This window comes from Salvia hispanica, chromosome 5, assembly GCF_023119035.1.
Source record: "Salvia hispanica cultivar TCC Black 2014 chromosome 5, UniMelb_Shisp_WGS_1.0, whole genome shotgun sequence".
Taxonomy (NCBI): Eukaryota; Viridiplantae; Streptophyta; class Magnoliopsida; order Lamiales; family Lamiaceae; genus Salvia; species Salvia hispanica.
This window is the reverse complement of record NC_062969.1, coordinates 37,318,855-37,442,398: the sequence shown is the minus strand read 5'-3', so window position 1 is coordinate 37,442,398 and position 123,544 is coordinate 37,318,855. Positions and strand designations below refer to the sequence as shown.

At 35.2% G+C, this 123,544-nt stretch overlaps 15 protein-coding genes, 1 long non-coding RNA gene, 1 other non-coding gene and 1 pseudogene across 23 annotated transcripts in view; 10 read left to right on the top strand and 8 right to left on the bottom strand.

Moving 5' to 3' along the window:
• Positions 1-7,353: 7,353 nt before the first annotated feature.
• Positions 7,354-12,513, top strand: LOC125186186 (ras-related protein RABA5a-like). Its single transcript, XM_048082533.1, has 4 exons — positions 7,354-7,613; positions 8,922-9,610; positions 9,899-10,222; positions 12,216-12,513. Exons 2-4 carry the CDS (start codon positions 9,256-9,258, stop codon positions 12,446-12,448), a joined length of 912 nt encoding a protein of 303 aa, XP_047938490.1. The 5' UTR covers positions 7,354-7,613; positions 8,922-9,255; the 3' UTR covers positions 12,449-12,513.
• A 1,754-nt stretch (positions 12,514-14,267) lies between these two features.
• Positions 14,268-17,631, bottom strand: LOC125186107 (heterogeneous nuclear ribonucleoprotein 1-like). Of its 2 annotated transcripts, none has more exons than XM_048082423.1 (5): positions 17,458-17,631; positions 17,280-17,372; positions 16,773-17,006; positions 14,737-15,952; positions 14,268-14,645 (listed from the first exon to the last, which is right to left on the bottom strand). In XM_048082423.1, exons 3-5 carry the CDS (start codon positions 16,992-16,994, stop codon positions 14,632-14,634), a joined length of 1,452 nt encoding a protein of 483 aa, XP_047938380.1. In that variant the 5' UTR covers positions 16,995-17,006; positions 17,280-17,372; positions 17,458-17,631; the 3' UTR covers positions 14,268-14,631. The 2 variants fall into 2 exon arrangements, with proteins under 2 accessions (XP_047938380.1, XP_047938379.1); XM_048082422.1 differs by having other exon boundaries at positions 17,249-17,372; positions 17,458-17,629.
• An 804-nt stretch (positions 17,632-18,435) lies between these two features.
• On the bottom strand, positions 18,436-18,509 carry TRNAT-AGU. The gene has a single exon. It is a non-coding gene; the product is annotated as a tRNA-Thr (tRNA).
• A 586-nt stretch (positions 18,510-19,095) lies between these two features.
• LOC125188713 (scarecrow-like protein 13) lies at positions 19,096-22,182 on the bottom strand. The gene is made up of 2 exons (XM_048085722.1): positions 22,092-22,182; positions 19,096-21,084 (listed from the first exon to the last, which is right to left on the bottom strand). Exon 2 carries the CDS (start codon positions 20,931-20,933, stop codon positions 19,281-19,283), a length of 1,653 nt encoding a protein of 550 aa, XP_047941679.1. The 5' UTR covers positions 20,934-21,084; positions 22,092-22,182; the 3' UTR covers positions 19,096-19,280.
• A 7,948-nt stretch (positions 22,183-30,130) lies between these two features.
• Positions 30,131-30,862, bottom strand: LOC125189970 (putative B3 domain-containing protein At3g49610). The gene has a single exon (XM_048087179.1). The coding sequence runs from the start codon at positions 30,860-30,862 to the stop codon at positions 30,131-30,133; it is 732 nt and encodes a 243-aa protein (XP_047943136.1).
• Positions 30,863-32,521: 1,659 nt separating this feature from the next.
• LOC125189968 lies at positions 32,522-33,660 on the top strand (annotated as a pseudogene).
• Positions 33,661-34,163: 503 nt separating this feature from the next.
• LOC125191408 (PLASMODESMATA CALLOSE-BINDING PROTEIN 3-like) lies at positions 34,164-37,277 on the top strand. The gene is made up of 3 exons (XM_048088960.1): positions 34,164-34,288; positions 34,393-34,641; positions 37,120-37,277. Exons 1-3 carry the CDS (start codon positions 34,225-34,227, stop codon positions 37,152-37,154), a joined length of 348 nt encoding a protein of 115 aa, XP_047944917.1. The 5' UTR covers positions 34,164-34,224; the 3' UTR covers positions 37,155-37,277.
• A 1,450-nt stretch (positions 37,278-38,727) lies between these two features.
• On the top strand, positions 38,728-42,975 carry LOC125186135 (protein NAR1). Its single transcript, XM_048082468.1, has 12 exons — positions 38,728-38,932; positions 39,173-39,270; positions 39,587-39,669; positions 39,854-40,007; positions 40,128-40,314; positions 40,554-40,680; positions 41,012-41,168; positions 41,260-41,309; positions 41,388-41,559; positions 41,839-41,965; positions 42,066-42,157; positions 42,444-42,975. The coding sequence occupies exons 2-12, from the start codon at positions 39,184-39,186 to the stop codon at positions 42,594-42,596; spliced, it is 1,389 nt and encodes a 462-aa protein (XP_047938425.1). The 5' UTR covers positions 38,728-38,932; positions 39,173-39,183; the 3' UTR covers positions 42,597-42,975.
• Positions 42,976-46,203: 3,228 nt separating this feature from the next.
• On the top strand, positions 46,204-47,066 carry LOC125187675. Its single transcript, XR_007170651.1, has 3 exons — positions 46,204-46,327; positions 46,685-46,835; positions 46,927-47,066. It is a non-coding gene; the product is annotated as an uncharacterized LOC125187675 (long non-coding RNA).
• Positions 47,067-47,922: 856 nt separating this feature from the next.
• On the bottom strand, positions 47,923-49,973 carry LOC125189967. The gene is made up of 4 exons (XM_048087178.1): positions 49,372-49,973; positions 48,577-48,795; positions 48,253-48,354; positions 47,923-47,937 (listed from the first exon to the last, which is right to left on the bottom strand). The coding sequence occupies exons 1-4, from the start codon at positions 49,855-49,857 to the stop codon at positions 47,923-47,925; spliced, it is 822 nt and encodes a 273-aa protein (XP_047943135.1). The 5' UTR covers positions 49,858-49,973.
• A 6,379-nt stretch (positions 49,974-56,352) lies between these two features.
• LOC125187528 lies at positions 56,353-57,085 on the top strand. The gene has a single exon (XM_048084133.1). It carries the CDS (start codon positions 56,444-56,446, stop codon positions 56,987-56,989), a length of 546 nt encoding a protein of 181 aa, XP_047940090.1. The 5' UTR covers positions 56,353-56,443; the 3' UTR covers positions 56,990-57,085.
• Positions 57,086-57,680: 595 nt separating this feature from the next.
• On the bottom strand, positions 57,681-58,476 carry LOC125186208 (TPD1 protein homolog 1-like). The gene is made up of 2 exons (XM_048082556.1): positions 58,391-58,476; positions 57,681-58,280 (listed from the first exon to the last, which is right to left on the bottom strand). Exons 1-2 carry the CDS (start codon positions 58,461-58,463, stop codon positions 57,817-57,819), a joined length of 537 nt encoding a protein of 178 aa, XP_047938513.1. The 5' UTR covers positions 58,464-58,476; the 3' UTR covers positions 57,681-57,816.
• Positions 58,477-60,657: 2,181 nt separating this feature from the next.
• LOC125191148 (putative protein FAR1-RELATED SEQUENCE 10) lies at positions 60,658-64,396 on the bottom strand. Of its 3 annotated transcripts, XM_048088633.1 has the most exons (5): positions 64,270-64,396; positions 64,018-64,187; positions 63,744-63,834; positions 62,746-63,626; positions 60,658-60,970 (listed from the first exon to the last, which is right to left on the bottom strand). In XM_048088633.1, exons 1-4 carry the CDS (start codon positions 64,387-64,389, stop codon positions 63,006-63,008), a joined length of 1,002 nt encoding a protein of 333 aa, XP_047944590.1. In that variant the 5' UTR covers positions 64,390-64,396; the 3' UTR covers positions 60,658-60,970; positions 62,746-63,005. The 3 variants fall into 3 exon arrangements, with proteins under 3 accessions (XP_047944590.1, XP_047944588.1, XP_047944589.1); XM_048088631.1 differs by having other exon boundaries at positions 63,744-64,187; XM_048088632.1 differs by having other exon boundaries at positions 62,751-63,626; positions 63,744-64,187.
• Positions 64,397-65,427: 1,031 nt separating this feature from the next.
• LOC125190778 (two-pore potassium channel 1-like) lies at positions 65,428-67,506 on the top strand. Of its 4 annotated transcripts, XM_048088177.1 has the most exons (4): positions 65,428-65,614; positions 65,978-66,155; positions 66,227-67,088; positions 67,176-67,506. In XM_048088177.1, the coding sequence occupies exons 3-4, from the start codon at positions 66,274-66,276 to the stop codon at positions 67,330-67,332; spliced, it is 972 nt and encodes a 323-aa protein (XP_047944134.1). In that variant the 5' UTR covers positions 65,428-65,614; positions 65,978-66,155; positions 66,227-66,273; the 3' UTR covers positions 67,333-67,506. The 4 variants fall into 4 exon arrangements, with proteins under 4 accessions (XP_047944134.1, XP_047944135.1, XP_047944133.1 ...); XM_048088178.1 differs by lacking the exon at positions 65,978-66,155; XM_048088176.1 differs by lacking the exon at positions 65,978-66,155 and having other exon boundaries at positions 66,172-67,088.
• A 3,867-nt stretch (positions 67,507-71,373) lies between these two features.
• LOC125187185 (microtubule-associated protein 70-5-like) lies at positions 71,374-76,075 on the top strand. Its single transcript, XM_048083721.1, has 11 exons — positions 71,374-71,942; positions 73,107-73,192; positions 73,438-73,503; positions 73,640-73,810; positions 73,939-74,109; positions 74,185-74,340; positions 74,420-74,566; positions 74,687-74,758; positions 74,838-75,428; positions 75,540-75,682; positions 75,796-76,075. Exons 1-11 carry the CDS (start codon positions 71,843-71,845, stop codon positions 75,812-75,814), a joined length of 1,722 nt encoding a protein of 573 aa, XP_047939678.1. The 5' UTR covers positions 71,374-71,842; the 3' UTR covers positions 75,815-76,075.
• Positions 76,076-87,160: 11,085 nt separating this feature from the next.
• LOC125187749 (heavy metal-associated isoprenylated plant protein 7-like) lies at positions 87,161-90,433 on the top strand. Its single transcript, XM_048084382.1, has 5 exons — positions 87,161-87,292; positions 87,481-87,655; positions 88,193-88,413; positions 89,070-89,160; positions 89,879-90,433. The coding sequence occupies exons 1-5, from the start codon at positions 87,284-87,286 to the stop codon at positions 90,202-90,204; spliced, it is 822 nt and encodes a 273-aa protein (XP_047940339.1). The 5' UTR covers positions 87,161-87,283; the 3' UTR covers positions 90,205-90,433.
• Positions 90,434-118,505: 28,072 nt separating this feature from the next.
• Positions 118,506-121,323, top strand: LOC125189966 (oligopeptide transporter 3-like). The gene is made up of 5 exons (XM_048087177.1): positions 118,506-118,988; positions 119,021-119,118; positions 119,328-119,897; positions 119,980-120,235; positions 120,310-121,323. Exons 1-5 carry the CDS (start codon positions 118,506-118,508, stop codon positions 121,108-121,110), a joined length of 2,208 nt encoding a protein of 735 aa, XP_047943134.1. The 3' UTR covers positions 121,111-121,323.
• A 217-nt stretch (positions 121,324-121,540) lies between these two features.
• The window catches only part of LOC125190579 (SNF1-related protein kinase regulatory subunit beta-2-like), a 2,682-nt gene continuing 678 nt past the window's right edge, over positions 121,541-123,544 (bottom strand). Inside the window, exons 2-4 of the mRNA XM_048087909.1 lie at positions 123,238-123,416; positions 122,991-123,153; positions 121,541-122,025 (exon numbers count right to left, since the gene is read on the bottom strand). Of these exons, the coding sequence (XP_047943866.1) occupies positions 121,699-122,025; positions 122,991-123,153; positions 123,238-123,416 (669 nt within the window). The 3' untranslated portion in view covers positions 121,541-121,698. The remainder of the gene's footprint in view (positions 122,026-122,990; positions 123,154-123,237; positions 123,417-123,544) is intronic.

The following is a 123,544-nucleotide window of genomic DNA, read 5'->3' as shown; positions in this document are numbered from 1 at the left end:
ATTGTAAAATTTTGTAGTATTGGCTAATTTCGTGAAAGTTATTGAAACTGAAAAAGATTGTGTCAGTTAATAAAAAGATATAACATAAATTATACCTCAAGTTAAAAGGACAAATGCAATTTCATTTGTAGTATTTGAAAATGATAAAAACATAAATATGCTATATATTGCGAACGAAAGTTCATTCAGAAATCAATATAAGTAGCAGGCTATTAGCGGATGTTGTTACAATTTTGGAGGGACGTGTAATCAACCGATGTAAATGATGTTTTTTTATACTTCAGTGAGACATAAAATTATAATTTAGTGTAAAATCAAAGTAAGAAAAATCTCTACATGAGTTCATTTGACATTTTATTCTTCAGCCAAAGTAGATAAAGTATTTTAAATATTCATTTTAAAATAAGTAAAATATAGTATAAAACATATTATAAAGTTTTAAAAGTTCATTTTGGTACGCTTAAGATAAGATGCAATATTATTCACCAAAATTATGTATTTTAAGATAAATAAGCATTTAAAAAATACTTTAACTAAAATGTATGATTAGAAACAGAAATTTTTTTTTAGTAAGGCATACTAGAATGTATGATTAGAAACAGAAAAAAAAAATTTATCCAATTAGGAGTTTAAACAAAGACCTTTGTTTTGTTAGTTAATTACAAAAATGATCCATGTATTTTTCCATTTGCGCGTACGGCAGTCTCTAGATTTTAGAAATATTATTTGCGATCTCTAACTTTAATGTTTGCATGTTATTGCACTTTTTTCATTTTTTTATTGAAATGCCCCTGTTGCCACAAAACATTTTCATACTCTTGTTATTTATATCAACTCAATAATATTGACGCAGTTTATAATTTCTCTTTCCCTCTCTCTTTCTTTTGCATTTAAATAGTTTTATAGAAAAACACTTTTCTTTATTAACTCCTTAATGTTGGCATACTCATAATTTTCAATCCATCTGCTAATTTATCTCACCAAGATTCAAGAATGAGTCTTAATCAATTTTGTTTCCTTCCACATTTTAGTAAATAAAAGTGATATATACATATGCATAATAGTGGAGTACTAGTATTAGTTACTCCCTCCATCTGCAAATAGGAGTCTCGTTTTTTCATTTTAGTTCGTCCACGAATAGGAGTCCCGATTCATAATTACTATTAATGATAAATGGACCTCATATTCCACTAACTCATTCCACTCACATATCATTTAAAACTAACTCCTATTCCACTCACTTTTCTAAACATTTTTTAAAATTCATGCCGAAATAAAATGTGACTCCTATTTGTGGACGGAAGGAGTATTGGAGTAGTACAATTTTCCTCTAGTTACAATTTCCACATTTTGAAGCAAGTTTTACAAATCGATATTTTCATAAATAAATAATTGTTCCCTACGGTAACCAAATTTGACTGAGCACATTTTAACATATTTAACACTATTACACATAAATGATTAATAAAGATGAAAATAAGAGATTAATACTAATGCAAAATAAAAATATTACTAAAATAGTAATACTACTATGAAAATTGAAAAGTGTAGAGAATAAACTATTTGAGTTTGAAAGAGAGAGTATCAATGAGTTGATTAAAAATGGATTAAAATCGTCTTTCATTGCTTGAAAGCATTTTAGTCTGAACAAAAGTGTAAAATTATAAAAAAACATGCAAACATCAAAGTCCAGAAACACCGCGTACATGCAAACGGCATAGTCCAGTGGCCATTTTTTAAGTTTCTTTTATTTCTTAAGTGGTGTAATAACTTTACCAAGTCATACATGTATTGACAAGAAATACTTATAGCATGTACTTGATTTTAATCTATCGACCATGGTATTTTCTAGCTCGATTTAAATGTACAAATGGGTTCTTTAGATGGTCCAAAATCTAAATGTTGGTCGCCCCCTCCTCCCCACCTAAATCTTCCACCGAATATAAGAAGACAAATTTGTCTACAAGTGATGCTATTTGGCTATAATGTGTTTTGCTACTGATACAATTTAAAATAAAAATTAATTTATTTTGTTGGTGGTTCAAAAGAATATCTAATTCACTTAACAACATAATTTCTTTATTTTTGGTATGTTTTTTCTATTTGAATCAAATCATAATTTCTCTAAAAGTTCAAATGGATGATAATATAAATAGATTTGCAGTTAAAAAATTACTAAAACGTGATCATTTTATTATTTAAAATTTAAAAAGTACAACCTTTTATGGATAAAGCTGCTTTTTCTAGATCTTATTGTCTGCATTTCATTAAGGAAATAAAATCGGTTTATGGAATTTCCGTTTTTTGATTCGCCTTCAACAGCATTGGCCGTTTTAAGAAAATTCTACTACTATTAATTCATTAAAAATTCGATACACATTAAATACGTCAGACACTTATGATTATTTTGGATTTTTGGGGATATTCGATTGCACTTTTTCGACTAAATATGAGCATTACTATTGTATCTCAAAACAATTTGCTCCTTTCATCCAAATCTCAACTTAGTTGATAACAAAACACAAAATTTTAAAAATTGAGAAAAAAAAAAAGGAGAGAGTAAAATTTAAGAAAATAATACTAACATTTTTTGATAAAAATGGAAATATCTAATTACTTTGAAATAATCCAAAAAAATGAGTACTATATACTACTACTATTATTCAATTGTATCTTATACTAACAAATACTACAAAAAGAGAGGAGATATTATGATATACTACTAAAAAGGACTCGAGGGATCAAGATTAGATCCGTTGATTATTGAGTGAAACCATTCAACTTTCTTTTATTGTCCAAATATTTAGTCGCGGTCATGATTAGCACGTGCCATTGAGAAATCAATTTAAGCTTTTTCATTTCGTTTTGCTAAAGCTCTTTAGGTCGTAGCCAATCATCGTTAAGTGATATCTTATCTTTATGATAAAGGAGAAAAATGTCTCCAAGATCCAATGGTACTAAATATTCAATTTTTTCAAATTTATTCTGGCTTTAGAAATAAAATTTTAAGATATGATCATAAATAAAACTGAGGAAAAGAAACTGAATTCAACTTCACATTTATACAAATAGTTAGGGATTCATAGTCAAACTAGATTTATAGTTTCAATTTCAGAATCGCAAGTCATAACTATCTTCATGTCTTTATGCTGACCGCAACCAACATATAACCGTTGATTTTAGGCTAAAATAGTAACCAAAAAATCATTGAAGATCAAACAGTTGGAAAAAGGCCAAAACAACTCCAAAAACATTGATTTTGGAGAAAAACTAGAGCCTTAACCATGATCACAAATTTACTTGATAAACAAACTATAATTCCGCTTCTCTTAGAACCATGACCATTGATTTGATAATTTATAAACAGGTGGCATGCCTATAAACGATAAGGGTAATTGTATTTTTTTTTTCAAAAGAAAAAAGAAAGGCGAATAAAATGTGTGTATATTAGAAATGGTAACTCACCCCTTAAAAAGCCTGATAAGGGGGAGAATTATCCATATTTTTATAGATGAGTTAGAATCATTACCAAGCCGATATGGGACAAGATATTAAGAATTTTAACATGGGGAAGATTATCCATACTTTTATAGGTGAGCTTGGTATGTGGGACAAGATATTAAGAATTTTAATAGGGGAATGTTTATCCATACTTTTATAGGTGAGCTAGGATCTTTACCGTCCATACTTTTATAGGTGACCTAGGATCTTTACTGTCCATACTTTTATAGGTGAGCTAGGATCGTTACCAAGCCGATGTGGGACAAAATATTAAGAATTTTAATTCGCTCCCACACGTGTGGGCCGGAATGACACATCGGACTTCCATCACGTGGGTAGGCAAGAGAAGAGATAAAGAGATAAATGCGTAAATCGAATGGTCGCTCTTGTTAAAAGACCTTATGAGGGGAGGGGGGGGTTATGTGTCTTTTATAGGTGAGAGTAGGATCATTACCAAGTAATGTGGGATAAGATATTAAGAATTTTAACAGTATAATTATAAAAAAAATTTAATAATTTATTGTAAATATTATTAACATTTATAAATTGAAAGGGTGCTTATTGAGAATTTTTGCTTTAAGGTCAAAGAGTGGACTTTGACTGCTAAACCATATGTAGAAAAGATGTTGTTTCCACTAGGAAAATTATGAATGTTCTCTGATGACCATATTATCTATGAGATATATCATGAAGCGTGCATAAATCTTTTTTAACTCTTATTATTGTTTTATGAATCATTCTTGTAACTGATACATGTTATATTTCTTTATAATTGCATTGATTTTTTTTTTCTCTTTAAACACACATCCATGCAAGACTTTTCTTTCTCTTACAATAATACATTTTTTTAAAATATGAATTAAATGTGTTTATATATGTAAATGTAATAGTATAATTGTTCTTTCAACATTCAAACGCTAAGATCCCAACTTGTTAAAAATGAGGTGATTTAATACATAACCATATTTCTTCATCCTACTCAAGATACACAACTACACAAGCATAATATATAAATCAAACTGTAGTCTTCAATTGAGTATACATGTTATTGTATTAAAACTATTTTTATAAGATAAAAAAATTATTATATGACTGATAATAGATATTATTAAAATCATTAATTTAGTAGTGAAACTAGAACGAGTGTGTATTTTAAGAGAAAAGAAATAAGAAAATCAATGCAATATTAAGGATTTGTAAATTTTTCATGGCATCAGAATTATTTTATATGTGATTTTTTCTTGTTCAGCTTTCTGAAACCTGAATATTTCTATTTGAAGAATCTAAAAAGATGTATTAAAGTTTCGCAATCTGAAAATGCTTTCCAGGTTCTCAATACTTGATAATAAAGTGCAACACCGCAACAAAGATAATGGTTATACATTAATAAACAAATAAACATGTAGTACTACTATATCATAAACGAAATTTTAAAATCAATAAACTCTCCATCTCTCTGTCTTGACTTGTCTATCTTTCTAAGATCTCAAAAAACACCCAGTTTTTCGATGAAGCAAAGATCTCACGCATGTTGGTTGAATCTCATACACTGCAGAGAAAACCATGGACATCTTTGAAGCCTGTATGAATATGAGTGAAGATCTAATCACTACCAACCAACAAAATTCATTAAGAGAAATAGTTGATAGAGGCACAGCACAAAAAGGTACGCCCTCAGGATGCCTCTACCTGAAGATCTTGTATGCATCGAGTGTTAAGAGTTCGTATATTGTAAAACCTAATTTTCAAGTCTGAATGGTTGCTTATATAAAACAAAGAGTAAAGGCCAAAATTGGTCCTAAACATATGGTCATTTTACCTTTTTGGTCATAAACTTTATCTTTTGGATTTTTTGGTCCTGTATATATGGAAATTTGATCATTTTGGTCCTCCCGTCAATAATTCTGTTAAAAACTAATGGTCAATGGATTTAATCCCGATTTTGACCAAATCAAACTCTTAATTTTGATTTTTAAGTCACTAATTAATCTCTTAATTATTTTAACAAATATCCATTTAAAATTAGAATTAAATCTTGGGTTTTTATTGTTGCTGGAGACGTTGTAGAGCTCCAGAGTCGATTGGTTCAGCGGAGGAATCTCGCGGGAGAATCGGTTGGAGTCGAGCGGTTGTGGTCGAGAAACAAGGTTTTGAGGTTTAGGAGGGAGTAGAAGTCGGGGATTGGGCCGGAGAGGGAGTTGTTTCGGAGGCTGAGGACGCGGAGCTGGTCGAGGCCGGCGGGGGAGGCGGCGGAGACGGTGCCGCGGAGGGCGAGGCTGTTGACGTCGTAGCGCACGATTCGGCCCTGGGCGCACTTGACGCCGCTCCAGTGGCAGCAGTCGAAGCGCTTGTTGGTGGTGTAGAGGAGCTTGCCGTCGAAGTCGGCATAGGACTTGAAGGCCAGCAGGGAGGCGGCGTCGGGAAGGAGGGTGCCGGCGGCGGCGGAGGTGAGGAAGAAGAAGAGTGTGAAAAGAAGCATTGTGTTTTGAATTTTAATTTTAAATGGATATTTGTTAAAATAATTAGAAGATTAATTAGTGACTAAAAAATTAGAATTAAGAGTTTAATTTGGTCAAAATTGGGATTAAATCCATTGACCGTTAGTTTTTAACGGAACTATTGGCGGAGGACCAAAATGATCAATTTTTCATATGTGCTGGACTAAAAAATCCAAAAGATAAAGTTTAGGACCAAAAAGGTAAAATGGCTATATGTTCAGGACCAATTTTGACCTTTACTCTAAAACAAATTCTATACTCACTTTTATGAAAAGAAGTAATTTTATTGTATTGTGTTTATCTAAAAACGAATAAATCTAAGTCTTTTTATATTGTAGACTTCACAAACATAACCCCCCCCCACCCCCTTCAGTATTAATACTCCTTCTCCTTCCGTCTCATATTACTCGCATTTTTCATTTTAGATCGTGAATTCGGATTACGTAAATAATATAATTAAATACTAATATTTTAATTTTTAGGTGTAATAAGAAAACACTTAATTAACTCTAATATCTTAATTAAATACACTAATTTTTACTTAAAATCGAAATAGTACAAATAGTTGGGACGAGCCGAACCAGAAAAGATGCTAATAGCATGCGGCAGATGTAGAATTATATACTACTCCACTCCATTCTATATGAAAAAATGTTTTATTTGTGGACAATAAATTTTAATATATAATTAGTAGAAAATAAATCGAAAAATTGAAGATAGAGTACGAAAGGGAAAGGGAAAATGTGGTGAAATAGTTTTTAAAAATAGAAATTAGATATCCATAGTATAATGAAAAATGTGATTATTTTTTTATTGACCGATAGAATATATTATTTGCATATATTGCATTTGTAATCAGAGAATCTACTTCTTTTGTCCACGATTAAAGTTACAATTTCATTCGATGAAAATTTTAAGAAAGGATTTAAGTTAAAGTCGGTGAAAAAGATTATGAAATACTTTATCCGCCCCATAGAAATAGGTCATATTTCATTTTTCGTTCGTTCCATACAAATAGTTCATATTTATTTATATCAACATTTTTCTCCTTTTATTTTACTTTGTTATTTTTGGATCCCACTGATCACTATATAATTTCAACTATTTTTTTTCTTTTATTTTACTTTACCAATTATGCATTAAAACTCATGTCAATATCAAATGATCTATTTTTATGGGACGGATGATTATATGAATGGTACATCTATACATTCAAAATAGAAAAAGTAAATAAAACTTTGAACGGTCAATGTTTTAAATGGTAAAATAAGATTATTTCGTGCATAGGGAAATATAATTGTTTCAATATCATTTAAAATTGTTTGGGATTGCTAATTTTGTAGTAGTAGTCAATCTCTCTAAGATCATCAAATTGCGGTAGCAATATGGTAACCCGGAACCATTTGTGCGTTCCATCAAAGCATTTTAATCTGTTTAGTTTTTGTCCCGACCCAAATCGTCAAACCTAACCCTACTCTTTTCTAAACCCAGAACAGAACCGTTACAATTGTTTGATCCTCTTCCTCTTCCCCCTCTAATATCTCTGCAATATATACATTTTATCTTCCTTCATCTGCATTTCGAAATTGCAGCATTGGTTGTTTGAAGAGCGGGGTATGTTTCAATCTTCAATTTTCAACACCATTCAATTTTCTCGTCATTTCAATCCATCTTTTTTTTGTTGTTTTTGATACGATGCCTTGAAATGTGGTGATGTTGATGTATATCATCTCTTCTCGGGGAAATTTTTTTGCTATATATTCCGATGCGAAAGCGCTGAAATGCGATAGGTCTATTTCAATTCTTTTCTCTCAATTTGAAAGTTCGTGATGATTGCCTTTATTTTATTTTTTTAGGGAATGGTTTGATAGGATTTTGTTGGCGCTTTTTATTGAATGGCTTGTTTTCGACATGCAATTTGCACTAATCCTCTCTTCAACTCAGCTATTACTTGTTTCATATATTTAGGATACAATTTGTAGCTTGAAACGTTCATTTCCAGCATGATATGGTTTCCTCCTTCACTTTGCTGGATTTTCTCTGCACATCTAGCTTTAAGATTTTTGGCAGTAAAGGTCTTTTACCCTTCTGTTTGTTGACTGTGCCTTTTCGATTCCTTTCCATTTGTTTTCCACCTTTTCACTGTGTGCTTCTGCTTCCATTGCACAGCACTGCATGTCATGTACTCATGTGCCAAAATTAAGCTTTTCACAAATTGGTAATATCTGTTCATATCAATTAAAAAAAACTACAAATTCATGCTACATGTAGTGTCATTTTATTTTTAATGCGTGTGTTGGTAACTCGTTTATTGAATTATAGCATACCTCAAACTATAACTATAACTAATTAGTTTGTCAATTAGGTGTATGTCTACCAGTGGAGTTTCATTAGAAAATGACTTGCGTCCATGGTTTTTGATACTTACTCGTTTCTTTCATGCGTCTTTTGTTTCTTATCAGCCAATAACTTGCACCATAGATTTTCTTGTCACTAGTGAATTACAATACTTTCCATGGGTTTGATTTCAAAGGAAGAGTGGGGATGCAGTAGGGCAAAATTAGCATGAAGGAGAGAGATATTTTGCATCTTTAAAGAAGCGCTTCGTGTGTTTAATCTACTAAGTAAATTTCAAATCCCACTTTTGGTAATACATCTCCAAGGATTAGAGAAACTTATTTTTCTAATTCTATACTACATTTTAACTGCTGGTTTGAGTTCAAGGAAGAGGAATCTATCATAAGAAATAGGCATTTCACATTTTTGAAGAAGCATATGAAACAGGAATCTGTCATAACAAAATAGCCATATTAACAATAACTAAATAAATAAAAAAGTGTTTGAAAGAATTTCAAGATCTTTTTTCAAGTAACTGTGTAAACTGTGGTATTTTAGGTTTCTAATGTTTGCTTCGTGATGCAGGTGCCTTAACATTCAGTTGTTCCTGAAAGATTAAACAGAGATATATGATTTTTCTGCAATAGTGGCTAGTGGTAAAGCTGCTATTGAAGGGTTGAGTAGCCGGTGATTTGTCTTCATCTTTCGTGTGCACGTATAAATTGCAGGCTCCTTCCTTCGGTGCTGGAGTGCTGCTTCATCATCATTATAACTGACCATTGTCACAGTATTCTCACCTGCCTAGTTTTAAGTTGTAGTTTGGCATTTCTCGAGCTGTGGCATTTATAAGGACCCTTATTTTGTTGATATATATGCAATAGCAAGATATGTTCTTTGGCTGTGAATAGACCGTGTAAAGATGGCGAATCCAGATGAGGAACAACCACAAACACAGCAGCAGACAGAGGATTACCTTTTCAAGATTGTTCTGATTGGTGATTCAGCGGTTGGTAAATCTAACTTGCTCGCAAGATTTGCTCGAGATGAGTTTCACGCTAATTCGAAGTCTACTATTGGGGTAGAATTTCAGACCCAAAAGATGGAAATTAATCATAAAGAAGTTAAGGCACAGATATGGGACACAGCTGGCCAGGAGCGGTTTAGGGCTGTGACATCTGCGTATTACAGAGGCGCAGTCGGAGCACTTCTGGTCTATGACATCAGCAGACGCCCCACATTTGATAGCGTTGGCAGGTGGCTTAACGAACTTCAAAGTAAGAAACTTGATGTTTTAATGCTGCATTTAAATTTGTTTATGGATTTGTCATTCCTCATACATGGATGTGTATCACTATTATTAGATGGGCAAAAACTTGTATACATTCTCAGTAGTTATGATTCATTCAACAATCCGCAGTTAGGGTTTATTAAACACAATTAGGATTTAGTTAGGGCGGATGCATGAAACTGTGCCTCGTTAGAATGATAAAGCTTTATCTTTTTTCCATAGTTGCTCGTCCCGCAACTTATACTTGCTTCTTACAATGCTTCATTTTAAACAGGTCACTCCGACATGAATGTGGTAACGATATTGGTGGGCAATAAGTCTGATCTAAAAGAGGCTCGGGAGGTGACAACCGCGGAGGGCAAAGCCCTGGCAGAAGCACAGGGACTGTTCTTCATGGAAACATCGGCTCTTGATTCATCCAATGTTAATGCTGCGTTCCAGAAGGTGGTGAAAGAGATCTACTATATTTTAAGTAGGAAAGTTATGCAATCTCAAGAACTCAAAGAGAAAGATCCGGATTGGATGGGAGATGGGAAAACAGTGGTTTTACAGGCTGAAGAAGAAAAGAAGCAGGAAACAGAAGCAAAAGCTAAAAAAGGTGTGTGCTGTTCATCATGATTTGGCACTCTCATTTTAGATATACTCCAATTTTCTTCAATACTCTTGAGGGAAAAAATCTATTTTTCTACCATAATCTGTAAATGGCTCAAAAGGTGTTAGAAAATTTTCTATCAAGCATTTACCTTATTGCTTTTCTACTCCTTCAAACTAAGTACTTATCTTTTGCATATCAGGTACTATAACTGATATAGATGTGCATACATACACGTCGATGACGTGCATGTTTTATTTAGTGGTTGTTTACTAGTATGAGATGATAAAGCATGATATATTAGACTTGATATTTTTCATAGTTTATCAATGTCAAGTTCGGTAGGAAGCATTAATTTTTTTTAAAATGCTACAATTACCTTATAACTATACTTAACTGATAATGTAGTGATGTATGCCAGTATGATTTATGTTCAATAGTACTGTATTAAGTATCCCACTTGAGATAGATCTACATCGGACATTTGTTTTGGAATAAAGGTTCTTGTTTATCAAAATCAAAGATACAAAATAATAAATATTTTAGTGAATAATATTTGTACAGTCACATTGACTGCACAATTATTTGCCTTGTTTCATTTTCAATATCAATTTCAGTGTATTTCTTTTTTGGGGGGTGTGAAAGGCGCACAGTGCAATAAATATAGTGGGGTTTTACCATTTCAGGCAAATTATTGTGAATTTGTGATCTATGAAAGGTTGCTTTTAGATTACAGTGGGATTTGGTTGTTTGAAGATGTAATAGTACTATATATAGTAGTTGAATTTTTCTGCTAGTCAAATTTTATGAAATAATAGCACAATTGACAAAAGGAACGAATCGTATACTTTTATCATACTAGTAATATGTTATAGGAAATGGAAAAACGGACTTTGTCATGCTAAATCGCCTTGTTCTGCTAATATCTTATCTAAAACAAAATTGTGCTGTCACAATTGATGAGTATAAATTACACCAAACTGTTTCAGCAGGAAAAATTTTGAACTATACATAATTAGAAAAGGGTATTGGCATGTAATATCACGAAACTTTCAAAAAGTTGGGTTTTTTCCCACGAACTTTAAATTTGGCAAATAATATCACGAACTTTGCTACTTGTATATTATTTCCCACCCGCTAGCTGAGCTGGCAAAATCAAGCATAAGTGGCTTGCCGGAGGTTATCGGAAAGTTGACGTGGCATTCGCCGGAATTTCCACAAAACGATGTCCTTTCACTTATGAAATTTTGCACTCTTTCTTATGTTCTTGAACGATTTTCAATTCTGTCAAAACGATTTTTGGTTCTTTCAATCTGAAAATCGATTCATCCTTCAATTTGCTCGCAGAATCTCAGAAACATTTCATCGTTCAATCTCAGAATCGATTCATCTTTCAATCTCAGAAACATTTCATCCTTCAATTTACAATTTAGGGTTCGCAATTTGGTTGGGGATTTGAAGCCCGACATCAGAGGAAGAATCTGCTCTCATCTCATTTGATTTTCCATCGACGACGTCGGAGGAAGAATTAATGAAAAACGATTCTTCTATTCCTATTGAAGCCCAATTGTGTCGCCTTTCTGTATTACGTAGGTAGCTCTCGTACTGAGAAGTGTCGTTCGATATCCTCACAATTGGATATCAGACAAGAGGGAGGAATCAACTCATCTGTCACCATTTCAATATCCTCACAATTGGATATCACACATCACCTATGTGAAGTAAGCTTGTTCTTCTGTTTCTCGTTTGCATTTCACAGCTTTTTAGTGTTGCTTTTGAGCTTGATATTTAGGATTGACAAGAATGTAGTGTAGTTTTAATGATTTGCATTGATTTGTGAATTGTATAACTGAGAGCATCATTTCATCTCAAAGATTGAAGGCTGTAATTGTAATGGATGAATGAAGGTTGTAATTGTGTTGAGTTTCTAATACATTGCTTTTATGAACTACTCTGTAGTAGCTGATTTATCTCAAAGTTGGTATTTTTTCTGTTGCAGATACATTCTCGGTGTTGCAAACGCGAGAGGGACCACTGCTTCTTCCACTCGCCAGGTTCTCGCCTTCAATGTCGGGGGACCGCTGCTTTCTCGCCTTCAGTGTTAGGGACCGCTGTCGGAAGAAGAAAGACGAGAAGAATGGGGATGGTTTTCGAAAAAAATGTCAAGCTGTTGGCTATTCATCGAGTAGTTTGCCAAATATGATGAATAAATTAAAAAAAATTGCCAAGTAGATTGACAAGTAGATTTAATTTGCCAACTCAACATACATGTCATTTTACTAATAGCCGGAAATTTAGCTGGTGGGAAATAATACACAGGTAGCAAAGTTCGTGATATTATTTGTCAAATTTAAAGTTTATGGGAAAAATCCAACATTTTAAAAGTTTCGTGATATTAGATGTCAATATCCCATTATAAAACTATTTTAGTGAACATTGAGCAAATTTTCTGCCTTCTGTTTTTGCGGGTGTTATAACTTTTTAAGTCCAAGATATGATAATAAAGTCCTTTGGAGTAATTATTTTCATAAATCCAAAAAATCGAAAATTCAAACCGTTAAATCAATTTCTGTCTTAAATTTAAATCATTTGTTGGTGGAAAATATGTAGTATATATACTATGCATTTGTTTAAGGATATTGCTTGATTAACCTGTGGCTTTTGTCAAATTTATAGCATACTTAACTTATTAATTATTAGGCCATTGGATATTAATTCACCACTCGTTAGTGAATTTCTACTTTTTTTATATTTAAAATAGTTACCTCTAAATACATCTATCCTGAAATTTCCCACAAATTCAAATTCCGATAAAATCGAAATGTACTGCGCACTGAAAATTGACAATGTTACGTCAAAATAGATGATATCGCGAGTCCAATAATAGAAACATAATAATTGGGCTATTTGAATTAATAATAAAAAATAAAATTCACCTAATAACTTGAATTTGTGAAAAGTTTCTAAATACTGTTGTTTTGACATTGATAGAAGATTATGGGAAAAATCAAGATTCGTTATTGGTGGATTTATAGTTATAGTCAATTAATTCTATTTTAGTGGTTAATTAATTCTATTTTAGTTAGTGGTTTTAGACTAAGTTGTGCTGGATCATATTGGTTAATCTTGATATAAACTTAAACTTACACATTCTGTAGATTCTATCAATTTATTTAATACTATATATATGTTCATTATTTCTATTAGAAGATTTCATATTTTATAACAGTTCCAATATTTCAAAAAGAATTGTTAATTGCATAAAATTAATTAATACTCGAATAGTTTGTGGATATGATTTGGTAGATAAAAAAAAACTACTAGTATTTATCTTAATTGTAATAAAGTAATAAAATAATATTCAAAATATTTTGGATACAAACTTCACCCCCATAAGTCCATAACACGGATAATTAGGGATCAAATATTGATAGCTCACTCTATATTTATTTTTTTTAAAAGCACACATACTAATATAAGTTATAACCAACAAAACATCCCTTGGTTGGATGACTTATTTTGTACAGTTCCACTCCTTGCACTAAATCTTTATGGGTAAAAGTTTGTGGAAACAGAGAATATTGGAAAGTAAAAAATTATCAGTTTGAAGAAGAAAACAAAAGAAATACTACTAATAAAGATGTGGAAAAGCATAGCAGGATAACAAAGGAGGACATGTCAGGACAAAACAAAGGATGTTCTGAAAATGATTCTTGTGTTAATTATTTGTGTGCTGACCTAAAACCTATATATAATAAACAGACTTGGTGTTTATTCCATATTTTATTTGGTTAGAATATGATTCTAATAAATATTGTATTCTTCATCAATTTCCACAGACCACGTCTCCCTGTATAGATAATAGATGCACTGGGTTTCTTTCTTTACCATAATTTTACCTCCTACCATAAGTTAATAAACTCTTTACCATAATCTCTGCATATACCTTAATATGCAATCAAACATAGTATATGCTTATCTCATATGAGAACAGGAAAACAAAGTACATAATACACAGCAGAATAAGGCAAGAACGAAAGAGGATGCGACGTGAGGGAAGAAGACGTTATATTAGTGAAGTGGGATGGCTTAGCCAAGCGAATCAAAGTGTTGTTTCCGAGGGGCTTACAGCACAAAAATGATAGAAAAAAAGTCTAGGCAAAAGATTGGAGGCTTCTCATCTCAATCATAATATACTTTCTCTTTCTTGAGTATATCCTGCAACTCCTTTGCGCATCTCAAACAAATTACCAAAAACAAAACACCCTATATTCAAAAACTCAAGTTCAAACCTTACATAAAATCTTCTTCTTGACTTGTCTAGAACAAGTATTTTCTCCATGTTCCTCTCTCCTTTTCTTCCACTTGTATTATATGGCCTCTACAATCTTTATGTATCCATACCGTAATATGTTCTAGGCTGCAATCCCTGCTTTAAACAAACACGTTATGTACGTACAAAGAAAACAAGAATATATAAGCAAATGAGAGTATAGAGATGATAAAGTCTGAATTGTTACCTCTATTAGACCTAGCATTAACGCTATAACCTCCAACGTAACCAACAGAATTGTTTGGTGCTGCATCTCCACTCCCACCAAGCTCATAGCCAAAAGGTACGGAACCATCATGCTGAGGAGAGGATGGTTGCCAAGCATGATCCCCATAAAAGGACTCTCTCTCGTACAAGTTTGCCAAACCCCCATCACGAATGTTATTTGGGGCAGAATATGAAGATGTTGTGCCAGCAATGCTACCATTGTTTCTGCCATAACCAGCTCTACCACCAAAGTTCATATCCCGGATGCCATAGCCAAAATTTTCGGAGTTAAAGGAAGCATTTCCTCCAGCTTGAGGTATATTAGGAGTGGCGCCCCAAATTTCCCCAATACTTCCAAGACCACCAACTAAACCAGCATTTCCAGTTCCCGAGCCAACAAATGAATTTGACATCATTGAGTTTGAACCATAGTTGGGATTCCCGATGCCCCATAAATTTCGACCATTGGTATTCAACATAGGCCCATTTCCAATAACACCCCCATCATAGCGAATGGGACTACCAAAACGATCTGTATTACCACTATAAAAAGAGTTCATCCCACGTCCATAGCCAAAGGCAGAATCAGCACTTGCCCCACTGTTTAAACTAAATCCAGTGTCTGAATTCAAACCCACATTGAAATTAGTCGTGTTGTAGGGAGAAGGATATCCACTCCGACCTACAGCAACAGGACTGAATCGACCTTCCATTCTCATCCCGTAACCACTTGGTGAGCTAACATTATGTCCTGGACTATAGGTATTAAGGAAACTGTTCACTCTGCTCAGCCCGTAGTTATAGCCACTGGACTGGCTTCGTGTAGGTCCAGGTGATAACTCCTTTGGAACAGCACGCTTAACCTCGACCATCTTTCCATTAAGTTCATGAAAAGTTTTGAAAAGGACTTTATCCACTGCTTCCTCCGAATCGTAAGTGATAAACCCAAAACCTCTAGGCCTCTGAGTATTGTGGTCATACATCACAACCACATCTGTTATTGTTCCAAATTGATCAAAGTACCTCTTGAAGTCACTTTCGGTGACTGAGGATGCTAATCCCCCCACAAAGATCTTTTTTGTACGAACAGGACCAGGGGATCCCTGGATGCTGCCCTGAATGCTGCCATGGATGCTGCCATTGTTTCTGTTGAAGTTTTGATGATCATCCCTAGGAACAGCCTTCTTTGCCTCCACCTGAGGAATGAACAATAACAAAAAAAATTATCTTCTGCCAAATTTGCATTCAACTCAAGGAAGATAATCCCTAATTCCTTTGAGAACAAAGCAATGATAGAAATAAAATGCATTTTCACCCATATAGATGAAAAGGTGGCACGGATTAATTCATGTTAAAGTAAACCTACTGACATAGGCTAGTTTTCTTATGTAAGCACTTCAAAGAACATGGTACCAGGACACTTTCCAATGTTAGTCCCTTTAAATATAAAAAGTTTCTCATAATTTAACTATTTTCTTCATGTTTTAGCAACAGTATGTTGATGTTCATACAAATAAAAACCTACTGGCACAGCCTAGTAGAGGGAAATGCATCCAAAATCTTGTTTCTTGATTCCTAGTCTTTAAACAGTCTAAATCATTTATTTTGAAAAATGGTCCATCTTTTCCAAAGGTGTTCTCACTATATACATACATCGTTCCATGCCATCACGACTACTAGAACATTAGAAACAGAAGATCGTTTAAGAATCTGCATTATCATGGAACATAAGCCAGCGTACAACAATTAAAATGCAATAATACATGTACATCCAAAGAAACACTAATCAAACACTGCACATCACACAAACAGGAAGACTTTTCCTCCTATCATCTTCACTTCTCTATTTGTTTTATCAAACTGAACGACATTGTGTATTGCCATTGGTACACACATGCCAAATTTATGACAAACAAAAAAACATCACCGACAAGTTGGCCATCTTATGCAACGGCATTGAATGGATTAAAAAAAACAGCAAAGCAATGCAGCGGTAAATGAGGATACACAACTTACAGTTCTTCCGTCTATGACATGCCTTTCCTTGACAACTTTCTCAGCGACAGAAGCATTAGCAAAAACAATGAAACCAAAACCACGGGCACGGCCAGTGGTGCGATCCTTCATGATCACAGCTTCGACCACTTCACCAAAAGTTTGAAAATACTCTTTCAAACGCTCCTCGCTCGTGTCCCACGAAATCCCACCGATGAACAACTTCCCAGGCTCCATTTCCATTATAGCAAACACCTGATTTCCAATCAAACAGTCAGCTAGTAGTAAGCAATTCAAATCATATCAACATTCATACACATATACATAATCAACAATGGAAAAGAATAACAAAAGAGAGATCCATCCACTAACAAGTGAATCTAGATCAGTAAACAGTTGATATAACAATCAAATTCGATATACGGAATCAGCCATTGCAGCAAAGAAATACAATCATTGCGAAACGCAGTAATGCGGATGAGTAGAGAAAAGACTACCTTAGAGCAACAAAATACACGAGAAACCTACTTAGATGAGAAAAGGGCAATCTGCTGTGTTCAACAGGAGTCCATCTGATCTTCAACAGATCGAAAATCAAGAGCAGCCGCAATCCAAAACCCCCTGCAAAAGAATAATAAAGAATCAAACTTTGACTTGGAATGAGCAGGAAAGATCGATAAGTTAGATGATATGGGCTTGTGTTTACCGAACAATCAGAGGCGGAGAAGGAAAACGGATTGAATTCAAGATCTGAGAGGAGGCATAGATAGGGAAGCAGAGGGCTGAAGGCCCTCTTCTTTTCTTGTGTTTTTCTTTTTCTTGTTTACCAAAATTCTCTACATGTTAGAATTGCAATATAATGAGAAATTACATACATATATGGAGTATTTATTTATATATATTTATTCTGTTATGTGATAGAGAGAGAAAACCAAGATAGTGTGGGCCGTAAAGATCGATTTTCACATCCAAAATGGGTAAATATTGGAGTCCATATATGGGTATGTTGAGTGCGAAATAGTAATAAAATAATGTATGTATTGGTGTATATTTATATGATACTAGTACTGCATATACATATATTGTGTGCGTGTGTATGCGTGTGAGAGAGTGCTATCATCTCTCGTGTAAAAGATTATAGGAGAGGAGAGGATGGATCGGTGACTAGGGTTATTTCTAGATTTTTAACAAAATTTCTAATGAATATTATGTTAATAGTATTAAATGGTATGTGACCAATCAATTTCTAATAATACCTATTTTCTTTTGTGCCTTGTTTATTTCAATATGGAGGTCACTCATTTTCGAGGTTGATTGATGCCAAGTCTAATGGGCAAGCTGCTTTCACTCACTCAAACATATATTTGAGTTAAATTACCGCATGCTTGAGACCAAGTATTCGAAATTAGATTCATTTGTGTACTCAATTTGATATGATAAAATCAGTTGTAAAGGAGATTATACCATGTAAATGTTGGTCGTGTGGTATTCAGCCTCTGCTTAATCTGTTGTTCATTCGCAATAAATATTGTAACGACGTGAAAATATGGAATAAGGGCCCAATTTTAAAATCCAATCCTTCATAATGTGGGCCTGACAACCAATAAGGGAAATCTCCAAATAAAATTATTAACAAAGCATGATCGATTCCCTTTTCCATTTATAGCATAAAAAACGTGAAAACTGCTTTCATTGAGAGTTGAACTCAAGACCTCCCGCTTACTAAACGGGTGCTCTAACCAACTGAGCTATGAAAGCTTTTCTTGTTGCTTCCGTATGCGGTTTCATTTGATATAGCCACATATATGCACACACCTTGATCATAATTTAGGATGACTATTGTCTTTTCAAATTATATAGAAGCCAGAAATATATGTAAAATCAGTTTTATTAAAATTATTTCTCAAATTAACTATCAAAGAGCATTCTTTTTGACAAAAAACAAGTTGGAAAGAAACAGGGCAAAATACATAAGCATAAGAAAAGGAAAAAGAAAGATGAGTAGATACGATGTGTAGAATTATACAAAAACCTAGGTAGATGGAGAATTCCATGACACCAAAATCTCTCCTGTTTTGTGAGCAAGCTGCAGAAATTGTTTCAATTTGCTTGACTTGCTCATAACTTTTGCGTTGGCTCCACTTCTTGATGAGTTTGCCAATTCAACTTGCTGTGTCAAAAAAAGTGAGCTATGACATTCCATTTGTGTTCATTCAGTTTTTATTTGAGTTCTCAGTTGGGAGTTCCAACCTTCCATTATTAGCAAATATCAAGAATGATTAAATTGCTCCTTTCCCTGATACTGTATACACATCCACATGGCCATAGAAAACTACAAACCAACTGAAAATAAAGTGGCAAAGAATGTCAAATTTTGGCCACTGATGCCCCATACTACAACGTGTTACATGTATGTCCATATGTTGGAAAAAAACAAACACAAACAGAAACACACTTGATTCCCTTTACATACAGAGTCAACTCTAATATAAACCTACAAGTATTATTCTCTTCACACAGGGACAATCATCACCTCCATGCCGAAGTTGTAGCTAAAGCTCTATTCTTCCATCCAAGATACAGAGCACCATCGCCGAGGTCCGCTATTCTGTAATTCGGGCTATACGCTTTCAACATGTCCCTCACCGAGTTACTAACCGCCGGGCTGAGTCTGAGTTGGGAGAATCCCGCCATTCCAAGTCTCATTCTCCACTTACCGAACAGCTCATGCCTTTCCACTCGCTCGATCCCCTCGCACGCTATTATGTTGACCACGTCCTTTGCCACACAGTGCTCCTCCGCACTCATCCGTTGTCTGTCCTCCCTTGGCCGCCCCGCGTCGATAGACTCAAACATTGCTGTATAGTAGTCTAGGGTTTCGCAGAATCGCTGCGCAAAAGTGGAGGTATTAGTGTTGGATTCCTGCTCAACAAGGGTCACGATCTTCGGTGACAAGCTTTTGACTAGTCTGAGGAGGCGGTCGCGATGATTTGCAGTGCTCACGCTCTCATCCGGCATGTGGTGCAGTATGTAGGGAAAATTCACAGCCAAGGCTTCCCCGTGACGAACTCGAAGATGCTCCAGTTGGACTTGGCAACCCGACATAGCCGCACCATTGAATTCAAATACAACCCCACATGACTCAGCCACTTTTGCTAGTTTCTGACCAACTAAATCAAGTCCTCCGCCTCGGGCATGAGTTGATTGTGAATCATCAACACCGGTGATGCGAATGTACGGTGGCCCACCAGGCCGACGAGAAAGAGCTTGAATCAAGGATATCCACTGACTACCTTGTGCAATCTGGAAATCAATTATGTGGATCCTGTTTTCATTCTCCATGGCTTCCCCAATGATAACATTTGATGACATGTAGGCGAACTTGTAGTACGGGCAGATTTGATAGAGGACGCCCATGTAAGACATCAATTCGGAACTCGTTGGCTCCTTGCACTTCAACTTTTTGTAAATTATGCTTCCCGACGATAACAGCCTTGCCCTGAGTCCTTCCAACATGTACGCGCCCAATCTTTGTGCAGGCTCACCAGACACGGAAACGTTCTTCTCCAATATTTCCATCAAAGCTTCTGCAGCGGATATCGCAACCTGCCTGTCTGACATAGATATGGTATCGGCTTCCGATACTATTTCAGCACAGGCAACAAGCAATTGTATCAGGTCCATGTGAGGGGCCATTTCCAAGATTTTGTTATATCTTGTGAAGGTAGAAGGTTGTGTAACTACACCATTAAAGGTTCCACTATCATCGGTGTCAGATTCAGGAACCGGAAGTTCGTTCCTCAATACCCACAGCGCATGCAGCAACTTGTTTTCATCATCAACCCCAGAAGCCCCACTCAGAGGTGAACCGTAAGTAACATCAGATGGCTGATAAAGATCGGATGCATACGATTGAGAACCCTGGGGAGAAAATGGACTTCTGCTTGAAGAGACACTTACAGCTGAAGGTGAACTGTATGTAGCATAATCAGTCGCAGGAGTTGATTCCAGAGTGAAGAACTGATCAGGGGAAGTTTGAAATGAAACTTCAGTTCCCTGGCTTCTGCTACCAGTTGAGTCATTGTTCAGAATTTGAAAGGTGGAACTGCTGTACGGGTCGATCTGCTGCATAGGCTGAATGTAAAAGCTTTGGAAAGAGTTGGATGTTCGGGATGTTTGCATCTGAAGAAAAACTGGAACTAACTTCACTTAAGCTCGGGCAATTGGGCACTTTCTGCGTGGTGCACTTGGACAGAGGATACAGCAATATGACTCACAAGCTACGTCATTCACATCTAATCGGCATCTGCACCTCAATTGATAGCAAGAGTTCCTGTGGAAACAAAAGGAAATAGTATTGTGTCTAAATAAGCTATAGTCACTCAAAAACTTGAGGCCTTGATGGAGAGAAATGAAAACCATAAATATTGCCAATATAACCATCAGCAGAAGTTCTTGATTCCACTTGGACAACAAATTTCTTAAGCCTTCCACTACCCTTAATCACACTCGTGACTCGCCTATTAGAATTTATTGTGTAGAGATAATCAAAGTAATTACCTTAGCTAACATTACTAGAGCCGATAAGGGAAAATGATTCTAATCAAAAGAATACATCATAGTCAGCTTGCCAGCAAAGGAAAATGAAATAAAACTGGATCTCCTTTAATAACTTGGTACTAGTGATCCTTTTCTTATTATGGGAGAAAAATATAGTAGTACTACCAACTACCAACATAGCTTTCAACTAAATACGATAAATGCAGATGCACAACTAGCAATCTAAAAAGCAAAACCTCAATAATTCCCGGAGTAATTATGAAATATATCAAATAGATAAACCAAGTTATCTGCACACTAAAATTCCCAAATAAAGAAATTTATAATGCATTCTAAAGCTCAAAGGTAAATCGTCCAACAAGAAAAATAAGAATACAACAGTATATTTCCAATTAGCCTTCAATTGTCAAATTCCAGAAATGAAAGTAAAATAAATTACTGCAAAACCAGAACATATTCCGAATTAGATAATATTTCCTGTTACGTATCTTCTAAGAACAATTTTAGTTGTTGTCTGGTTTACACTACTATTCTAACAAAAAAAATTAAAAGAACCAAAGAGTAGCAGCAATTCATGGTAACCTTACAAATAATTCCCAAAAAAAGCTAAAATTTTAAGATACAGAAAATCCCCATGCTATTCCTCAATCCTCATAAATTACATACTAAATCACAAATATAGAGTCCAAATCAGGTAAAAATTTACACGTAGATACAAAACCACAAAAAAGGATGAGCTCATCACAAAAAAAATAACAAAGTTGCATCGAAATAGCATACCTGAACAGTTGGTGGCCGTAGAAAATTTCAGCAGGAATGGTAGTTGATGAGAGAGGAAGTTCCTTTTCAGCTGAAACGCAGGATATATAGAAGATTAAAGTAAGATAAGTAATATAAATGGAAAGCAATTAAGATGCCCTTTACTCAAGTTATTACATAAATGCCACTAGCAGCGTGTAAGATAGGCCCCGCCGCCCTGATAGTTACCACACGTGGGGTACGGATCCTTAGCAACAACTCTTTTAAATTTTACCCTCTCCGTCCCACATTTGAAGTCACATTTAGTTATGATATACTCTCTCCATCCCGGAGTATTAGACTCACTTCTTTTGGGCACATGATTTAAGGAATTGATATTTAAATAGTTAAAGTTGAGAGAGTAAAGTATGAGAGGGGAAAAAGTAGGGGAGAGAAGAGAGAAAAAAGTAGGTGGAGAATAAAATAAGATAGATGCTTTTTGTTAAAAAAAGGAAATGAGTCTAATATGCTGAGACATCCCAAAAAGGAAAGTTGGTCTAATACCTTGGGACGGAGGGAGTAGAATTTAAGGAATTGGTGAAGTGTGTAATTAATGAAGTGAGATGATGGAGTATGTAATAAACGAAGTGAGTTGGTTGAAGGTGGATCCCTTTTTGACTTTATTTTTTATTTTTATTTTGGTTTATTTTAATGTATATAATGACATTTTGATGTAATTTTGATGAACAATGGAGTAAAATTGTACTCCCTCCGTCCCCGATTAAGAGTCACACTTTTCCATTTCGGTCCGTCCCCAATTAAGAGTCACACTTCATTTTTACCATAAATAGTAAGTAGGTCTCACATTCCACTAACTCAATTCACTCACATTTTATTATAAAACCAATATAAAAAAATGGGTCCCACATTCTACTAACTTTTTCAACTAACTTTTCTTTACATTTCTTAAAACCTGTGCCCGGTCAAAATGTGACTCCTAATGGGGGACGGAGGGTGTATGACCCAATATGAAAAATTGTAAATGTGACTCTAAAACTGGGACGGACTTTTAAGGCAAAATGTGACTCCAAAACTGGGACGGAGGGAGTAGTTTCTATATACTATGAAATTTCACATCTTTTAATTCTAAAGTCAACTACAAAAATAATGTTGGATAATAGAGTTTCATGTCTTCAATACAGATTCTTGATATAGGAGTAATTATATTTAAGATCCTTGATATTTTTGTTTTATCCCATGCAATAGGATTAGAATCCCATCATATCAATGTGTATGATAAAATATTTTCTCTTGAAATCATGTTTTTTTTTTGAAGAATTATTATGTTAAATTCTATAAATTATTTGATTATCTATAATCCGTCATTGTCATTATTAGCATCATGCATTCTTTATTCTTATTGTATCTTAAATACTCAATTTTGTGTATATTTAATTAAAACTTATAATTTTTGTACTATTCTAGGATAGCAAAATTTTCGTTAATTAAGGAATTCAAATTTTTTCTTTACTATTTATTCCTTCCAACCACAAATTGTGGGCCTGATGAATTATAACGAGGAGGCCACTGAAATCAATGGGCGGTCTAATCGTCAAATGGTATAACTGTAATAAGATTACAAAACTAAGGGTATTGATTTTAGCGCCGTATTTTATTCGAATTTTTAATCCAATGTCAGCCACTTTCGTAGAAGCAACATAAATTTCAGCATATGTTTGTTTTCTTCTGATAAACAAATGTAAGTAACAGAGTTGCTGCTCAGATACACTTCCTACTTATTTTATAGGATTAAATTAGTCCTTCAATTTTAAAAATGAAAAATATATTTTTCCTTCATTTTAGTTTTGTGTACTTTATGTAAATATTTCATACCAATATCTAATTCATATATAATTTCCATAAGTTGGATGTGATAAGGTCAAATTTATTTGTAGTGACAGAAACATCTAGAGTACATATGCGATGTGCTTTGAGGCGATATTTTATTTTCGATTATTAACTGATTTCATCATCTGGACTTGCTTGAAATGTGTTTAACCCACTGTCGATGTCTCACAATTCCACATTGAGAATATATTGCTTATTACAAATCTAATTTGGAGTGTATTTTTCTTAAATCATGCTAATATTATAACTATTTGATCTATTACTTATATATCACTCTATATACATAATCTCAAATTGTCCTTTTTACTCTGATTACCCTATAATTAATTAATAATCGAAATCAATTTATTTGTTAAGGCAAAGCTCGACGGTACTTGGACCACACTTTTGATGACAGTGTATGAATGATGATGCTACTAAAGCAAAGCAAAGTCGATTTTATTGGCTGCATGAAGAAATAATTGTAGTTTAAATGAGCGTTTTAGATGGTTGTTAAATACAATGATACATAAAGCAACTTATCAAAATATCAAAATAAGAAGAGAATCTTGATACATTTTTAACTCGTTTAAAGGGTATTGACCTTGGCCTACAATGCTTATCTATTCATCCTATATGCATAATTGTTTATGAATACCAAAAGTTTGAGGTTCATATAAAGAAATAATTATAGTTAGTGACACATTTATTGTCGTTAATGTATTGTGTATAGTCAATCATCAACTAAATTTCAATCACCATAGGCCTACGCTTATTAGGTAACCTAACATGTGTCAAATTGATTAAAACTATATCAAATGAAAAGAAAAAACATTTATTCGGCGTACCCGGTTAATAACTTTGATAAAATATTGAGTGAGATAGCGACAGATCATGAGTGTTGCGCATTGAGGTTAGATCTTACTACAATTAATTAACCAAGACATCTTAAGTTTGAAGTTCATTAATATAGACATATAGTCATATCAATCGGTCGTAACATTTTGAGGAACATAACTACATAAGTAATGTGTGTACTATTATTATATTCAAAACTTGTTAGCCCTTTTATAAAAATAAGGGACTATGTAAATCTTTCAGATTTTATATGGCCATATTGCATCACCAAAAAAAAATAAATTAAAAGTTCGATATGCCTCATATGGAATAATGAAATTAATATAAGCGGAAAAGGGCGTAATGTGGGAACCACATACTAGTATAGAATTGTAAAGGTCGATTCATTTCATTCCCACAGATTTTTTAGAATATAATGTTAATTCCACGCATACGAATTATATTCTTGCAAATCTCCAAAAAGAATAATTGTCGAGGGAATTTTAAGAAAATAAAATAAAATTGTAAAACAAATCATACTCCAAATGAATACTAGTGGTAACTTTAATTAAAGCAGAGGATAATCTTTCATGCGTCACTGTTAGTGACCAAATCAACATTTCTGACTAAACTTTAAAAAGTTAAAAAGGTTGAAATTGGAGGCTTTATATATTTATTTGCATATCACATTATCACATTCATCTCCATTCTCTTTCTTCTCTCTCATGCTTTGTGGATGAGTGATGACCATCCATGATCTATTTATGCTGACGTTGGAATGATGAGCTCAGTTGTGGGGTGGAGGAATCTTAATTATGTCGCCTCTGTTATAATTACTCCACATAAAATGCAATGCTAATTAAATTGATTATTTAATGGAAATATTTTGAAATTACAAAAATATCCAATCATGTGTTGATATATTACGTTCGCTTAGCAATTTTTGCCAAGTTGAGTTAAATTAATGTGGTCTAAAGAGATGCTGGCCACCTGGATATAAAATTAGAGGATTTTAAAAGAGTCATTAAGTTAAAGTTAACTATTCTGTTGCCGGGCCTTCAATTTAAATAATTTACTTATATGCAAATTTGCTTTGCTTTATTATGCAGCTTTTTCTAAATTAGTTGGTCGGTGACTTTATGATTAATCTACGATTTATCATTTAAATCGAGTAATAGAAAGAAAAGCGTCGCGTCTTCGAAAATTCTAGATTAGTAGACCAAAATCGAATCGCGTTTTCTATATGTGGGTTTAATTAATCTAAGAAATGCATTTGTGAGTTTCTTCAATAAATATCATCGCAAATTAGTTAAAGAAGTAAATTTAATCCGTAAAATAAATGTGTAGTTAAGAAATGAAATTAGCCCTATTTCGCACATACTACTTGGATAGTTGCAATATGGAAAAAACCCATCGAAGCCAACTTGGCCCAAAGGATAATTAGCACCAAATTAAAGGAATAATATTACATCGATCACTCCTCTCTATAAATGTTTCATAGTATTTTTTTTATTTGGATGGATTCTAATAAATATCTCAATTTATTTTTATTAATCTAATAAATTAAGTAACATATCACAACTCATTTTAGTCACAATTAATATAAACTACTACTAGTAGGAATTTATTTTTTACCAACTTTCTTTTACAAATTCAGACAGTTTCTTAAAATTTATATTAGCCAAATATGAGTTTGAGAACTGAAGAAATTTTTTAGTATTAAAAAGTTGATTTTTCTGTAAGTATAACTATTGGTAAGATGTTTTGTCTTTCGGTATTAAATTGAAAGGTGTCAAGTCACCGTATGTGAGTGTGATTGTGAATGTGTAGTTTTAATAACAACATAAATAGTAATTTCAAATTTGTTCCTTTAAACAGTTGAATTCATAGATTTATCCACATCCTTGAACATCCAGATAAAATATAATACTAAGAGATCTGATGAGTGTTCTGAGTTGATTTAACGGTAATGTTTAAAGTTAAACTGTTTATGTTCTAGTCTATTGTGATCAACTTTTAAATTTTTATTTATCTAGTATTAAAAAGGAGAAGAATGAATATAAAGTGTGATACGTTATTTCGCACCAAGATTTTCAAAATTAATCTTTATATTTTCTAAATTCGTCATAGTATTGCTTAATTATATTAGTAGGCCAGACTAATTATTAACGTCGACATTTTATACTCCATCCGTTCTCCATTAATTATCCATAGTTTGCTATTTTTGTCCGTCCACCATTAACTATCCACTTTCACTTTTTACAATAAATAGTAAGTAGGTGCCACATCGCACTAATTCATTCCACTCATATTGTATTATAAAAGTGAGACTTATACTCCACTAATTTTTTCAATCCATTTTCCTTTATAATTATTGGGGAATAGAGGGATTATTAATAGGCCATGACTAATTTTAGTAGAATTGTTTTTTTTTTTGTAACACTAGAGTCTACAAGATCATGAATATGGTTTTTATTTGGAAGGCGGCATGGCCCAATTTGTTGTATTATTGGGTTGGGCCGGCTGGGCTATGTAATCAGATTCACTATCATCATGGCGACATCGTAACGTTCATGGTCTGTACGTTTTAGCTTTCCTTATGTAAATACTGTACGTAGTAGTATGTAAATATGTTCCCAGTATCCTTTGAGATAAGATCAAATAAATTAATTAGATGAGTTGTACTAAAAATCTTGTCTTTAATAATAGTTTCCAAAAGGATGGATGTAATTATTGTACAAACTCTAAATATTGTATAAACTTCAAACTATAATTTGGTCTGTTAGAAAATGTTAATATATGCTAAAATAACATCAACAGAAAATTTCAGCACAGTGTGAACGGTTGACACTGTGTTCAATGTGTTGGCAATTTCTGTTGATGTTATTTTGTCATCTATTGATATGTTATAACGGTCTAGATCATAGTTTGGAGTTTGTACAATATTTAGAGTTTGCATTTTATCGTTACCCAGTGTCCAAATATGTTATACATATGTGGTGGTCACTTTTATCATGGTTAATTCCTACAATTTGGAAAATCTTTAAAAGGTTGCATGCAAGTGTAGATAGATTCTACTAATAGGAAGCTTACAAAAATAAATATAGTAAATATATAAACGTAGCACCTCGACATACAAAACCAAAATTCCAACAACAGCATGTATGAGTTGACCAAGTGATAGAGTATTTGACGTTAAATTTCTAGTCATTTACGTTAAAAAAATAAAATGAAAAATCTATAAGTACAAAAAAAAGATAGATACGCATAAATAATTACATACCACTTCAATATACAAAACCATAATTTCCTAACAAAAAAATAGATAAACAAACATAATCTTGATAGATTCTGAGATAATTAGTCTCATGTGTGTGTTTGTGTAATTGTGTATGGCGATGTATGCTCAGAGATATAAATACAGATAAATTTATTAAGTTAAACTTTATGACATGTTAAAACTTAAAAATTTTGAATTAAAACAGTACTCCTCTTTCTTTTGTGTCTTCCCTCCCTATTGTCGATTGTGGCATGATATTACCAAAAAAAAGTTGTAACATACTCGACAACCGTAGTATGGATATTCATGTAACATAAACAGAATTGTAATGACGCAGTAGTAGAGTGGTATAAACGCATTTTTCTTCCATATGTATTTTGAATCTTACCTACGTGAATGGATTAAATCATAAGTATATCGAAACAATGCCTAAAACAAACAAGCATTCACATATTCAAGACCATGAATTATTAGATATCCTAGTGGTATAAATAAACTAAACAAGAATAGGAATATGACTTACCAGTAAATTCCTAGAACAAACAACATACAAATTTTAAAAATGGATACTACAAGCTAGTAATTCAAGTCACAAATTTTGGTTAAATTCCGATAAATCCCATGTACAGACGTACTGAGAATATATAAAATCATAAAGTTTCAATTTTTCTTATACAAAGTAAATGTCTCAAACCGAATTAAAATTACTCTGATGGAGTCTTCCTCTAGCTCCACAATCTCATTTCACACGTAACTACTAATGGCGTCTTCCTCCTTTAATGTGAATCTTCTAGATTGAAGACTCATGAACATGCCCCGGACTTGTTCTTGTAAATAAACCCAGTAAATAAATAAGATAAACCAAGAAATGGAACAAGAAAAATGGATAAAAGGATAGATGATGGATTAGTGTTATGATTTAGGTGAAGAACAAGAAAGAAATCCCAAAGGCACTTTCACATACAAACACCTAATGGCTCCACAAACTAGCAACACAAGAACTAGCAAGCATACCTTTACAATCAACCTTAGCCCGGCAAAAGATCGAATGCAACCCGAAGGAATTTGATAAGTCTTCAAAAGATGAAGAAGGTGAGCTCTCAAATATGGAGAAATTGTCTCTTACAAATATTCAAAAGCTGAGAATGAAACCCTACAAAAGAGTATTTATACTAAAACCAAAGTAATAGGGAAAATAGTCTTTAAAAACTTAAAAAATGGCATTTTCGGGCAAAACGCCCGGCCCGGGCGTTTTGGGGCCTTGCCCGGGCGTTTTCTCTGTGGCCGGGCATTTTTGGCAGCTCTGCGCGACTTTCGTCAAACGGCCATAACTTCCTCATCCGAGCTCCGATTGAGGCGTGTAAGGTACTCACGCGAAGCTCTTTTGACGATGAAGATAATGGTGGTCTTAGAACAACATTTGGACATCATTTTGATAGGCAAATTCTGGTTTGAGTCAGACCTTCGAATCCGGCTTGGCTCCTTGCCATATCTCCACCTTCTTTTCGGACCCCAATCAACCCATGGCCCTCGATGTCGTTGCATCCTATGATTGTGAATACCCGGATTCACATCATCCTTCGACCCAAGGCAGCACCGCTGATCTGGCTCGTCGGGATCGAGAGACAGTTGTGCTTTTTGCTCACGTTGGTGCCGTACAGTTCCTTCTGAATCACCAGCTTGCTGCCGTAAGATCCTTCCCACGCGCCATCTCATGAATTCCTCCGGCAGTGGCGGAGGAGGATTAGGCGGCGCTGCTTTCTTGGATGCGCACTGCACAGTGGAGGTGAGGACGTCGAATTTGTCTTTCATTGTCAAATCCCTAAACCCCATGATTTAGGGTTTTTCGGAAGATTGATTTGATTTTTGTATTTAAAGAGACAAAATGATTATGAAGACGATAACGAAATACACCAGAATCCTCAATTAATTACAAAATCCTCATCAATTAACAACAAAATACTCACTTACACCGTAATACAACCCTAATTAAATTTGTTCCCCCAAATAAGAAGCAATTCTATTTGAAATCAAGGAATTAAACAACAGATATACATAAAAACCCTAAACCCAAAACTCAGGCGCCGAGCGAGCAATTCCCCGGCGGCAGGCGCACGAGGGCGAAGCACAACTCCCGATCAACTCGGAAACACCACAATTGCACCACCACGCCAATCCTCAACTTATTCTTAGCCACAATAGCATTCCACTTCCCATTGATAACGTAACTGGACGACGTCTTCCCGCCGTCCTTCTTCGCCATGTCCCACCGCGAGAACTTGACGGTCTCCGACGCCGACAGAGACGGCCCTACCACCTTCACATCCAAGTACTTCTTCTTCTTGCTCGTCGAGTCGTAGCCGCGGAGGTGCTCCTTCTCTCCCTCCGTCAAGAAATCGTCCGCGATCTGGTTCATCGGGATCGACAGCCGGTTGTGGCCGCTGCTCAGATCAGTGCCGTAGAGCTGCTTCTGGATCACCAATTTCGCCGGCGCGTCCGCCCCACGCGACATCTCTTCGATCGCAATTTTGAATTCCTCCGGCAGCGGGGGGCGTTCGTTGTTGTGGATGATCTTTCTTCGCTTTGCGTCGGAGAAGGAGGGTTTCTCTATTTTGAATTCCCCTGGCAGCGGGGGGCGTTCGTGGTGGCCGGTCTTTCTTCGCTTTGAGTCGGAGGAGGGTTTCTCGATTTTGCGCTTCGGGCGTGGGATTTGCTTTGATCTCTCGCTCTCGAGAATCTCCGCGGCTCGTTCCGTCGTGGCGAGGAGAACGTCGAAGAGGCTGCCTCTCATGTCGAGTTTGTGTTTCATGTCGTCGATTGTGATGTCTCGGATAAACATCTTGCTTGCTTTCGTAGGTGTGGAGAAATTGTGAAACGGTGAGGGAGATCGGAGATTGATGGGATTTTATAGATGTAATGAACTAAGGAGTACTATGTTTTTACCGTTGAGCGCATATGGAAAGAATTGGGAATATGGTAAGTTTTTTCCGTTGCATATGTAAACAATTTGTGATTATATGGTAATATTCCTAGCTAGTGGAGATGGGAGAAGAGTTTTTAATTTTAATTCAACTACGCTCTTTCCTTATATGTGTCATATTTTTGGTAATTAGGAGCATCAGAAGCGCGGGATCTACTTGGTGGGAATGAGGGCAATTGCCTATCTCAATATATTTCACTTGTACTATTTGTTAATTAATTTATAAAAAAATTTAATTTTTTTTATAACTGTCCTATTTCAAACTATTAAAAATTCTTAATTTATTTATTTTTGTCCTGCTGAATTGAATTCCTGGCTTTGTGTGAGGAGATAATTTGTGGTTATAGTATTATATATTTCAAATATAGTTTCCGTGTGAAAAATAGGGTTTAATTGGATTATATTGCAACATATGATTAATTATAAGGTAATCAGGAATATTAGTTAAAATGGCATCAAAATTATGAAATTAGTTAAATTTTTTTAATCAGATTATGTAGTAATTTTAAAAAATACTAAATAATTATTTAACTTTGACATTTTTCTTAATTGTCCAATTAATTTAGATTTGGGATAACTTATGTATGAAATGAAAGCCATAATATTTTAGTCTAACTTATAATCCCTGTGTCCAAACTGCTTAAGACATTTCTTTTGGACACTAAATTTGAGAAATGTATTTATATATTAAGTGGAGAGAGAATAAAGTATGAAAGAAAATAAATAAGAGAAAGTGAAACAGGACAAATAATGGAATTTGTGCCAAAAAAATAAAAAAATACAAGTATCTTTGGATGACCCGAAATCGAATTTGATGCAAGTAGTTTGAGTTTTCATGCTAAAATTAATGACTTTTGTGATTGATATACAAATTTTAAAAATATCATAGAATTGGACTTTTAATTTGAATCTTACACATTTCCTCCAAATATAAATTAATTGAACAATTGAGAAAACTGTCATAGTTGTGTTGTAGTTAGAATCATGGAGTATATAATTTCTGCCAAATCAGTATTTGCATGATTTAAATTAATGAACTCATAGTGATAATTTATTTATTTATTTTGGTGATATTCTCTGGAGATATGCTACATATTTATGTAATGATGAATGATGATGTTATAAGTATTCATGCTTTTGGATAAAATGTCTATGTTATTCATTGTTTAGGAATGGAGAAAATGTCTTTTGTTATGTATAGTATAGTTATAGTAGGAAAGAATGTCAAAATAAATGACACCTAAATAGATGAGTTTGACGAATCTGTTTTAAACTACACTAATTCGAATTGTGCGGTCAAACCTGTAATCCATATAAAGTGCAGAATAGTAAGATTGGAATCCCAAATCAGAAAAATCTACAAGACTGTAGTCTATAAAAGTTGACCATGTAATATAGGGGAACAAACATCTCATGCACTGAACATCTTTAGGAAACACAAAGTATTTCAAGTTTCACTTCGAAACATTAGCTACTGTTTTAAGAGGAATGTCTCTTTTTACTTTTGATTTTGAGGTTAACACATGCCGCTGGATTGGGTGTGATTCATGCTCTCACTGGACTCACACCGATTGTTCTATTTGAAATGGACAGATTGGCATTGGTCCTTCTGTTAAAATTGGGGAGAGCTCAGCGGAGATGCTCTTTAGGTGCCGAGCTTGCAGTCGGACATCTGAGTTATTTGGGTGGGTAAAAGATGTCTTTCAGCAATGTGCACCGAGCTGGGATAGGGACATGTTGATTAAAGAGCTCGACTATGTATGTAGAATTTTCCGTGGGAGTGAGGACCAAAGAAGCAGGACATTACTATGGAAATGTGAAGATATCATACAGAAATTGAAAATTAGGGCTGCTGAACCTATTCCTTATAAAGTAATCTTGATGTTCTTTCAAGGTAGAGCTTCACTTATTGCCTTATTACGTTTGTTCTAATTGAATACAATTTTCTGTTTATAGCTCCTTTTCTGCTCAAAGTGTTGTTACTCATTTCCATATTAAATCTTGATGTTCTTTCAAGGCAGGGCTTTACTCATTGACATTACTATGCATGCATCTCTAATTGAATTCAATTTTCTACTCAAAATGTTGTTTCTTCAACAGAGCTCGAAGATTCGTTTAAAAATCAAGTAAGTGAAGAGGTTGGCAGGATGCTGTCTCCACAGGAAGCATTCAATAGGATTGCGCAAGTAGTGCAAGAAGCTGTTAGAAAGATGGAAATGGTAGCCGAGGAGAAGATGCAGAAGGTCAAAAAGGCTCGATTTTCTTCGAGGCTTGTGATCAGGAGCTCAAAGATAAAGCGAGGGAAGTTTCTGAACCGAAGACAGAAAGGCAGAGAAAGAAGACACAGATCGATGAGCTCGAGAGCATTGTGAGACTCAAACAGGCCGAGGCTGATATCTTCGAGATGAAGGCCAATGAGGCCCGACGAGAAGCTGAGAGGCTGCGCAGAATTGCACTCGCCAAGACTGAAAAGTCTGAGGAGAATTATGCTAGTAGGTATCTGAAACAGAGACTGCATGAAAGCCGAGGCTGAGAAGCAGTATCTGTTCGAAAGGATCAAGATCCAAGAGAGTTCAAGAGCATCACAGAGCAGCACCGGTGCTAACGAGTCATCTTCATGCGTGTGAATAAAGGCAAGTTGATTGTTTGTTTGTTTAAGAATAGGAGAAAAGGGAAAGGATGGGTTGGAAGTTGGAACAGAATCTTTACTTTTACTACTTTTATTTATGTTTCCTTCGCAATTAAGGCGGTGTCGATGCTCTTAACAGCACGGTGTATTCTTTTCCATAATAAGCCGTCATGTGCAAATACACTATTGAAGATTCTATTCCCCTAAAAAAAAATACTACTCCACTAATATGTTGAAAACAATAATATTTGAACACCAAAATGTAATATGGATATAATTTTGTTTAGGAATTACTCTATGCGTATGACTAGTTCCAGTCAAACACAAAATCTATATAATGAAAGAAATGCAATCAGCATAATAAATGGCAACTGATTACAAACGTTGAAGAATGAGAATTGGAGTAATTACTAATTACCACATTCCATTTTTATCTTTTACGCTGATATGTGCAGAAAAAGCTAAATTTATTTAACCTCCACATCCATCTTTATATAAAGATAGGAGTTTTGCCTTTGAAGCCACCCCCCTATACATTTTTGTAAAACTGAAATCATTTGTGATGAAGATGTTGATCAAGGCTCTAATCGCTCTCTTCTTCCTGCTCTCGCTATTGCATAATTCTGGTAGCATTTTCTATATTTATGCCGATTTACACTGCTTAATTTCAAAATGAATGAGGTGGAGTAAGTATTAATTATTGGATTTATTTTGCGATGGTTTTAATTAGATGGACAGTTCCAAGACTATTGCATTGCGGACGAGCAAACACCCGAAGATGTGCTCGAGCAAGCCATGAAGTGGGCCTGCAGCAATGGGGCGGACTGCAGCGCCATCGGAGAGAATGGGCCGTGCTACCTTCCTAACACAGTCAAGGACCACTCCTCATATGCATTCAACAGCTACTATCAAAACATGAAGCACAAAGGAGGCAGTTGTTATTTCAATGCTGCTGCACTTATATCTGATCTCGATCCAAGTAAGATCAATATATTTTTATTATAATCTAGGTTTTATAATTTGCTTGCATTTTAAGATTATTCCATTTGCCTGTTTAGATCAGGGAATTCTTTATGTGGACATGACAGCTTTTTGATAATTAAATACTTTCATTTTGAATTTGAATAAATTAATTTCTTCATGAATTGACTGCAACCGGATTTTGAAATTGGAAGAAATTAATATGCATCACAAAATGTGGATTTTCACAGTAGTAGAAGCAACATACCATGTTATTTGCCTGTTGCGAGTTTCTTTCTCATTTAAAAGGAGAAAAAGGAGAAAGGGGAAATTAAAGGATGGAAAAAAATATTCTGCTCAATATATTTATCATTACTAATGATTTATAGTAACAAGATCTCTGTTTTTCTTTTTCTTTTTCTATGATTTATTGGTTTGTGTAATAATCTATCTATACATATATAAAAGGGTAGTTTTGAGGGTAATTTAGGTAACTGAGAGATGTTTTTGAAGGTAATTTAGGTAGCTGAGATATGTTAATGCCATTAATACACGACTCTATCAATATTGTAACAATAATGTTACAAAGACTAAACCTCAAATGACTCTCCACTAATACACGACTCCATCAATCATTTTAGAAATTAATATAGTAATAGTAACTATTAAAATTTAATTAGGATAATTAAATACTATTAATGCATTTAATACCCAGAATTTATTCAAAGTTTATTATGAGATGCGTGGGTTACTTGGAATACAATGTGCCACACTGGCTCATTAAAATTCACGAATGAGAAGAATGCTAAAAGTCATTTAAATTAAAAAAAATTAAAAAAAAATCAATAAAACCTAACAATATGGGTAGTGGTTGAACTTCTACACATTTTTGGTTCAGATTAAACAAAATCTTCCATCGAGAACGGTTAAACATTTCTATGCCATTTATTACTACTTCAATTTATAATAAATTATACTTGGATCCCTAAGAGTCAATAGAGAAGAATGTAAAAGGCATTATCGGATTAGAATGTCAAAAGCTACTAAATTTTCTATAAATATCAATTCTGTTAATTAAAATTGTCATGGACTCATGAGCGTGGTGGAAAAAAAAATGTCTAGCTTTGCATTTCATTTTTTTAGCTTACGTATATGTATTTCATTCCTTCTATTACATCCCCTAAACATTCCTTTAGTAGGATAACCCAAAAAGGAAAATGTTGCATTTCTAATGAGACAGAGGAAGTATATTTTAAAGTTAAGGGTTTAGGATTTAACTTCTAAGGTTTGGGTTTTTAGTGTATAAGATCACTATATTGCAATGAAATTCAGCTCGACTAGGAAGTTTCTCACCAATGGAATCTTAAATTATAGCTTTTGATAAACAATATCTTAAATCTCATTAGGAGAAATGGTAATTATACATTCTTTAGTGTATTTTTTTTTGTTTTGTGTGATGGAAATTTGCTTTATTTTTTGGTCTCACGGTCAGAGTCATTTTTCCATTTTACAAAAATAATAATGTACAATATGATTTTCCACGTATTTATAATTTTGCTGAATCTAACTTCATACGTTTGTTTTTACTAAGCGGGCATATTAAAACTTAAACTAAAAACAACCGTTTTTCTTAAAAAATGGAGTAATATATTTTAAATGCAAAACGATTAATTCATATTTACGATTAAAGATCAAATGTAAATTGTGGGATTAAGAGACCTCTAAAAATATGATTATATGTTAGAACGTATGATTAGTGGAACTCTAATAACTAATAACATATTTTCTTTAATAAATGGAAGACACTCACCATTGAAATCAAATTTAATTCAATTAAACTTAACAATATGAGTAGTGGTTGTAATTTTATTTGTTCGAATATTTAATGTTAAGAAATTACTTATAGGGGCATTGGGGTTTAGCCGTTTTATAATTTTGGATTTCTTTATCTAATTTGGCTCAATATTCAATTTTTTAATTTGGCAAAATTATTAATTTCTGTTTAAGTTTGGCACGATCTATCCCTATAGTTATGGATTGATTATATTAAATGTCTTGTGTTATATTTAATAGAGATAAATAAATTATTAATTTCTATTTATAATAAATTGGTATGGATTTATTATATTTAATAGAGATAAATCATTTGCTATCTATCCAACTATGGAATTCAAATATGTATTCTTTAAAATTTAATCGCAAATTATAAAATCGTATTCATAAATTCATTTAACAATTAGAAATATGTTGCTGAAATAGAGTAGATCTTAGCCACCCAAGCATTATTTGATTATATAGTTTTTATTGATATAATGAATTGTTATTGTATTTATTTTTGAGTTTAGAAATTGATGTAACGATTTTGTTTCTCATGTCTTAAATATGAATTCACAATTTTGAATAAGTTCATATAGAAAATTATTTCGGCCGTGATACTAGTTTATTGTTAAAACCTCTGTTCTGTGAAAGTTTATAATGCAAATGCTCTGAATGACAGGTCACAATTCATGCAAGTTCGAGTCTCTCCCTTGAGCCATGTTACAAGCTAAAAGTAGTGATCAAAGGCTTGTTTGGCATTCAGGATAGGATAATGTGTAGTGTTGGTATATTTGAATGATGTACTCTTTTGAAGTATTAATATTATGATTGATAATATTAAATGCGCAAAATTATCTTATATAAAAATTAATTCGTGGCAAGAGGATGATAAAATAAAGATAGTTTAATCTATTGATAAATTAATTAATGAGTACTATTAAATTTTTTAGGTGAGATCCATGGTAGGTCGTTGATTTATTGACAAATTAAGAAATGGCATAATTAAGATTTGTAGGTTAATATATAACCTCGACTGGAATAATATTATAGCAATACATGATTTAAAAAAAAATATTAATGTTTAGCAAAAGTGTTCAAGAGTCGAATGACGCCATGTATGAAGACATGATGCATCCAAACACTATTCTATCAAGACATTCACTATCTTTGCTCAACACCGCTCATTGTCATTATCGTTTAACCTTTAAAACATATGCAAGCATGGCAAAGAATTTGATATACTCAGTGAACACATGCCGAAATATAAATTTTCTTAAAAATATATGGAATGCTGCCATTGAGTGATCTCAGGATTTTAACTTTATATATGTCCGAGTCACCAAAATATTTCATCGTAAAACATGGATGCACATCCCATTACATCCATTATCATCCTTCCATATCTGAATATACATGACAAAGAACGTGGTCACTTTCCAAGTAACTAGACCGACCAACTTAAAAGATGACGCCCGATCTACTTGGTGTACACCATTCCGAGTAGGGTTTGCAGCCATACTAGGGCCCATATTCATTAAACATACTCCCTCCATTTCTCAATAGAAGTCTCATTTCACTTTTACTATTTTTGGCAAAAGGACCCACATTTTACTAACTCTCTCTCTCACACATTTTATTATAAAATTAATATTATATAAAAGTAGGTCTCACATTCCACTAACTTAATCTACCACTTTCGTTTACAAAAGTTAAACAATTTTTTAATACATGTCCAGTAAAAAATGTGACTTCTATTAGGGATCGGATGGAGTACATTGCAAAGCCACAGTTCAATCAAAACCAAAGTATGACATGACAAACATACCCCACATCACTTTTCATATGAAAACATAGTATTTGAAACATGGTCTCCTCAACTCAGATCTTTCGTTCCGCTCTCCAATAGCATACTTGAAAAACTCTTTATTAAAAAAAAAGATATACCATACTAATCAAACTTTAGGAAAAAATTAAACTTAAAAAATAATGCACGCATCCTACATTAGTGTTCGTTTTATTTTCTTGCTTATACTCAGGGAATTTCTGAAATTCTCGTATATTAATTAAATCATGAAATTGATATTGCCATCTCCAAGTCCAAATATGATCTAAAAATGATACTACTAATTCAAAACTTGAATATAATTTTGAGGCCTCAACTAAACCATACTCTTCTCATTAAAATAGCCGGCCCAAATCCTAATTTAAAAATAGATGGCCCAATCTCGTCAAAAATAAATGTGGGAATTGTTGGCTTATTATTATTTCACTTAATTGTATTTTGACATCACATTTGCGCATCTGTTTGTTACATTCTCCTTCAACGTGAACAACTTGCTCTTCGACTCTCCCGCGCCGTTCACGCCGGAGTTCTCCGACGCCAGCCGGCCACGCCTCTGTTTCTTCACCTATTCATCCCTCCTTCTCCATCATCCACGAAGAAGTATATAAAAGCTTGAAGCTTCACAGTCCACACCCATTGCGAATAATTGGTAAGAGTTTTTTTATGCATCTTATTCCTCTTGTATTCTAGTAATAGCAGCAATATTTGCCCAGTTTTTCCTTGTTGAGTTTTATCGAGTAGGCAAGTTAGTCAGACTAGGAAACCCATTGGAATACACACCGCCTTTCAATCCCCTTTTATAAATCTTCAAATCCCTAATTCCGCCGACTCTCCACCTTCAACTGGAACGCACGGCCGTCTCATTAATTATCAATCTTTCGTTTTTCAGGGACTGCGATAATGTCGGAGAGATTTTCTGCCACGCTCAGAATTGGCGACTTGAACGATTACATAGCTCCATCACAGGGCTGTGTCATTAACACTGAGGTAATTAATTGCTTCTTTTAATCAATAATCATCACCTAGGTTATTGACAACTGGTTTGGAATTTCACAAATTTTTGCTCCCTGTTTTTGTTGAAATTGTTCAACTGCAATCACTTCTGTTAGAGTTTATTAAATATTTCCAGATGGATTTTGCAATCAGTGAAGTTTAGTGCTTGGTTATGTTGCTCCCTTTTTCAAGTATAATATCAATTGGTGCATGATCCCCTGTGAAAGTGGCATTCTCGTTTAGTATGATCTTGTTTGTTGCCATTCTTTTCTTTGTTTGTCATCTTCGTCTAGTTTATGCTTGTTAACAGAATACTGGGAAATCAAGGATGGCTCCTAAAGCAGCTCAGACGGAGCCTGTGAAGATCTCGCTCAAGGACTGCTTAGCATGCAGGTAAATACAACTATAGTGCTAGTTTTCAGGATGGACGTGTTTGTTTTTTTATGACCACTGTTGCTAGATATAGTCACTTAGTCCTCCTCTGCACTTGCGTGTGTATCCGTGAGTAAGTGCAGGGGAAGAATGGAGGAAGGAGAGAAAATCAAAACTGGTGCACTAATGCATGATTTTCACGCAGTGGGTGTATAACTTCTGCAGAGACAGTTATGCTTGAGAAGCAGAGTTTAGATGAGTTTCTTTTGAACCTCAACAAAGGAAAAGCTGTAATTTTCTCCCTTTCTCCCCAGTCTAGGGCTTCTCTTGCTGTTCATTTTGGCCTATCTCCCCTTCAGGTAAGATTTTATATGTAGAAATCATTGTTGTACTTTATTTATTTTTGCTGGACAAATAGTTTTTGGATTGTCTATTTTGGGTACATGTTCCTGGCACTACCAGTTTTTTCATAATTTCAGGTATTTCAGAAACTTACAACATTGTTGAAGTCTTTGGGAGTGAAAGCCATTTTTGATACTAGCAGCAGTCGAGATTTAACACTTATTGAGTCTTGTAATGAATTCATAGCTCGGTATAGAGAAAAGAATTCAGCTAGTGAAGAGAAGTCAAAATCAGCCCTTCCTATGATTTCATCTGCATGTCCAGGTACTAAAATACAAAACACTCTTCCTGTGTGCTATAGCTGCAAATATTTGCTCTTTTTAACCTAATAAAAATAGGATGTCCAAAAGTAGTTATCTATGTGCGGTTATGTGTTGGAGAGAGGTAGGAACGTTTTGGGAGGTAGACTTTGTATATTGGGCGTCTAAAATTATTTCATAATAATTGAAATGTCTTCCTTGATTGTAATTTGTAACTAAATTTTTCTTGATATGCAATGGCAGGTTGGATATGTTATGCTGAAAAAACTCTTGGATCATATATTCTTCCACATATTTCTTCAGTGAAAAGTCCCCAGCAAACAATTGGTGCTGCCATTAAGAACCACATCTGCCAAGAATTATGTATCAGGTGATTAGCGATCTAAAAAATTGTAATGGACACTTTTGGTTCCAACTAATATAGTTGCTTTGTTATTGCTTGTGAATGGTTATGCATTTGTCCCAGTACCTTTGGAAATTGGAAGCACCAGTGCCGTGATGGGATCCATGAGTAGTTGCTTGATTGTCCTGTAGTTTTATGATATTTAGAAGTTGTTAGTCAGGCTTTTTGTTTAGAATTGATTTATCAAATCATAGTATGTGCCCATTAGAAACCACTTAAGAAGTTCTTATGCCTCCTAAATTTATGAACTTTAGAGAAATGGTTTTTGATATTGGGGATATACCGTATGTGCAAGCAGGCCAGAGGACATATATCACGTGACTGTGATGCCCTGCTATGACAAAAAGCTTGAGGCTGCTCGTGATGACTTTATGTTTCAGTCAGATTCAGATGCTGAAAGAATTACAGAGGTCGACTCAGTGTTGACAACTGGAGAGGTTTTAGATCTAATTAAGGTATATTTTCTGTGATAGCAGTCTGATCATCCAGTATTTATTGTTTAATATACTGTTTATCTAAAATGTAAATTACGTATCATTGTCGCAGATGAAATCAATTGATTTTACAACCTTGGAGGATTCTCCTCTGGATAAATTGTAAGGGTTTGTTGTTTATAGACTATCTGAAGCAGGTATGATGGCCTGGGACTGATCAAGTGATAATTTAATCCACAGATTGTCTAATATAGATGAAGAAGGCAATCTCTATGGTGTTCGTGGGAGCTCTGGAGGTTATGCTGACACACTTTTTCGTTATGCCTCAAAGATGCTTTTTGGGAAGGAAATTGATGGTCCTCTTGAGTACAAGACTGTAAGGAATGCGGATTTTCGTGAACTTACTTTGGAAGTAAGTTTTATATTCCTTCATTCAGCGGATTCTCCTAAAATTTTAAATCTTTATTTCCTCTCATACTTGGTTTACCTTGATACTTCTTATTCCTTGTTCAATGATGCTTCATACTTTCCCCTGGTCTCTGTTTTCATCATTTCACCCTCCTATGTAGCATAATGCAAGAATTCGTATATGTATCTTAGTTGCTCTTCACTATACACATACTTGATACTTCACTATTAAAATAAGGGTAACCTCGTGTTCTTTTCCTAAGAGAATCTCTTTCTAATGCAGGTAGAGGGTAAAATTGTGTTGAGATTTGCACTGTGTTATGGATTCAGGAACTTGCGTAACATTGTTACAAAAATCAAATCTGGAAAGTGTGAATATCATTTTCTAGAGATAATGGCTTGCCCTTCTGGTATTTTTCTTTCCCACCTTCTAATTTTAATTTAGGAGTGTAATTGATGTATATTCATCTGAAAGTAATTCTGTTTTCTTAATGTTTGCACCTATGACAGGATGCCTAAATGGTGGAGGCCAAATCAAACCCAATCCTGGTCAATCTGCAAAAGATTTGATTCAATTGTTAGAAGCAACATATTCTGAAAATGTAAGTCTGATTGTATGTTGGATTGTGGTTATATTCTGTCTGTTAGTTATATCGGGTGTCTGATAACCTTTTACTTCGTGGGAGAACAATGTCAAAAGATGGGGATAGAATTGGTGGGTTTGGACTTCCTGAATCCTGAACTTTCAGCTTCAGGAAAAGGAAGAAAATTTTCAGTGCCTTGACAACCTAACAATACATTGACACCCTTCTGTTGTTTGATGCCTCAGCTGCTGGGTAATTTATTTCGATGGATGCTAATTGTTTAAGCTTTTACACATCTTTTCAGGTATTGGTGGCCGATCCGTTTGAAAATCCTGGAATCAAAAGGCTATATAATGAGTGGCTTGGGCAACCTGGTTCAGAGAAGGCGAAGCGACATCTTCACACCGAATACCACCCCGTTGTGAAAAGCATCTCCTCTCAGTTGCAAAACTGGTAGAAACACTTATTTTGGCAAAGTAATTTCAATTAAGCATATGGTAATACGGTTCTCTACCCGCTCAAATCTTCTAGAAGCATTTATGTGCCTGATATTCTTTTCAACTTATTTTTTTTCTTTTCAACTTATTTTTTTTGGGTAGTCAGGCATATAAATATATGTGAAATGCGATCATGTTTTGCTATAGGTTGTTTTAGCATAGATAATTTGTTTAGATGTCGTAAATATGTTGTCTGTGTTGATGTAAAAACATCAAGCTTCAAATGCAAGTTCACCTTAGAAGTCTCATTTGATGTGTTTTGTGTTGTATATTAATGGGAAGATTGGATTTCTTTACACAGCCACAATATCTATTACTTTGGATACACCACATTTTAAATTGAGGTATGAATTCCTTTATGTAATGATTTGGTTATGCAAATCATCTATTGACCGTAACAATTTTATTTTGAAGTATGGCTATTGCTGTCGAATTTTCTTATTTTGATGAATATTATTATAAGCCTCGAGAGTTATGTTATACATTCTCGTGTAACACAGCCATATGTTGTCTAGTTTTAAAGTTTGGAGGTAAAATGATATTGTCTTTGTTGCCCATTCCTCTTCCAATTATCTCTCTCTACTCGTCTGTCTTACCTGTAAGCTATGAACCCGACTCTAAACCCCACCATCCCCGTCAATTGCACTTCGCCTTCACTGTTAACGAAACCAATTCTTCCGACCGCATGTTCCAGATCGAGATAGTAGACGCTGCACCTGAATGGGAATCTTCACGCCCTAGCTGATTGAGCAGCGCGGCTCCGCCTCTGAGATGTTGTGGAAAAGCATCCGGGCTAGCAAACTCATGGTTATAGATTCATGGTTTTGGTTGTAGTTCTTTTCTTTGTTTGTCTGGGTGTATTATTCATGCGTCATTTCAATTAGCTTTCTAGTTTGAAATTATGATACTCCCTCCATCCTCGATTAGGAGTTTGATCGAACACGAGTTTTAAGAAATGTAAAGAAAAGTTGGTTGAAAAAGTTAGTGGAATGTGAGACCCATTTTTTATATTGGTTTTATAATAAAATGTGAGTGAATTGAGTTAGTGGAATGTGGGACCTACTTACTATTTATGGTAAAAATGAAGTGTGACTCTTAATTGGGGACGGACCAAAATGGAAAAATATGACTCTTAATCGGGGACAGAAGGAGTAATTTGTATTGATATTTGTATGTTTCATCAATGGACAGCATGTCAGCATTTATAATGCTGGAAGAATAAAGAAACATGATTCCATCTCAATCTAATTGTTCCCTCACTTATTTTTTGTGATCCATTTTCTTGTTGGAATAAATAATTAAACTTGATTTTGTAGTAGAATTATTTAGATATTAGTAGGTATTAAAATATCTAGATATTTTAAGAGAATTCTCTAGATTATATATATTTTGTAGAATTCTCTAGAATTAGGATGTATTAAAATATTTGGATATTTCAGTAGAATTTCCTAGAATGTTAGGAAAATATCTAGATTTTTATGGAGAAAAAATCTAGATATAAAAATATTATAGAGAATTCTAGAATATGAAGTGAATCCCTATAAATAGGGAAAGTTATAATATTTTGTATAAGTTGAGAAGTTGAGTGAGTTGAGAAAGTTTGAAAATAAAGAGTTCTTAGTTTTCCCACGTCACCTCTCCTAAATTATTTCCTACATATTCCATCCATCCTCCTCTCAAATATTTTCTCCAAACTAAATTACTCCTCCGACATATATCTTATATATATTCCAACATTTCTCTTCCTCTATTTACTCTGGAGAAGCAACAAATGAAAATATTTGTAAAATAAATTGGTTTATGTCCGCATTGCCTGCTTGTGCGACATCCACAAAAAATCATGGATTATATTAAATATGTCATGTCAATTTAAATCATGGGGTATATAATTAAATTAGCAATTATGTACCTTTGATGATTTTTTTAAGTAGTTTTAAAGTGAAGAAAATGTTATATTTGACCTCAAGTTCATGATTTTTAAGATTTTTCTCACAAATGTAAAATATTCATACTGAAATGCAAATAGTAAGACTTTTGAAGAAAAGAAAATGTGATACTTGTTCATAAAAAATTAAAATTAAAGTAACTCATTTACTGTTATCTTATTCTCTTTTCTACTTTGATCTCCTTTTAATTATTTATTTTATTTTCTCTTCACTTAATACAATTTATTATCATTTTCTTAGATTATATACTAAAAAAGTTTACCACTTACTAATAACGATTGGAGTATAATATTGCATATTTATTTCAAAATTTTTGTGTACTTGCAATTCTCGCTCGAAAGGTTGGCAAAGAATTGACTCCCAACATTTTAAAAATAAGATTGTTGATATTGTTATGAGAACTTTGTAAAATTGAGGTTGTCAATAAATACTGTAAATGTGTATTTGTATTAATTTTAAAATATTTAAAAATTAATATTCTTTCTCTTTCTGTACCATAAAAATAAAGACTTTGGGATTACACAAGATTTGATGCAAAATCAGTAGAATATAAAGTAGGTGAAGTATTTTAGTGAATAATATAATCCATATTATTAATATTGTAATGTAATGAATTTGTTTCAAAAATAGAAATTGATTAATTTTATTGGACGGCCAAATAGCAAAAGTGACCTATATTTTTGGAACAAATGCGTTTAATGATTAAGAGCATCTCCAACCATTCCACTAAACTCTAACTCATTTTAGTGTAAATCTCACAATAAATATTGATTTTAGACCATCTCCAAGGGTACACTAAAACTTAAAATGGGATAGGTATTTAGCTCCAATAGTACTCAAAAACCAATCCTATTTTTGGTTTTTGAGAAAAAAATACCTATCTTTAGGTTTACACTAAACTCAAACCCAAAACTTTTTCAAATTTTGTGAGTAAAAAGAGCATACTAGAGAGAATATTCTTTTAAATTTGAGTTTAGTGTAAATGGTTGGAGTAAAATCATATTTGGTGTGACATTTACACTAAAATGAGTTTGGGTTTAGTGTAAATGGTTGGAGATGCTCTTACTCCAACCATTTACACTAAACTCAAACTTAAAAGAATATTCTCTATATTATGCCTTTTTTACTCACAAAATTTAAAAAAAATTTAGGTATTGGTTTAGTGTAAACCTAAAGATAGGTATTTTTTTTCTCAAAAACCAAAAGTAGGATTGATTTTTTAGTACTATTGGAGCTAAATACCTATTCTATTTTAGGTTTTAGTGTATCCTTGGAGATGGTGCAAGCCCAATGTATAATTATGAGATATATTATTGTATGCTAGTTTGGAAGTTGATTACATTTTCCATGCCTATTATAAAATGGTTAATTTAACAAAGCGATCCCTTTGATTGCCAAGAAAATCTTACCTTCTTTTCTATAATAAAATTACTACAACGAATCTTCGAAAATATGAAAACAATTGGGTAGCTAGTGGAGTATATGTCTGCTCAAAAATCATTTCACATTAAACAAGTATTTATTGAAAATTTAAAAGAAATTATTCTACATAAGTGAGTGGGGCCCAGCTTTAGGTAGCAATAAATATGAAATGTGGTGCTAGGTTTTATATGCCAGGACGGGACAGGAGAGTTAATTCTGAGACAAGGAAAACATTTGCTTCTCTCTATTCGAGAAGACCTTCTTATTATTCCGAGACAAGAAAAAACTCTGCTGCTGCTTCAGAAATCCAATTTTGCAACATGGTAAAATACTCAATCCCAATTCCATCTTTGAAATTTTTTTGATGCTGTTTTAAGTTGAAAAGATAGCTGTTCGCTGAGATTTTCTGCAAATCAAATACGGAAATGTGTTGGCTTTTGTTCTTCCGGAACCAACTGCGCTGCCCCTGCAGACATATTAGCTTTTGTTCTTGTTTTTAAGTTAAAACATATTAGTAGTGAAAATGAGTGATGAATTGGAAGCAAGGCAGGCAGGCAGGCATTAGTTATTTTTTGTTTTTTGTTTGTTAATTTGAACGTGTGAAACAACTGGTGCTGCGTTGGCGTATTTTGGAATGAAAATGAAACTAAGTAGGGTTTTCAAATTTTGAATGTGCGCAGACGGTATCGAAGCGTTTGGCGGAGAAGAAAGTGGCCAAGTTTGAGAAGAATATAAGTAGGAGAGGAGTGGGTCCCATCTCTTCCAACAAGACCACCTTGGAGCCTGCTCACGTTGTTCTTATTCTCTTCGCCGTCTTGGTCGTCGCCTCCTGTAATAACTACTAATAACCTTTCCTCTCTCTGTCTATATATATATATATACATTTTAATATATATATTGGTGGTGGGACTGGGATTTGCAGTTATCTTTCAGGTGGTGAGGATGGCCATCAATGGTGGAATTCCTGCAGAGCAAGATTCTTGAGGAATGGAAAACCCTCTTTTTCTCACTGACTTAATAATGTCACTGTCGCTTATTCAACTACAACTTTTTTGATATAAAATGGCCTTTAATTTTAACAAACCATTGATTTATCCTTGTTTATTGGAGTAGTAATAAGCATTTGTTACTACTACTTATTTTTTCATGGATTTGAAGTCTGATTTGTTTTGATTAACATCAAGCCATTCCATTGTAGTTAGAGAGTAATTCATTGTGTAGTCAGAAGCTCAATGTTTTGATCCTACTCTCATTTCATTGTGCATCAACTTTGCTCTCCAGTATTCGGTCACTGCAAAACTTGATTTCAACCAAATAAAGTACTCCCTACGTCCCTCTGTAGTAGAGGCGTTTCATTTTCATCACTCATTTTAGAAAAATGATAGTAATAATTAAAGTAGAGAGAAAGTAAAATATGAGAGAATAATATAGACAAGACCATAGTTTAAATTGAAGAAAACGTGCAACTTCAAAGATCCAAAATCGCATTTATATACTTTTTGTTTTTTTGGAAGTTGCTTACTTCACTTCATTCTTAAAGCGGGTTTTGATCCGCTAAAAAGCTCACTTTGAAGTAGCTGTTAAGTCCTTTCTTCTTTATAAAATTTTTGATGAGCTTATAAGAAGTGTTCATATATGGTTGCTTATTATAATGAAGGTGATTTTATTATTACAATGGCTAAAACCTGCAGCTTGTTTTTCCATCGTAAGATTTTGTTTTTGTAACAGAAAAAACTATGAACTCTTAATGAATAAAATTTTTTTATATCTCCATTTTAACTCAGCAAGACATCCGAGATTAGAAATCAATTTAGGATATGTAACCTACTAATTTGTTTTTCATCAAATATATATAATAGTCATGATATGAATTATATTCAGCAAACAAGCCAACATGTATTGCAAAACTTCAAAAAAGCTATTCTTGGTTGAACTATTCAAAACAGAAAACAAGGTAAGATAAAATTTTGATAGAGAACTAACTACTATATTGTTAAGTTGATTTGAACACAGCCATGGATGCTAGAGTTGAGAATTATCGATTGCAAGTCAAAAATAGGTTCACCAGGCTTAATTAGAATTGAAGAACCATCAAGAATTTCACATTATCTGAAATTGGAAGAAGAAAATTATGCATTGCTGAAATATTCAGTGTCAACAGCAACAGCCAAAAGGAGTGAAAACTTGATAGATGTGACATTGTTCTTACTTGAGAAAGTAGGAATAGATGATTGATTGTATTGTTTACCAGAAAATTTGATGCAGCATCTTCTTGATCATATGATGGAGTCCTTGGGGAGTTGAAAGGGCTATCATTGAATCCTCTTCCAGAATATTTGTCTGCCTTCACCTGTGACCAAAGAGAACACAACATTGTCCCACATTTGATCGTTAATGAATAACAATGATAGCATATACGAGCATTAATCCAAATGAACTTTGTTGGCAAGTTTTTGACAAGCCAAGATTCTGTGTTACTATATGGATCAACACACAAATATGTCAACATCAAGCATATTTTGCAGCTGATCCCATGTAGAAGAGAAAACAAAATGCTCGTATTTATTTTTACCTGTGCAAGATCTTCAGCAAGAGATTGCAGCTGTCCGGTAAGAGAAGTAACCTGTCTTTGAAGATTTGGTATGAGTTGCTTAGCCTGTTTCAGCTCTGATCCCTGCTTCTCCAAAATGTTCTGAACTTGCGAATTCATAACATCTGGGAAGAGAACAGCACTTTTAAGAGACTTTATCTCTTCCCTTTGCTTCAAGCACAAGTCTTTCAATTTTTCAACCTAAAAGTTGCATAATGATTAGTACTAACATTCAAGAATAGCCTCATCTTAGAGCATATACAGCATTGATTCATAAACACTACTCGAAAGATTAATACGTTTAAGTTGGGTGTGATGTGAAATATCTTGTACGACAAACTAAAAAGGACCGCAGAGAAACCTCATAAACACTTGATATTACAATGATGACATTATGTAAAACAAATGAAGACAAGTTCAAGTGGGATTAAAACAATGTTACCAAACCAGTTAAGCAGCAAAAGCTACTTCATAATTGGCAATAGAGAGCTATTAACGTTCTGAGCCTCCAATTAATCATCCTCACCAAAGTACTGATAAAAAATCTATTTTTTTCTTATTAAGAGAACAAGACATTGTTACATTGAACTCCTGCATTTCTCATATAACTTTGTCTTAACACATCCAACTTATAGTGTTCTTGTACTAGCACTAACACTTCAAAAACTCCAATTATGTGCTTGTCCAAAATATTAAGAAAATTAGAAATGTTTACTTGAATTGGTCCAAGCAACAACAGCTAAATAAGCAATAGCAATCAAGGAAGAAAGTAATTACCTCTCTGTTTTTGTCCTCAAGCAGAATCTTGAATTCAGCAATCTGCTCCTCCTGCTCCTTATTCAAACTCAAGAGCTCCCGCTCACTCCTCAACACCATCGCCAGGCTCCTCGTATTACTTTTAACCTCCGTGAGAGCCTTCTTCGAGCTCTCCTCTCCCTTCTTCGCCGACCCCTTAAACAGCTTCTTGTGAAGTCCACTCAATCCAGCGCTCTTCTTGCCTCCTTTCTTCAAATCCTCCGCCAAGAGATCAGAGGCAATCACAAATGCCGGATTTTTGACCTTCTTAGTCTCCACCAATTTCTTGACCATGGAGCTGAAATTGAGGTGGTTGGCATCGGATTTCTTGGCAACGAGGGCGCGTGAATTGGTGGTGCCACGCGAAGAGGAATTGGAATATTCGGCGGAGGAGGAGGGGTCGGATTTGGTGGAGCTGTTAAGGCTGTTGGACTTGTAGCGAGTTGCAGGCCTGATTGAAGAAGCCATTAATAAATCTTGAGAAATCTGAATTAATTTCGGGGTTTTTGGGACTTGGGATGTGGGAATGATTAAGATTTGAATTAAGGATTTGAGGAGTTGTCAATTGAAGAAAATCCGGTGGATTTTTGTCTGTCTGGTTTCAAATTTCGGCATGCCAGTGTGGGAAGACTAAAATGCCCTGAGTAACGGCGGGCTTTTCATTTTTCAAACTAATTTGTGTCTGAAAGAGGACAACTATTTAATCATTTAAATAATCATAAACGAATTTAATTAAATATCAAATTAGTACTTCAATTTTTAGCTCAATACAATAGTAGTCATTGGCTAATATTGGAGTAAGCATTCTCTTCGAAAACTTTTGTCTATGTAATTCAATGTGACTTTTGGAAAGAAAATGACGTGGTAAATAATTCCAAAACTCGTCTTGTCATCACCCACAATTGCCAACATATTTGTTAAATACATTTGTTAAGAGAGTCCACAGTAGTATAGAACAACCACACCACAGTCACAAAAATTTATACATAGAAAAAAAAAAAAAACTCTTCCGTAATGTCATCACAAAATAAATTAAGAAAAAAAAAATGGAAAAAGACTACCACAGTAAAGGTTCACAATAAATGATGTATCTTTTTAATGGACGGAACCGTTGAAGCCTCCACCCGCCTCCGCGGCGGGCCTATCGTGGACATTCTAGTAATACTAATATACTACTAATATAGAATGAAGATATATATTTTATATATATTTAAACTAACATTCCTCCTTTTACACCATACACGAGTATTATATTTTCAAATAGAATGAAGATATATTTATGTAAATTATTGCACATATCCCATAATTTTAAATACCAATTTTTATTTAAACGTGTTAGGTTATTAATTTTATCGTAATGATTAATCTGCCCTTAATGCTAGTACTTATTTTGGACAGAATCAAGATAACAATGATTTTTCTTTTTCCATCTATATGTTAGAAATTTGTTATCAGTAATTGAATATGTCAAGTCAATTTTGTCAATTATGATGATGAATTAAAATAATATTTAGAAAACTGCTGTAAATTTACTAATAGTAATTATAATAAGAAAAGAAGAAGATTAAAATAAAACACTAATAATGAAATTATTTATTTTAATTTATGAAAATAAATGGAGTATCTTTTTTTATCAAGGTAAGAAAGGATTTTCCCCTTTTATGGAATTGGATTGTGAATGTCCTTTTCCTTAATTACCGTAAATAGGGTAAATATGTAAAACGAAAATTCAATAGAAAATGTATTAATATCTGAACTCTCGAAAATTAATAGAAATGACAAAAGAAGCTCAACTTATACAATTGTGTTAATTATCACTTTTCTCTAAAATATTATAGTTAGGTAATTTAAACTTTCGAAAACTAATAAAAATGACAAAAGAAGCCCAACATAAATAATTAACCAAGCAAACTTCCGGCACTGGGAGATTCATTATAATCAATCAAGTAATTTCAATTCAATTCCTTCAATTCAAATTCTAAAATTTCAACTACAAATTTCGACAAAATACTATCAACAGACACTTAAGCTAGGGAGGAAATAGACAACATTTAAGTACAGTTTTGATTTTTGTTTTTTTTTTATTTATATTATACTCTCTATGTGATAATCTCTATGTGATAAAATGTAAACTTATAAATTGTACAAACTCCAAACTTCTCAACACAGCTTCAATACAATATCAACACAGTGCAAAATTTTAAGATTTTGATGTCAACACAATATCAACACAACATCAATCCTTGACTGCTGTTGAAATTCTGTTGACATTTTATTGTTAATTTTTTTTTTGATCTGTCATTTGACATTTTTTAGTGGTCCAAATCTTAGCTTGAAGTTTGTTCAATATTTAGAGTTTGCATTTGATCTCATTTCTATACTTCCATACTCTCTCTGTCCCAACTAAGTAGAATCGCATTCATTTTCGAAATGTCCAACAAAATTGAGTCTTTTTTTTTACAAAAATAAAACATCTAATTATTCTTTTTATTTTATTCCATCACCTATTTTACTCTATTTGACCTCTCTTATTTTTTTTCTCTCTCATATTCTATTTTATTTTTATTAATTCATTTAACATAATTTTTTAATTTTTTCGCCAAAAATTTTACTTAACTCAGTTGAGACAAAGATAGTGGGATACTTTTTTCGAAGAGTTATGATGCTTTGTGATGGCCCAAGTTAAAGGCCCATTTTCACGAAGGCTAGCACCCGCTGCCCTACCCTAACCCAGGTGCATGTTCCAGCTGTGATCCACGTCCTTTAGAGGCTAGAGCACCCATAAGGCCATAACCGTGGTCGCTGAGGAGAGTTGAACATTAATTATTCACTAGTATCTACCCCGTGCGATGCACGACACATTGTATTTCATTTTAAAAGTATATAATATCAAATTATTATGTATTAAAAATATAAATTTATAAACTCAATTACTTTCGAAGTATTTTAACAATTTTCAATAAAATGCAAAAATATTACACAAAAATTTTAGTAGATAAAATAGAATGAAATGATTGCAACATACATACTTTCTTTCATACATTCTTAGATGATTATCAAAATGTTAAATAGTAAATAATAATAATAATAATAATAATAATAATAAAAAAAAGCATATTAACAATGGTTTGTAATAAGAGTCTGGACTCTATTTCTTCTAAAAAAAAGCAAATAGAAACTATCGATCATTCCTAGTTTGATCACTAAACTTATTTTGTAAAATGCAGGAAACGTTCCGTGAATCCTATTGTCCTTCATGAAAAAAATATAATAATTAATAGTTTATATAAATAACTAAAAAATGTAATAAGATATGAAACAACACTAGTCACTTACACCGTACAGCCATGGAAAACACATTCCAAGGAACTTACATCATTTGCCTTTGCGTTTAGTCATTTCAAAAACATGCACATACCCGACTTTGATGGCTGGTGAAGTATTGCTAGGCTTTAGATTATTGAAGAATGTTAATTTCATTGTTTTAATTTTCTTCCTCTAGTAAGATCACAATATTAGGAACATATATAATCACACAAAAAGAGAGCTTAAAATAGATGACTATAAATATACTGAAAATAGTAAGAACCATACAAAAAATAAAGTCTTCTTTTATAGAAAATCCGTGATGCAGCGGAGGAGAGTCTTGTGGAAGTGAAATACTCCATAAGCTAGCAAATGGCATGTATTTATAGACAAAAAATATCAAGTCATTATTATATGGAGCAATTAATTTGACAATTTCAAAACATATATCGCACGACATGGACAACATATTCATATTCACTAAATTGTGAGTCTTAGAGAAATTAATAGTATAATCATATCATATTAATAAAAAACGCCACAACATGGAGTAATTTATTGTTTTAATTCTAAGGTAATATGGACTCTTATTTTTGTAACTGAAATAGTAAACGGACAACGGTTACATTCCATCTATTCCATTTTCTTCAATACATGGCCTAATTAGAATACATGACCTAATTATTAGTTGTAACAAAGAACAACGGTTACATTGGCACAGTCAATACAGTAGATTATGAAAGGACAATGGTTTTTTCAGTTATTGCATTAAAAGTTGACACACAAATTAAATAAATAGTTACATTCAAAATTTATAAATATTCAACATCTTGCTTAAAACTTATAAATATTGAAATCCATACCCAAAATTCATAAATATTCAAATTAAGGCCAAAACTCGCCTTTTATATATGTATAGATGTGTCTCATCCTACTTTTAACTATTTTTTATTCTAAACTAAGGGTGTGTTTGATAGCATAAGTTGGAAAATGCTAGAGAAGAAACTACATCAGAAAATAATCCAAATTATGTTGGCTTTTCTTTTTCTCGGTTATTGTTTGATACCTTTGGAAATACTATATGTTTCTTAAATAGCACTCAAGTTTGATACCCACATTAACAAATATATATATTGTGTAGACATTCTAGCCCTCAATATTTTCTATTTTTCTCCAATGTTTGTAATTCCACCAAATTGACAGTAATACAGTTCTTCAAAGATGGAGAAAAAGAGCCCTCTGTGTGAATAAATCTTCTAGAGTGGTGCTGCACAAAAACAGGCAGCCAATTTAGAGAGATAAATTCGTAGTAATTGAAATTGATGTCTTAAATTCGTGTGGTGTGGTGTGGTGCTGCGCCTCCATGACCGAAACACAAAGAGGAAAAGGGAAGAGATGGTGTTGTGATGCTACAATTCCGACGGGAAATCAAAGAGCAAAAGGGAAGTGGTGCTGCAAATCTAACCAATTATCAAAGAGAGAGAGGGAAGAGAAGTTTGTGAACTCTGCAGTTCTGAACGAAATGAAAGAGAAAAAGGGAAGAGAAAGATGGAAGAGAAGAGAGAATTGGGCATGAGAGGGATAATTTTGAAAGGCATTTATTTTCTTGACCCAAATTTGAAAGCTGGAAAACAAACCTTAGCTTCTTCACCGATAAGTTTCGTCCGAAATAGTGGTTTACATTCTTGGGCCATTGCGGGCCGGGTTATTTCGCGGGCTTCTGCTCCAAAATTGAAAATGTATCGAACATTAGAAAAGCCTAGGAAAAGGGTCTTTTCCTTGGTTTTCCTTGGCTATCAAACACACCCTAAGAGACAACATATACAACAATTCATATCATCCTTTAACTATTCACGAGTCTCACTATTTCGTATTCCCTCTGTCCCACTACAAGTGAGGCATTTTTTTGCCGTTGTTTTGCGAAGATGATAATAAAAGTTAAAGTGGAGAGAAAGTAAAGTAAGAGAGGGAATAAATATAGAAAAGAGCCGTATATACATTATTATCTTACTTACTTTACTTTATCTCTATTCTAACTATTTATTGGAGTACATCATTTTTGCAAAACAACGTCCGATTTGGAGTGCCTCACTTGTAGCGGGACAGAGGGAGTATCTTTTTATTTTATTTTTTCGAACCAATTTAATTTTTATTTAAACTTATAAAATGACATTTATTTTAAAATTAAAATTAAAATAACATAAATGAAGTGCTAAAATTACAATTTATTGAAAGTGAGAAATAACTTTTTTGATCTAAAAGAAATAGATGATAAATGAGATATTTATAGATGGTTTTATGCGATGAATTGGAAGATAAAAAAATAAAAATAAAAATTAGAAAAGTGGTAATATTTGGGAAAGTGAGATTTTTTTTAATTCGTCCATCTCTAAAACGTATGAACTCTTTCGTTTTTAGTCCGTCCCTGAAAAATACTATGAACTTTCTAATTTTGTAAACTTCTTTTTCTTTAATGAGGTGAGACTCATCCCACTAAAATTACTTTAAAAACTTTTTTTTATTTCTTTCATATTTTACCAATCATGCATTAAAATTTGTGTTGAACCAAATGTTTATATTTTTTAGGGAAAGAGAGAGTATATATATATATATTTTCTAAATTAAAAAAAAAAACAATTTTTTCCATTCTTTTTCTAAAAAAGTTTCCAACAGTAAAAACGATGTCCATTTGGGGAGAGGGGGGGCGAGTGGGCGTCATTGCCCTCTCCAAGCACGCCACATGTTCCAGGCGCATCGTATCCCCAGATAGAGCCGTGGTCTTCGCAGCGGGCGTCCCTAGCGGAGAATCGTCTGCAAACAGTGTCTCATTGTAGAGACCACGTTGCGAATGCTCTTATATCCTCAAGATAAGTTTAAGAGCTATTAATGAATTTTAATATTTATTGATCTGAAGCTTATTAATTAAAGTCATAGAATATTTAAAATAATCATGAATATTTATATTTTAAACGTAAAAGAGTAATTAAATTAAAAAGAAATCAGTAGTAGTAATTAAGGATTATATTTAAATTAGTTTTATAGTAATTATTATAGTTTTAATGATGTAATCATTCATGCAATAAATTTCATTTCTTTATAAAATAAATTTTACGGAGTATAATTAATATTCTATTCATTTTATAAAAATAATCTTCTTTTTCTATTTTTGGACGATCCGACAAAATTAATCTCCATTTTCCACTAATGTCTAATACTACTATAATTACTTTTTTTTAATAATTTTTATCGTGTAAGTAATAAAATATTTATTAAAAAGTTGATTTTTGTAAATTTATTCCCTACTTTCAAATTTATTAAGTATAATAATCAATTTTGTATCTCAATAACAATAACACTCACTTCGTTTCCTAAAAATAAATTTTTTCATGAATTTTAATATTATAAAATTAAAATTGATAAAGTAAGAGATATAAAAGAAAAAAGTGTGTTAGTTAAAAAGACACACCTCATAAATAAATTTTTTTTCCTAAAATATACTAATTAAAAGTTTCTATATTTGAAAAATGACAATAATGAAAAGAGTGAGAAAAATGGAAGATAATTATATTCACAAAATTAGCTTACTACTAAATCATTTGGAATAACGAAGCTGATATGTATGTCCACACAAAGAAATGAGAATAGATTTCATCCGCGCTATTTAGATTTAGATAAGGCAAGAAAAGAAAATCCAGCAACACCACCCATATAAATTACAATCACATCTCATCTAAAATATCCAGCAAAGATGAACACAATCAGAGTGGAGCTGCTTCACTTGAATCCCTTAAATTTGAGAAAGCAAGCTACAAATCCCCCAATTAAACCCAGACTCAATCTCACAATCCCCTCTTCAAATTATGCCAAACATTCAACAAGAAGGCGCGTCGACCTCATCGCAAAATTATCAGCATCTGACAAAGAGGAGACCGTTTCAATCGTGGGCGGCGTCGCTTTATCGGAAGAGAATTCGAGATTAATGGTGCTTGCCGCCTTATCTGTGGGAGTGGCTGTTTTTGTGATGGGATTTAGCGATGAGAGGGCGCTGGCGTTGGGGCCGGAGGGGCCGCTGATGGAGGATTTTTGGGACAACATGAGGAGATATGCACTCTACGCTTTGACGGTCAGCACCGGCGCTCTTTGGGTGCTTCTCGAGCCCATCGTTGAGTTGTTGAAGAACCCCATCTCTGCCCTTCTCCTTATCTTCATTTTTGGTGGTTCCTTTTTCATTCTCTCGCAGGTTGTTACTGCCATGATTGGCATGTCCGATTTTTCTTACGAATATAGCAACTAGATTCTTATGCAGATCTGTCTCAATATATATTACGTTACATTTTCATACTTATGTCTTGTGTTTTGCTTTTAATACTATCTCTGGAAATTTGTCACATATTTTTTTTTTCGTATGCCCTGCAATATTTGTCATATTTTACTTTTTATTACTATTTTGGTTGTAGACTGCACATGTCAATAACTTATATCTACTCACATTTTATTATAAAATTGAATAGAATACTATGTCCACGAATATGAGTTTCATTTCATTCAACACATGTTTTAAGAAATGTAAATAAAAATAGGTAGAAGAAAATTACTGGAATGTATGTCTGAATTGTATAATTAGTGTTAAATGATACGTGGTTGAAATGAGTTGGTGGAATGTATGATCTCTTTACCATTTATGGTAATTATGAACCGGGACTCCTAATCACGAACAGACCAAAATGGAAAAATGAAACTTCTATTCGCGGACAGAGGGAATATTCTATTAATTTTTTCAACTCATTTTTCATTACATTTCTTGCACAGTCTAATGGTGACAAAATTTTAAAGGACGGAGTGAGTTGTAAGATATTGTCCGTTTCCGGTCAAATCCCAACGGTTTTTCACACTTTCAAAAAATCATCATAGTAAATGTGGTTGAGATTATCCTTATATACTATTTGTAACTTTACATCCAACCGATTGAAATGATTGTGCAAGGATTCAAACAATGCACACCAGAAGTGCGATATTGTCTGTATTGATCTGATTAGCAGGCATGCAGCAACAGGAATTCACAGACTATGTTAATACTAGTAATGTTTTATTTAAAGTGGTAGTAGTAAATAAAAAAGATGATTAACAAGACACGGAGGAGACGGCAAGTGGATACTTATAGGTCTCGGCGTACTGAAAAGAAACGGTTTGGCCGGGGTAGAGAGGCTGGCCGTCGTTGACAAGGCAATCGTCATAGTTGAGGCGGCGGAAAACAGCCGGGTTGATGGTGCGGGCAGAGCTGAACCAGCCACAGCTGAGGTGGATGTCGGAAATGCTGCAGCTGTCGGAGATGCAGACGTTCTCGATGTCAACGGTGTAGGTGGGGATGCCGTTGGGGAGCGGAGTGGTTTGGCCCTGAAACACCAGTATGCTGTCCTTAGAACACTGCATCTCGCCGCCCATTCCGATGCGATCAGGCAAACCATAGTCTTGCGTGGTAATGTTGGGAGAGATGAGTAACCTTCTAGGCATGGCAGCATTACTTTCCTTGGGAAACACTATTTCATTACTGCTGTTTCGATTAACTACACCATAAATTCCAACCACTGCACCAAACACCAAATTACAGTTATTAATACTCTTCTTCAAACTAGTTTACTAATAGTAATGCATTTGTGAATGTAACATGCAATTGATGTGCAAAAAGGGATTATACCAGCCGTGAAAACAAGTGCGAAACCGCAGAGTATGTAGGCGGTCGGGTGTTGAGTTTCACCTTTGTTTCTCATGATCTGCACATAAAAAACAACAATTTAGTAGTTGGTAGTGAAGAATGAGAGTAATTTAGTACTAGTAGTTATAGTTATGTGAAGAAAGCAAGGAGAGTAAAGTAAATGCACACCTGAATAAAAAGCAGAAGAAAGGTTGATAATCGGAAGAATGGTGTGTCCACATTTTATAGCAGTCGGAACCATTGCATTAGTAATTGCAGTGAGGCACTACGTGGCTGCAATCTTCATGCCACTATACTTTAATACTCCATCAACTCTCCGCATATTGAATTTCGTAACAAATTAATGGGATGGGGCACTCTTTTTTAATACTCAATTAATTGTTATAATAATTTTTGTTTGATTTGTAATCTAGTGTATATATATGCAAGGTCTGCAGGCAAATTAAAGTATGTTACTAGTAATTTATAATTAATTTAACTATAAAAGTGGTGGTCGCCAGCCAAATAGTGGATCAGAAAATTTTGCTACTGCATTTACTCTTATCTTTTCATTTTATTGTAACAATTAACAAAGCAACCTTCTCATTAGAGGGAAGGGTGTAATTAGTATGGTTATATATGTTATCATTAATAAAATTTGGATAAGACGAATGAATTGCTCCTCAGTCCAATGCATCATTTATAGTGAATAATCTTAACGTGGCTTTGTATCAACTTTCAACATTGAAGAGAAAAAGAAAAAGAAAAACACAGACATTCCTGGACCCGCGTCATTCAATAAATATTGACTCAAGTTGGTTGGCATTCACTCTTCAATTAAATAAGTATCACCCAAGTTTAATTCGTTTCCCAATTCAAAGCATTTAATTTCTCAATTACAACGCGCAAATACTTAAATATTACTAATAAACTTCTACATTTTTAATGATTATCGCAGATTTCCCATATTGGAAATCAGGTTGGTTAAGAAATTCAACATTATAAACAAAAAATAAATTCGACGATTGCAATTTCCAGAGGATCAGAGTAGGTTTTGGACCTGGCTAGGCCTAGCTAGCTATAACCTTGAGTTGTTGTAGAAATGCACAATTTATGAAGAGCCATTTTGTTTCTATCAAAGATTGGTGAAGTGGAAATCATCAACAAATGAGATCTACATCTTAATTAGGTTAGCATGCCATTTTCTATTCACCATCTTGTAGCCTTGTCACTTGTCAGGATAGGAAATTATGCGCTTCATGTTCATAAATAGCACATTCATACAAGATCAATCATCTTTTTTATTTTTGTCCTTATTTAGATTATTCTTAAGGGTTTTTGGCTTTTTAAACTAAAACATTTCCCCGAATTTCGGTTTTTCCCATGAACTATGAGATTTGTTTTTAAAACCACGAACTTTCATTTCGTTGGAATTTTCCCCCGGCGGGTCAACGACGAAACCCGAGTTGTCTATATGTCAATTTTAATCCTATTTGTCACTAAATTAATTACTTGGATCCTATTTGACACAATAATACATACAGCCACAATTATTACATAACAAATGACAACTTTTGAATAAACAAAACACAACTTTAACATTTTGAATTATGCTATTCGGGTCGGAAATGTACTATTCGGGTTGGGTTGAGAAAATCCTAACAAAATGAAAGCTCGTGGTTTTAAAAACAAATCTCATAGTTTATGAAAAAAACCGGAATTCAGGGAAAGGTTTTGGTTTAAAAAACCAAAAACCCTATTCTTAAAAGGCTACCCCAGACGAATATCTTTGTTAGATATTTGAGGAGATATTGATGTTATGAAATATTTGATTATCAATGCCGATTCTTATCTGCAAGAGTGTAAAATTATACTACACCAATTTGGTCTTATCGATTATCTCTCTCATTTTCACTATTATTTATAGGATTGAACGCATGTTAATTTTATCGGTAGCAACCCGATTAGCCCGCTGGGCTAGCCCGAAACCCGAGCTTTTAGGATTAGGGTTGAACTTTTATAACCCGAAAAAATCACAGCCCGATTAGCCCGCACCCGATTGACCCGCAACCCGAATAGGGTTGGCCCGAAACCCGGTGAGCTGGCCCGATTGACATCCCTATCTCCAAGTAATGACAACTCGTGCGTTCTACCTTACACCAAGAAAAAAATTATTAATAGCTGTTGTAAGTTCTAAATATAATTTAAAAATATGTTCTTGTGTGATGTAGCTCATTGGTTAAGGCTTTTATTTAACATTAAAATTTGGATAAATTTTAAAGACTGTATAAAAGAAAAAAATAATGTGTTGTAAATCAGGGCTAGAATGAATCCTTCATACCCAAACATGTGTTGAAATCAGGGCTATCGTTATCTTAGAAGAAAAAACAAGCGATCACACACCTCCAGAGAGGATTTCCATGGCCGCGACCTGCCAGTAGTTTCTTCTCCTGTCCTCGGAATACTGCACCGTACTTCTCATAACAATCTTACTCCTAAATTATATGGGTGGCCTCTCATTCAGTTATTGTTCGTCTCCCATTAGTTCGTACGGTGTGCAGCACCACAACCGTGCATCTGCACCTGGAGATGAAAACAACATCAAACATGCATGATGGACTTGAATCAATGACTTCAACCAAATCAAAACAATGCAAAACCTATGATTTTTGATAGTTCAGCAATAAGCAAAATCTAGCCACCATCAAATGCCCAAAATGGTGAGAGCAAGCTTACCTATGGATCTGGATCATATAATTTGAACCTCTTACTCATTATAAACTAGTGCAAGTCAACTTGTAGATGAAAAGCAACCAATGTCCACGTCTCATTAAACTCTTCAATAAATGAGTGCTTAACAGGAAACCACTCTCAATTAGTGCTTAAGCATCATAGATTCATAGTCCACAAACCTTTGCTGCCACCCAAAAGCCAATTTAGTCTATGCATCTAGGCAACACTCTACCACAAGCAAAAGAATGACCAATAATAACAACTGAGATGACAATAGCATCCACAAGAATCAAGGTAACACCAGAAATTGTTTAGTTTATATCGATTGTACAGCCAATATAGAGTATGTAGTAAATATGTACAATCAAGTCCTTCCAAAAAACCTCTAGTGTAACCACCAAAATTTACTTTTCTATGCTATCCCTGCCAATGCTATTTAACAATTACCTTCAGAATGAATGAATGGCTCCATATTAATAAACAAGACAAAATCATGAAAGATCTCAAAGTATCTAGGCACTAACAAATAGGCTAGTTAAGAGAAACCCTTTCTTTCACACTAAATTTGAGATGGTATCAATGGTATAACTAACTAAAATAATAAAATAAGATGGAAAGAAAGAAAGGGGGAAAAACAATTTCACCCAGTTAAGTTGGCTCAAGTTCTGGTGCTGTTTTTTGCTTTTTCCTTTGTATGGTTGGTATCCACAGTCATACAAACTCATTCCATAAAAACTCATTCCAAAAGGAATCTGGTCTCAAAAGGACTGAACTAGACATTCCCTCCCTATGTGTTATTCTCAACAAACACGATATAAAACCTATGTCTAATCTGACATTATTATCCTCATCATATCAACTTTTAGAATAGTATCATTTTACTATAAAACCAAAAAAGTAAAAAATTACTAGTACTAAAATCATAATAATATGTCACATAAAAATACATCAAAATAAATAGAAACTATAAAATATTTCAACTATTTCATTTAAAAAACTTCTGTTATAATATGTAATTTAGTGAACCAATTCTTCATCGACTTTCAAAAGATTATACTTCATTCATTTCCTATCATCATTCAATTCCAGTGTTATCTCGTGCATATGAAATACCTCCTTATTATCCCAAATCATCCTTGCTGTAACACATGTTAACAAAATATAATCAACAAATAAATAGTTATTTTAAAATGCAGAGGATAACGAAAATTAGATTAAGAAGACCACAATGCAGTCAAACTGTCAAAGCAATCATAAGAAGCTCCATCTTTTCAGATACATCAAAGAAGTGTACCCAGGAAAACTACCATCTACACTAACCTCTATTAAAAAGTGCAGGGAAAAGTCCAACACACAGGAACGAGAAAAAACAGATTCTCGACACTATTTTATAAGGCGAAACTAGAACCTGAAGGGGAAAGAAAAACTAAGCATCGGACTAACAATAAAATATGAAGCAAGCAAATGGTATGCTGTGGTAGCATGGTTCTTTGTGTAAAAAAATAGACAAGATCTCAAGGTGATAATAAACAGCAGGTAAAAGAACAAAGCAGTTGTATCAGGAAAGAAACATGAACAAAAGAGCAAAGCATTAGATTTAGTTCTCCTTGTCTTAGTAAACTAACCTCACATTATCTACAAAGATGACGGATCTGGATAGGCATTATTTTTGTTGTCACTCTTTTCAACACTCGATTATGATGCACAGTGACAATCACAGATCAGGGAAACTTTCTGAGTATCCCTCCCAATTATATTTCTCTCTGATAATATTTTCGTAAGTGCTTGCAGTTCTCAGAGAATCACAGTCATCAAGGTGGAAGACAATTTCACAGAATACTCACTGTCACTACTTTCAACACTCGATTATGATGCACAGTGACAATTACAATGCATTGGTCGGTGACAGAGTGACATCTGTAATTCCTTCATCCCCAGCAGGCATATCTCTCACTTGATTCGTAAGCCTTGCAATCTCTTTAGTAAGTTCTCTATGAACAACATCAAATCTCTCCTTTGTCAGCATTGCTTCAGAGAACAAATTCCCAGTGAGAGAATGGAATTCCTTATACCACTCATCCTTCATTTTTATGTTACTTTCTCCATTGTAACAGAATAATGAGCTTTCTCGGCGCCATCGATTCAAAAGATATTTGCTTGGAAGCTGAAAATAGTTCTTAAATAACAGCACACGAAGTGCATGCCTGCACAAAATTCCAGTGGACTCAAATTGCTTGCAGGAGCAGTGAATTTGTTCATCTTCTGGTAACCATATCACAAGACGCTCAGCGTCGACCTTCTTGAAATGGTGTACAAGATATGAACCATTAGCCATTTCAGATGCAGCATACTGCATGGTTAACACCATTTCTTGTTGTAAACGGTCAAATGCAAAAGGAGTAAGAACACTACGTGCATTTTCTTCTATGGGTAAGCATGTTTTGAGATGCATATACTGTGTCTGGTCGTGCGACTTCATTCTATAATTTGATGAAAATAATCCTGTCTACAAAGTCACAAACCAGAATCTAGTTAATACATACCACAAAAGACACAGCAGAAATATCCTCAAAACTGCCCAAAATGAATGCTGAATTGTTATTTTTCTAGACTGATAACATACCTGTTCCAACAGGCCACGCAAACAGGTCTGTGTATTAATCACTTCTTTCAAAATCACATCTAAGGATTTCCAGTATGATGGAGAATCCATTCTAGCAAGAAAGCAACCCCTAATGTAAGGTAAAGACCAACACATGCGAAGAGAGAAAAGTAAAACTATGTGCTTATCTGAATTGAGTTCAAAGTTTGAAACCATCTGATTCCACCGAAATTCAAATTCATCAGTAGTTTCTAGATGGCACAACTCTTCAAACTCGTACTTAAAGCGAGAGAACCTTGGGCCAAGTGGAGGAGAGAACCAGCAGGATATCCTGGGCAGGATATTATGAAAGGAGATGACATGCTTAGTATTTGGCATTTCACTTCTGATGGCTTCTCTGAGACCAGGATCAATATCGGTTATAATTGTTTGCGGATATCTTCCTTTCATGAACCTGAGGAAAGCCTGAGTCGGCATTTAACAAGATCAGTAAAATAATCATTTGCATGTATAACATGAATGAAAAGACAATATATTCAGGGGAAACCTGTAAAGACCAAGCAAGTGACTGGGGGGTCTCGTCCTGCATCAATGCACAACCAAAGAAGAGAACTTTTCCATGGTTGTCAATGCCAAACCATGCTCCAAAAATCATACCATACACCATTGAACTATATGTCATCCAAACACTCTTAGACTGTACAGACACCATCGATGATCAATCAAAATAGACGAATTCTCATATGAATAAGACTAGCTAATTCAACTAATTCTGTAAGCCCCCAACGAAAATTGATTGTTGCAGCAACACAAACCTGAAACCATAAACAGTTCTAGAAGTCAATGAAACGAAAGAAAAAACACTCAAAAACTCAATCTTTCCTGGCCAGAGATAGATTATCGAGAAAGAAACTAGAATGGCAATGGAAGAATTCGTCAAACACCCAGAAAATATCACTATGCAAACCTCAATATCTCGATAGGTGCTTCAATCAGATTATTTTGAAAATCCAAAAGAGAAAAATAAGGAAATTGACATACCTTAAAGCATAAACAATGAAGCTTCGGATCGTTTATTCCTATTTCTCAGGAGTCAGAGGAGTAACTGAAAAATCAGAGATTGTGCCACCGGAAAAATTCGATGATAAACTCATTTTGGGCTTAATTTGGGCTGGACTTGTCCGATTCTCGCCGCAACTTATCAACTAAGGCCTAATAAGGAAATATTATTGATTTTCTTTTTAATTTAATTTACTTTTATCTTAGTATCAAAGAGTGATATTATTACTGCAACAAATACGTGGAAATGTAGGAAGAGCCACCATTCAATCTATTAGGCTAGCCGACCATTGGAGATGATCTTACCCCAGTATGACCCTTTAAAATTTAAATATTTTAGTCCCTCTTATTTCCGTATTTTATTTTCTATCAAGAACTTCCCGGATAGTACTAATTATATCGATTTAGTAGCACTTTTAAAATAATTTTTGTTGTTTTATAAATTTGCAGTGTATATAATAAGAGTGCATGCGAATTAATAAACCATTGGAGCCTTGAAAATTGAAATGCACGTGTCCCTTGACCCTCGAAATCGAAAATAAGTACTAGTAACATGCAATAAAATAACGAACTTAACGTACACGATACCAATTTGAGATTCAAACTCTGTTGAAACATCATGCATTACTCTATCCCTACTCCCATCTCCAAATATTCACTATAATTTCTAGTTTCAACAGTTATTTTTATCCTTAATTTTCCCTTATTTGATCTGTACTCTCTTCATTACACACTAACTTCCTATTTATAGCCCTTCGCCATCATATATTTCGGGTTTGCTTCTTCCCAAACAGTGCGGTTTTAATGTTCGAATCAATCTGTGGATCCATCAGGTAATTTCACATTCGATCCCCATGCAATTTCACAACTTTGTCTCTCTTTTCTTTAATTCATTTACTGTTAATGTGATTTTCATGTTTATGTATTGAACTGTTCCAAAATCATTGTGATTGCATGAAAATCATGTTGCTCTTTTCAAATTGGAATTGAAATCACTCACTTTACCCACGATTGATCACATTTACACTGAAATTAAAACTTGTTGAAATCGAATCAGGAAAAGCATAAAAGTTAGATTCTCATTATCATGTTCATATTTTTGCAATGTTAATGAATAGTAATATATAATCAACCTATACTTGCTCCTACTTTTCTTCTTCTGTTATATTTTTCTGCTAATACTTTGTATTGTTTAGGGGAAAAAAACACAAGTTCCTTTCACCATTTCTTATGGCAGACAGAAGAAACCTTAATCAAATCGCATCGTGTTAGAATGACTTATTCTGTTAACTTTTGTTGAGGCATTTGATTCTCATTGAAGCAACCAGAATCTTGTTACTGTATCCCTTGCTCTTAATGGAAATGTGAAAGCTGGTAATTTTTTAATTAGTTCTATCCTTAGAAGTCTGCAATGGCAAAGAATGAAGCTGAAAATCCATTACTAGAACAAGCTGCAGAATCTTCACACCCGTCTAGTCGAAGCAATCCCTTAATGAAGAGAAGATACCGCTCCAGCAAGACCGTTCCCGACCAAGCCTGCCCTGCAGAGCAAAGCCACTCTGCTTCACTTCAGCATCCGAACGCAATCGCTGAGAACAAGGTGGACGTAAAGCTAGTCCTAATGATCTTGTTGTCATACATCACCGCAGGAGCCCTCTGCTTCTTCCTAGTCAGGTATCAGATCAAGGGAAACAAGACTAATGGAGTTATTGATTCCATCTATCTGTGCATTGTCACCATGACAACTGTCGGATACGGAGACCTTGTTCCTGACAGCACCATGTCAAAGATGCTCGCTTGCATCTTCGTGTTTGTGGGGATGGCACTCGTTGGACTCCTCCTCAGCAAGGCGGTCGATGACATAGTTGAGAATCAGGAGATTTTCTTAGTCAGGGTGATGCACTTGCGCGACAAATGTGATACCATTGAGATGCTCAAGGAAGTTGAGACCAACAAGGTCAAGTACAAGTTCCTAACACTCCTCTTTTCACTCGTGATGTTCATGGCCGCTGGAACGCTGTTCTTGTATCAGAAAGAGGGGTTGTATTTCTTTGACGCGGTCTATTGTGTCTGCTCCACCATCACCACTCTCGGATATGGAGACAAGAGCTTCTCCACGCCTGAGGGCCGTGTATTTGCTTCCTTTTGGATACTGATGAGCACCATTTGCTTGGCTCAGTTCTTTTATTCTTTGGCTGAATTGTATACTGAACGTCGTAGGAAGTTGCTGGTGAAATGGGTGATGAATAGGAAGATAACGGCTTCTGATCTCGAGGCAGCAGATTTGGATCATGACAAAGCTGTGAGGCAAGTTTGTTGGATCACATTAATTCATCTTTTGAAATATCATCATTTTGTGTTTCCTCATGTCTAGCTTGTCTTGTTTGTTATCAGCGCGGCGGAATTTGTGGTCTATAAACTCAAGGAAATGGGGAAGATCCGGGAGGAAGACGTTGCGGTGGTGATGGAATGGTTTAAAGTTCTTGATGTTGATCACTCGGGGACACTTACGCAAACTGACTTACGGAACGCTGGAGCATCCACTTCTTAGGAGCCCAACATTGTTAGACACACACATACATAATTTTGTTTGATCATTGCTTCTTCTTATATGGTTTTAGATGGTTTTTGTCCAAGAATGATTTGAGTATAGAAGGCTCGAGGCCAAAAAGAGTGTTGTATAAAGGATTTAACAAGTTAATAAGTATGTATGTTACCTTAATTAATCACAATTTCATATCCATTTTTAAGTAACATAGCTTGATGTGTGAATATGAACTTTTGTTAATACTCCTACCATTTAAGTTCGAAATGACATTTTTGTGAGGCTGAATTTAAAATCAAAAACAAAATTAAAAATTTGAGCGTACAAATCATTAAATGAATATCCATTTTCACACAAGTACTGAGGATAGAATTAAAAAATGGATGACAATATAAATTATATTTTAGTATTTGACCAATGAATTTGCATAGAAAGAAGAATAATTTCCAACCGATTAGGTGATTCTGCAAGTATTATAAAACAATACAGATTATGCCCCATCGATTCCACTAAAAAGGCAGTTGATATGGATTTTGGGTGTGAAACGCATAATATATAGTTGAAGTAATTTATAGAGAATATTTTTTTCCAGACTGTTGATGAAGCTGATTCGCTCTACTTTAGTTAAGTTGTAAATAATGTAGTTGCCTTCTTTAAGCTTCGCTTATGCTTAATTTCAAGAATCAACTGAAACTTTTGCTTACATTTTCTTATAATTGAGAACAAATCTTTATTCTTGCTTTACAGAAATAAAGATAAATAAAGGTTAGTTGCGACTTGCGAGTGACATTGCTTTACTATCCATGGATTTTTTTCGTTATTTCGGTAAAGAGTGTTAATCTCAATAATGTTTGTATGTATAGTAGACATTATAAAAAAATTAAAAATAGTAGTAATGGAGTAGTAATGTTAATACCCTGACAAAAATAAATTGATGCAAAGGCCGCCACAAGCTGTCACAAGAATATATCGAAGATGATAATAGTGTGGATAAAGAAAGAAGATTTTTTTTTTTTTTTAATATTTTGGTAACTATTTTATTTTTAAAACCAAACACCACCATTATATACGCTGCTCAGTCCTAACACTCATTGAATGATTGAATATACAATATACATTACACACATAAACACACAACACACATAAATTCACACATAACACTCATTGAATGATTGAATATACAATATACTTTACGCACATAAACACACAACACACATAAATTCACACAAAACACAGTGCACACACATAATAGTATATAAAATCCGTGTAAATCGTGGTCATGTATATTCGTTTTATAAATTGTACTAATCGATAAATAAATAATAATGTCAAGATATATTTGTAACAATTTAAAAGGATTGCAAATAACAGATGCACCCTTAGTTGTATGTTAAGATATTTTATTCTTACGGACTAATGCTAATTTTTTTGTCTAGGAATAACCCCAACTATTTTCTTAATTAATTTGAGCGATGTCTGTAATTTGATTGGGTTGTTTATTTGATTGTTACTATTTTAACCGAACCAAAAATATGGTTAATCGATTAAAATTCATCAAATTGCCAGAAAAATCATACAATTTGATCAAATGATTAATTCCAGAATTTTCAAAAATATTTGATTATACTATAATTTTGATATTTTTCTCAAGAGTGTTCCATAATTTCATATTTGAAGAAAATTGCAACAAACAAAAAATACTCCTATATGGACAATATATTCAGCTACGTACCCGACGACGTTTAACACATTTAGTCAGCCACGTTTTTAATTTTTATTCATCTACGTACTATGTTAATAAATTTAGACATGTAGCATGACATAAATTTGTATCATAGGAAAATTTGTAAAAAATATCAAAATTATAATATAATAAATTAACCCTTTCTTAAAATTAAGGAATTGATCATAATTTGACAGAATTAAACAATTTATTGATAAGATTTTGCCTTGACCGAAACCGAATCATTAATTACCAAAAAAAATAAACCTCAAATTGACAAATAAAAAATGAATGAATATACTATGTACTACTGCTTCTTTTAAAATACTTTAAAACTTCTCACATGCAATCCACCTAATAAAATATGACGATGTCACTAATGCATAAAAACTCCACACATAAATTATAATCCATTTAATTTATGTGATCAACACATATGTGATTTACATATGAAACAATATCTCTCTTATTAAGCTAATTCTTTGAAATGATTTATTTGTTTGGTCCACACTATTAAGTATTAAGACAACATACGAAGTGGGCGGAGCCAGGGGCCCATTGACCCCCACCGTTTGAACACTTCCTATATGCGTATATATGCGTGATTTACAATATCGCTAGATAGTTTAGTTGGTGTGAGACTGAGCCATTTATTCACGAGGTACCAGGATTGAAACTTGGTAATGCAGGGGTGCATTTATTCACTAATGCTTTAAATTCATATTATAATTTTTCAGATTTTTATAGATAATTATTTAACTCTACAGCAATATAAACAATATAATAATATTAGTAAAATTGATTTTCAAGGTATGTTTATTTTTAATTTTTTTTAAATTGATTTTAAATTTATGTTTAGTAAAATAGAGTAATTGTTAGTGATTTTTCTCTCATTCATTTTAGAGTAATATTGATTTTCTCGCATTAGCATTTTTAATGATTTTCTCTCTAGTAATTTTTCACTAATGCTTTAAATTCACTAATGCTTTAAATTCACTAATGCTTTAAATTCTCTAGTAATTTTTCATAAACGATTTAAATATGTATTCATAAAGAAAATTTAAGAATAGAAAATAAATCTATATAAATATATAATCTAATCCTAGTAAAATTAATATCAATGCTATGCTCTTCAAAAAATATTCATATTTTTCTCATCATCTATTTCTCATGTACGACTTTTTCTATAGCTTAGGTTCGAGTTGTTTCCGAACACTGAACATACTCAATAAATTTTAAAACTCTCTCCGTTAATGAAAAAAGTTTTATTTTGCCATTTTGGGATGTTCATAAAAAATAGTTCCATTTATAAAAATGGAAAATTTTCATCTCATACTTTACATGTTTTTACCTCATCTGTCTTACTTTATCCATATTTTTATACATTTTCTCTCTTATTTTACCATGTTCTCTTTAAAACTCGTGTAATTTACAAATGAGCCTATTTTTTCCGGATGGAGGGAATAATTGTTTGGATCCCCCATCATTAAAAGTCTGGCTCCGCCACTGAACATACGTATTATTATTTTTTCAAAATGAGTGCTCAAAATGAAATGCCTACGTGGAACAGAGGGAGTATATTACTTAATGGGTTTAAATTTTAAACACCGTTTACCAATAAACTTACCAACTAATTCCAAAAGTTATGCAAACAGCTAATTATCGGTCTGACCGGAAGCCAGTTAGTGCAAATTCCATTAAGACCTAATTAAATGATAAAGATTAGGTAAAATACAATTCTTTCTTCATAATCAGTATATTTGGTTTGAACATTGAATTTAATCTACTCCACTATCTTTGTCTACTTCTCTATTTATGAATTATGAAGATTGGATTATCATACTACACTGGTGTAGGTAGAGATGTTATCTTCCCTTTGTCGCCTCATCAAAACATACTGTTTTTCCATTAACAATTGCCGTATGGCAAGTGTCCTCCACCTGTTTGATTATATTCCTCTTAAATTTTATACATACTTCCAAGCAAAGATCATTATGATATTGTGTTAAAATCTTAAATACTTTTAAGCCACCTCAATACAGGGGATTTATAATCAAAATTTAAATGAATGAGCTGCCACTAAAGTGCTTAATCAGCATTTATTTTAGGAGGGTTTTACGCTTAAGCAATTGAATTTCGTCCTAAACTAGTGCTTTCCCATCAACTTTAGACCACATTGATTAATCTTCTCATTCTTGTCCTTTACAATCTTCGTTATGATGAGTGATGACCCATTTTTCAAAAGCTATACGAAGATGTGGTTTTTTTTATTGTCATTTACACGTTTAGAAAAATTTATCCTTTTGGTGAAAAAATCATTAAGTGGAGTTGGTTTTAATTATCATAGTCTCTTTGAGCAAAATTTGATCTTTCATCAGAACAGATGAAAATACTGCTATGTGCCATATTATTCTTCAATTTCTTGAAACTAGATGAAAAGGGGAAAATATGTAGTAGGAGTGTATAATGTGTGTTTGTTAAAAATGTAACTGATGATGATTGGAAAAGGAGGGAAAGAAGGGGTGAATTTGCGGCCTTGAAATTTTTACTTTCGGGAGTTTGCTTCAGAAGAGGGAAATCCATTCCCTCTCTTTGCGGTCAATTTCTTGCAAGAATGGACTCTCTCTCTATCTCATTCAGGAGTAGGAGAGTCTCTCTCCTAAGCATAACTAAACCCTTAACAACTCCTCGTTATATTACTCAATAAAACCCCTTCGATTTTTGTAATGTTACTACAGACATATTCTTTTTGAGCAGCCATTTGTTGCAATAGAGAGACATAGTCCAAGAAACATGCCAGGCTTCCAAGCATTTGGCGGTGAAGATGTTTCCCTTCTTTCTCATCCCGACCCTGTTGTGTTGGAGCTCAACAGATTGCAGAATCAACTCAAAGGTTCGTCATCATCATCTCTCTCTTTCTTTGCTCTCTTTGTATGTTTATGCTGCTTCAACAACATTTGCTATTGAGTGTGTCATTTTTCACCAATGAAATTATAGTATTGAGATACTAATAACAGAATAAGTTCAGAGTTCCTGTTACATTTGACGTGGCCACTGTTTCATATTGTCATGATCCCTACATGAAAGTTTCATATGCTTATGGAATCATGTATGATATTTTCTCTGTTTCTGAATCAACAATTTTTTGCCATATTGCCAATCTGTTGCTACTGAGGTATCATTTTGCATGGTAATGGTAGGCTATTTGGCTCACGTACAAAGAGAAGTTTTACCTTAGTCTCATTTAGTTCTTGGTAGGACATCTATTTGAAGAGCTTGGTTGCAAGGGATTAGCCACTGTAGAACTACAATTCAAACTTGTTTTTCCTTGACAGTTTCTCTCTCTCTGGTTGGTAGTGGAGAGATTCTAGTTTCGAATGCTTGCTGTCTCTGGAAACATTGCGTTAGATGTTGTTATAGTGTCTGATGGCCATTCTAAAACAAGATAGAATGTGAGCGAGCATTCCTCTACGAAAGTAGATGTTGTCTGGACCCACCAATAATGTCATCTAATGTCGTTGCTCTGCTTTTTGTGTATCTAAATCAGAACCAAGGCATTGCTTCCTTATTTAGAAGTAGCCTTCATGATGTTGTTAGATCGTAGTTTTCAAAGTTTTCTTGACTCTCTCCGAATGACTTAGGATGAAGATATGGGAATATGCTATTAGTTCATAAAATTCTGTTTGGAAACCATAATGCTGTGTTAAGCAACATTTTCTCATCGGAAAATAAACAAGTTGGAACTTGATTTCACTAGTTTTCTTGCACGCTTATATGGTTTATTAGCGGCATTATAGCTCAATCAGGATATGTTCATATGCTTTGCAATCACATTCGAAATTCTCAGCTTATTCCATGGAGATCCTCGTTCACAATGTTCTTTCTACTCTTCTCAACTCATATTTATGAATGCAGAACAACAAAAAATGAGTTGAAACGGCCATCTTAACATTTTTTTCTGCAAAAGGAAGTGAGGATGGATTTCTTCTTGGATGTCTTTAACACTGATAATTAATAATGGCACAGACATTATAAGCTTAATTTTGTGCCATTGCAGAGAAGGAGAGGGAACTGGGAAAATCTCAAAGTGAAATTCGAGCACTGAGAGCAACTGAAGCACTGAAGGATAAGGCTTTGGAGGAGGTAAAATTGATCTGTTTCCCCATCTCCTTGCAATCTCAATTTGGTTCTGTATTAAAGCAAAAGAGAGCTAACCCAGATATAATATACTGTATTAGTTTTAATGTGTATATATATGAAGTGAATATTATAATTGCAGTTGATTCTGCAGTTTAGAAAATGAAAAAGATTTTTTTTAAGCTTATCTCATCGTCCCTAGAAATATCATCATGATTGCTTTCTCACGTGTGCGCTATTCGATTTTCCAGCTTGGAAGTGAAGTCAAGAGGTTGGAAGAGAAGCTAAGATTGAATGGAAACCATCTTGAGCAGAAGGTGTGAATGAATTTATGGATACACCATACGTTGCATATATGTATATGTCTTGTTTAATGTAAAATCATTTTGCTTGTCTTTAAAAATAACAAACTGAAATAGAGGTGATTGCGCGTTTTGGGTGTACTTAATGCAGCGTCTTGACATCAAGAAGCTCACAGATGAAAAGAAGGAAGCACTGGCTGCACAATATGCAGCTGAAGCAACTCTTAGAAGAGTTTACGCCAATCAAAAAGATGATGATTCTATTCCCATCGAGTTAGTCATTGCGCCTCTAGAGGCTGAACTGAAGATTCATAAAAACGAGGTAATAAAGATGATGGTAAAGAAAATTTCTTGCCATATGTCTTCCTATATCTTCACCAGTGCACTATAAAATACCACATTTTAGTGATGTATTGAGATTATATTAGTTATTTTGAAACATTTTTTCAGGTTGCAGCATTACAGGAGGATAAGAGGGCACTTGAGCGTCTTACAAAATCCAAAGAAGCAGCATTGCTTGAAGCTGAGAAAATACTGAGAAGTGCCCTGGAAAGAGCATTGATAGTCGAGGAGGTCCAAAATCAAAATTTTGAGCTTCGGAGGCAAATTGAGATATGCCAGGTACGATATATATAGATCATATCAATGAGGCTTTTATATAAGTGCAAAATCTCTAACTAGGATGCATATATACAGGAGGAGAACAAAATACTTGAAAAGACAAATAGATGTAAGGTATTAGAGGTTGAAAAGCTTAGCCAAACCATCAAAGAGCTCGAGGAAGCCATACTTAATGGTGGAGTAGCAGCCAACACCATCCGTGATTACAAGCGACAGATATCTGAACTTAACGTAAGGAAGAATCTTTTCTAAGGAAGATCCTCTGCATTTGATATATCATAGTAATTTAAATTTATCGATATATTTGTAGGACGAGAAGAGGACTTTAGAAAGGGAACTTGCAAGAATAAAAGTTTCAGCAAACCGAGTAGCAACAGTGGTGGCTAATGAGTGGAAAGATGAGAACGACAAAGTTATGCCTGTTAAACAATGGCTAGAAGAGAGAAGGCTGCTGCAGGTATACCAGATCATGTCAAGTTTTCTATCAGCTTGATTAATATATAGCTGAATCTTGCCAGTTTATGAATGCATTGAATTTGTAGCTTTTTTTCTTAATTGTAAGATTTCTATGTTGTAGGCAGAGATGCAGAAGTTAAAAGACAAATTAGCAATCTCAGAGAGAACTGCCAAGGCAGAGGCGCAACTCAAGGTGACACTTCAGATATTATTGTGTTAATAAAGATTCTACTATTTTGTTGGGACCTAATTATGCAAAAACATTTTTGCAGGATAAGTTGAAGTTGAGGCTGAAGACAATCGAAGAAGGATTAAAGAATGCATCTTCGTTCTCTATAAATACTAACGGATCCTACAAGGATGTGAAGTCTAGCAGCTTCTTTGGAATCCTGTCAAGTAATACCAGAGCAAAGAAGAGATCCATGTCACAACCTAGGGGATCTACCATCACTAAAAGCGCAATGCAGATGCTGGATGAAAAACAGATGGCGGTCAATGCTGAAATGAACCATATCAATAGCTTGAAGAAGAAAAATCCCATATCTGAAAGTTTGTCTAAAAAGAGTCTGTGGGCTTCTCGAAACAAGGTTATTGGCAATAGTGGAAAGGAAAATGCAGAGACGAACAAGAATGCCATGGTCAATGACAAGATACAGAAAAAAGACGATGTTACAGAAATGGGAAACACAACGGGTATAACCGGTTGCAACAATGATATGAAATGCTTGGAGATTGCTGATATAGATGGTGAAGATATGGTATCGGGAGTTTTGTACGACAGGCTTCAGAAAGAAGTTATACATTTGAGGAAGTCCTCTGACTTGAAAGACATGACTCTGCACTCTAAAGACGAAGAAATCAAGGTAGATTTACTAGCAATTCCTCTCTTTCTCTGACACACACACACCATTGTAATATCTATGCTTTGAGATAGGCATTGAATCATCACACAAGGTGCATCATTTGGGTTGCAGTTTCTTATGAAGAAGGTCGAAACACTGGCTAGAGCCATAGAAGTGGAGTCCAAGAAAATAAAGAGAGAAGCAGCAATAAGAGAGAAGGATTCAGCATTGGTAAAGCTGGATGAGAAAACAAGGAGCCCAAACTCATCCAAAAGGTAAGCATTGTAGTACTAGACTTCCCCATGCTTTTCCCTCTTTACCTCGGTGTTTCTCATGGGACACGCCAATTTTTTTTTATCGGTGACGGTTATTTGTTACGATTAATTAGGTCTGTGAGTGCCTCTTGAAGATACATTGCTGGGACTGAGGAAGTCTCTAGAACAATAGACATGGTTTAAAGATCTGTGATGTAAATAGGCAGCTTCATTTGCATGAATGCCAGATAGCAGAAATAATATTAGAGCTGTGAAATGGTGAGTGCTTAGCTACTAGCTAGCTTCATGAGTTGTAGGGTGTGATTCTTCCCTTAAATTATCTGATTTTCCTGTATATATCTGTACAGAACTATTTTCCTCAGCAGATTATTGAATAAATTATATGTTTATTTACACAACAAGAAGCAATAAATATCCCATCTCAATACTATAATTCAAAATCTTCAAAATGACACTTATCTTAAGAACTACTACTCCGTTTACTGTCTAGATAGAAATAGAATACAAGACACACCACCTCTCAATTTTCATCACGGAAAACCAGGGTTGCAAAGCTACGGTAGCTAAGAAGAACTTGAAATTCCAGTTTTTACTCTACAACTCTGGAATTGTAGCTAAAGATGGCCTCCATTTCCTACACCTTTTTCCTACTGACCGAATCACAATGTGCGTCGACTTGAGCTCTTCCAAGCTTGAGATTAGGAGCTGTAGCTGTTTCCTGTTCACCACTATCTTCATTCTCTGGAAACTCTGAGGCTGCATTTCTCCTGACTTGAGCAATGCAGACTGAGGCGACGTTTCCCCGCACAGTGTGGCTGTCTCCAAGCCACCTGTGCTCTGCGAATCCTCGAGTTGTTGATCATCCTCAACAGGTCTAACTTTCTTGTTTCGGGAAGGCAGTGCACATGCTGAACCAATGCAATTCCCCATTTTGAATATGTGCAGCTCAGAATACAAAAGTGTGTGTATATATATTGACTGTGTGTGTGTGTGAACTCTTATATCACGTCTCAGCCACTAAAACAAACGTGCATACCACCTTGATGGAATGATGGTTGTTCCAAGGAATTTAGTGGAGAAGCAAATAATAAAATAAAATTTTCCAGGAATTCTGTTTTTAAGTATTATGGCAATTAGTAGTTACTTAAGCGACCATGTGAATTGTTTATTTGAAAGAGGCCAAATTGGCTGTCCGCAGCTCGAAGTATTTAGAGGGGGGGAATGCACCTTTGTGGTTGACTCTTTGAGGCATAATTAGTAATACTATTCCATCTAGAGAGTCAAACTCTTTGGTGATTGGCAAAGTTCACGTTTAACTCGAAAGTCAGATGCACTAGTGTCTATCAACGGTGGAATTGGAATTGTTAGGGAATGTATAGTGGCGGATACAGGATTTGTCATTTGGGGGTACGAGATGAATGATAAATAATTAAATAAAACTAAAAAAAAACAGAAAATAGTGGTAAAATATTTGAAATATTATTCAATTTTTAACCCGTGTATTTTAAAATAAAATAAACCAAAAACTATACATAACATCTAATTTATTTTTCTACAAGTCTTCATTTTCTCAAAGCGATGGGCTATATCATCATCAGAGACTTGTAGAAACATTTTTTTTCTCATTGTAAGTCACCAAACAATCATCAGGTTGATCACCAATTCTATTTCGCAACTTATTCTTACAAACGTCATTCCAGAAAATACTCTCTCTACACTTGCGGTAGCAACTGGAAGAATCAAAATCAACTTGATAAGCAAAAAGACAAAGGGGTAAGCCGCATCCCTCTTTGTTTCAACAAGCTTCATTGAAAAAGAACTAAGAGCTTGCAAATTCTGAAAGCCATTATCTCTTCTCATATCCTCCATGAGTATAACAAGTTGACAATCAAGAGACCTCAAATCAATGCTTGAAAAATTAGGAGGATAAAAACTTGCAAGTTTGAGTACAATTTTCTATGTCAAAAGAAGAGAAGCCATCTCTAGGAAGCAAGCTTATATTTTATTTTATTTTCTTAGATGATTCTTCCTTCAATATTCATAGCTATCTTTTGGAAATTTTATAAAATACATTACTAATAAAATTATATATATAATAATAGTAGTGAAAAAGAAAAAAATTTGGGGGAACTACCGTCCCCCCTTGTTTTGAATTGCCTCCGCCAGTGGGAATGTAGGGAATGTCAGAATGGTAACACCAATTTTTATTTTTTTTTATTAAGGATCCCATTTTTTTTGATAATAATAATAATAATAATAATAATAATAATAATAATAATAATAATTTAATCTATCAAATTATGTATGGATTCAATGTGAAATAGAGTAAAGTTCTCTCAAAAATACAACACTACAAAGAGCCTGTTTTATCGAGCATACAGTTTACGTGGAAAATACGTGCATTTTTCGAGCACATGCTACACTGCCGAATATTACCTATGCATTTGGACTAGTTGTTCAATCCATGTTGAACATTTATCAAGTATCAACCTGTCAACCACGTCTACAAATTAGACCTGTCAACCGTAATTTTATAATGACACAACAATATCGAAGCTCTTTTATCAATTTTATACTACTCTCTCCGACCTCCGTCCTATAAAAATAGTGCTGAATTTTTTTTTCCGACAATCCTATATAAATAGTCTAAATCTATTTATGAAAATACTTTCTTCTTCTCTTTTACTTTATTATTTATAGGTCCCACCATCCAGTGCATTATTTTAACTTACTTTTTCTCCTTCCCTCTTTGCGGAATCGGCTATGATTTACCACCAGTTTTCGAATACTCTTAATGGTTGAAGACATGGGCGGCTGGATCAATTCAATCGGTGATCCAACAATTAAAATCAAAATTAATAAACTACTCTCTTTTTCTTCATACCTGCTATATGCATCACTCCAAAATTGATGGCTGAGTATGAAGGCATGTGCTATGCCATCATTGAAAATAGAGTACTCCCTCCGTTCCCGATTAAAAATTACATTTTTCCATTTCGGTCTGTTCCTAATTAAAAGTCACACTTCATTTTTACCATAAATAATAAATAGGTCCCACATTCCACTAACTCAATTCACTCACATTTTATTATAAAACCAATATATAAAAAAATGGGTCCCACATTTCTCTAACTTTTTCAACCAACTTTTCTTTATATTTTTTAGAACCCGTGCCCGGTCAAAGTGTGACTCCTAATCGAGAACGGAGGGAGTACTACATATTATGCTATCACTCAGTGTGATCAGACACAAGAGATAAAGTTGTCGTCGATGTCGTAAAACTAAATTGGCGCAACGACAATCACTATCAAGGAGTAACATAAGTAAAATGAAAGAGTTGGGGAAAAGCCGCCTCATCATGGGATTAGTGGCAACTCTTGGAATTTAGCGAAATTTTGCACGCTCGCAACGGGTGATTAGATTGGTCGATCGTGATTCCACTAGAATCTACCATCTACTGAGAATTACTCCCTCTGTCCCATTAAAAATGAAACGTTTTCCTTTTTTGGTTGTCCCATTAAAAATGAAACGTTTCCTAAAATGGAAACAATTCTATCTTTACTTTTTCATCTCTCTTACTTTACTCTTTCTTCATTAACTCACAAAACAACACTGCATAAAATCCCGTGCCGATTCTCAAATATTGCATTTTAAGTGGGACGGAGGGAGTATTATATATTAGAACTTTTTCTTAATTTCTATTATATTCTTGCAACTCATTGGAAAACAATTTAGTTCCATGTAACTTTTTATTTCTTAGTATAAGTATAGCGGAAAAAGGAAAGAAAATAACCAAGTAAACAATAAAAGTTGAAGAATGATAATACACAGAGAGGGCCAGCTCGCTCCATCATCTTTGAAAGATTATTATTTGGTGACGAGTTTATCTTCAAATAAATTTTTTCTGGTTAAATGATATACACGTGGACAGAACAAGAAAAACAAATTCGCTCTGAAATTTAAAAAAATATACTCCAATATTTAATTAAAAGGTAATTCATTATGTTGTTTTGTCCAATTTAAAAAAATTAAATCGAACGAAAAAAATATAAATATGCAATCAAATTTAGAAAAACTAATACTAGTAGTAGTTTATTATTAGAATAAAAACTATTCTATCTGTCCCAACTAAATTATGACATTCCTTTTAGTCACGAAGATTAAGAAATTGTGTTGAATGAGTAATAAAATAAAGTACGAGAGAAGAAAAAAGTAAGAGAGATAAGAGAGATGGAGTAAAGTAGGTGATTGAGTAAAGTAGAAGTAATTATATGTTTTGTTTTCGTAAAAAAGAAATGATTCAACTTTGTTGGGACCTCCCCAAAAATGAATATGACTCAATTTAGTTGAGACGGAGGAGAGAGTAGTAACTTAGTTGTTGTAATTTTGTTATTTATCTTTTAATTTGATTTTATTATTTTGTGGAGTCAAATGAGTTAATCCAATAATTGTTTTGTTAAGTTGTAAAGTACTCCTATATCGCAGAATAATTTTAAGTGAATCCAATTAATATCAACGTCACATTAATTAAATAAAGCCATTTATGTAAGTGGTACAGTTATTTAAACAAAATAAATTAATAATCTCTATAAATAAAATTAATCAAACTCGTACAGTTATTTAAACAAAATAAATTAATAATCTCTATAAATGAAATTAATCAAACCCATTTTAAAAAGCCCAATTAAATGTAACCTAATAATCAAACACACTGCTATCTTCTTCTGAGCTATTTTCTTTCCTTTGCCCGATCTGAATTTTTTTTTCTTCTCGATGCAATCCATCAATTTTAAAGTGATTTTATTAATTATTCTACTCTTTTCTCTATTAGTATTAAGTTTCTCTCTACGAATCTATAATAGACATAACATCTGGACAGGAGCGGCCATAGCCGGGTAATAGATCTAATGCCGACCCACTGAAGAGGCGACCTTGATTGCACATTTATTTCAATTTTACTATTTTTTTCTCAAAGTCACTTTCTCTTTTAACTTTTAAATGGTTAAATAAGTTGTCCAATTCTTTATATAATGTGAATTAGGACCAAGTGTATACAGTGTTTGAGAATAAAGATCTTAAATTTGTTTCCAATTCTTTATATAATTCTTAATGTGAATTAGGACCCAAGATCTTAAATTTATTTCCAATTCTTTATATAATGTGAATTACGATCCAAGTGTTATACAGTATTTGAGAATAAAGATCTTAAAAATTTGTAAGGAATCATTAATATATTATATAGCGAAATAAACAAGTGCATAATAACATATTTAATAATGTATATACATTAGAGATTTTATACATTATAGTTTTCGAATACAATTTATAAGGAGATAATAGATATATAAGCAAAAGTAACAATGTAAACCGATTGAATCTAAATATATATTATATGGAAGCCAAAATTGTGTTCAACTATTGAAACATGAGATATTTTATATGCGCAGTTGAATAGTTGTGATCGTGGATTGATTAATTTCTTTTAATGCTCTATACTCTATCAGATTATATTGTTTAAATCATTCTAGAAACTAGTTTATAGTTCTTTGTCCTTCATAACTTAAAAAAATAAGTAGTAGACCAATTTTTTCTTTTTTTCCTCTGGACATTTTTTCTTCACACATTATCCTCATTTTATATACTACGTATTTTATTTGAAAATCATCATTTATTTCCACTATTTTTTGGCTAAAATTACTACTTTTGTTTGGAGGAAGAAATATACAAAGTCCATCTTAGTTGATCGAGTTCCTGGATTATTTAAAAACTGGCTCTTCATTCTTCACATATAGACAACGCCTTATTAGCTTTACATTTCAATTTCCTGTCAAATCTTTCTTAGTAGGCGTTCATTTTTAAAAAAATTCTATTGTGTGGTTTTGGTAATGGTATAGTATTACTAATACGTAGTCCACCGCACCTCCACAGCCACAACCTGAAACCAGACACAAACGCCTCATTTGATCGCGGGTCCCAAACACCGACCATTTGTACGCATTTATTGCTTGACCCGGGGCTGCACTACCAAATTACCCATCCAAAACACACGTATGTTGTTTAAATTCGACATGAATTTTAATATATTTTCAATATTTCTAAATTTGCAACATAATCAACTAAAATATTGGAGAACTCTAACTAAGCTCGAAACAAATCCTTAAAATACAATTTCCTCTTTGAACAATGTGATTCCAATTGTCAGTAGTAGGCCATCCTAAAATTTCGGGTACCCGATCCCGAATTTCCTAAAATCTAATATACGATACCCTATCCAAAAATGATTTCGGGTACTCGGATACCCGACTCGGGTATCCAATCCCGATTTTGGATTTTTATTTTAATTCTTTTAATTATTTTTTTAAAGAAAATTAACTACGATCTTTTAGAAATATAAACATCACAATTCATACATTAACCCAAAATATGACTTAAGAGTGAAGGATTTTGGGAGTATATTTAATTATTTAATTTTTTAAATAATAGAATAAATACATAATATATTAATTTTTTTAAAAAAATTAAAAATTCGGGTAATTTGGGTATACCCGATCGGGTATCGAATTACCCGATAATCCAAAAATCCTATACCCGAACTCGATCCCAAAACCCAAAAAATCGGATCGGGTATCCAATTACCCGATATTTCGGGATTGAATATCGGGTATCTAATTCCCGTAGATACCCGATATCCATTTTGACAGCCCTAGTTGGTAGAAAATCAAATATCCCTCCCAAGCTAAAGATCACTCAATTCACTCACGCAAGGTGTAAGGAAATTTCTCACTCTCAATAACTAATAAAATTGCAATGTATAAGGTAGTATAACTTTATCACATATAGCTAAGGAGGGTCTTTGCATCGAATGAAATAGGGCTTTTGGACCATCTAATATAGCCAATTAGTAGATCATAGGGGTTGTAAGCAAGTGAAAGTGATTTATCAAAACATGTGTATTTCCAAAATAATCACAATTACCTACAATTAAATCCAAAAACTAGAAATGCACGCGTTTTTTTTCTTTTTATCATATATGCCTTTCCCTTGCATTATTCCTTTTCTTGATTTTTTTTCTTAATTTTTTTTTTTCATTTTCTGGCAGCTTCTATTTTCTCCTTTTTTTTTTCTTTTAAATCTATTTTTGTAGTGGGGTGCAGATTTATTTTTGAACAATACAAAACTATATACAAATACAAAATGCACTCTTCTCTAAAGATGATGATCATGTTGGAGTAACTAAGAATACTTTTTACACAAAGGAAAAACCATTTGCTAACTTGAAAGAGTTAGGCTTAATATTTAAAGTGACAATTAGAGTTATTTTCTTTTGGTTGACCTTTTAAATATTAGGCTTTTCCTAATATCCTTTATCATATGCTATAATGGCCAAATGCGATCATGTAAAACAGTTAAACACTCTAAAAAAAAAAAAAAAAAATCAATGTAAAAAGCGTTCTACTTTATCGCTCAAGCCTCACCATTTTTGTGTTTTAAGTTATAAACTCGCATCTATTTAGGTTAGATTGGTAGTTTGATATCCACAATGTCGAGCTTTTCAGGTTGAATCCTTAATTTCCAATCAATTATACGATTATAGCAAGTCTAACGAGTTTGTTGAAGATATGCTAATAATACAGATGAAACGAGCTAAAAAGACGAAGAAACAGACATCAGTAAAAAAAAATGTCAGTTTACCGACGGAAAATTTTCGTAACGAATTACCGACGGAATATTTTTCGCTACGAATAACCGATGTAATTACCGACGGAATATTCGGTCACAAACTTTTTCCTTTTTTTAATAAAGTATTTTCCATCGGTAATTCCGTAGGTAAAAAAAAAATTTACCGACGAGTTGTTTACCGAAGGAAAAATATTGTCCATCGGTAAAGAACTCGTCGGTAAATTTTTTTTGACCGACGGAATCACCGACGGAAAATACATTAATTAAAAAAGAAAAAGAATTAGCGACGGAAAATTCCGTCGGTAATTCGTAGCGAAAATTTTCCGTCGGTAATTCCGTCGGTAACTGACATTTTTTTGTAGTGCATCAGATGTCGGAAGATCCACTCGGTCTGAATGGTCTGGACTTCTACAGCCACTCAAACTAAGTGATACCAAGGCAAGGTAATACTCCATCCGTCGCAAGGTAGTTGAATCGTATTTCCTTTTTAATTGTCTTAAGGTAGTTGAGTCATTTCCTTTTTTGGTAAACCTTTATTCATTGTCTTAATTTACTCTCTCTTACATCAATCTTACTTTATTCTGTCTCTTACTTTACTCTTCCACTTTAACCTTTAACAAATCAATTTCTTAAATCTTGTGCCCAAAAATTGGCTCTGATACCAATTGCTGGGGTTTGGTGCCCCTTGCACAGCGGAAGACTTGTACAAAACAAATAAATCAGATACGGATCTATTTGACCGATTATGCGATTAATCAATTCACATGTTAAACAGAAAATTGCATGCTAGAACGCAAATAATTCATGCTCATAGAAAGTAAATCCTAAACATGAATACTACGGTTTAGAGTTACCGATTTGATTCTCCAAAGAATCGACGATTGCTCGCGCCTTCTCCACATGATGATCTTCAATACTAGACCACGGATCTTCTCTCTGGTTCCCGAACTATATCTCGATATCAGGGTGGGCTGATCTTATCAAAATACTAGGACTCGAATAAAGAAGACAAAAATTCCTCACGGAGGAGGAGCTGAAATTCTCACGGAGGAGAAAAACAATAAAATTTCGTCCTCCTTCAAGAATAGAAGGAACGAAAATTTCAGAAGAAATTAATGAATGATTCTGTCTCCTTTATTCTCCTATTTATATTAAGTTCCTTTTGGTCCCAGACAGAGATCTATGGAAGGTTTTGGATATGGGCTCGCCCAATTAGCTTTTTACTAATTAAATTGAACCCACAATTTAATACAAGCTTATATTGGAATATTACGAGCAGCCACTACAGAAGTAATATTGAACTCTCCCCATCCAAATCCGAAATTACAAGTAATCCGGGTTTCCGTTGTTTATTATTTATTTCCCGCGCTTAAGATATAAATGTCCATTAATTAATTAATGTCTGCTATGGACTTAATTAATTAATATCTTATTAATTCCAAGAGTGGACTTAGCAAGAAACATTTATTTATTATTCATAGAGTAATAAAACTCCAACTGACCAGTTTTCCGAATAATAAAACCTTGTTCGAGCTCCTCTTGAGGACATTATCAAACGAGACTCACCTCGTGCACGTTTCAACATAATAGCAATCCTAGCACCGCTAGATATTAATCACCACTACCCAATATATCAGGATTATTGGGTTGCGAAAAACCCGCACCATTTGATAAGTCAAAGTAGTGCATAATCAATACCGTATGCTCAATGCTAACATATGTAGATTAAGAAATAACATTTTATCAAGACCTAGTCTTTCAAGTAGATAGCATAAAGACACGCCTTGCTGTTAGATCCGTTCAGTGCTATACCACACCAATGTCAAATTATTTCAGTAAGGCTTAGAAATATGCGGACTGACATTGCAACCTTTCACGATAGGTAGCCAAAGCCTATCTAGGTTGTGAAATTCTTCTTTTTCTTTTGCAAAGCATTGCATAGATCTGACCGTGTTATCTTAAAGTGGACGACGCCCACAATCGGTCTACTAAGCAAAAGATTTAGATTTTGTTTACTTCTTATGCATTTAAATGTTTGTAAAACATCTTATAAATGCACACGCAAATACAATGTAATAATAATAGTGATTCTATCCGTGCGGAACTGCTCGAATAATACTGAATCGGGTTAAAAGTGGATTATAGAGTTTTATGTACACAAGCAAAATTTTATTCGAGCGAAACTTGCTCGAAACATGCTTTTCAGTATATCAAACCTATCAAAGACTAGCGTGCACGTGGAGAGATTGGGATTTGAAAAGGGTAATGCGAATGTCTCCAAGTGTAGATTAAAATTAAATATGTTTGCAACTTGCTAAAAGGATTTAATTCATAAGTTGAATTGATGGTTCTATAACATTGCATCCATTCACGCCATATTAGGATACATATATAGATTAAAAAAACAACTGATCAAACAAAATTATTAAACTAGTAGTACAGCATATATTGGCAGTTTGAATGAAAGGTATGAATTTTACTTTTTAGTTTTTATAATTTTATGAAATTAAAACGTAAGTGGAAAATTAAAATTAATCCTTAATTTAACCGGTTCTTCGGTTCTAACTCTTTGGTTCTCGGTTCTAACCGAGAACCGCCTAAACCCTAAATCCACTAACTAGAACCGAACCTTGACCTTATTATTTCGGTTCTTGGTTAACCGAGAACTGTTTCCCCACCCTTAGCAACCAATACAGAAGATTCACCCAGTCCGAGTGGAACTCATTTCATCTTGATTGAAGACTCACTTGAACCGAGTTTCAATTGATTTATACAGGAAAAGTATAAAATTATTAAAATAAAATTTAACTTTAGTCACATGACAATTTATATAAAATTATCACAGTAACAAAAAAACAAACTTTAGTCATGTGACAATTTATAAAAAAAAAATTAATCCGTCATTCAATGTCTCATTTTTCTTTTTTCGTCCGTTCGACTATAAATTTCTCATTTCACTTTTACTTGTTTTGTCCATAATTAAGTGTATCAAGTTTATTTTTTTATCCGTCCATGATCTGGTGTCTTATTTACTTTTTACTACTTTAGTAATGAGCCTTATATTCTACTACTAGTACTAACTAATCTCACTCATTTTATTATAAAATCAATATAAAAGTATGACTCACACTTCACTAATTTTTTTTACTCATTTTCTACTATATATCTTAGAATATGAGCGAGTCAACTAATGTCACTTTCTACAATCAACTGACTTTTGTTTTTTAAAATTAATTTATAAAAATAAGACTCATATTTAACTAACTTTTTGTATCCCTTTCTTTTATAATATTAAGTTATTTCTTAAAATCTAAGTAGATAAAAAAATTGGATATTTATTAATGAACGAAGGAAGTGTTATAACTACTATTTAACAGAAATACAATATTCGTAATTAACATATTGCTTCTATTCCCTAACCCTTAAAATTTTAAATTTTGAGAACGTACGGTCCAAATTTTATTGTTAACTTAGTAAAGTAGTATAAAATATAAAGGAATCGAAGTATATTAGTCTAATGAAACTCAATCATTATTTATATAATAATAATGTGTGTAAAATATTTCCTAAAAGTAGAAATAGACTAATTTATGAAGGGATTAAAATAGAAGTGTATTAATTTTATGAAAGTAAGAGCAAACTACATTTTGAAGATTGTGGTTTTTTTCGAGTGACAATGGAACTTGGAGCAACAAAGAAAAAAAATGTGCGGAATTATAAAAGCAGTAGGAAATGACAAATCAATATCATGTAGATGGAGGTGGACCCAAGCAATGAGAAGATGAGTCAGCAACGGGAAAAATTTCCTGCATCGCATTGAATACTGACACGTCAGATTTCACTGTCTGCATTCTTCCTATTTCTATTCAACTATTTCCATTCATCTCTCCCAAACAATTAAACAAGAAAAAAGAGTAAGATATGGGCGAAGTAAGTTCCATTTCCCTACATTTTAACCTTCTTTTTTTCCCCCTAATTATGTCTAAAATGCGTGGTTGATTTTGAGGTATTAAGATTCTTTTGAATGCATGATGGTGTGATGGGATGAAGTATATTGAATTTGGAGATTAATTATAAAACGCAATGTTGAAGTGTGTTTTGAGGTGTAATAATTGCAGGAGAAGAAAGAGGATGTGTCGGCGGAGAAGAAAGAAGAAGTAAAAGAAGAGAAAACAGAAGAGGAAAAGAAGAAAGATGAAGAAGAAGAGGAAGTTAAAGAGATTGTGCTAAAAGTGGACATGCATTGCGAGGCCTGCGCCCGCAAAGTTGCACGAGCCCTAAAAGGCTTTCAAGGTTTTTTCATTATTCTATCTTTAAAATAAATGTTTTTGAAGTGCATCACTACATAGTCGATGAAAATTGAGTATATTATTTCAAAGATTTAATTTTAGTAAATGGTTTACGAACTATTGACGCATATGCTCTATGAAAAAAACACTCCTACCTTTGAATTTAGTAGCGTTCCCTTTTAATGGCTATCTTAGATACTGAAGTACTACTATCTGATATTTAATGTTTTCTTAATTGGGATTATTGAAATACTCCTATGGGTGTCATAGTATATTTTTTTTTTGATAAATGTTATTAATTTTATTATTTTTAATAAGTAGCTAGATCTCATATTTAATGAATTAATTTCACTCACAAGTTTTATAAAATCAAATATAATAATTATGAATTTATTGTTAAATTGGTTATGAAAAGAATAATTATTTGAGTTTGATGGTAGCATTTGTTGTCATTACATATAAAAGTGAGTAAAAACAAAAAAATTTGCCGTTGAATTAGAATTTTAGTTGTTCAATTGGAAAAAGGCTTTGCAATGTATAGGAGTGGAGGAAGTAAGGGCGGATTGCAAGGCGAGCAAAGTGGTGGTGAAAGTGAAAGGGAAGGGTGGAGGTGCAGACCCTCTAAAGGTGTGCCAAAGGATTGAAAAGAAAAGTGGTCGAAAAGTGAAAATCATTTCCCCGCTCCCAAACAAGGAACAAGAAGACGATAGTAAGCAGCAAGTGAGCAATGATCCTCAGCCAATTCAAGCAAACAAACAAGAGGTACGTTCTCTCTTTAATTAATTAATTTCTTAATTACAAATCGTGTTTTGTCGTGACCTCTGCTGTGTGTGCAATTTGAGCTGACATGAAAAGCACTCCACATCAAATTGGGACACCCCACCACGTTTAACGATGTAGGACTACTTACCAATTTGTATTTTGTAGCCCCCACTCCATGCATTTGTTGATGATATTTTAATTAAAGAATCAACGAATATTAATTTATTTACTTTGAATCGATGAGATGCTTAAACATGTGTGTAAATTGGATTTATTTCTAGTAGTAGTAGTCAACTCTATTTGTAAGATGCAAATTGCTAAGTGTTCATTCATTCATAGGTGATTGAGGCCTGTGCTAAATTTACCTAATAGCTTGAACAGAATGGAAGATAATTGTTTATGACAAATGGACATCGAACATCAGTCCGATTATGTTGTTCTTGTTGTTGTCGTCGTTCATCAAGGTATTTCAACATAATTACTTCATAGTTGTGGAGCATAGTTGGGACACCCCACCACGTTTAACAATGTAACCAAATCGAGAACAAATTGTAGTACTAGTATTTTGTAAATTTAACCATGTCCTGTTTAATTCCCTGTTTCATTGTATCAATCATCAATAAAGATGTTTGTTGTTTTTCTGTTTCACATTGCAGCCTCCTCCTGTCATAACGGTGGTGTTGAAAGTCAGAATGCATTGCGAAGCATGTGCTCAAGTACTGCAGAAGAGAATTGGTAAAGTTCATGGTAAGTTAGTAAATTTGCAATACATTTCAGCATCTCTGCCTTTGATCATTCACAGATTACTAACCGAATTCTTGGAATTATACAATTAATTAAAAATGATAAAAGTAAGAGAATATACGGTTGAATTCAATTCATCCAACACCATAAAACTGGATACAGACAAGCCAACACAAGTTAGAAGGAAATATATTACTCCCTCCGTCCCGCTTTAGCAGTCCCATTGACTTTTCTGCCCTCTTTTTGTAAAAATGATAAAAAATAGTTAAAGTGGAGAAATGATAAAGTAAGAGAGACAATAATGTAGATAAGACTCTTCTGTATATTATTCTTTCTTTTAATTTACCATTTCTCTTTTTTAACTATTTTTTTTATCATTTTTACAAAAAGAGGGTAGAAAAGTCAATGGGACTGCTAAAGTGGGACGGAGGGAGTAGTACTAAAGCTCACAATAAATCCTCTTGCTGAAAATTGTTACTAATATGGACTAATAATTTCCTACCGTCTTATAATAAGACAGAAATAGGATAGCACTTTGAATTCATTGAAAGTTTGAAACCACAGTGGCTAGAATAGTAGAATGGGATGAAATGTGATGATTTTACCTATAAGAAAGAGATTACATGTGGATAAAGAATTCAATATAAGAAGTTTGAGAGTTGATTAATTTTGAGTTAGCAAGCTGAGTTTAATCTGAGACTAAAACAATGTGTTGTTGCAGGTGTAGAATCAGTGACAACAGAGATTGCAAATGATCGTGTAATCGTGAAAGGCGTACTGGATCCAGAAAAGCTAGTGAACGACGTGTACAAGAGAACAGGCAAACATGCATCAATAGTAAAAGAAGAAGAGAAGAAGGAAGAGGAAAAGGAGGAGGAGAAGCAAGATGATAAGAAAGAGGCAGAAGAGAGCAAGGAAGGCGAAGATGATAAGAAAACGGACATCAAGAAAATGGAGCATTGGCCCTCAAACTACTACCACTTGGAGCATGCTTATGCCCCTCAATTCTTCAGCGATGAGAATCCACACGCCTGCATTGTTATGTAACCAAATAATTAATATTAATTCTCCAAGTTTTATATGTCAATAACGGTGATTGAGTGAGGGATTTATATGTCTGATCACTGACAATATTCAGTTATTAATTATCCTGTGCACAGGAAGTAATAGATAGTCCATTATTACTATGTAAATAGTTGTTTGAGTTGTGGTTGTAATCTATTTTAGGCTTGTATGATCGATCGAGTAAGTTATAACGTGTTTATGTTTTAATTAACGAGGCCATGCTTTATTACCGATGCATGCTTTAATCAGTAGGAGTAGGAATATAATACTAGTAGTACTCCATAAATTTAAATTATTTGCAAAACACTCAATTATGATAAATATATTAAGAATGCATTTTCGGTTGTAGATTTATCATGCAAAAGTAATGAAAAACAAAATTCTAATTCTTTAAATTCCTCATCATTTCTTTTATCTCGATCTATAAACAATACTACATCATTTCTTGTTTCGTATTTCACTCCAATGAGGAAAACTATTGCTGTCATAACTAAGTTATAAGTATATACTATCAAGTTGAATGGTATTATGCTAATATTAAAAAATTATGTGCATATTAATTGATTTGGAACATTATTCTAACAAAACAATAACAAGACATTCAAAAGCTTTTTTTTTTTTTTAGGATAGTTTTCATTATATTTTAATTCTTTTTTCAAATTATACTTTTTCCTATTGACAAATACGACTATACGAAAAATATCTTTCTTAACTCTATAATATTTTTTAACCCTATAAATATTGTTTCTTGGATCCCTGATTGGTGTACACTTCATAGTTCATACTACTGGTGAAAAGCTTAATTTGGTTGGTAGTCTGAGTATAAGATAAGAAAACCACATGCAATATGTACTCTCTTTGTGCATGAAAAATAATCTCATTTTGCAATTTTAAGATATCCGCAAAAATTAATCTCAATTCTTAAAATGGAAAGTTTCTCCCTCTCATACTCCATCTGTCCTATTAGAAATGAAAAGTTTTCCTTTCTTGTTTGTCCCATTAAAAATAAAATATTTCCCAAAATGAAAACATTACTATCTCTACTTTTTCATCTCTCTTACTTTACTCTCACTTCATTAACTTATTGCATAAAATCTCGTACCGTAAACCAAATGTTTCATATTTATTGGGATGAAGGGAGTACTTTTTAAAAAAAATTCTCATATTTCTCTCATACTTTACCTACTTTTTCTCCTTATCTCTCTTACTTTACCCACTTTTTCTACCCTCTCTCTTACTTTACCAATTTCTCATTAAAATCCGAGTCGTCCACCAATGAGACTATTTTTATGGAGGGATGGAATATTACTTTTACTCAATTATACTGCCTTATTAGAGTATAACTGAAATTTTTGTTTGCATCACTAAAAACCTCATATATAGAGTTAGATTTTCTCCTACCCATTTAAGCACCTAGAGATGCCTAAGGTTCACGGTTCGGGCGGTTAATTGCGAAACTGTAACCGACGGTTACAATTCAGAACCGAAACTGTGAGATTTAAATGGAAGCGAAACTGTCACTTTTAGAACCGTGGTTTAGTTCAAGTTCCAAAATTTCAGAATAATTTAATATTTTATTTTGCTATTAATAATATGTGAAAATAAAAAAACATCCAAAAATTAATTTAAATGAAAAATGGGTTTTAAATTGATAGGGCGGACACTAGGCCGCACCACTGCTGAAGGAAGGGCCATACTAAGAAATGATGATGTGGTGGACTATAGTCCGAGCCATTTTGGATGCTCTTAGAAATGAAATGTTTCCTAAAATGAAAACACCACTATTTCAGAGCATCAAGCAGCGCAACCCGGTTCTACTTGACTAAGCCCAGCCTTAGACTAGGTTACTGGCGGATGTCCTCATTCTCTAGGGCTCTCACCATGCATATTAGTTTTATAATTCCATGTTTGATTGTTTGGTTTCTTTCGACGGAAAGGAACGACTGCAAGCATCGCGGTCGGCCTTTTCGTCATACTCATGTTATATGGCAAGTCACTCAACACCTGCATACGTTCGTGCTGGCCGGCAAGATCACCCCGGCTCACTGGAGGGGTTACTCGACGTCGGTGGATTTCATGCATTCTTCTCCCAGACAGCGTGTTCTGTGATCACTCATGGTCCTTTGGCATCGCCCGATGCCCCTTGGATGAAGCTGAATACAGATGGTGCCTTCTCTTCAGCGACATTGGAGGCGGGGGAGGGAGGATTGGTTCGTAGTACTGATAGAGGTCTTCTGTGGGCCTTCTATTTTCCGGTGGATGCGTCTTCGAGCTTTGAGGTGGAGCTTATGGCTCTTATTTGAGGTTTGGAGATGGCCATGGATCTTTTTACACACATCTGGATAGAGCTTGACTCAGCGACTCTGGTTACATTACTGTCATCTGGACAACCTGGTTCTGCGGATTTTAGGCATCATATGGCTTTGATCCGTAGAGTGACTTCACAGCGGCAGGTTTGATTCTCACACATCTACAGCTATGGAAACCGCGTTGCTGATTTCCTTGCAGGTAGGGGGTTCAAACCCCTACTATGACATATTATGATTCAGTCTGCGCCTCGATACTTGAAGGCGCTTGTTACGATGGACTAGCTGTGATATCGTTTCATTTCCGACGCAGAGATGTAGATTGACTGTGATTATATGGTTGTTCTTTTTATTTTAGCTCTGTTAGAAATAAAGGGATAAAATTCCCAAGCGGTTACAGGCGGTACTCTAACTATTACAATCGAAGGAAGATAATAACAATAAGTGGAATGAAAATTACAACGGAAATAATAAAACAAACCGAACTATAAGTCGAGTCGAGGGAAGCCCTCTTTCCGCAAGACAAATTACGCCCCGGCTAGTGCTTACAGAATGGCGTATTATCCCCAAAGATAAAATGACTTCCTCCTAGCGTGTAGAAGCACCTCAAACCCGCTGGGCACCGCCGAACTTGATGAAGTTCCGAGAATCGAGCTATGCAATGCTACTATGATGTAGAGAACTAGAGAGGAGAGAGAATGCTTTTTGTTGGTGTATTTTCTCATCTCTCAAACCCACCTATTTATAGGATAGGAGAGACCACTTCAAAAGTCTTGCCATTAAGATACACCATAAACCAAATGGAGGTTACATGACATGAAAAGCCGAAGGACACAAGAATGTGAAAAGCTTGAAGCCTTTCATATTATCACAAGTTTTTTCAACAAGCTCTTCCTTTTGTTCATTTGATTCCTAGTTTAGTTTTGATAGCATGAAGTATCCCGACTTGTGGGAACTTCAGTTTGTTTTTTCTTCATGTTCTTACTTTGGATTCTAATCACTTTTGGACTAGGATCATGTTTTGGAACGTTATATTTTGATTTTATTCACGGGTTGGGGGGGTCTGCCTATAGCCCCTGCCCACTATGGGCGTTTTTGATAAAAAAAAAAAAAAACTACGACAGATCTGAGCAGAGCATCTAACATAAAACAGGAAACAAACAAATCAAACACGAATTCATGCAAATCGAACGGAAAGAAAGCAGATCTACAACATCTATCCTTATCTCATGCAAGTTGATGAACTAAAACTCAGATCTACGTACCTCTAACTACGAGAAATCTAAAACAGAACAACTAACAATCATAAAAGCATAATCTAACCCAAAGATCACCAACTCCAAACCAACATGCATCGCAAAATCCATCTCAGATTCGGATCTAACATCCAACTCAGAACAAAACACTATCGATTGGCGAAATCATAACTAAATCTAAATAAGAAAACTAAAATCAGAGAACATCATATCCAAACCAGCTTGCATTAAAACGATCTTCAATAATCACAACTGAAACTCAAAATTCCAAACTCGGATTCAAAGATCGAGGAACAAACAAAAAGTAGCTAGATTTAACTAAGAGCGAAATATTAAAAACAACTAAGATTCGGAAAAGATAAACTATAAACTTAAGGGCATGTTTGATAAGTTAGTAATATCAAGATAGAGAATTATATATGGACATTTCTAATTGTTTGATATCATAGTTAAGTTTAACTCAAAGCCCAATATAAGACAAGGGCCCTCCATAATCTTACCAAAATTATAACTTTAACCATGTTTATGTAACCCACCAATTTATCAAGTTAAGTCATGTTATTTATCTTTAATATATTATACAAATTTAGATAATTTCTGTTCTATCAAACAACAACGAAAAAAAATCATATTTTTGCATATCTTGACATGAAGTCCATATTTCGTATCTTATTTTGCATATCTTCTCATATCTCATCTTTTTTATCAAATGAGTCCTAAGTGTATATGAGAGTGTGGTGACTGAGGATGATTATGGCCAATTCTCTCTTGTGTGCATTCTCTCCACTATTTATAGGATGTCCTTGGGCACAAATCCCTAGGGTAAGCTCATCCTGATTTGACATTAATGCCCTTGAGGTGACATCTTCCTTTCTCTTTCCTATGACTCATCATCTCATGTCTTCATGTGGCGAACTCCTCTTGAGCAACTCGCTTAGCTAGCCAGGCTCCATTGCTCTGCTTGTCCCCAACTGATCAATTTGTCTTCAGTTCTGGCCAGTTTTTCGCTCCTTTTCCGAGTTGGTCAAGTTGTTCCTACACTCTGCCACTTCAAACATTTTTTAGCAACTGTACACTTAAATTCACCACTTTTTCGCACATTAGTCATGCTTGGAACGCGCCCGATTAGTGTAATAATCCCTATAAAACCATGCTTGGAACGAGCCCTATCAATATGATTCATGGGATAAGAAAAGAAACATGAGTCATGACACAATGATACATATTAATCATATACGTTTCGTATCGGAGAAATGAAGAGAGCAAAAAAGAGAAATGCTTAAAATAAAGAGAGTGATCGGTTTCTCTCTGTATAGAGAGATTGTTTAAATAATGCGTGAATTTTAAATATGGCACATCATCTTTCACTATGCATAAAAATAATATATGATCTTTGTTTTATATCGTTTATGGTACTTCGTCACTAAAATACCCATTTTTAATTTCGGAATGATATCTATATTTCATGAGGGTAATTATTAATATCATTATTGTGGTATAGAGATGTATTTCTCTTTTGGAATTTATAACCATTCATTTTTCTTTTGTCTGTATCTCTCTTTCTTCTTTTTCTTTATTCTTTCTTTTGATTTTCACTTCTTCTCGCAAGTCCTCACTTCCAAGCCTAGAACCCAACACATTAACACCAATCCAATAAAAAAGGCCATCAATCCACACATCATTAGATGCAGAAAAATCCCCAAGACCAGAGAAGCGAATCCAACCAGAGTCATCTGCTAGAACGAAGGCCCTGACCTCCTGCGGCGTGGAGATTGATCGGGGAAGTCGAGGGGCGGCAGGGAATTCCGTCTGGAGTCACAATAGACACAATTTTTCGTGTTCCTAGTGTTGGCAATCGGAATTTGAATCGACACAAATCTTGAAAACAAAGGTGAACGGAAGTAGAATTCTTATTGAAACAGAAAGTTGAATTTGGGGATTTTTTACAGCTCAAAGACTTAACAAAATCAAGCTACAAAACAAGTATTTAAATCCCTAAATTGACTTCCAATGATGAGTTGGATCAACGACTGAAAATGAAAGATCCAAAATAAGTCCTCATCCAACGGCTCCTGAACGATCGCCAAATCTTACAATTCTCCACCTTGGCTGGTCAAGTTGTCTCCAAACTCCTGCACAAATGGACCAAATTCATGCATAGCTCAAACTTCTCTTTCGGCGGAGCTTTGGTGAGCATGTCAGCCGGATTCTTCGATGCATCAACCTTGACCCTCCCCTTCTCAATCTCACCCCTCACGAAATGTAGATGCACATCAATGTGCTAACTTCTCTGGTGAAAGATGGTGCTTAGTTAGGCTTGTTGCTCCGTTGTTATCACAGCCAATGGCTATCGACCCCTGCACTACACCAAAGTAGTTGCAATCCCTTTCAACCAAAAACTTTCCTTCACTGCAACCGTGAGTGCCATGTATTAAGCTTCCGTAGTGGATAAAGCCACCACCCCTTGCAAGTTCGATTTCCATCTGATTGTAGCTCCAAACATAGTGAAAATATAGCCCGTTTGTGACCTTTGAATATCCACATTTCCTGCGTAGTCACTATCACAGTAACCCACCCCCATCACCCTCATGTCCCTGACCACCATTGAATAGAATCTCATAGACCCCTGACCCATTTAGATATCTCAATATCCATTTCAAAGCTGACCAATGTTCTTTTCCAAAGTTAGTCATGAATCTACTAGTCACACTAATGGCTTGGGCTACATCCGGCCTTGTGCTAATCATGGCATACATAATACTCCCAACAACATTAGCATAGGGTATAGCTTGTACCTCCTGTTTTTCTGACTTACTTCTCGACCTTTGGAGCACAGAAAGTCTGAAATGTTGTGTCGGAGGTGTCCCTGTCTCCTTAGAGTTATGCATCTGAAATCTTTGAACAACTCTTGAAATGTAGTCACTTTGGTTCAACCATATCTGCCTTCTTTCTCTATTTCTCATTATGTTCATACCCAAGATTCTTCTTGCATTTCCCAGATCCTTCATGTGAAAAGTAGGTTTCAGATCATCTTTCACCTCTTGTATCTCTTTCTTGCAAGCTCTAGCCACTAGCATGTCATCAACGTATAACAACAAGTAGCAAAGTATGCTACTGGAACTCCTCTTTTCCTTTTGATGTATATGCACTCATCATATTTGGATCTTCTAGAACCATTTCTCAGAATGTGATCATCAAATTTTCTATGCCACTATCGGCTTGCTTGTTTCAAACCATATAAGCTCTTCTTTAACAGACATACTTTTCATCCTTCTCCAGGTTTGATAAAACCTTGTGGCTGTTGCATGTATATTGTCTCTTCAAGGTTTCCATATAGGAATGCGGTTTTCACATCTAGCTGCTCTAGTTCCAAGATGAATTTTGCTACAACTGCTTAGAGCATTCTAATTGAGGTGTGTTTAACCACAGGGAAAAACACTTCATTGAAGTCTACTCCATACTCCTAAGTGAATCTTCTAGAAACCAACCGGACTTTGATAAGTGAATCAATCTCTTCTATTATTGTCTTTAGCCACTGATCTTTCTCTTCACACTGCATAGCTGCTGCATATGAACTTAGTTCTTAATAATAAATTTGCTCAGCCACACATAGTGCAAAGTAAAGCATCTCTGAATCAAGGAACTTAGCTGGTGGTCTGATGTTCTGTCTGTCTTCTGACTCTATCTCGGGCCAATTGGTAATTTCTCAGACCATCTTGACCATCACTATCATTAGTATGATCTTCTTCCTGTCCATCCCCAGCTCCACCTTGAGCTGTATCATCGTTGGTCTGATCATTATCAGAATTAGAATCAGTGTTAGCTCCACCTTGAGAATTTCTTTCTGAAACTATTTCAAAACTTGGAGTCTCTTTTTGGATTTCCTTGTTGCCTTCTAGACTCTTTGCTCTTGTTAAGTGGCATCACATCCTCGACAAAAACTACATCTCTACTCACCACAACTCTTAGCTTCCCCGGCTCAATACACCATAGCCCTTTACTCCACCCTCATACCCAAACATTACACCTTAATGCCATGGCTTCCAACTTATTCTGTCTCAAATGTGCAAATGCTTTTCATCCAAAAATCCCGAGCTTAGAATAATCATCAGACCTGCCATACCATTCGAAGTTTGGTGTATCACCCATTATGCTTGAAGAAGGGCACATATTGATAAGTTTCACATAGTGGCCGCTGCTTCTGCCTAAAATTTTTTATCCATTCCTGAAGCAAATAATAAGCATCTGACCCTCTCCAATATGGTTCTATTGGCTCTTTCAGCCACTCCATTTTGTTGGGGATTCAAGGGAACAATTTTGTGCCGTTTGATTCCCCATTCAAGACAGAAGTTCTCAAATTCTCGGGACAAAAACTCTAGCCCATTATTAGTGCGAAGACACTTCAACACTCTGCCTTTCTCCTACTCCATCATCTTACACCATTCTTTAAACTTAGCAAAAGCCTCAGATTTTTCTTTCAACTCAAATAGCCAAATTTTCCTAGAGTAATAATCTATAATTGTCATATAATATCTCCCCCCTCCAACAGAATTCACAGGTGAGGGACCCCACAAGTCACTATGTGCATACTCTAAGGGGGATTGTGACGTGTGATTACGTCTAGGATAAGGAAACTTCTTGGATTTTGTTAAAATGCACTCATCACATGGTTCTGACTCTTGAATTTTTGTTATAGGTATCACCTTTTGTTTGATGAGTTGCTTTATTGTGCCATCAGCTGGATGCCCCAATCTCAGGTGCCAAGTTCTGATGGAGTTTGCATCAACACATCTCCTACTAGAATCATTGTTGTTTGTAGATAGTAGAAGCTTCCCCTCCTTTCTTCCCGCATAACCAATTCCCCATCTTTCTTGATGGTCATCTTCCCCTCAAAAGACTCAAACGAGCATCCTTGATATGCTCGGATTTTGCGTGGTTTTAAGGCATTATTTGGCCCGTTTTTAAGGTCAAAGTTGCATTACATGTCCATTATTTGCATATTTTATATATTTTGGTATTTTGACATATTTTGTGAGAAATGTGCATATTTGAGCCTAAAAAGGGAGTAAAAACGCGAAGTAGGAAATCTGGAGCTTCTCCGGCGACCGCCGCAACACTTCCGGCGACCGCCGGCGCTTAGCGGAGACAAAGACACGCCCGGCGATCGCCGGGAAGTGCGTGGCGACGGCCACAAGGAGTCAGAAGCTACTGGACTGCGCGCTGCGACCGCCCGCCGGCTAAGGTGCGGCGGCCCGCCACAAAAACGCGGCGCACGACAGCTGTCTTCAAACTCAATTTTTCGGCGATCCTGAAGTCCGATAGGAGCGTTCTACACACCATTCTCTTTGTCTTGAAAATATATTCAAGATGATTCAAGAATCAACTCAATCGGAGTTCTGTAGAGAGAGTTATGGCCGTTCTACCAAAGTCGCGCAAAGCTGCCAGCTGCTGTCTAGGCGTAAATTTGAAGAAGGAAATAAGATATTACCTTGTGAAGCCAAATCTTTTCCTTCTACTATGGGGAACGAAAATTACATATTTCCTAATGCTTGGAGGACACTTATTACCAAATTTAAATCCTTCTAAAGCCTATATATACCCCATAACCTCATTCATAGAATTCAACCCTTCCTTAGCCCCCAAAAGGGGAGCTTTCATATCTCCTCCTCCAACCCTAATCTTTCATCTTCTTTTTGCGAATTACTTCCATAGCATAAATTTGAGAGTTCTTCATTGTGCAAGGGGTTGGAGAAAGAAGCAAGAACATCAAGAACGACAAGGATTCAACCTACGAGTTTTATTTGCTTTAGTTTTATGTTCCAATTGTTTTCACTCCAATCTATGTTTTTAGCTTATTCAATTATGTCTAACTAAATTCATAGGATTCTTTGGATGTGTTAGTAACTTTTATTGGTTTATACAATTCCTTTTTCTATTTAATATCCGTTTTGTTTTTACTTTGTTTCTTCCCTAAGTAATCTTGATGCTGCATGATTGAGTGACACAGTCTTGTATGATTTAATATAGCTTGCTTCATAACTGTGACAGAGTTCTAGCGAGTTAGATCCACTTAGTAGACGCTACAGTTAGCTTTCCTTTAAACGGCACTGTTAATTGAGAGTAAGGACTTTTCAAGGGTCTTATGAGCTTTATGGAGTTACGTGTTAGGATTGACAACCCTAATTTTGTCATCAACGTTTGCATCGCATGAGCATAAGCTAGGTGACTAGTCCTTTCAAAGTATAAACTGTGCTAGGGTATTGTAGTTGGAATTTGTATAACCATAACTGTGAACACACATCCATGGAATTCTCTTATCTCTCATATTTTATCTTTGTGATTTAATTGCATTTAGTTGTTTGATTGCTTTTAATTGTTTTTACTTTCAAAAACCCAAAACTTCTCTTGTTTCTCTAGATAGTATTTGACGCTTAGTACATAATAGCCAGTTGCAATTATATTCCTCGTGTTCGATATCCCGGTACTGACCTTTAGCTATACTAGATCTACCATGTATACTTGCAGGTAATTTTAGTGCTAATAAAAAGTGCATCAATCCCTTGCGTTCAAGCAACCCAAGTGATATGAGGTCCCTCTTAACTTCAGGAATCAGCCTCATATCACTCAAGATTTTAATGGTCCCATCAGCAAGCTGCAATCTCAAACTCCCAACTCATTTGATCGTGCACACTTGATTGTTCCCAAGAACTACAAATCCACTATCCATTGTTTCATCAAAAGATTCAAACCAAGCTATGTTCGGACACATGAAAAACCAGAGTCAAGAATCCAAGAGACAAACTCACCTTTCATCATCACATTCAACACCTGAGGGACTTCATTCTCTTGCACATAATTAGACCTGCTAGTCCCATGCGTTGCTTCTTCCGCTTACTTTTTCTTCCAAGTGAAGCAATCCTTTTTCAAATGACCCGACTTCTTGCACCAATGACAAGACCGCGTTTCCCTTTGCTCCTTGAATCCGTTCTTGAATCCATCTATATCCTTCTTAAATTTCTTCTTCCCCTTAAATTTCTTAATGTTTAGGATTTCAGCAGCCTGATCTTGCACCTGACTTCCACTTCTCTGAAGCTCCTTGGCCCTTAGCGCCGACTGAAATTCAAAAAAGGTGATTGAACCTTCCCTACCATACATAATAGCATCTCGCAATTGCTCATGCGACTTCGGCAGTCATTAAGGAGAAGAATCGCTTTATCCTCGTCTTCGATGGTGACATCAATATTCTCAAGATCATCTATCGCTTTACTGAAATCCTCTAGCTGTTCAAGAATGCCCTTCTCCTCTTGGAATTTGTACGAATACAAACGTTGTTTCATGAATAGCCTATTCGCGAGTGGTTTCGTTAGATACAGATTTTCCAATTTCGTTAGAATCCCGGCTGCGGTAGTCTCCTTCGCCACCTCACGGAGAACTTAATCTCCAAGACACAACACCACTGTGCTATGCGCCTTGGCCAGCAATTCCTCTTTCTTTGCAGTCTCTTTTTCATCGAGCACCTCATCCGCCTTCGCAGTTGACAGCCGCCGCCAGCCCTTGTTGGATGAGCATCACTCGCATCTTGACTCGCCAAAGTCCGAAATCATTTTTGCCCGTAAATTTCTCTGCCTCAAACCTTGATGCCATTGATATCCTAGAGTTCGATTCCCCGATTCACAACACAAAAAGATGAACCTTCCCACAGATCGGCGCCACTTGTTGGCAATCGGAAATTGAATCGATACGAATCTCGAAAACAAAGTGAACGGAAGTAGAATTCTTATTGAAACAGAAAGTTGAATTTTGGTGATTTTCTACCGCTCATAGAGTATTTAAATCCCTAAACTGATTTCCAAGTATGAGTTGAATCAACGGCTGAAAATAAAAGATCTAAAATAAGTCCTCAGCCAACGGCTCCTGAACGATCGAATTTCAGCTGCCTGCATTTTATTTTGCTTCCATCACCTAGTTCTCCATATTCATGGTGGATCAGCCATTGGGCGTATGGGTGCCATTATGCGATGGATTATTTAGATATCTCATTATTATATTTTAACACGTCAATTTTTTATTGAAGTTCATGTTAGTTTTTCTATCATTTACATTGTTTTTTCACTACAAATTAGAACAGATTTCCATCAAACTTGCTGAGAAGAAGAATCTCAGCATACAATCATAAAGATTTTATCATTTCAAAACTAATTTAAAAAATATACGAACAAATATACTATAATTATAGTATGCGTATGAGCTGAATTTTGCAATTTATAAAATACAATAATTGTCTAATTTACTACTACAATAATAGATACACAACCAGTTTGTATACAGAATATGTAATGATTGAAATTAAATATAAATGCATCTGTGTTACACTAGTTATAATAAAAACACCACAAATTTCATATATTAAATACATACTATTTGCAAATAAAAAAAGATTTCCAGATAAGTGAAACGCAAAATATAAAAATTAAATATCAATTTTAGTTAATAATATACCGATTTTTATATCAAAGCTAATGATAACATCACATTACAAGTTCGACAATCAAATACAACAAAAAAATTAGAATAGTCTTAATAAAATACATGATGTTTAGTGCACCCAATCAAACGTATATTTCAAACCTCTTAGACAATGCATATCACTGATTAAATTTGTTTTGTGAAACACATCTTAACTGGAATGTATGATTTGCTTTTGAACATGATTATTAAGTTTAGTGGAGTATATTTCAATAGTCTTCTCATTAAAGCAATCTCACAACTTTCTTAACCAAAAACAAAGAAATCACAACTAAAATAATTATGATAGACAAAGGAAGTAATTTGATTGCTTGAATATTCAAATTTCGGTGTTGGTTTGATTTTTAATGAAACTAGAAAAGTATTCAGTTATGAGCACATTTTAGATCATCTTCCAATTAGTTCGACATTGATCACAACCCATCATCTATATATTCAGTTATGAGCACATTTTATATCATCTTCCATAGGTGGCAGAGCAATCTCTCTATTAGAGCATCCACAATGTGGCGGACGATGGCTTAACCATCATCCGCGCTCGATCGATCGTCCGCCACAGTGGCATCGCGGACGATGCAATGCGTTTTTGATTTTTAATTTAATTTTATTTAATTTTCAAAACCTATATATATTCTCACTTTTTTCACTCATTTTTCACTTCTTTCACTCTCAAATTCACACTACATATTCTACACTTCTAACAAAATGAATCCCGAAGATTACCCAAGTCCGAATAGTCCGATGTTCGGTGGTGCACGATGGTCGGGTACAGAACCCAACGACTACCGGCCATTCGACACCAACGCCCAGTACGATCACGACTTCAGCACGGACTCGTACGGGCTGTCAGACATGGAGCCTTCTCCGAACCGCACACCCGCGCTGCTCCTCGCGGCCGATCCGCCGCCGACGCCGCCGCGTCGGGCTCCGCCACCAAGAAGAGGCGGCCCAAGGCACGAGCCCAGAAGTTGCCGCAAACGGCGGTGTGTGAAGAGTTCGCCCCGGGAAGGACGAACTACGCCGCGGACGAATCCTTCGTCTTGACAAGATGTTGGATTGATGTGTATGAGGATCCGGTGTTCGCCAACAACCAGAAGGTTACGGCATATTGGGAGCGCATCGCCGAAAAATACAACGAGGCCAAGCCGCCCCACGCCTACAAGCGCCATAGGGAGTAGCTCCCCCTAGCATCAAGGCTGCCAAGGCCAAGGGCAAGACGACCACATCCGCCGCGGCGCCGCCTGACCATGCCGCAAGCCTGTCCCCGAGCTCGACCCCAAGCGCGACCCCGACCGAGACTTCGGTTGCGTCCCATGCCTACACCGATTTGGTGGCCTCCTCCGACTATAGGACGTTGTTGGATGCGCACAACGCCCTGATGCAGGCGACCAATCTGGCTCAAATCGAAGGCATCCAGCGGATGATCGATGGCCTCAGCCGTAGATTGGGACTACTCTAGACCGGATTTAGTGCACTTTTTTTTTTTTTTTTTCTTTTGTAACTTTTTTTTAATTTCTTAGTTTGTAACTTTTTTTTAATTTCTTATTTTGTAACTTTTTTTTAATTAAGTAAAGGTAGGATTTGTCTTAATTGTGTTGTTTTTATTTATTTATTTTCCTTGATATATTTGCATAAATTGTATACATATAAAATAGAAGTAAAATGCTTAGGATGTGGCTTAGGGCGGGCTATAGTCCGCCCCATTGCAGGTGGAAGTGGCGGAGGATAAAATGCTGACATGGAGGTGCATAGGGCGTCGCTTAGGGCGGGCTATAGTCCGTCCCACTGTGGATGCTTTTATACTTTTGTGATTTCCACCTTAGAGATATGTGTATTTCAACGGTGCTTGAGTTGATATGGATATCTGTTCCATTTCATCTAATTTTCTACATAAATCTAGAATATAGTTTTTATTATTCACATATTTTATCTCCATAAATCTAGAATATAATTTGTTTAAATTAATTTGTTAGGATTTGATTTGTTTGTCTTATTATAGATCTTTTTGTAACTCACATATTATAAATACGTGTGGAGTCTTTGATTATATTTTAGTAAGAAAAGAAAACATGATCTCTCATTAAAACTGAATGTTCTTTAATTTAGAGTGTTATTTTTCTCGCAAAACACAAACCTTATTCCATCCTTCTCCTATCAAATGAAGCCTATTTTGTATACTAATAACCATGAAAAAATGTCTCTAGTTAAAAGTCAATATAGAAAATAAGATAAAAAATTATTCACCAGATATTGTTTCCATATTATAACTACTCTAGACAATTAATCCAGATTAGCTGCTTGTGGGTAGAGTTCTTGGGTTGTCAGTTCCCATGTAATTTTTTTTCCATGAGAAAATGAATATTACATAAGTAAGAGATACATATGCAGTCAATCTTTTAAAAAATTAATTGTACAAGGATAGCCCGTCAATCTTTAAAAAAAACAATTGTACAAGGATAGAGCTAAGTTCTTATTACATAATTAGTCTTAGCATTTCAACAAAGTTGAATCTCTACACAGAAGTTGTTCTTAAAATCATTATTGTTTGATTGTCATTTGACAAACAGCCTTAGTGTAAATTTTTTTTGGATTGATTCGCAAATTAAACCTAACCATTTGCTATCATTCCAAGTTCACTGATTTAGTCTTAAACATCAGTAGCTTTGTAAGTATAGCAAATTATTTTCAAAATTTTCAAAAAAAATTAGGAATCACAAAAACCTTCTAGGCCCCTGTCCTCTATTATCATATTTATAAGCAACCACCCAACTCAACCCAACCACCTTTTTCAATAACTAATTAATTTTTATCTCCTCCATATCATCTTTCACATCATCAATATTCAACCAACCCGACCATACCTCAATGACCACCCAACCGCAATATTATATATTTAATTATATATTAAAATTTATTTATATAAAAGCATAATAAATGAGACTACAAAATACGGAGTAAGAAATTATACCTCAAAAGAAGGATTATTAGAACATACGATACTTTTTATGCATAGAACAATAGCAAATGTGGTCTTTATTTTTAGAGGGTGAGGAATTATGAATTTTGGTATAATTTTTAGAAGTTTTATAATATAATATATTAAAAAATACATATAATTTTTTTTCTAAATTATCAATCAATAAGATTGTGTCATTTGGCAAAATCTCTTGGCTGATTTATTAAATGAGTTGAGTGACCAAGTAGTTGGAGGTTGGCTTCTATGTAACCGAGGTCCATGAGGGAGGGCGATGATGTGTTTCAAAAAAAATTTAATTAACAAATGATATGGAGGATGGCCATTCTCCACTGATATAAATTGGTAAATGGCACTAGCATGTCTGACGCCTGGAAATCCCTTATCCCATAAAAGATGCATTTTTTTTTTTTTAATTAACAAATCTTAATGCATATTCTATAGCAAACTTTAAAATTAATTAATGTATATCATTATCTTAGACACGGCAATAAATTGGTAACCCGGTTTATTTAATATCACGGATTAGACGAGCGGTTGATCAATATTTCTTTTTCCATGATGGTATAAGATACTCTCTAAAATAGGTGCATGTGTGTCACCACCTCTTAAAATAACACCATACCATCATTCTTAACCAATCATTTGTACACGTGGACGAATAATAAGCTGTCACGTGACAAAAGAAAGAAAAAAAAATCTGAAAAACTCCGCCAGCGATTTGCTGCTCTTTATACAACAATTTTTCTTGTCCAACAATATTCGACACACTATACAACAATCTATAGATTGCTGTGTAGTGTTTAGGATATTGCTGTGTAGCGTTTATAATATTGATGTATAAGTGGTGTCACAGTGTCACTTTAAGAGGGGTTGTCATTTTAACACAAACCCCCTAAAATATACTACTTCCGTCCACCAAAAATTGTCTCATTTTGACCCGGCACGGGTTATAAGAAATGTAATGGAAAGTGAGTTGAAAAAGTTAGTGAATTGTGTGTCCTATTTTTATATATTAGTTTTATAATAAAATGTGAATAGGAACGAGTTAGTGGAATATGGGGTACATTACCAAAAATGGTAAAAGTGAAATGGGACAAATTTTGGGGGACAGACGAAAATGAAAAAATGGGACAAATTTTGGTGGACGACGGTAGTATGTTCCAAGGACATTTTAGGTATTAAGATTTCATGAACGTTCTTCCACTCCCTAAAATAGCGCCATTCCCATATGCTAAATTACATAACACCTATTTTTGTGCTTGACATTATATTTCATTCCCAAAATTAGATAGCTGCCATTATTGAAAATATTTGTGCATATTATATTGATCGTTTCACAAACCTTTGCAAATTATTGATATTAGGTTGCATTTTAATGGTTTAGTGGTTGCAATATTTTCACAGACCTATGCAAATTAAAGATAGTATGTTGCATCTTAATGTTTTAGTAGTTGCATCATTTTCCCAAACATTTGCAAATTAATGATATTATGTTGCATCTTAATGGTTAAGCGGTTGCGCATTAATTTCACATTTGAAATCAAAAGTCCACATTATTATAAGATTATTATAAGATGACGACAAAGAAGCCACTACAAATCCAAAGACAGTGCCATCTAAGTCATTAAGTGTAATTATATAACATGTAATAACTGAAATCCAAGAATAACCACTGCAAATCCAGAATTGCACATATAAAATGACTAATGTTACAATAAGAGCATTTTCAACGGCGGTAGGACGTCCGCCGTAGTGAAGAAAAAGGTAGGACACAGACGTCCCTTGAGGACGTCGGATGGGCTCGGATATCCGACCGACGGGCGGGCGGACGTCCGCCATTGTGGCGGGCGTCGAGGTCGGACGTCCGACTAAAAATTAATTTTTTTTTAAACTCTATGAATACGGCTCGTTGAACTTCATTTCATTCACACCACTTGTGTTGACAAGTTTCTCTCTCTAATCTACAAGTTTCATTTCTACTATAAATGGAGTACAATAGGAACTCCCCCACCACGAGCGGAGGAAACACACCCACGTTTCCCGCCGTAACGGAGGGAAACTTTAATGCGGGGATGAATCCCCAAATGGCAGGGATGGCGGGGACTCCCCAAATGTTCTACAATATGTACAATTTGATGAGTCAGATGGGTGGGATGATGCCCGGGGCAGCGGGGATAGGCGGTATGACTCCAAATATGGCGGGGGTGGGTGGGATGAAGCCCGGGGCCTTGGGGATAGGGAGTATGACGCCAAATATGGCAGGGATGGGTGGGACGATGCAGCACAAGAGCCCTCAGACACCTAGGGAATCTGTCTATCGCCCATATATAGATTTGTTTTCCGATGATTCCCCTAGTACTGTTCCGGAGACTCAGTACGCCGGCATCGAAACTTTCTCTTTTGAGGAGTTGGGGCAGGAGTTGGGGCTATAGCTGATCCGTGAGACTTCCGATTAGGCGAAGCCTGCTGCAAGGGGCAGGGGCTAAGGCAAGGGCAAGGCCAGGGGCGGGGGTAGGGGCAAGGGCAAAGCCCCGAGCTCTTCCTCGCAAATGGGGGCAGAGGAGGAGGGTGAGGAGGAGCAAGGGAAGAGGTTGATCTGGACCGTGGGGGAAAATGCCACGCTTGCGAAGGCCTGGGTCGGTGTAGTCGAGGATCCCTATGTCGGGGCGAACCAGTATATTGACCGATTGTGGCATCGTATTAGTGAGGCCTACCTCACACTCAAACCAGCTAGGGTGAAGCCTCGCACTCCCGAGCAATGCCGGAAACAGTGGGATCGGTTGAGGCCTAAGCTAAGTCGTTTTGCCGGCCTTTACCAAAACAACCTGCGCATGGCAACCAGCGGCATGTCTGAGGAGGATGTGAAGAACCGGGCCTTGTCCCAGTACCCCGACAAAGAATTGAAGTTCAAAGAGTTTGACCAATGGGAGGCCTTTCTCGTGGTCAGGAGTTTGCAAAAGTTTTGTGCGGGTGTCGACTCGGGCTGGAAGCGGACGAAGATCAACTCTTCCGGTGAGTACAGTAGCAGTGCTGGTTCGCACGAGCTCCCCGAAGCCGAGGAAGTGTCCCCGCTACCACAATCAGACTCTCGCCGTCGTCGTCGCCCGATGGGACAAAAGGCTGCGCAGCGGATGGCGAGGGGAAGCGGCAGCCGCAGCGGGTCCTTCGAGGTCGAATCGGAGGCCCCTGAAGCCCCAGTTGAACTAGACCGTCTCGCCCGCGCTCTACTAACGAAGACCCTGAGTCAGAACATGCATAGGTGGTTTAGCACGCACGATCTTGCGTACAAAAGGATGTGCAAGGATGTGATCGACGCATGTCGGCGTGATTTAGGAATGCCACCCATTGATGATTATGACGTCGAGATTGGGGGCGGGGACATCGGAGGCGGCTGCGGCACGGGCGACGGGGACGAGGACGAGGATGAGGAGGAGTGAGAGCCGAGTGTTGTATTTCTCGACTTTTTATGATTATGTAATTTTTAACTTAATTATGTTTTTTTTAAGTATTATGTAATTTTTTTTAATGAAATATTCGCATTTCCCCATTCGTATTCGTGTCGAAATTTTAATTCCGTAAATTTTAGTTTCGTAAATTGAATAATTGTGAATTTATTAATTTATTGCGGGAAGTCCTAGTGCAGGGGAAGTCCTAGTGATGTGGCAGTGGAATGAAAAGTCCTAGTGATAACGTGGCAGGAAGTTTTTGTGGGAAGGGCGCTACCGAAGATGCTCTAAGTAGTTTTTTTAGTGCATCAAATGTATTCATATGTTGATTTAATTAACATAGGAGCTGCATTCCGAGCAATAGTCACCAACACTACCAAATTAATGTTAATGTAATGGTTTGAACAAGTTAAGTAAATTCTCGCCCAGATTAAGCAATTAATGGTTTAAACAACTATTAATGCAAAATTTCAAACGAGTTAAGCAAATTATTGCCCCAATTAAGCAATACAACTTAAGCAAATTCTCACCGAAAATAAAAAATCTTTCATACAACTTAATCAAATTTTCATCCAAAATAAACAATCTTTTCAACAACTTAGGCAATCTCACCCAGATTAAGCAATATTTCGAATAAATTAAGAAAATTCTCAAAAAAATAAGCAACATTTCAAAGCAAACATTCATCAACTAAGAACGTGGAATAAACTCAGAACTAGCAGAAAATGCAACTTCATAAGTGTATCTCTCACACCCATTGTCAAAAATTCGCTTTCGGAGGGGATACAATAAGTGTCGCCCGTGCCATCTGCTCCACGCTTTTAGGTCGGCAGAAATCTAACGACAATGAAGTATTGTACTGAAGATGATATGAGCTTCTGAGTTGGAGAAGTGAATCGGCGGTGTAAAATGCAACTACTCCCACCGTCCCACTTAAGATGACACGTTTTCCTTTTTAGTTTGTCCCAACTAAGATGACAAATTTCCTTTTTTGGAAACTTTCCCTCTCCAATTAATACACTCAACCACTTTTTCTCACTCTTATTAAAATATTCATCTTTCTTTATACCTCTACTTTAATACTTACACCCACCTTTTCTATCTCCGATCAGTGGCGTATCCACGATTTTTAATTCGGGGGTACAATATTTTCATTACCTTAGACCTTTAAAATTTGATCGATCATTTTTATTTCATTTTGTTAAATAAAATACTAGTAAATCTTTTGATCATAAATTATTCATACAAAGTAAAGCTATTTTTGAAAAAAAAATAAAAAATATACTCCATAACTAAACAATTGATAAAATATTTGTGAATTTTATTAATAGGAATATAATAAAAAAAATTAAAATTATTTAAGAAAAATTTAGTTATTCATAACTAAGTACACCCTCCATCCCACAAGAATATGCACTCTTTATTTTTTAGCATGTCCTACAAGAATATGCACTTTCTAATTTTGGAAATTCTCTTCTCTATAATGAGGTGAGACCCATTTTCTCCACTAACAATACTTTAACTACTTTTTTTCTCTACCTCTTTCTTACTTTACTAATTATGCATTAAAACTCGTGCATAATTCAAAGTGCATATTCTTATGGGACGGATGAAGTATATGTTAAATACTTACAAGTCTTATATAGTAAAAATGTAGTAATTACAAAACAAGTAGAAATATAATTACTTCAAAATAGTAAGTAATATAAATTAATTACAGCAAAATACTTAAGTCTCCTATAGAATATAACTACAAGTTAAAAGGAGTAAAATTAAAATACAACTAAAAAATAGTAAAGTCAGCAAAATTAAAAGGAATATGTAGTTGAATCGAATAAGAAGGCAAATAGGCAATCTTCAAAATAGAATGGAGAAAATAGGCATTCTTCAAAATAAGATGAAGAACAAAGAAATGTAAGAAAATATAACTGTGAGAAGCCCTGGCGCAACCGGGAGTCAAACTTGGGTCTCTTTGTAGACTAAGTGGCTTTCTACCACAGGACTACAACGGTTTCATTATAATAGCATTACAATATATGGTTAAGGCAAGGGGTACAGCTGTACCCCTTGTTCTACACTAGATACACCAATGAATATATCAAGTTGTAACATTCTCTCACCTTCCCCATTATCATGTGTTCTCAATTTTATATATCACATTTTGTGTTGCAGTTAGCTAGCAATCCTCCTTGCAAAAGTCATGCACATTTATGGTCAAATTTGTATAATACATTTAAGATTCATGGCAATACATCAAATGTTTTTGTAAAGCAAGTTGCGAAACTTAAGGGTACTGCAACAAATGTTTTTGTACCGCAACTTGCACCAACCTATGGTGGCATGGCGGTTTTTGTTTAGATCACGAGCTTCCTCATACGTCCTTATTACATGGTACTACATCAAATATCTGTACTTGAAGCTGTTGTTCATATTAAGAGTGTGCAAAATGAAAGTACATCAAATGTCTGTATTGCTATGAGTCTATGACGAAGTCTTGGTGATTGGTATTTTCCAATCTCAATGTATAGCATAGGCATACATTGTTAATAAATACAATTCTTGGACTTATCAAACATGTGCAGATTTTTTGTAACCTAATAAACCTATATCCTAGATTTTGGTAATTAATTACTTGAAGGTGTGAGTTTTGTTATTGAACTGAATCGGTGCCTATGTGGTTTGATTACATATATCCCTAAGCAGTGGCGGAACCAGAAATTTCATCATGGGGGGTCCAAAATTAAACTTAAAAAGAAGGCACGTCACAAACTCTTTATACTATTTATAGTTTAAGTTAGAATTAATGCATTTAATTAATATGTTAGATTAAGTTAAGAAGTCCTTTATAAAGTGATGTCTCATTACATTTAAAATTCTAATTTAATTACACTAAAAAATCAATCTCAAATTTACGGCCTAAAATGAAAAGTGCGAGTAACATGGGACGGAGGGAGTACCTAGTTTTATATAACTAGATTTCAGATTACACTGAAGAAGGAGTAGAATGGCGGCAGAAGGAGAAAACTAATTAAGAGAAAATGATTTTTAGAGTACTCCCTCCGTCCGCCATTAGGAGTCCCATTTATGGGCGGCACGGGTTTTAAGAAATGTTAAGAAAAGTGGGTGGAAAAAAGTTAGTGGAATAAGGGTCTCACTTGTATATATTAGTTTTAAATGAAATGTGAGTGGAATGCGTTAATAGAAGGTGAGACCCTATTACTGGGTAAAAGTGAACCGAGACTCCTATTCGCGGACGGACTAAAATAGAAAAACGAGACTCCTATTCGTGAATGGATGAAGGATAATTTTGCTGAAATGTATCTTTAATATTATATATGTTATAAATTATAATTAATGTGAAATTACTAAAATACCCTTAAGTTTTTTAAAAAATTAGTGGGGGGACCATGGGCCCCCCTGGCCCCACCCTCCCTCCGCCCTTGTCCCTAAGAGGTGTTCGAGAAAAACTTTGTTATTCAGAAACCGTACTGGTTTAGATTTAGTTCCAAGAATAATAATAAGTAAATGCATACAAAAATATAGGGGAGCACTATACTCCCTATACTCTTCTAGATCTAACATCCTACCAATCTGGGCGTTAGATATTGAGATGTGTGGTGATTATTCCATAAACCCGAGTTACATCGTTTCTTAATTATGTTGCATCTGAAGGGTAAAAGAGTCATTTTGCAAATTTAAGCGGTTCTTCCCAAATTGAGGGTGCGAGATTTCAAGGTGAAATCAATTAATGTCCCAGTCACTTCATATTTCATCTAGCCTTTGAACTCTCTCTCTCTCCTAATGATTGCCCAAATCCTTCCTAAATCTTTCCCAAAGATGATTAAACACTACTCTCTCCGTCTCGGCTAAGATGACACATTGCTTAACCGGCACGGGGTTTTAGGCGTTATTGGTTAAAGTGTTTAATTGGAGACAGTGGCGTATAGAGCTAAGAACAAGTGGGTACAACTGTACCCCCAAAATAATATGTTATTAATGTACAATTTATGTAGAAATTATATAATGGACAAGTGCTCTAGTGGTAGCTGTGGCACTTCCCCGTGGGATTCACCCGAGTTCGATTCTCCATCATGGAATATCCGCTTGTTCATCCTTTCATGTTTAACTCTTTTAGTTCAATATTCAGCTTTAAAGGCTTTTTTATGTTTTTATATAATTTAGGTACTAGTACTTAGTTTATATGTTTCCAAATTTTAAGTTTAATTTGTGAGTATTAGGCAGTACTATATTTTATTATTTATTATAGTATCTCATTTATATTTTAATATCAGTGTATGAATTTGTTTTTTTTTCCTATTTTTTGTTTTAGATATTGGTAGTTGCATTTTATTTTATTTTTAATTATCATTTTAAGATTTTAGTATGAATTCAGAAATTTAATTAGTTACATTTTTTTTTCTATGGTTATATTAGCTGTTTTTTATGTGATACGAACACTAAGTTCAGTGTTCAATTATGTTGCGAAATTACTTTAAAATTGAATATTATTGTAAGATGTTATTTTCTATCACATTAATATAAATATATTTTTCTTTCTCTACTTAACACATAAAATAACATTTCCTTAACATCCATTATCTAAGTATGCCATTTATTATGGGATGGAATGAGTATTTTACATAAAATTCGCACCCACAATCTAAAAGTCTGGATCTGCCACTGCCGAAATCTGTATGATTTTGCAATCAGCAAAAGCATGCCTAATCTACAACATCTTCAAGTTTTTGCACATTGGATGGGAAATGAAGGACTTGAACTCATCCTTAACGGTTGTTCACGACTCGAATCACTTGACATTTGAATATGTTTTAATCTCGATCTAGAAGAGGATTTGGGGAAAAGATGTTGTCTGCAAATAAAAGATCTTATACTCCCCAATGACTCGATTAGTGATGTACCATGGCCTAATTGCAATAGTGGTGATCCTTTTAGTACTTCTGCCTTCTGTTTGAACATTATGTCTACGACTATTATAAAGATTACGTATACTACTATTATAACAATTATTATGAGCTAGCGCTTCTACTACAACTTCTTTAGACGATAAAGACACATGTTAACGTTAAAACTCACATTTTCCCCCTTTTGTTGGTTTTTGGGTTGATCTAGTTATTATAATATAATACTGGAGCTTTCATCCTATCTTCAATTTAACTATACTCTTTATTATCAATATACTTTTATGTCTTTATTTTGTAGCGTAATTTCGTAGCTGCCCAACTTAATGTATATAGATGTAGCAATGTGATTATATGATAACTCATACCTTCTATAATAACAAAATAACTTAGGACCCGTTCAGTTTCACAGATATGGTCAGATATGCCTCCAAATCTGCCCAAATACTGATGTTCACTTTCTAAGATATATTTCCGCCAAGCCAAAGATTGGAGCTACGGCCCGCATGTTCATGCGAAATGGACCATTTTTAAAACATAACAAATGAATGGTTTTTATTTCTGGGGAGCCCAGAATTGGAAGGAGTCGATGGTGAATAGACGGATTTGCCCTCCCAAAATTGAATTGCACGCCCAAAATCGACGCATTCATCTGTGTCTTTGGATGCGAGGATGTTTCGGCAGCGAGGTCCCAGAGGCAGAGTTCGCTGTCCCATGAGCCGGAGAGGGCGAACTGGCCGTCGGAGGAGAGGACGACGTTTTGGACGAAGTGAGAGTGGCCGGTGAGGCGGCGGAGGGCGACGCCGTAGGTGCGGTCCTCCTTGGTGACGAGATTGGGGTGGCGATGGCGGTGACCCAGTCGGTGTGGGCACGCTTGGTGTCGCGGATGATCAGCTGCTCCTACACCATCGGTGGGATTGGGGATTGCAGCGGTAGATTGGGGTTTCAGCGTGAAATCTGGGAATGGGAAGTGATGAGGGGTAATTTTGTCACTACACTTAAATCACATTATTTTAACTAGTAGAAAACACGCTCAAATCTAATTCACCAAACATCCTATTCTATTCATGTATGGTGGGCCACCCATCCCCAATTCTGGGTCTGTTTTAAAACTGGAGCAACACATTTCATTCAAACTGAACGGGTCCTTAATATGGGCCACACAATTTTATAATCTTAGAATAAATCCCTCTTTTTCTATTAATATTAAATATGAAAAGGGCAATTTTGACATTGAGTTATATGAAATCACACGGTTATTGTTCCAATTCAATTAGGGGAATCACTTTCTCTTTCCTAAAATAATTCAAAATTTTAGGGATATCCATCACTTTTAAATTCGCGAGAGTACCAAAATTTGGCAAAATACTAAATAGTAGTATGATTTTAGGTACCAATATCCATAATTTCTTATAAGTCTATTTTTGGGTTGGGTAAATTAACTTTGTTCGAGCCAATTTTATTGGGATTGAGGTAGTTTCGGGTCAATCCTATGAAGTTTGTGGGCTTTTTGTTTAGGTTCAGAGTATCTCCGATGGTGGGTAGCGGGTCGGCTAGCCGCTCCGCGCGCGCTGGCCGGTCCGCTAGCCGATCATTGTGACCGGCCAGCGCGAAATCGGCGAGCGAATCGGCTAGCCCTCGCCGATTCACGGGCGCTAGTCGATTCGCTAGCCGATCCGCTAACCGCCATTGTGGTATCTCGATCGGCGAGCGCTAATCTTTTTTTCGAAACTATATATATACGCGATTTTAACGTCATTTTCATTCACACCACTTGTGTTAACGAGTTTCTCTCTCTCTTAATTTCTGTACAAGAGCAATATCGCGAAATGAGTAGTGGTGGTAGAAGTGATGGTGGTAGTGGTGGGGATGCTGAGGAGTTCGAACGACGATTGAACGAAGAGTTGGATGCATATGTCCCGCTAGATAAATCGGCTGATACAAAGGGCCTTGCAGCCGCAGCAGCCGGCGGTACCTCGACCCATTGTCCACCGCCGAGCTGTGGTTGATTGGGATCACATCGCTGCACATCAGCGGCTATATGAAGACTACTTCGCTCTGGAGCAGCGGTTTAGGGCCAACCATTTCAGGCGGCGTTTTAGGATGAGTAGACCACTGTTTATGCGTATCGTTGACGCTTTAGAGCGTCGATATAGGTGTTTCCGGTTCAGGTACGATGCGGCGCGGCAGACCCGACCACACACCTATACAAAAGTGCACTGCGGCAATCAGGCAGTTGGTCTATGGAGGCGCGGCAGACATGTGGGACGAGTACCTCCACATCGGTGAGACGACTGCCCTGGATTGTCTGAAGTATTTCTGTGGGGCGTCATTGAAATATTCGGTGATTAGTATCTTCGAAACCCTAGTCCCGAAGACTGCCAGGATCTGATGCAGACGCACGGGGAGAAGCATGGGTTCCCGTGGATGTTGGGCAGCATAGATTGTATGCATTGGGAGTGGAAGAACTGTCCCGCCGCCTGGAAAGGGTTCTACACGACTCGGCTACAAGGGAAAGAATCCCACAATGATCCTCGAAGCCGTAGCTGATTACCGGTTGTGGATTTGACATGCCTATTTTGAGGTAGCCGGGTCGAACAACAACCACAATGTCCTCAACTCGTCGCTCTTTTTCAACGAGCAGTACCAGGGCGTCGGTCCGACCATTAGTTTTGTCACCAACGGCAACCAACATGATATGGGCTACTACTTGGCGGATGGGATATACCCTAGGTGGCAGCCCGTCTTTGTGAAGACGATCAGATGCACAGCTGATGAAAGGAAGGCCTACTTTGCGGAATGGCAGGAGTCGGCGCGCAAGGACGTGGAGCGGGCATTTGGTGTGCTCCAGGCTCGATGGGCAGCAGTTAGGGGTCCAACGTGTTTGTGGCATGTCGAGTGCATTGCTAATATAAAGTACGCATGTATTATCATGCAAAACATGATAGTCGAAGATGAAGGTGTACAACTGACTAGTTGGGCCAATGACGATGCTGATGCAGTCGGTCCAAGCCACGGCGTTGCCACCCCCAACGTGCGAATGGGGGTACCTCACGATGAAGTCGGCCGCCTCAAGGCACATACCGACATGCGCCAAGTGGATGCTCATATTCAACTTCAAAAGGATTTAATTGAAGAGTTGTGGGCGCGGAGGACTGCACGGCGATAGATTTTTTTTTAATTTTAATTATGTAATTTTTTTTTTGGATGTACTTTTTTTAATTTATATTAAATTATTGCATTTTTCCGTATCTGTGTCGTAAATTTAATTCCGTATTTTGCGTGATTGTAATTTATTTGTTTTTTTAAATTTTGCTAGCCTATGACTAGGCTATTGCTTGTCCAGTTTCTTGTCCTGGTGATATGACAGGAGGGGTTTCTTGTCCTAATAATGTAGCAGGAGGAGTTTTTGGCTAGGCTATTGCTGGCCTAAAGCCATTGGAGATATTATCTGAGAATTTGAAGTTGAATTGATATTAATAATCCTATTAAAATTCACAATTAAATCCAGGAAAAAAAAGGAAGAAATGAATCAACATTTAATGCTCAGTGGACTTTTTTGAAGCACCTCATTTTGAAGCACCTCATATCCTACTAATGTTTCCAATTAAATCTCGAAACCGAAAATCATTATGATAAACTTTGAAAGTCCAACAAAAAAGATTCAAAAAAGGGAAAGTGAAGTGGCGGATGAGCAATATGTGAGGTTTAAACCAGCCACGCGATGAACACAAGCTCTACGCACGAATTCAGACGGCAATAGTTACTAAATCTGCTGGTTTACTGAAGATCGCACTAACGGCGTCAAACAATCCGGCAGTTTGCTCATGTACACCACGGACTATTAGTCCTACGTGGCGCTTCCCCATTGGGTCCCACATAGATTCCATGAATCAGAGCGTGTCGGAACCAAAAAAAACACGAGCGCTCTCCACTTCAAAAGTATCAAACCTTCCGCCACTACCATTAATGGCTCATTTAATTACACTTATCACTTGATAACACTAATCATTTTAATCATTAAATTACAAATATATTTGGTCATATTATTGTCAAATATCTTTTCACATAGAATTAATTCACTTAATATCCTCCTATATATGATCATTGGAGATATGGACTGTCACTGACACTTTCTTTTCACACATTTTTCCTTCTAATAAATCATAACGTGCATTTTTTGATAAATCTCAAATAATTCATTTTAAAAAATCATTAGATAAGAATTTAACAGACACATAATTTTCGGCGAATTTACGTAAACACTTCATCTGTTATATTAATGACATAAATAATTATAGTATATCCCAGAAAAAATAGCTAGAGTCTTACATTCATGCCTTGTTTTAGTTCTGTTAACAAAATAGGAGTACATATATAAGGATAAAAATATAAACGTAGTTACCTTCATATGGAATTATATACTATAGTAGTATTATTTTTTGTAAAATCCCGGAAACTCGTGAACTAAGAAGTCTAAAAACCATAGTCATAACTGGTAGTGAATGGTCATAAAATAAGAGTAATTCATGATTAGAAGCTCAAACTAGCTTCTGAATTTGCTCACTTCACAAATAACTCATGACGTTGTTGTCAATGGCTTGATAATATACCAGCCAATTATGATTTTGCAGTAAAAGTGAAATAATGAAAATGACTACTTTTATCTTTACTTATCTTTAAGTAGTACAGTAACTATTTTAATTAATAAAATTAATTAAATCCTATAACAACCAAATCTAAAAGTGTATATTTAATGGACCCGTCTGACCCTTCAATATTGGCCTATATATATACTCCATATCTCAGTATAAACACAAATATATCAGAAGCCAATACCATAAAAGCCATCAATGGTGACCGATTCCGCCACCAACGCCAATGGCAATGAGGCAGAGAGATGCTCCGTGGAGGAGGTGGCGCTGGTGGTCCCGGAGACCGACGACCCGACTCTCCCGGTGATGACATTCCGTGCATGGGTGCTGGGCGTCTCCTCCTGCGCACTCCTCATATTCTTCAATACCTTCTTCATCTACCGAACTCAGCCACTCTCCATCTCCGCCATCCTCATGCAGATTGCGGTGCTCCCCCTCGGGAAGTTCATGGCCGCCACTCTCCCGAACAAGGAGTACACTCTGCTCGGGAGGTGGCGTTTCAGCCTCAACCCGGGCCCCTTCAACATAAAGGAGCATGTCATTATCACGGTTATAGCCAATTGCGGTGTCTCTCAGGGCGGTGGCGACGCCTACTCCATTGGCGCCGTTACTGTCATGAAGGGCTATTACAAGCAGACACTGAATTTCCTCTGTGCTCTTTTGATAGTCTTGACCACTCAGATATTATTATTTTCCTTAAAAAAAACTAATAAATGGTGGGATATGGATGGGCTGGGATGCTCAGGAAATACTTGGTAGATCCAGTTGAGATGTGGTGGCCTTCCAATGTTGCCCAAGTTTCCTTGTTTAGGTAACAAAACATGTTTCTTTGATTAATGTTGCCCAAGTTTCCTTGTTTAGGTAACAAAACATGTTTCTTTGATTCATTTCTCTTTCAATTTATCAGCTTTCATTCTTCATCACAAAAACAGCTGACTAAATGGAGAAATTCACGTTACGAATCTTGCTTTTTCGCTATGTTGTGTGTCTCCTGAGCTTGAATTCGACCATTTGTAACAGGGCCCTACACGAGAGGGAGTCTAAGTCGATGGGGATGACGAGGATGCGATTTTTCCTAATCTGCATGGCAGCAAGTTTCATCTACTACTTATTCCCGGGATACCTGTTTCAGATCCTGACATTCTTCTCTTGGGTGTGTTGGGTGTGGCCTCGCAGCATCACTGCTCAGCAGATTGGCTCGGGTTACCATGGCCTGGGTGTGGGTGCATTCACCCTCGACTGGGCTGGGATTTCGGCCTACCATGGCAGTCCATTGGTGACACCCTTTTCCTCTATCCTGAATGTCATGGTTGGCTTCATCATGTTCATATATGTCATTGTCCCCGTCTGTTACTGGAAGTTCAATACCTTTGATGCGCGCAAGTTCCCTATATTTTCGAACCAGCTGTTTACTTCGAGTGGGCATAAATATGATACTACTAAGATCTTGACCCCACAGTTTGATCTAAATATATCTGCCTATGAAAAGTATAGCAAGCTCTACCTTAGCCCTCTGTTTGCCCTCTCGATTGGATCAGGATTCGCGAGGTTCACAGCCACACTCACCCATGTAGCGCTGTTTCATGGCAGGTTCGGTTGCAACTCATTGGTGATGCATATATTGATGTCTTTGTTGATGGTTTCATAACTAGAGGTGTTTTGTGTTGGGCAGTGATATCTGGAAGCAAAGTAAAGCTGCAGTGAAGAACGCGAAAGCGGACATTCATACAAAGCTGATGCAAAGCTACAAGCAAGTTCCTCAGTGGTGGTTCATGGTCCTACTAGTTGGCAGCATCGTGTTATCTTTATTGTTGTCGTTTGTCTGGAAAGATGTCGTGCAGCTTCCCTGGTGGGGGATGCTCTTCGCGTTCGCCTTGGCTTGGGTCGTCACCCTCCCCATTGGAGTCATTCAAGCCACCACAAACCAGGTAAAGAAAGATTTAATCAGAACCTTGCACTCTATTATCCTCAACTAACTTTGTTTTTTATCAAATGATTGCAGCAACCTGGATACGACATAATCGCGCAGTTCATCATCGGATACATCCTTCCAGGAAAACCCATTGCAAATCTGCTATTCAAGATATACGGACGAATCAGCACAGTCCATGCTCTCTCCTTCCTCGCGGATCTCAAACTCGGCCACTACATGAAGATCCCACCACGGAGCATGTTCTGGGCTCAGCTGGTTGGAACACTAGTTTCCGGGACGGTGAACCTGGGAGTTGCATGGTGGATGTTGGAAAACATTGAAAACATCTGTGATATCGAGTCATTGCACCCGGAGAGCCCATGGACGTGCCCCAAGTTCCGTGTAACCTTTGATGCGTCGGTGATCTGGGGTCTGATTGGGCCCGAGAGGCTTTTCGGAGCAGGAGGCCTGTATCGGAACCTGGTGTGGTTGTTCCTGGTTGGAGCAGTGTTGCCAGTACCGGTATGGTTGTTGAGCAAAATGTACCCAAATAACAAGTGGATACCCCTCATTAACATTCCGGTCATCTCCTACGGTTTTGCCGGAATGCCACCAGCCACGCCCACCAACATCGCTAGCTGGATCCTGACGGGCACCATATTCAACTACTTCGTCTTCAAATATAGAAGAACGTGGTGGCAACGTTACAACTACGTTTTATCAGCTGCACTAGATGCCGGGACGGCTTTCATGGGGGTTCTCTTGTTTTTCGCACTGCAAAATGGGGGCAAGAATGTCAAGTGGTGGGGGTCGGAGCCCGACCACTGCCCGCTCGCTTCCTGCCCAACCGCGCCGGGAATTATTGTCCCTGGCTGCCCTGTTTTCCGTTGAAGTATATAGCAACTTTGGAACAAATTGCTATAGTCAGTTCTTAATATGGATGATAATATACTCGTTAATTTATTTTTCTACAAGTTGCTTCGGCCTTTCTTTGTAATACTGCCTTATAAACCAAATGTCCCAATGAAATACTACTCCCAAGTTTTGTTCCAATACGACCACGAAGCTGAATGCGACTACTTGGAAATATGATTCTGTTCTTTATTTTTGAGTTAATATATCTTTTTCAAATTTGATTGTAGCAGATATATTAGTGATGAGAATTGTTATGAATTAGAGTCAAGAAAGAGGCTTTTCATTCCACTCGTACACTGAGAAGTTTGTAATCTATGAAAAGTACACAAGTGCGGAAATTGGATCATATTTTTTCCTTCCAGAATTAACTCCACAGCAATACCAAGCAAAGAAGATAGATTGCAAGTGAGAAACAAAGCTCAAGTAATTGCACGTGAAAATAGATTTTTAAATATTCCTCGTATGGCTATTTTTTCAATCCAACATAAGCAATTTACCGACATGTATCTCTGATTGTTATCAAGTACATTGAGAAATCAAGGCTTAAAGATATGGCACAAATCTTTACCTCTGTATGGACTTGTAAAGTACCACCGTAACGTATTTGGAAAGGAAGCGATTTGTAGAACCTAGTGCCACGACAGATGGGCGGTTCCTATCTCTATGCATGTAAAGATGGTTTAGCACTACATGCTGCGGTCTCGAGTAAGGAGGCGGAATCTCCATCTGGGGTGATGGTGCATTCAATAATGTCAAATTTAGATGTGGTGGAACCATTGGTGGTTCCTTTCCAAAATCCTCTTGACCAAGTTGAGTATTGTTATAGCTAGAGTCTGGTGATTGAGGCGGTTCAAAACCAGAAATGCTATCGATATCTTCTGGAACATAATCCTGAAGCATGAGTTAGAAGAGTCAATAAGCATTGCAGCCACGCATATTTCCAAAACAATCGATAACATATGTAGAGATGTCCTGAGGGTCCTCTGGAAATCATTGATTCTTCATTATGTTTCAAGTTGCCACAGTTTCTATGCAAGAATAACAGCAGCAACAAAAACCGTAACAACCCAACAATTTAATAGTCATAATTAAAAATTGTTCCATGACTAAATCCTCTCACAGTTGAAAAGCAGTCTGGCATTACATCATACTACATTCTTACTTTGAGAAACTAGATATTAGCCTGCATATCAATAGTCAAGCACATTTATATTGACTTTAGTTTTTCCAGATATGCAAACTGATCATATATCAGATTTAATCTTCTAGACAAACTTATTCGACAAGCCAGACAAACGTGTTTTATACTATTGAGAGTGGAATTCCTAGGGGGTGTTCGGTTGGCAAAACTAAATCTCATGATTAAATATGTATCCCCCACAACTTAATCCTAGATGGATAGTCTCATAATAATTAGTCATAGCCTCTCCCCTCTAACTAAAATAATCCCACAACTTAATCCTAGATGGATAGTCTCATGATATTAGTGATGGCAACCGGACGCCACCCTAGAGTATTAATTTAGTCATACTCATGACAATGATGTGGTTTTACACATTCATTACCAAGACAATTGATCCAACAAACTTTCAATATCATTGTGCCCATCAACTTATAATATATAACTATCATGTGTGACCCAAAACAAGCAAACATAGAAAAGAAAGAGAAAACATAGAAAAGAAAGAGAAAAGCATCAGGGATTTAAAGCCTTTTAGCCTGCTCACCCACAGTGCTAGAGAGTAACAACAAAATAAAGTAACTTGTACTTCTTCCCTATTCTAAGAACAAATATAGAGGTAATAGCTTTCATGTAGAGCAAAATGACAGTATTTAAAGGATTAAATAAATGTTACCTGCAGATCTAAAACGTTATAAGTATTTCCTGAATCATCCTGCTCGCAAGGCAGATCTAGGGAATGCCTCCATTGTCCATCTACGAGAAACCTGTACTGGTAAACTCCCGATGGAAGTACCTTCATGATGGTGAAGTCTTTCCCCGATCTTTGCAAAGGCTTCCTGTCGAAGACGATCTAAAATGTGTTCTTTATTGAAGAACTAATCAAGTAAATAGATTCAAGAACTAAATAGAAAAGCAATAACCTTGACTTCCAGCCATCCCATGACCCCTCCACAAAGACTTCCTTGCCTCCGTAGCTCCATGTAATCATAGTTGGAATGCCTTGCTCATTATACAGATCCTCATAACCTGAGCTAGTCTGCATCCATGAAGGACTAGGGATGTTCAGCTCATCAGGTCTTTGCAGAGGAACCACTGGCATCTGAATTTAATCAAGATAGCATAAGATATTTGTAGCAAAAAATCCATGTGAACTTTCCATACCATACCATCCAATTAAACGAATAGTGCCCTACTGAATTAAACAACCTATACAGTTCCCCCTTGTAA

Bases quoted from the DNA above. Each gene is read 5' to 3' on its own strand.
- LOC125186186 (XM_048082533.1), top strand. From the start codon at position 9,256: ATGGCGAATCCAGATGAGGAACAACCACAAACACAGCAGCAGACAGAG. The intron at 9,611-9,898 runs GTAAGAAACTTG...CATTTTAAACAG, and splicing joins GTGGCTTAACGAACTTCAAA to GTCACTCCGACATGAATGTG. The intron at 10,223-12,215 runs GTGTGTGCTGTT...TTTCTGTTGCAG, and splicing joins AGAAGCAAAAGCTAAAAAAG to ATACATTCTCGGTGTTGCAA.
- LOC125186107 (XM_048082423.1), bottom strand. From the start codon at position 16,994: ATGGAAATGGAGCCTGGGAAGTTGTTCATCGGTGGGATTTCGTGGGAC. The intron at 15,953-16,772 runs GTAAGTTGTGTA...TTCATTCCTCAG, and splicing joins ATGTCATAGACGGAAGAACT to GTGGAGGCAAAGAAGGCTGT.
- LOC125188713 (XM_048085722.1), bottom strand. From the start codon at position 20,933: ATGCAAACATCCCGAACATCCAACTCTTTCCAAAGCTTTTACATTCAG.
- LOC125189970 (XM_048087179.1), bottom strand. From the start codon at position 30,862: ATGAAACACAAACTCGACATGAGAGGCAGCCTCTTCGACGTTCTCCTC.
- LOC125191408 (XM_048088960.1), top strand. From the start codon at position 34,225: ATGAAGATGTTGATCAAGGCTCTAATCGCTCTCTTCTTCCTGCTCTCG. The intron at 34,289-34,392 runs GTAGCATTTTCT...GGTTTTAATTAG, and splicing joins CTCGCTATTGCATAATTCTG to ATGGACAGTTCCAAGACTAT. The intron at 34,642-37,119 runs GTAAGATCAATA...TCTGAATGACAG, and splicing joins TATATCTGATCTCGATCCAA to GTCACAATTCATGCAAGTTC.
- LOC125186135 (XM_048082468.1), top strand. From the start codon at position 39,184: ATGTCGGAGAGATTTTCTGCCACGCTCAGAATTGGCGACTTGAACGAT. The intron at 39,271-39,586 runs GTAATTAATTGC...GCTTGTTAACAG, and splicing joins GCTGTGTCATTAACACTGAG to AATACTGGGAAATCAAGGAT. The intron at 41,169-41,259 runs GTATATTTTCTG...TCATTGTCGCAG, and splicing joins AGGTTTTAGATCTAATTAAG to ATGAAATCAATTGATTTTAC.
- LOC125189967 (XM_048087178.1), bottom strand. From the start codon at position 49,857: ATGGCTTCTTCAATCAGGCCTGCAACTCGCTACAAGTCCAACAGCCTT. The intron at 48,796-49,371 runs GTAATTACTTTC...TGCAACTTTTAG, and splicing joins TTGAGGACAAAAACAGAGAG to GTTGAAAAATTGAAAGACTT. The intron at 48,355-48,576 runs GTAAAAATAAAT...CTTTGGTCACAG, and splicing joins TTGCTGAAGATCTTGCACAG to GTGAAGGCAGACAAATATTC.
- LOC125187528 (XM_048084133.1), top strand. From the start codon at position 56,444: ATGAACACAATCAGAGTGGAGCTGCTTCACTTGAATCCCTTAAATTTG.
- LOC125186208 (XM_048082556.1), bottom strand. From the start codon at position 58,463: ATGAGAAACAAAGGTGAAACTCAACACCCGACCGCCTACATACTCTGC. The intron at 58,281-58,390 runs GTATAATCCCTT...TGTTTGGTGCAG, and splicing joins CGCACTTGTTTTCACGGCTG to TGGTTGGAATTTATGGTGTA.
- LOC125191148 (XM_048088631.1), bottom strand. From the start codon at position 64,389: ATGGTGTATGGTATGATTTTTGGAGCATGGTTTGGCATTGACAACCAT. The intron at 64,188-64,269 runs GTTTCCCCTGAA...ATGCCGACTCAG, and splicing joins CACTTGCTTGGTCTTTACAG to GCTTTCCTCAGGTTCATGAA. The intron at 63,627-63,743 runs GTATGTTATCAG...GTGACTTTGTAG, and splicing joins TGCGTGGCCTGTTGGAACAG to ACAGGATTATTTTCATCAAA.
- LOC125190778 (XM_048088176.1), top strand. From the start codon at position 66,193: ATGGCAAAGAATGAAGCTGAAAATCCATTACTAGAACAAGCTGCAGAA. The intron at 67,089-67,175 runs GCAAGTTTGTTG...GTTTGTTATCAG, and splicing joins GATCATGACAAAGCTGTGAG to CGCGGCGGAATTTGTGGTCT.
- LOC125187185 (XM_048083721.1), top strand. From the start codon at position 71,843: ATGCCAGGCTTCCAAGCATTTGGCGGTGAAGATGTTTCCCTTCTTTCT. The intron at 74,110-74,184 runs GTACGATATATA...GCATATATACAG, and splicing joins GGCAAATTGAGATATGCCAG to GAGGAGAACAAAATACTTGA. The intron at 75,429-75,539 runs GTAGATTTACTA...TTTGGGTTGCAG, and splicing joins CTAAAGACGAAGAAATCAAG to TTTCTTATGAAGAAGGTCGA.
- LOC125187749 (XM_048084382.1), top strand. The intron at 87,656-88,192 runs GTTTTTTCATTA...TGCAATGTATAG, and splicing joins AGCCCTAAAAGGCTTTCAAG to GAGTGGAGGAAGTAAGGGCG. The intron at 89,161-89,878 runs GTAAGTTAGTAA...GTGTTGTTGCAG, and splicing joins GAGAATTGGTAAAGTTCATG to GTGTAGAATCAGTGACAACA.
- LOC125189966 (XM_048087177.1), top strand. From the start codon at position 118,506: ATGGTGACCGATTCCGCCACCAACGCCAATGGCAATGAGGCAGAGAGA. The intron at 118,989-119,020 runs ATATTATTATTT...AAAAACTAATAA, and splicing joins TGATAGTCTTGACCACTCAG to ATGGTGGGATATGGATGGGC. The intron at 119,898-119,979 runs GTTCGGTTGCAA...TGTGTTGGGCAG, and splicing joins GTAGCGCTGTTTCATGGCAG to TGATATCTGGAAGCAAAGTA.